Source organism: Ammospiza caudacuta, chromosome 2 (assembly GCF_027887145.1).
Source record: "Ammospiza caudacuta isolate bAmmCau1 chromosome 2, bAmmCau1.pri, whole genome shotgun sequence".
In the NCBI taxonomy this organism is placed as follows: Eukaryota; Metazoa; Chordata; class Aves; order Passeriformes; family Passerellidae; genus Ammospiza; species Ammospiza caudacuta.
Window position 1 is genome coordinate 50969403 of NC_080594.1, and position 144179 is coordinate 51113581.

Genomic DNA, 144179 nt, shown 5'->3' on the forward strand with positions numbered 1-144179 from the left:
AATCGCCATCCCTCGCTCCCAGCCGCTTGCCAGCCCCAGGTAGGGGCCGATGATTGACAGTTGACACCGCCCCCCCGGCGCTCTCATTGGCCGTTCCCCATGCCGATCAGCGCTCAGTACCGCCGGCGCCTGCTTCCCATTGGTGGGCTGTGCCCCGCCCCTCGCGCAGGAACCATAAGAGCGGTGAGGGGGCGGGGCCTGCGGCTGAGGGGGCGGGGCGGCGGCGGCTTAGCCCGCGAAGGCGGCGGCGGCTGGAGCGCTGGAACGGCGGCGGCCGGAGCGGGATGGGACGGAGCGCTGCGTCAGGTGGGTGCGGGGCTCCGCTCCAGCCCCTCGTAGCCACGGTGCAGGGAAGGCAGGAGGGCGGGCGGTCGCGCTCAAAGGGTCCTTTCCCGTCCTGCGAGGAGCGCGGAGGGCGAGCAGTCGCTTTTTAGCGGTCTCCAGCCCGCGGGGATAATCTCGGCGCTGCCCTGCGGGAGCCCCCTTTCTCCTCCCGGCCGCGGCGGGAGCTGCTGGCCGTGCTCCGCTGGCCCGGGCTGAGCTGCCCGTCCTCGGGCCCTCTCGCCTCAGCTTTGTTCTGAGTCCTCCGCCGCCCTCGGCCCCTCGCCCGTCCCCGGAGCCGCGGGGCGCGCTCCCCTTCCCCCCCCGCGCTCTCGCGGGGAGGCTCCGGAGCCCTCCGTGCTAGGGTCGGGGACGGGCCCCCGGCCTGTTCCCCGCGGCGCTCCGATGGGGCAGCGGGAGTACGGCGCCCGTGCCCGGGAGCCGCCTGGGGGGAGCTCGTTCCCCGCTCGTGTTCGCCCCCCGAGAGCGGCCCCCGGCACCGCCGAGGCTTTCTGATGTCCGGCGCTCTTCAAGTATTTAAGAAATAATCGTCTTTGGCTTTGAAGGGCGCTGGGAGTCCTTGACAGCTCGGGAACTTTTAAACCCTTCCCCGCCCCACCACTTTTTTTTTTTTTCCCCTTCTTTTAATTGTTTTTTTTTTCTTACTTGACTCTTTAGTAAATGTGTCGCTGAGAAGAAGTCTGGAGTCTGAGTGCAGGCGTGTGAAGACAGGGATTTATCTCAACTGCTCAGTGTCTAACACTGAACTAAAAGCAGTTAAAAAATGCTTTGTTGATTCTCTTTCTTTCCAATATAGTTCAGTATTCGCTGCAGATAACAGGAGAAGGGCTGATAGTTTTAGGTTGAGCAGTAATCAGTGAAGTGGGGCCAGTACTTGAGTGATTGGATACAGTTGTGAGATTCCTTGATAGAAGACACTTCAAAGCACAAATGGTGTAGTGTGTGTGATGTTTGTGCAGGAATAGGAAAAAGCTGTAGTTCTTTGTGCCTCTTTTGTAAACTGCAGCGAATGAGGGGACAGTGTTCCTATTAGAAAAAGATGGGGCAAATTATGAAAGCAGCCAGGAACTTTATGAAACTTTAAATCTGGGGATGAGGAGGTTGTTTTTTCTTGCCTATCATGCAAGACTGGCCTTCTTTTTAAAACTTGACATAGGGAATCAAAAAACATTACATTTAGAGGAGACAGACTGTTGTTTTGACTTTGGCTGATACAGTATTTTCCATAAACTAATAGCGAGTGTACTTGTGGAGAGGAATGAAGTAATGGAATAAGGCTGCAGTTCTTATCCTCCAGCAGGCTGTCCCACACTGCAGCGCTCTGTAGTTCAGATGTGAAGTTATGTGGCCTCTAATATACAGAGGCTGACATGATGCAAAATAATTATGCTGCACTAAAGTGCTCAAGCTGGAAATCTGTGCAAGTTACTGGTTACAGTGCTTGCAAACTTCATGATTGAAGATTAAACTGTATGTTTGAGCAGTGGAACTGAGCTTTGACAGTTGTTATGCTACAGCTTTTTGCCTTTTAAGTTCTCATCAGAAGAAAATATGCTAAGATGGAAGGACAGTTATCTGCCCACGGGCCCCAAGTCATTCTTAGTAAGAATTAGGATGTTTTATCTGTAGCTATTCATTTGAGACTAGGACCATACTATGTTTCCCTTAAGTGATGTGGAAACTTGATTTGTTTCCAGCTGAATTCTGGGGATGAGTTGTGCAAAGCAAACTTTTTCTGTCCCTTGCTGGAAGATTAGTTTTGTGTTTATATAGCTAGAGGCAGTATGAATGGAGTTATTAGGCAGTGAACACAGAGGTTTTGTTGTACATGAAATAATGTATAATTGAGCCAGTCCTCTTCTCGTTTTCCATGGCTGTTTTCCTCAAATAAAGAGAAAATAGAAAACATTTTTTTATCAGATACTGAAACAATAGTCTTGATTATACTCAATAGTTACAGAAATTGAATAGTCTTTGTTAATCTTCTTATTTGTCGATGGAAGTATTAAAAATTACTTTACACACCAGAAATAGAATTGCGTGTGTTTTAAAAAGGTATTTTCATAGCAGAAATAAGTTACTGTGGCTTCATGTTTGATTTATAGGGTATAACACATGTGACATTTCATAGTTAATAACAGCATAAACCTGTTTTGTTCCTCAGTATATGCTTTATCTGTAAAACATGCCTCAAGGGATCATGATTTTACGAGAAGCAATATAAACTCCTTGTATGTCAGCTACTCTTTAGTGTGCCTACTTTAGCTCAGGTTTATTTACTTTATTCTTCAGTGAGAAGGTACATGCCATTTACTTGTCTGAAACAAGAATAGCAGTGTCTGTGGGCAGTATTGCTGTATGGAGGAAAGAGAAAGAAAAGCCATCATATGACAGATGATAGAGTGTTTTGAAGTGTCTTATACAGTGATGAGAAAGACAGGGTTTCTGGAAAGCTAACCAAACCAGAGAGGATACTTTGGTGAAGAATTCCAGAAGAATTTTCCATCACTGTATCAGTGTGACCTGGACATGAATTAGCTTTCATGCCTTTGCAAGTCTTTGTTTTTTGATTAAACTTCCTGCATGAACAGTCACATATTAGTGTACTCTTTGTTCTTTTGAGCAGTCTCAGAGCACTCTCTTCCAGAGTTCTCTTGACTGCTTTGTGTGAGGAAGAAGCAAAAAATACTGCTGCAGGTAATTTCAGTCTGCTCTTGCAGGCCTGTCTTTAGCTGATGTGTACTTCATGTTGTCTTGTAACTGCACTGCAATCTTGTATAATACAACTCTTCTTGGACTTTTCAATTCAAATGGGATGTGTTATGACTTCTGGTTCATGTGTGGCTCCAGTTAAAATTATTAGACAAGCTGTGGTCATTACTTTTGACTTGTTTTTCTTTTATTTTTTCTTGCATGGGATCCTGAGCACAGACAGTGTATCACATGAATTACACTGCTGGTGTAAGTTACTGACCAGGCTGTGTGTGCCCAGTGGGTTATGATACGAAGTTTTGTTAATTGTCTCCATAGCAGAAGTACATTAGCATACAGTGGTGATGGGGAGCAATTGGTCTTGTCTTCTCTAATCTTAATGGCATGCAGTAGATGGAGATCATTGATAGGATCAGATTACAAATGTCTTCCAGTGTAGGATGTAGCTGTACTTTGCCTTTGGAAGCTTCCCTGTACAAGGAGTATGATGAATTGCAGGCTGTCACTGCTTATTCTCTCAAAAGGAAAGGTGGAGGTAGAGGGTGACTATTAACTTTTCCATATGGAAGGCTCACATACAGAATACCTGTAATCTAAGAAAAATTAGTGTCTTGACTGAGAATTAAATCAAAGCATCTCGAGCCTTAGCTCTAGCAGAGCTGCCATAGCACTTACATTCTCTCCTGAGAACTTAGTCTGCATTTAGAGGTAAAAATTACAATAATCTCAAGTTACACTAGAATTATTTATTACAGTTTAACCAAATGTTTTCCTTCACATTTAACTATTATTTAGATCCAAGTCAGCCTTTGATAAAAGTTGTTGAAATGTTGCATTGGGTTCTTTTCCTAACTGGTAAAGCACAGTTGTTTTTTCCCCCTCTTTTGAAAATTCAGATAACTGAAATATTTTTAGCTACTGATGGATGTAATTTCTTCTGCCACAAGAAGAATCAAAATGTTTGGGCAGAAATTAAGAAATTTGTACAAACAGCTGGAGATCAAAATGGCAGCCTTTATGCTGATTTAAGCTGCGAATTTAGAGCTTATCTTTGATTTCTTAATTTTTGGCAGGGGAGGTAGCTGGAGAATTATTTTGAAGGCTTCTAAGTATGGTAAATATTTGTTGGATTTGCTGGTTTTTATTTGTGTTAAGGATTTATAGGTGTCTGGAATTTCAACATGTTGTGAATTAGTTTTTCCTTTCACATACTAAAATATTCTGCTATGGAACTGATGGTGTTTTCTGCATCTAGCAATGACCCAGAATGTATGGGGATTTTTTTTTTTGTGGACCTCTCAATTCAGCAGAATTTTAGTTAATCGTCCTTCAAAATTCTTGGAGCCCCTTCCTATCTAAAAAACATAATCTCTTTATTCTAACAGAGATTGGGTAGCCAAATTCAATGGCAGGGGAGAGCATGTGTTTCTACTGAGTGTAAAGCATAGTATGCCTTATTTATTAAATATATTGGTTTTGAGTATTCATTGTACTTGTGCCACTTGCATGCTTGAACTGATTTACATTTTCAAGTGTATGTTTTAGAAGCAGAGAAATTGAAATTGTTATTCAGTACTTCAGCTGATGGATCCCAGATTTCTTGGGCATATTCACAGTGGCAAACTACTTTGCTCATAACAAATAATAGTTGGAGAGCTTGTGTATGTAATGGGTGATGCATAACACATCAAAACATGTTAGTAGTATCCCGTGAACGTTGGAATTGATTTCTTGATGTTGGTTTTGAAATCCTATATTTGAAAAGGTCAGTATCAAGCGATGCTGAGTGAGGAAAGCCATTCATTTACTATGGACTTGGTGGTGTTGTAACAGAGCAACAGGCAGCTGTGGAGACTAATGTGCTGGAAGACAAGGCCTGCAAAGCTTGTTTTATTTTGAGACTTCAAACAGCCTTTGGAAACACTTCTTTGCGAAGTTCTTCTGCCTCATTACATGTGAATGGATAAATGAAGTTTGAACTTGTGAATTAAAAGGCGGGCTTTAGGGGCAATGTGGCTTTTTAGTTTGTTTTTCTGCAGCAGTTAGGTCTTGCTGATCAGTTTTCTATAGAATGTTGAAATTCTCTGGAACTTATATCAGCACTGATTTACTGCAGAGTTATTTCCTGGGAAAGTAGTGTTTTTCTTTATAAAGCTTGGCTGCTGCTTTGAATGCTTAAACAGCTGCAAACATGGACAAGAATACATCACTTCAAGTGAAGCCTTTGATTTCATGCTGAATTTGAAGACGCTCTTGTATCACTGTTTTTTGCATATGGAATATTGAAGTTTCTTCTCACCTCTGCATGCCAGCTTGAGCTGGAGCAGAGCTGCAGTTAAATCTTAAGTCATATTTAAAGAAGATGTCTTGGTACAATTATACTAGTGGTTTGGTTACAGTATCAGATTATTTAACTGAATAGTAGGAGAAGAGTATTTGCATTGCTAGACAAGCAGCTGTGCAAGCCATGTGCTTTCTATCCAGTCTCCTTTTGGCAGAAGGAACCAGGAACTAGCGTTTCAGCAGCTTCTTTTTTTTCCTCCTAGATGGAGGAGATCTTGTCTCCCTCTGCTCAGCCAGCTTGCTTCTCTTGAAGCTTTTCCTTCCAATCCTACAGGTCTTGTACATGTTCACTGTAGCAGGCATCAAGCACTGCTCATGCTCTTGTAGACCATGCTGAAATTTCAGGTATCCTTTGATACAGGGTGGGTAGCTCCACACCAGCACATAGTGAACATTAGGAGCTACACATAGTTATAGCTCAAGCTATTCTTGCTGTAAAGACAGACATTCATGTCTAGTTGCTGAATTTCTGTACTGGATTTGCACTGATAATGACAAGAGAAGCTTCCATGTTGTTGGACTAATAAGTGGTAGCCTTAAGGATTTTTATTGTCCCAAAATAGCTTCATTTGAAATACTAATGTAACATCATTGGGATTCTGATTTTTTTTTCTAGAATACTTTCTGCCTTATCGGAGAAGGTGTGTGCTTTGTAAAGTGTTGTTCTGGTTGCTGTACTAACAACTCTGAGGGCCTTGGATCTGCAGCTTGCTGTCATGCTTGGTCACACAGCTGGCTGAAGCACTGTCTGTCTAGTTGGCTTGATGCTGGAGCAGGCTTAGCAATCTTCTGTAATTTCTCTGTCTTGGAGGGTGATGGCAAGATTCTGTTCAATGGGATTTAGAATTCTACTTGCAAAAACTGGAGAGAGGGAGGTGATATTTCACAGCTGGGGAAGATTTCAGAACTTCTGTTGTCTTAGCTGCTTGGAATGGACTAAATATTTTACATTATTTAGTAAATTGGTCCAGTTACTATTTCTGTGCATTATTAATGAAGGACAGAGTCAAATATTGTAGCAGACTGAACCCTCATCTTAAATCTCTGACTTTCTGCAATATGCAGAAATAAATCTTATGTAGTATATAGCCCAATCTGCATTTTTCTGTTAGCTATTTTGTCTCTTAATGTGGGACTATTGAGGCAGCAGTATTTCTGAAATAATCACCTTAACTGGATATGTAGTATGTATTACTGCTGCCTGTGACAGTGACTGCTGAAACCCCAAATTCATTGCCTTCTCTCCCTGTTTCATGCTTTAAAATGAAGCTGTTAAATGCTTTGTGTGCCACTTCCTCATTTGCATTTTCTGTTCCACTTCCTCTTGCTGCAAACTCTCGCTGATGCATTTTTTCTGAAGTCTTTTACTTCCCTTCGAAAGTCACTCCTATATCCTAGTAATCCCTGTAAAAGACAGATGTTATGATGAACTTCTGCTTTGTGTCATTTCTAGTAAAACCCACTCATGCCTTCTTTTTGAGAGTGAAATACTTGGAGATGTAAAAAAACCAAACCCCAGCAAAAACCACAACAAAAACCCTTCCCAGCTGCCACGTGCATCCCTGAAAAAATTTAAAATGGAGGGAAGTAGATGCAAGACATGAAGTGTAAATCCTTGCCAAATGTAAATCCGTCTTCTCTTAGCTGAGTGAACTGCTTACTATCAAATTTCTTTAAGCCACAGAATGTTGGTTTTGGCAGGAACATCAGAAAGAGTATTCTTTCTTTTAAACAGTTGTTGTTTGGAAAACAAGCATATGTTTGGCATCATCATAGACTTCTAAAAGAGGAAAAAGTGGTTTTATTTTCAAAACATATAGTAGAACTGTATTTTCAGCAGAATCAAATGTTAAATGCTTCTGGAAGCCTAAATGTAATAGTGTGTCCATACAGTTGGTTTTCAAGGTTGAAACAACAAGCATAGTTAGCCCCGAAGCTGCTAAAAAATGCTAATCCAAGCTTGGCAAGTATTTTTCTCAGCCAATTGAACTGAGGAAGTTAGAGAAGCACATAGACAGCCTGTAATCAAGTTTTTAAAAGCAAACTTAAATGTTGAGGTTCAGTTATAAAAAATGCAGCCTTATTTTATAACTTTGGTGATGTTGACTGTAAGACTTGTGACTCTAAATCTGTAGTTTGACTATCCCCACTCTTATTCATCCTGGTGGAATTGTTGCTGTTAATGCTTTTGAATATGAGGCATTAGAAAGTATACTGATTAGATTTTGTGAACCTAAGGGATGATAGTCTAAATAGTGACCAGCTTTGATTTGTTGGTCAAAGGTAAGATAACTTGCTTCATGCCTCATCACAGAACAATGAATGCAGCACAGAGCAGTCTGGGTTACTCAAAGAAATTTGTGTAGGTTCACTGAGTTACGGGGATAGGCTAAGAAATGAGAAGAATTGTGTGTTTTAGCACTGGGTGGGAAACATCAGGGAGATTGAACTGTGAGGGTGAGAAGTATGGATGTTGAATCTAGAGGAATAAAACTAGTGAATTTAATTGAGGGTTACTGAGAGTTGTTATAATCTCTTGAAGATGTTTAACCTGATATTTTAGAGCTAAAATAGAGAGGAAACCTTCAAACAAAAGCTTGTCTGAAATACAAAGCTTGAAGGACAAGTGTTCTTTTGTCAGAAGTGTATTTTTGAGGCTTCTAAATCCACTTTGAACAGAATACTAAAGTAAATGTAATTCTAGGAAGATAAGACTGTAGGAATAATTGAATTCTGCTGTGGATTAGTTAATTTGCATTATATTAGTAGTGTTCTCTAAAATATGCCTTCCATACTTTTTTTTTGCTCATTTCTGCACGTGTATAATGAAGTGTTCATCCTCTTTTCTTGTTCAAAGCACACAGGACTTGATGATTTAAATCAGATTCTTATTGGGTGCTATAAGAAGAACAAACTTGGCCGAAGTAGGAACCTTAAGCAGTATGGTTTTTTTTTGTAGGCTTGAAACAACTTTTGGTGATTCTGCATATAAGAGAACATGACCTATGGAACAGCTGGCCCATAAGAAGTAGTTTTGTTGCAGAACAGACTTATTTACATGTTAACTTCATAATAGGCTACTCCTAAATAAATGCCTTTCTCAAGGGCAAAATACCCCTATACTGTTGTTGTACTTGAAAATGAGGTAGTTGTGAAAACATTAGGTCTTAAAAGTGTTGGGGGCACTTACCTTTTGAAAAAAAAGTGTGATTCCTATGATAATTTGCAGCATGGTTTTCTAAAATAACAAAGTCAGTATTCATCTGCACTGTGTAGAAGGAAACACTGTATTATTTGGGATCAGATGATAGTTTTAAGTGGTACTTCATAAAGGAGGCTTTGGAAAAAAAAAAAAACAACAAACCCCAAACATCAACAAAAACCTCCAAACAAACAAGGTTCCCTGTCTTCTTGATGATCCATTTTAGTTCATTGTGCTTGGTGCAGAATTTGCCAGAGTTTTATAACCTGTAACAACATGAATGGTCTGCTCAAATGATCGTGGTGCTTACACCTCCTGGGCACTTGTTGGTCATAGAGGTGATGTCTGAAGAGCTACTTGAGCATTTAAAACTGAGGTCAGGTGTGGTAGGAGAGGAAAGGCATCAGGTTCTGCATCTGCTGTGGCTTTGCTTGCAGCCTTGCACCCATCTGCAGTGCATGTGCTGGTGCTCTTTGAACAAAGCTTTGTGCATGGCATATCATTAGTTTTAACTAAGCCTCCCTGTTTGGCTGTATTTTATTCCTCTACTGCTCTCTGGCCAGCACCAAGCAGCTGTTAAATAAAGAGGGAAAGAGGAAACCACGTGTCACAGCTGTGCAGCTGTGGTCCTGCCCTCTGGGAAGTGGACTTGTTACTCTTCAAAGCACTGTGTGGTTTCTGCATTTTATATGGAGATGGGAAGAGGTGGATTTGAAGCTGTGCTGGGTTTCCTGCTGTCTTTTATCTCTTCCTATCCTAGAATCAAGTGGTCAATTATATCCAGAATGTCATTGCTTCCATTTCCAGATGTAAGCTGCACATTGCTCTGGAGCTGTCAACTGCTGCCTGGGCAGGCATGGCATTGCCCTGGGACATGGCATCCCTTCTTTCCTGTGACATCCTCTGCCTCCACTCCTGCCTACATAGGGTTAAACAGAATAGCTGCTCTTCAAATGAAAAAAAATTCTTGCATGTTTACTGGCAGCCCCTGTCTTTCAGAAACCAGTTGCCACATTAATTTTTTTTCCCCAAAAGTCAAGATATTTTACATCTTACATGATGTGAATCTGTATTTAATTACTGGAAATCTAAATTATTTATGTTTTTCAAAATGTAAATAGAGGAAGGCAAAATTGAAATGGATATTTTTTGGTTGTTGGAAGACTGAGGAAGGGATGCAGACAAGAAACCAATCCAGAATAGGATAATTTACCTGCAATCACATTATTATGGAGATGTCTGAGATGTATATATTGTACGTATTAAGTAATTTAGGTTTTCTTTGTGGTCACATCATATCTTAGTTATTGTTTCTAAATCTCTTAATGGAAATTACTTTGTGAGATGCTGCATTTGTGGCAGCTGACTGCCTCTTCTTCCTCCTCCCTAGTAGAAAGTACTAAACATGGCTGCAAATGTCATAGTGAAGTAATCTGAAGGATTGAATTTATGGGAATATTTAGTGGGAACAGGTAAAATTAGTCTCTTTATTTAGTATCAACTGTGTGGTGTTGAATCTGATGGTAAGGCAGATGACCTGGATGGTTTATGTGATTAGGATAATGAAGTCGATATTTTTCATTACCTATATTAAAAAAGTATTTTGAATTCCTTTTTATGAAAAGAGGACTTAATTAAAACCATAAAAATCCCATGGTAACAGCAGGCATGATTGCTTTAAGCCACTTCAGCCTTCTTTTCAAAAGAAAAAGTGGACTTTATTTCACATACTTCTGGATTTTTGGTGATTTGTTTGATCTTCCTAAACTGCTAAGCTCTTCTACATTGAGTGAGATTTGAGGTCACAGATCCATGCAAAACTGCTTTAGTTTAACTGGCTTATAAATAAAAATGTTTATAACAAAAAAGACCCAGAAGAAACAAACAAAACTGTTGCATCTGGCCCTTTAAAAACAGGAGGAGGAAGGGAAAAAAACCCCCTAGAGAAACTGCAATAGACCTGAACCATGTAACTAATGCTAAAGTATGCCAGTCTCTTTCAAGAACAGCTTTCCAGCTGGGATGAAATAAGAAATAATTCAATACATAAGTTTCACCTGTTAAAAAGCTTTCATTTCTGTCCCTCCCTTTTCGCCCACCTTATTTCTTTACATAATAATGTCCTTGATTGAACCCCATAGGTCAGCTGTAAGGAGTCATTAACTGTTGAATTGCACTGAGCTTTAATTTTCTAAATGGTGGCTCTTTAATGATTAATCTGTATAATACCTCTTGTTTGAAAACAATTTATATGGTTTTTGAGACTTTAAAATTGGGGGAAAACGCCACACATTTCACAAATATCTTCATAGTGATAAAACATACTGGTTTTATGTATGTAGAGAGATCTGTATCTGTAGGTGCACAAGGCTTTATAAATGAAATAATTAGAGCATTAGCTACATGCACACATGAGTATGTTCATATAAGAGAGATGTTTACAGGAACAGAGTATTTCAGTATTTCAGGAAGCATTGTCCAGTCCAGCTGCCCAACTGCTTCATGCTTCAAAGTTAAAGCATGTCCTTAGGGATGTTGTTCAAATGCCTCTTAAACACTGTCAGGAGTTGAGGCATCAAGCACCTCTCTGGAAAGCCTGTTTGAGTGTGTGACCCCTCCCTTGGTGATGAAACACTTCCTGCTGTCCAGCCTGAACCTCGCCTGGAGCAGCTTTGAACCATTCCCACGTATCCTGTCACTGGGGCCCAAGGAGCAGAGCTCAATCCTTCTCTTTTCACATCCCTTCCTTGGGGAGCTGTGGAGAGCAGTAAGGTCACCACTCAGCCTCTGCTTGTCCAAACTAGACAAACCCCAAGTCCTCAGCCACTCATTACAGGACTTTTCCTCACAGGCCCTTCTTCAGCTTTGTTGAGCCTCTCTGGACACATTCAAGCACCTTCACAGCCTTCGTAAATTGTGCACCTGAGAACAGTAGACAGTCCTTGAGGTGAGGCCACATCAACACTGAATGCAGCAGGACAATCTCCTCTTTTGCCTGGCTGGTGATGCTGTTTGATTCATCCTGGGATGGGGTTTGCCCTCTTGTCTGCCAGGGCTCACTGCTGACTCAGACTGAGCTTCTGCCCACCATGTACTCCAGATCCCTCTCCTAGTTTATATTTGTGTCTGGCATTACTTTGTCCCAGGTGCACAATTTATGAAGCTTTGGACTTGTTGAATTTCATGCTATAAATCATAGCCCAGTGTTCCAATCCATGTAGATCCCCCTACACAAAGCCCCCTGTTCCTCAGGAAAGCCAAAAGCAGCTCCCAGTTTGGTATCACCAGGAAGCTCAGTAAAGGTGCACTGCCCTCCTGCATCCAGATTGTTGGGAAGTACAGGAACAGGAGTGGCCCTGGAACTGATCCCTGAGGAGCACTGCTGGGGACCAGTCACCAGCTGTACCCCCTTCACTTCACAACCCTTTGAGCTCTGCCCTTCAGCCAGTCCTTCACCCAGCACACCATGAACCCACTTGTGCTGCAGCTGGACAACTTGTCCAGAAGGATGCTGTGACAGTATCAAAAGCTTTCCTAAAAAATCCAGAAAAAGACATTTACTGCCTTGCCTTCTTTAGATCTGTGACCTTATCAGAAAAGGTTACCAAATTAGCTTATTAGTTATGACTTTCCTTTTGTGAACCCATATTTACTGTGCCTGATAATTGCATTATTCTCTAAATTCCTTTCAGTATTACCCAGTATAATCTTTTCTTCTATGATTTTTCTAAGAGCTGAGACCACTTTAATAGGGCTGTCGTTTCTTGGATCTTCCTTCATACCCTCCTTGTAAATTGGAGTAAAACTAGGTCTGGATCAGCAGGGACCTCTCTCGACTCTGAAGACTTTTGGTAGATGATAGACAGGGGTGCTGCTGAAGCATCCGCTGGCTCCTTCAGAACTCTGGGATGACTCCCATTGTTCCCCATGGAATTGGAAATATTCAGCTGATCCCTTAGAATTTCATTGTCCGTAAATGGAAACTTGCTGTTCCCACACTCACTGTCTTCCATCTTGGGAGTGGGCAGCCCCAGGTCCGTCAGTATTGTGACTGAAGCCACCTGGCCAGCAGCTTGGGGGAGGTGATTTTCAACTTCTGCTTCGCTCTTGTGAGATCCCACCTGCAGTGCTGCATCCAGCTCTGAGGCCCCCAAGCTAAGAAGGATGTGGACATGTTGGAGCAAGTCCAGAGGAAGGCTGTGAAAATAATCAGAGGGCTGTACCACATCTCCTGTGAACACAGGCTCAGAGAGCTGGGGCTGTTCAGCCTGGGGAAGAGAAGGCCTTTTGTAACAGGACAAGAGGCAATGGCTCTATACTGAAAGAGAGTGGATAGGAAGGAGTTCTTCACTCTGAGGGTGGTGAGGCACCAGAACAAGTTGCCTAGAGGTGTTGTGGATTCCCCATCTGTGGAAGTGTTCAAAGCCAAGTGGCTCTGAGCAGCCAGGGATAGTGGATGGTGTCTCTGCCCATGGCAGGGGGTTTGGAACAAGATGATCATTAAAGTTACTTCCAACCTAAACCATTCTGTAATGGAAAAAACCACTGAATTACATTGTTTTTAATTCACCCCCAGCAGTCACTTAATCATCTCCCACAAGTCCAATGTTTTGTTTTAGACCCCTTGCTATTTATATACTTTAAAAAGCCATTTTAAGGGATCATAAAGCAGTTCTCAATGTAAGCAAGCTTCATATCTCAGTTCTGGTTTTTTAACAAAGGATGTGGCCTTTTAGGAGGACATAAAAACAGGGAAGGTGAATTTTTTCCATATGTCTACCCACTCTAGATCACAAAGCATTATTCTGTCTGCTAAGGTGAAGGATGTGCCTTCTGTTCTCCAAACATTAAATCTGAGTGCTCTTATGTTTTTTCATTTCTCTTTCACCACCTTGCTGTAGGGAAATTAGCCATGGAGTGATGCGAGTTCCTGCTTTCAGCTAGATCTAGATGTAAAAATATGTTTTGGCCCTGAATGGGGTGTGCTAGAGAGAGCAGCTGCTTGCTTGATCCAGGCTGTGACCATCTGCATAATTGTGATTCCATGGAATTGAAGTTGGCTGTCAGCTACAGCAGTGCTGAGTTGTTTAGTAGGACCTTGGTGCTGCCTCCTTCCCTGTTGCACTTCTTTATTGGTGTGGTGTTTTTTCCGCTTTTTAAAAACCACATCAGTTCTGTTTAGTTTTTCTTCTGTTCCTGGACATTCTGAAACCTACTAGATTTTATTTCTCAATCTTGAGGTGTCTCATTTGTGGTTTGTGTGTGTATATGGTATTTTTGGCTAATGCTTTTCAGCAGGGTTCTGTGGCCTGTGCTGATTCATGCTTCCCTTACTCTCCCACTTCTCTCTAACATTATGAAACTGTAGAGTACAACCTGCATGAGCCTCTGCTATTTCTGGAGATGTATGAGTGAAGAAAATATTAAGTCTTGTTCAACACAAGGTGAAATCTGTTATTTGATTTGAATGTTGGCTGTTCATAACCTGACAATACTTTTTGATTGATTTTTGTCACCAAATGCAGGTACTTTAATGAAGCATTTAACTTGAAAGTCACATCACCTAGCCTTGAACTAATCCCCTTAATGAACCCACAGATTTTCTGTCTGGAGTACTACTTACATAAAGCACCTGTCTTAGATGTTCATGCTTTTTAGCAGTGCCTGCTAACAACAAGAAGTGAGGTTGAATGCTCCAGAAAGCACAATGTAAGGGACTTTTCGATTTCAAGAAACATATTCTTAAATATTAGTAATTGAAAAACTGTGCTATGTAATGCTGGGTGGGTAACAACTGAAATTAGAGGTGCTGTCTGCTGAGGATGACCCATTTTTAGTGTTGTTACATGACAGTGGGCATCCACTTAAATGAAGGCATCAGAATTCCTTTTGTGAAGGATTAGGGAGACATCTCTGCAGGCTAGGAGTGGAGCTAGGAGGGAGCTCTTTGCTATTCTGTAGAGAAGTGTACTCTGACCTTCTGGAGAAGAGTGCAGGGCTGTACTGGGGGGAAGAGCAGGCTGATAGTACAGAAGACTTGTACTATGATATGAGGGTTGTTATCTGTGAAGAATTTAGGGATGGTGAATTCTGCCAGCAAACCTTTTCGAGTGTTTGAAAACATTTTGATATTGATATCCCATCTGAAATCTGCTCCTTGTCAGAGGTATTGGCCTTTTGTCTTTCCTGGTGGTGGAAGAACCCTCTCTTTTTGGATCAAAGACAAGAGAGCTGCTTCCTGTCTCTTGTGGTTGCTACTAGTAATTTGTGGTACAATCTTTGGCTTCATTTGCAGTGAAGAGTCAGTGCTGACCATAAGAAGAGAGTGTAGTCCTGGGCAGTCCTCTTGTTGAGACACCAGAGAGGTGATAGATGTAGGGATGGTCCTGCTTCCTACCAGCCAAGAATGTCTGACAAGCCATTGCTGTTACTGGCTGGTTTGTAGGCTTGATGGGCTGGCTTTTGTGGATTGCAAAATCTCTGAAGATCAAGTGTTTAACCTCAGATAAATTCCACAGGATGTTTAGGATTTTGCAAGCCTGCTGTTTAGATGGGTTTCCTCTGTCCAGTACTGAAGGACTGCTATACTCAGTCAAGTAGTGAATATTTGTACCATAATCCAGCGAGTGAAATGGAATAAAAGAGACACCAGCACTCCACACAGGTTGGATTTTTTTATTTTATCTGCCTGTGCTCTGAAGAAAAATTTCCAGAACTTGAACTTGTTTTGCTTGGACAGAATTGGTGGCAAAGGGCACACTGGGTGTGGTGACTAAGTCTGACTGTCAGAGTGGTTTTCAAGAAGATGCAGAGTGGGAAAGTATCCCTTGAGGGCTTGTCAAAGGGCAGGTTGCTCTCTGCAGTCCAAGTACAGTGTCTATCCCAAGTAATTTTGCATTTCTGGATGCTGCTGAGGCTCATGGATTAGACAACAGTGAGTGAATCTTTAATTAAAGACCACCTGGAAAACATGAGTTGCCATGTGTTTATGCTGCTCCTGTTCTGTGCTCAAACTTAAGACTGGAATATGGAGCAATCTAGTTTAAAATAAGAAACTTTTGAGTTGTCTTGATCAATCTTAGAAAAGCTGCCTAAGATGTGCTCCTAAGAGGCCCCTCAGTTTTAAGTAACTGACTGTATGGCTCTTTTACAGAAAAGCCCCCATGCCACTGTAAAAGAACATAAGATCAAGGGGGACCTAACCACTGATTGATGTGTGGTTCTACTCTTTGAAGGCTTCAGAACACGTCTGGGTTTTCCAAATGTGTGTTGCAGAGTTACAGTAGTTTCTAAGATTGAATTTCATATTTTAAGATTAAATACATGCAGAAATTTAACAAGGCAACACAGTACTGAAGTTTTAAACCACTTCCTTTTTTGTCTCTATGCATTGGTAATGCAGTTACTTGAATTCAAACTATAGTGGTAAACTTTGGGTCTCCATATATGGAAATATATTTTAAAAACCATTCCCCTACCCCAGAAAGCAGACTTCAAAATAAAATCCTTTTTTCACCATTTTCATGATGACCTGCCATTTGGATACTTTTAATCCTCAATCTGTGTAAAAGTTATGTCTTGCATTAAATCCTTTATGTTTTTTTCCTGTGGATTTCTGAAGTAATCCTCTGTGTGCCATATAGCTTGTTCTTCAAATTGCTTGCCTATAATATTCTCATTTCTCGGAGTTTGTTTAGAAAGCTTTAAAACATTGATTTTAAACAAAATTCAGCTGGATGTAAATTTCTTACCGGAAGTCAGTGTTACACATTCTGCATGTCTAAATTCTTATCCTGTTGAAACTGTTTAGTACTTTCTGTAATTTAGTCAATGAATGTGTCAAATGGGGCACTTGGCAGAGGAGTCAGTGATGTTCTTGATAATGAGTAAGAATCTTTTTATAGTGCTTTTGTTTTTTTCCCTCTTGGGGATTTCATGGGAAAGAAAGAATCCATTCAAAAGGGAACGTATGTGTTTTCACAGTTGGGCAGTAGATAGGTATTGCTGGACTGTTAGCGGTGTACCAAAACATATTTTCCTTCCTGTATCTTGTGTTTTCATCATAGCTGTGTATCTTAAATGTGGAACTCGGAGAGAGTCTAACACTTTGTCTCTGGCTTATCCTGGGCCTTTTTCAATATTCTACTTTAAAAAATATAAAAAATCTGATTGCAAAAAAAAAAAAATAATCTAGAACTGCTTGACATTGACCACATCTTCATGTTTTTATTTGGCCAGGTAAGGATTTATACTGAAATACACGTCAAGATAGTTGATTTGATTTCACTGTGAAAGCTGAGATTTGTCTTCATGGCGTGGTAGTTCTCAGCTTTCTTGCCATCCCTTTATAGGTTCTGTATTGTTGATCTGAGTGAGGAGTTCTTTCATCACAAAATGGCTTCAGGAATCCTAGTTATGTAGTGCAGCACTGCAGACAGTGTGTAAATGTAAATGATGGAAGTAAACTGCAGCATGTGGACAAAAATGTGTCACTCATGTGGGGAACTGAGAACTTCCCAAAGTGCCTTTGCTGCTGAGGGTATTGGAATGTGTAAAGACATTCTCAGACACCTTGGTAGTACTGAGGGTTTAAGATCTGTATGAAGTTCCAGCCGCCTTGCACCACAAGTGCTCTATGATGTCTGTTCCATAGTGTTGTTGATGTAGTGCTGTTTGCTCTAAAGCACATTTACTGTTTCCTGAGCCACAGGCATACTTAAGTCACTGCTGGTTGAAGTCACTTAAAGGATCACAGAAAGGCTTGGGTTGAAGGGAATCAGGAAGAATATCTAGTTCCAATGCCATTGCCATGGGCAGAGCACTTTCCAGTAGGCCAGGCTGCTCAAAGCCCTATCCAAGATGCCCTTGAACACTTCCATAATTTCTCTGGGCAACCCATTCCAGTCTCACTACCCTCACAGTGAAGAACTTCTTTCCAATATATAGCCTAAACTTACCCTCTTTCAGTTTAAAGCCGTTCCCTCTTGTCTTTTCATTCCAAGTCCTTGTGAAAAGTCCATCTCTAGCTCTCTTGTTTGTCTCCTCTTGGTACTGGAAGTTGCTGTAAGATCTCCCTGGAGCCTCCTCTTGTCCAGGATCCTGTCTTCCTAGGGCAAGGTGCTCTAGCCCCTCTAATAATCATTGTGGCCCTCCTGGAATCCCCACAGCAGGTCCACATGCTTCTTATGTTAACTTAGGCAAATAGTTTTCCCCATATTGTACATCTGTCCTGGGAATGAGAACATGAATGAATTGTATGTATGGGAGCCTTTGTAATGTGTCTCTTTAATTTTTCTCTAAGCATATAAACCCTTAAGTGAGGACCAAGACCTTGGCCAACTGGTAGATTTTGTGAGCAAGTTAACTAGAGGACAATATTTTATTTGGAATAGGTGGTTACTGCACCAGTGGTTACTGGAATCAAGGTCTGCGCACCTTAAAGCTGTGGTATTTGGAGGGAGAATGAAGGAATGTGAGCAAGGCAGGTAGTGACAGTGACTGAGCAGGACGCTGCTGTCTTGCCTTTGAGAAATCTGTGTGTGACTTGAACAGTGTTTTGCTCTTCTAGATGCTTTTTCTTTCTTACGCATCATGGTTTATAATTGTGTCCTTGAGATAAAGAAGATTTTTTCCTCTTGTAAATTTTAATTGTCTAAAATATTTAGGCAAAAAAATGCATAGAGGCATTCTGGTAAAATTCTGGTAATAGTATCAGCCTCCTCTAAGCAAGTGATCTGTTTTAGAGATCATTTTTATATAGTTCTTGCCGAAAGGGCATTTATATCTTAACTGCAAAGCCCCTTAATTTATAAAAATTTCATGTATGACTAAATGCTAATCTAAAAGTCATAGTGTTCTCTTGATGCTAGGAACTGTAATATTTTCATGAAAACATCTCATTACTTCATTTTTGCAGGAGATTCTCATTGTATTTTTTTAGTCTGTTTTAGTGGGTTTCTGTTCAGTAATATTTAATTTGATGTGAAGGATCTCAGAGGGATTTAAGACTGCTGTTTTATTGTGCATTTCTGTAGGCTGTTACATCATTTTTCCATCCCCGCAGTCTTCAAGTGAGTAAATGTTACTTTCTCTGCTGATATTTCTATTTAAAAATTGATTATAAAATAACACAAGCTATTTTGTTACCTTGACAAAAATTAAGCTGTATCATGAAATATTTAGCACAAAATGGTTAAAACTGTCTGGATTCTACTCATGCATATTTTACTAAGGTTTTTTTTAGCTGATTACTGAACCGAGCCCCACTTTTAATGCATATTTTTAATTATTCTCTTACTGAAAGACTAAGTTAGATTTGTCTTTGTTTGCAGAAAAAGCCACCTGAGTGTGCCAGGAAGTTAGAGAACAGCTGTCTTCTCCAAGGCATAAACAGTACGGATATTCCACGCTCCTTTTTAAATGGTAAGTTGTTCAAGAGAGCTCTTGTTGAAATTCCTTGTCACTTACTTTGCATTTGTGTGAGTCTATTACAAATAGCTTGGGCGACTGTGGTAAGTCCCTCAAACTGAACACCAGTGTTGAATTTTAGAAACTTTTCCAGAAGGTTTTGAGTTAGCCTTGGGAAGGTGGTTTATATTTTTGTGATATTGAAGATGTGCTGTATTAGGCCCTGAAACAAATGTCAAAAGCATTGCTCACCCAGGAGACTGGTAGCATTTAAATACTAATTTTATTGTGTAGAAACCGAAATAAATTTACTTTATTCATGGTTGTTCATGAGCTACTGGATTTATAAATTTGCATCTGTTAATTACTTTTACCCTGTATAATCTGTACTTTGTTGATGTATTGTCTAAGAGATTTAAACTAAATCTGCTGAAGTTGAATGTTTGCTGGCATCAAAGTGCAACGGATAATAAAAGATTTGTATTTATTGATATTAAACTAGCTGTGTGGGGAAATATTTCCCTGCCTCCAGTCTGTCTCACTGCCACACTCAACACCAGGGAAATTTAGATAAGGATTATCTGTTGGCATTGCTGGAAGAGTAGCACTTCCCTCATGTGTGACATAAGAGGTGGGACACACCTGGGGGTGCTAATGGTGGACTGCTGGCAAGGTGCAGACAATTTTGTTACGATAAGTAAAGCTGATAAATGTATGCATGTGTGTATTTACAGGGAGCTGCAGCCTGTTGGCATTTGCAGTGGGAGAGAGAAAGTTTTTGAGCAGGGGAAGAAGCTGAAGAGCAGATTTGTTGTTCTTCCTTCTGAGAGGATGAGGTTAAAAGTAGTATTAGCTACCTGTAGGAGAGGCTGTTTTCTTCCAGCATTGCACAACACAGTGCTCCTTTGGCAGAAACCACGGCCAGCCTTGCTTCAGGGTCTCTGAGAAACAGTAAAGTATGCTGCAGTGATTTAGGAGACTGTTCAGGATACTCTTCTCCTGTGTCCTAGAACTGTGTCCTATAGACTCTGTCTATAACCCTGACTATGATCCTTTGCCACACTTTCCCCCTCAGCTGAAATTCACTTATGCTTAATTTCTGTGTTCTGAGAATATGCTTGATGATACTCGAGATGCTTTTCAGCATGCATGTTCTGAAAGAGATTGTACTTTAAGTTAGGAAAAAGAATTCTGGAAAATGTGTGCATTCACAATTTCAAGTAGGAAACTGTCTTGAGGAATGAAGGAATAAGGAAGCAATAAGGAGTGGGAGGCTTATGGTAACAGCTTTTGAAGGAGAAGGGTGAAAGAAAACCCACTCTTTCCTCCTTTACCCCTCTTGCATTGTCCATTAAATGGAAAGGTAAATCAATGATTATATACTGAAATTGTTTGGAAAAAAGATGTCTTGCTGTAAATGTCAAAAGTGGAGGAAGTGTGTCAAGCAAAGTAAGTAGTCTGTAAGAAAAAAAAAGGGTAAACTAAATATACATATTGAAAATTTTGTCAATTCACTACTAGATTATTAGATTAGCATATTGCTTATTATTTAATGAAGCAGTGAATGTTACAGCACTGTTATATTTCAGTTGCTTTTCATGTGCATGGAAACATCATTGCTTTTATTTATGGGGAGCTATAGAAATTAGTTACTACAGGAATAAGAACCTTGGTTTTGGAATATTTTACCTCAGTTATATTTATTAATAAGGCTTCAAAAATTATTTTGAGCTATTTGCTGTTCATTCTTAGTGTAGTTTTATAAAGTATTTTGTGTTTCTTTGTGCAGTTTAAGCCCAGCTTTCATGTAGAGTTTAATTGAAGTGTCAAGTGTTTAACTAGTCTGGAATTTAATGTAACTGATGCGTGTCTAAGCACAATGCTGAACATACTTGGAAATATCAACATTTAAGTTTTTTTAAAAAATATTAAAACCTAATTCTAGTGAACAAATTCTAATTTTTGGTCGAACATTGATCATTAATGTATCACAAACATTTGGATTGCACATACAATTTGGAAACTACCTGATCAATAAAATGAGAAACTTGTATTTAAAATAATGATTGATTTCTACAGAAATGTAATACACTTTCTTTTTAAATTTCTATTCAAAGAATTTCACTTTCAAGTCAATAAAAAATTTCAACAGCTTAATTCACCTGTATGTATGTGTAGTAAGGCATTTGAATTTGAAATTGTCACTTATTTTGTCACTTGGATTATAGTTGTGCCTTGTCTTGCTTCTCTGGATTTCCTACTGTGTTTTGCCAATGTAAATGCCCCCAAAAGCTGTCAGATTGATAAAAACACTAGATTAAATATTATATTAAACCTGCAACACTACAGTACAAAAGTGTCTTCCACAAAGAAAGTTAGAGAACGTGCAGTGAGGAGTGAAATACCAGATGCAGGGCTTGAAAACAGCCTCTGATGCTTACTAGCCCCAGCTGTCAATTCAGTAGACTACCAGAGGAATTCTTTTGTCATCACATACAAGCAATTCTAAGAAATAGACCTTTACACTTATTTTGGCAGATAAAAATACAGTTTATTCAGTTATATGTTTTGAAAAAAGATGTTAGATTTGTGATTGCTATGTGGATAATACTTCAGTCTTTAGAAGTACTTCTGTTGGGAAAGCAGCTTGGATATTTTCAGTCAGGGTTAAACCAAATTTATGTGCCAAGACTTTTGCCTGTACTGTCTGACTTTTCAGTCATGTGATCTGTATCCTTTCACCTTCATGGCTGCTAATTATACAGTTATTTAGTAACTTAAATGTTTTATTTAAAACAAACTGTTAAGAATATTCCCCTGAAAGAAAGAAGCTTTTCAGAATGGGGCAGACTGAATGTGAAAAGTAGGTTGGGCAGGAGAGAAATAGTCTCTGGAGAATGGTGGAGGGTTTTTGGACTACTTGACCAGCCAAAAACTGTGGATCACCAATTGTGTAGTGTTTTCCCAGTGGTCTCCCGGGGTGGAAAAAGACCTATGAGAAAGGCAGAAGTCTTGCAGAATTCTTGCATTGCAAACAGTAAAGCAAAAATGAGGTGGAACTGGTTTTGGGAGAGACTAACTTAAAACATGGTAGAGAGGTGATCACAGCTTTCCATCTTCAGGTACTCACATTTTTGATGAGCCTTTTCTTGTTTCCTATCTGATTTTGTTGTTAGGAGAGGCTGAGTATTTGGGCTTAGCTCTTGCTTGCCTGGGGTTAAACTCTTTTCAGTATGCACTTATTTATATTTTGGACTTAACTGCATGGATTAAATTGCAGCCTGGCAAAATGGTTTTGATGTTAGCAAATTTCTTCTCTTTGTGTATTCAAACTGGTGTCTGCACTGTGAGAGCCTTAGCATGCTCATCACATATAGAAATATTCTTTATCACTGTCTGAGACTGGGAAATGTTCATTTCTGCAAATAAATGTAGTCATTGGCCTCTTCTCTGAACTTTTCTGTGATTGGCATCATAATAACTTCCCTCTGAATTATGCAGCTAGTGCACAGGGATCTGCTTGAAGATGAGGTTTAAATCTTGGTTGCCTGTGCAATGATTAAATAAATCAGCTTCTAAATTTAACTGATGTAGTTAAATTACTTCTTGAACTGTGTGTAGATTAGTCCCTAATGGCTTGATTTTTTCTGTATGTGCTTGTAGTCTATGTAGATTACACTGATTATTTTAAAGTGTAGTTAAGAGTAATGTAAGTATTGATAGGTTTGTTGCATAATTTGGTGAGGTGTATGGAAGATCCATATAATCACAGATAACTTTAAATTACAGTCTTTGAGAGCTGGAGTCAATGTGTTTGTGCCTACAGTCACCCTGTTAGTCCATAAAAACAAACTGGTCTCCAGTCACAAAGGGTTTTGCTTGGTTTGATGTGATTCTCAACCTCAGGAAGGGTGCCAGCAACCACAGCATTGCCCCTGGAGCCTCATCACAGAGATGGCAATAGCAGTCCTTTTTCTGTTTAGCAGCCAGCTGGTCACAGCTGTAGTTAAGAAATCTATTCCTCTTGGGTTGGGGATCTCATCAGCTCAATGGGTTTTAAACTAATAATTGCATTTCACAGGAGAAGATTTTATCACCAATAGAACAGCAACTGCACTGCTGTGAGGAAGGCAAGTTTAGAGTAGGTTCACTTCAGAATTCAGCATATTTCTTTGCTTCTGTTGTATATTTAAAGAAAAACAAAAGCTTCCTGAGTATTTACATGCCAGGATTTAATTCTCCCTCCCCCCCATTGTTTTCACTTCAACATGATTAGGTTCAAAATCTACTTACTAATGTTAAGAATTAATGTCTAGGAAATCTTCTTGTTCAAAGTAATTTAATGATAGGAAATATTGAAAGTGTTTTGATCCACTATGTAAAATATTTTGAGGCAAACTCATGGCAAAGTTCATACTAACCACTGTGGAACTGGAGGGATGAAAAGCATCATTTGGGTTTTTCTTTCATTGGAAATAGGTGCCCTAATTGATTTCCAACTGCTTTCTTTAAGTTTACAAGAGACTGCTGTGATCATCAGGATCTAGATGGATGCCCTTTCTTTTTTAGATTCAGGAATAAAATTAAAGCATATTTCATCAGTACTCATTGCAGTGTTATACTTGTAAATAAAACACTAACATTAAAGCTTCATTTATTATTTGGTTTGTGCATTTCATGGAATGGGTCAGGTTGGATGGGACCACAGTGGGCATCTGGTCCAACCTCCCTTGCTCAAGCATGGTCATCCCAGATCACACGGCACAGGGTTGTGTCCAGATGGTTCTTGAACATCTCCAGTGAGGGACACTCCGCACCCTCCCTGGGCAGCCTGTTCCAGTGTGCAGTCACTGCACACTACAGAAGTTCTTCCTCGTGTTCAGGTGGAACTCCCTGTGCATCACTTTCTGCCCATTGCCTCTTGCCTTGTTGTTTGGCACCACTGAGTAGAGCCTTCAAGATAAAACAAACTGCCCTGAAATTATCTGGTTGCAACTCCAACGTAGCCTCAGCTATGCAGTAAAACAGTTGAAAATGTTAAAAAGTCTCCTTATACTTAAAAAATAGAGCACTGAACCTTTGCAGGTAGCTACCTGGTCTGTAATCTGTCATCATTTAGTAAGCCAGGTGCATTTTCCTTATTGTGTGGGAAGAAGCAGCATTTACTTCTGAGGGTTTGTGGAAAGAATTGACGTGCTATGGCGTGTGTTGGAAGAGTTTTCATGTTCAAATAAGAACACAGCCTTTGAATAGAACTGACAGTGGGAGGGGAGTTTGGAATGTCTCTGGGGAGTGGATAGGAAAGGGGGAGGAGCAGCTACCCATCTCCTTATTTTAGTTACTGGACTCTTTCTTCTGAGAATAAGAAACAGTCTTTACAATCTATCTCTGAATAGTAAACAGTTTCAATATTTAAAAAAATTAAATGTTTTGTAACAAATAGGGCAAACACTGGATTGTAAACCTGCAGGGGGGAAAGGGTAGTCAAAAGGATTAGTTTATATCTCTCCTCTTAGCTACCAATGCCTCCAACTCTTGTTGGAGCAGCTGGCAACTTCCAAAGAAACAGCGAGACATGGCATTGCAGAAGAGAGGTGTGGAGAGCACAGTCCAGGTGAGGAGAGCCAAGTGGCTGTAGGGCATGTGAAGGACACAAATCTTGGTTGCTGTGTTGGCAGCTGGAGTGGCGAATATGCACTAAGCAGCAATGCTGGATGTGAAGAGGAGATAAAGCACTAGCAGTAGGACTCCTGTAAAGGAGGAGAAAGTTGGACTGTAGCTCTAAAATATGGGCTGAGCATCTTATCAGGATAAAACTGAGTAGCTTCAGGTGTTTGGCTGTGTAATGCTGGTAGATGCAATTGGGAAATATGAGTGTGATCAGTTCAACATGCAGTCTGCCTGTTTGCATTTTATGACTAGTGATTAATGGTAAACAGCTAAAGAAATATTCTGTTCTCTATGAGTTACAAGATCAATTTGGATTAAATTTGGATTTTAGATTGAAAACAGGGGCAATGGTTCCTTAATTTAATGGTTTGTCTTTGGTTCTACCTCAGTCTCTTGGAAAGAAAAAAGGGACCTTCACAATTTACCAGGAGCTAAGGGCAACTACTTTTCTTGACATGTGATGGTACCTTTCATCAGATGAGTGACTTCTTGTTCCTGAGAAGAGGATACTAATTTTTGTCTTGAGTTATCCACGCTTCTGGATAACAACTGTGTACTGTGTATTTATTTTAAAAAGTATGTATTTAATATTTCATTCTTTAAAAATAAATTTGGTCTTAAATATTTATAAGTATATGCTGCTTGTTTCTTTTTATAAACAAACCACAGAAATCAATGCATACCAGGTTAGCATTCACTAAAAGCATGTTTTCCAGAAAGAGGTGGAAAGGATACAGACATAAACAACTTGTGGCTAACTTGATTAGCAGAATTTGTAATACACACATGGCATATCTGTTTTTCTTCTGTTCAGTAAATTTTTTGTTGACCTACTCAGAGTTTGCTGGGATGCCTATGTGATTTTTGGGAAATGTGTCAGTGGAAAGTTCCTGAAAATTGCAAGAGTTCCGAGCTCTTTAGTGTCATTGGTTTTTGTTCCTACTAGTAAGAGGAACTGGCACTGGAGAGAATCACTTCTGAGGAGCAGCTGAGGGTACTGTGTGTAATCTTTGGGAAGAGGGTGCCTTCTGTCTACAACTTCCTTGTGAGGGGGTGGAAAGGGAGGTGCTGATCCAGCCTGTGTCAGGTGTCCAGTGACAAGATGCAAGGGAATGACGTAAAGCTGCATCAGAAAAATTTAGACTGGATATTAGGGAAAAGTTGTTCACTGGGAGCTGTGGCACTGGAACCAGCTCTGCAGGAAAGTGGTTGTGACCCCAAACCTGTCAAGAGTTCAAGAAGCATTTGGACAACTCTTCTAAGTACCTGGATTAACTTTGGGGCTGCCCTGTATGGTCAGGAGCTGGACTGGACTATCGTCACGGGTCCTTTCCAACTCACCATATTCTATGACTCAAGTCAAATACTTTTAATGTGACAATATTGTTGCCATTTCTTGTAGGAAGCAGTTGCTAGTCTTTCAGTCTTGTTGTCTAGCCACTTGTGCTTAGCTTGCTGTTCACTTACACAACTAAACACTGTAACTGGGTATGAAATGGGAGTTCAGCTTGAATTGTGGTTTCTGGGGTTTTTTTTGTTTGTTGGTTTTTTTTTTTGTTTGTTTTTTGTTTTTTGGTTTTTTTTTGTCCTGAAGCAGATTGAGTGCTTTCACTATCACTTCCATGCTCTCAGATATAAGGGTAGTAATTCCATAAACTGCTTTGACTTCTTTCCTCTGGATTAGATTTTTGCTGACTTCCAACCTGATTCCAGCATGAGAAGCAGCTCAGCCAGGAGCAGCAGTTATAATAGCACAAATGTTGAAACAGGAATGGGAAAAGGAATCCATTTAATTAAATCAAGGAGCAGTTGGCTTACAGCTGTCTTAAAAAGCACAACTTTAAATGGAGCAGATCTTAAGGCAATGACAGGGTTTTGCTTCTGAGAAGGAACCATAACTCATCTTGTGGTTGAAACATTTGTTGCTAAGTATTGATGTGGTCTAGGTCCAATTTCTGATCCTTCTACAGGCCTTGATGATGCTGACCAGCACACAAGTAGCTGTAGTGCCTCTCAGCAGTATAAATGAGATGCTGCTTCTTGCCTTTCTCATGTTTGGAGAGTAAATTTATTGTCAGGGTGTACAGATACTGTAGGAGTGCAGGTATTGGGTAACCTTACTGTAATAGGCTTGGGGATGCTTCTTGACAGTTGCAGCCTTGCTAGATTTAGGCAGTCTGCTCCTCTTTCAGTGGGTTTTAGTTGGCTCTATTGCCAGGATTTTGCTGCATGTTTGACTGACAATAAGGAAAATGAAGTCCTTCCCAAAGGATTGGGAGGCAGAGTGCATTAATAGGGAGTGAGAGGATTGACATAACTGTGACTGCTGTACATATTTTTTTCTTATTCCTCCCTTTTCCAGCGAATATTCATTTGTAAGCATTGGAGGGAAGCATAATTAAAACATACTGTGATTTATTTTCAGCCCTAAGATGATTCTTTTTCTTTCTAACCTGTGTTTGCCTCTCTTCTTACATCTTGTCTTGACAAAATTAAAACAAAATAAAACGAGTCTTTTCCAGCCTTTATATAGCAAATTAAAGCATGCTGAAACAACATTGTAGGATGTATTATGCTGTAGGTTTGGTTTGGATCCATATTATATTTATGATGGAAATTCCCCAGATGTGAGCTATATGAACTCTTTCAGATGAGTGTAAAACCAAAACTTTGTCTGTAGGGGCATATGGGACAGTGTCAGCATCTGTTGGTCCAAGGACTGGGAGACCACTAGCTTGGAACAAATATTCCTGTTTCCCTACAAAAAAGAGTGTTTGCAGGCTGGACTCAGGATCATCACTAGCAGCTATGCAGCTCTGAAGGTGCTTATGCTCCTATTGTACCACACAACTTGCTAATGCAGTCTCTGAAGTCTTTGAACATCCCCAGAGGCTCACACGTGAAAAACCTGATGGCTCATGCTGTTCTCTATTGTGGACTCCATGTATTTTCATGGAGTATTTTTGTATTTTGTGCTTTTATTATTCTATGTAAGACTGTTTTCCTCCAAGCTCACACTTAGCATTCATCCACACTTGGCATTGACTAAAAGAAGAGAATTACAGACATAGCTATAAATCAGTGTGATGCTTTCAAGTACTCAGTGTTAGGCTCTGAAATTTCATAGTTCCTTATAAAGCTAAGTTTACATTTTCATGTCATATATATATATATATATATATATATATATATATATATATATATATATATATATATATGCCTTGAAGAAAGACAGACAAAAGGTTCCACAAGGGATATTTTAATGCACTGATTTGAAATGTAGGAATAAAAGGAATGAAGTAGATTTAAAGAATTTAGTGTTGTCATTGATAACCTCTGCGTCCCCAGTAATCTTAGCTGTGATTTGATGATTTTTAGCTAGGAGAAAAAGTTGCTTAAGCCTCCTCTTAGTGATTATTTGTATGTAGTAAGAATGCTTTTTTTCATTGAAGCTGGTTTCTGGAGCACTTCTGTCCTGCCAGCTCCATGGAGATGTGTTGATACAATGCCAGATTTCATGGAACACAACTTTCTTTCCAGCCTTCAAGTGTTGAAAGGAGATTTTTACAGAAGACTAACTGCTGAATTCTGTCTGAGACTCACTATGGTTTTACAGTAGCTTGTCTCACAATGGGAGTTACTGTATGTGTAAGGAGGAAATCTCTTTAATGCAGAGAATGAGGTTTTGTCAGTGTTACTGTATCAAAGCATGTTACTTGTAGTACTGCCTGACACTGATTTTAGCTTTAACCACCCCCCCCCAAGAAAATTCCAACAAAAAAAAAAAACCCCAAAACTAAAAAACCCACAAAACTCCAACACAAAATGCTACTAAAACCTCAAAACAGCAGAAAAAGAAAAAATCTGAGGCCAACGTTATAAGTTGAATTATTAAGAAGGTAATGGTGGGCAGAACCTTGACATCTAAATTTGTGATCCTAGAAGGAGAGATCTGTCACAAAAGAGCCAGAAAAACCAAGAGAGGATGTGATGCTTTGTACCTGCTTACAATCTCAGTGTGCCGTACATATCAGTAACAAATATATCAAGAGTGTTTAGATTTAAGTTTTTTACTGTGGTTTTATTTCTCTTACTATTCTGTTTCTGGTGAGAGGTACAAATGGGCATTTGCCTGTGTAAATTAGGTTTGAAAAAATGTCTTCAGTATTGATAAGGTCAGGAAAAAGGAGTACAGTCTGTCTTGGTTTCTGCTGGACCCCATGTTACTCACTTGTGATTCAGTTGTTGGGGTACAGAGAGCTCCTGTACTTCTGATAACTGGATGTTCTGCTGCCATCTGTAACTGTTACTGTTCATTTTATGAACTGAAAAATTACACATTGCTTATTTCTCATGTGTCAAGTGGGAATGGTTTCTGGGATTAATTTGAAGATGTTAACTGTGTGGAGGAGAGTGAGGAAGATTAGCTGAGAGAGGGGAGTAGCATCCTTAGTGCTCAGGTTACTGTGCACAGGCAGATCACATAGGTATGATCATATAGGAAAGACATAAAATGTGTCCCCACCCTGGGAAAGTCTCTGACCAGAGCTCAGCCTTCTTTAGGCCCCAGAGTGAAATAACCACAACACAAAAAGCTGTATTAACAGGGGACCTTGATAAAGCTGCTTGAGCTTTGTGGTGATTTTTTGGGGGGTGGTGAGTTGTTTTTTTGTGTTGTTTTTTCTTTGTTTTTTATTTTTTATTTTTACTACTGTCTTGAGTGTTGCTTTCTGTCACTCATAGTATCTTTCTTGATTTATACACCAGTCCTCGATCACATGGCACTTTGTGATAATGCTGTAGTACAGTAGCTACCAGAAGATGGACTTTGTGGGAACAGATGGCACACTTGGCTCAGGATAAAAATAGTTGGGAATTTTCAATTCACTTAGACTCAGCTGTTGGATCCAGACACAAAATATTTAGTTCAGTTTTTCCATGAAAGCACCCAAAATAAATCTGGTTTTCCCTCACATAGGTTAGTTGCCATTTCCAGGTTTCTAGTATATAGGTAAAGTCAAGAACCATTATCCTATAATTTCTTTACACTGCTTCTTGGGCTGACCGTGTGTTTCCTGACATACACGAGGAAATTGCTGCTGCTGTAGTATGGCTGTTCAGATGGATATTGAAGTTGCTTTGACTGCAAAGTATTTTAAGGATTGTGATACATAGTGTGGTAGCCTGAAAAAGCATCATTGCAGGTGTTTCCCAGTGGTAGTCTTTCCTGCCTGGTGAAAACTAGGAGTGAAGGAGGTTTGTTGGGAGGAGAGGTAGAGAAAGTATCATGGCAGTTCAACATTAATGTGAAGTGTTTTTTCTTTTGCTGTTTGACTTACATTATTGGTCTCTTCCATCATCTCTGTGTGTCATATTTATAATAAATGTGTATAAATTGTGTGTGTATATATAGAACATGAATGTACACAAAGTGTACTTGTGTGTATATACATATATGACGTCCAGAGGGTTTCTTGTACATAAAAGAACTATAAGAAAACTTGACACTTTACTGTCACATTTTAAATTTTGGATTAACTGAATTATGTGAAAATTTAACACTTCCATGTGACATTTTAGATCAACTGCTGCGTGTAAAAACAGTTTAAAAACAGATTTTTTATTTCCAGAAAAATCCTGTTTTAAAAGGTTTTTCATGGTGAATATTAAATATGGGAAATGGGGAACATTGTGTATTGCCATAAAATGGATATTATTTGACAAAAAATTCAATCCTTGATCCCTTTTTTTACTTTCCCTTCCAATTTAAGGTTAATTGGAGTTCTGAGAAACAAATTACTGAATTTGCTTCTGGTTTAGCTTGAAGTCATTGGAGGATCTGAAAGGCATGTTGTCGCTGCAGGAGGGCTCCTGAGGCCTCACCAGGTGGCCTTTATCACATGGGCTGTGACCCAGACAGTTATTTCGAGCACTTTAAATCCAGTAAGGCTCTGTTAAATGGGATCAGTGTAAGTCAGCAAGCCTAGCTGCAACTTAGGTTTTCTTTATATAATCAAGGCATTTGCTTCTGGTAACCCTTGCTATTTGTGAAGGAGGAAGGCTGGGACAAATGTACTTTAAATGGTCTGCAGGAGTTATTTGTACATTATTGTAGTCTGAAACACTAAGAAAAGGCTTGTTTACAGTTGTTTCAATATTCTATCATGAGTTCTTCCAGCATCAAATTGTCTGAAGCAGTGTAAAGAAATTATAGGACAATGGCTCTTGTCACAGAGTTTTTCCATTTCTGTAGGGTAGATAGAATGCGACTGTATATAACTAAACTCTTAAAAGAAGATGCATCAGATAACCAAAATAGGCTTAAAGTAAGCACTGCAAGGTGTTTAATGCCATCATTCAAGAGAGTATTGAAAGAGTCATACTGTAGCTTCTCAGTGGTGTATTCTAAACTGGGACATGAAAAGCTGTGCTTTGTCTTATTTTGATTGTCAGATAGCTGAAGAAGGAATCAACTTGTAATGATGCTTTTTGGACTGCAGTAGGTGGGTAGAGAACAAAGAAATTTCCTTCAGTTGGGAAATATCCTGGTATGGCTAATTGTTAATTAAGTACTAATGTTTATTCAATAGCAGTTCTCTTGGTTTTGTCATATTTAATTTTTAAAAAATTATTATCGTTGCTTTGTAGTATTACTATGCTAGAAAAATTAACAGGTACTAAACAGGTGGGAATGACTAGTGTTGCAGTACACAGCAAGTTACTTGAACCATGATTTACTTTTAAGGCTTAATTAATCTTAGCCAGTTTCATGGGAATACTTCTAAGTTTTGAGATAGTGGCCTGTAGACATTTTCTCAGCTGTCTGGGCTGCTGAGTTTTGCTGTGGAAAGTGAGAACTGTGTGGCTCTGTCTGCATAGCAAACTCTGCTCACATCTGATTAAGATCCAAGCCTGTTTCCAGATGACATCTGGAAGCATTTTGACCTGCTAGTGGAGGGCTGTTCCTGACCTAATTAGCTTGGTGGCATAACCAGCTCTCTGCTGCTTTGTGATTTTGTTCCTTTTGACTTCATCTGGTTTACACTTCTCACTGAATGTTACCGTGTAGGGTACTAAAGGTCAAAACAAAATTAGATTTTACAATCTGCTGCTCTTCCAGTCAGTGTTTCAGTGCTTCTAAATTTTCATACATGTAATCATTAGGTATTCCAAGTACAAAGAGCTGAATAATTCAGCAGCCGTATGGCTCGCACATGTCAAGATGATACAAAAGGGGAGGATGATCAATCTAAGTCTTCTTTGCTGTGCTGTAGGACAAAGCACTGCTTCCTCCTCTTTCTGTTCCGAGTTTCTCCTAGCTCTGCCTGGGTGCTTCTTTTCAAGAAAAAGGTGGTATTTTAAAGGGTCAATGCCACTTGAGAGGTAGACAATATAGTGTAGTAAGGTATTTATATTTTCATTTCTTTCAGCCATGCTTAGAAAACAAAAGGCTACCACTATTTGTTTATATGCACAAGCAAAGTATTTTTTAGCTGCTGTACCAAACTGGATGAATGAAATTTAAACAAGCTCCAACAAATGCATAGTGTGCATCTTTGCTGTAAAGACAAATAATAAAACCAAAGGGAAACAAATGGTGACTCAGTTCAATTCTGTTTGCTTGAGTAGGAGAAGGAATGATAATAAATTCTTGGGGTATAATACAGAAAGGTCATATGAAAGAAAACTGTGTTTTCAGTGCAGCATAAGTACTTTGTGATTGAAACAAGTCCATTCTTAAGATAGCAAAAGCAAAACAAATGCTCTTACATGATTTGAAAAAATGTTTTTTCCTTTCTCAAGTACAATGCATAACATTTACACTGTTAGGTGTTAGTCTAGCAGTGTTAGGTTGAAATTGTAAAATTGATAGTGGCAGTAAGGTTTTTATTGGTTTTTTTAGATGTATGAATGCAGTGGAACAGATGTTCAGAGCAGCATGGAATATTCCTTGTTCCCCATCCCACCATCTCTTTCACACGGAGCCATCTGGAAGGGACTAGGAGCAGGATGAGCAGCCCTCACGCTAAGAACAAGATTAACGTGTCGGCATCTTTTGTTGAGACTTTAAACTGGTCACTGTTTGTTCAGCAGAAGGAAACAATGGGATGTCTCATGACTCCCTGTGTGCTAAGATCATTTATGTGGCTATGGAAAGAAGGCAGAATAGAAAATGTGATTTATATAGAACAATTAATAAATTTAATGGCAGTCAGGCTGGACTTAGACCCATACAGGCAGAAACCGTCTTTTTCCCCATTCAGGTGTGTTGATGTGGCTGGCCTACTTTCACCATTAAGCACAGTGTCAGGGAATAGCATTCTGTTAAAACAGATTCAAATTCACTGATTTGGGAAGAAGCTTCTGTGCATGTTTTTATCAGTTCATGCTCTTAATGAACTTTATTTTTTTTATCCTGAATTTTTCTTTTTTACAGAAACAAGTATACCATTTGTAGATGTCTTTCAGCTTACTCAGCTGAATTTCTTTAGTACCCTTTAGCCTTACATCTTTTGAGACAGAGCATAAGTGTTCTGGCTTAATGAACAAAATTTTGGTTGGAGAAAGGACAGCTTGTGGTTTAGAAGCGAGGGACTTTGCTCATGTGTGAAGGTGCCCTGGATCATCTGCATTCTGAAAGAGAATGAGTGGAAAAGGGTGGGTGGATCTGATGCTGGCAGAGTGATTGGATTCAGTGCAGCGAGCTATTGTATTGTGCACTCTTTGAACTTCTGTTAGATTTCAGGTAAGCAAATCTGTTTCTGAATAGATATTTGAGTAACGCTGGGTGTCAAGGAAGACTTAAATGTGTTAGTAAAGGAGAAATTGGATTTCAAAGCTTAACACAAAGGTTCAGTGGTACCACAGTGTATTTTTTGCATAGTTTTGTGTTTCCTTCAAAGAAGGGAATTTTAAGGAATGGAAATTTGAAATCAGATTCAGGAAGGTTATTTGAAAATTTGGTGCTTAAAGTCTGGAACTACTACTGCAGTACCCATAAGCTGTTCTAAAGGGAGAAGATAATCAGAAGACAGTGACACAATCCAAGATATCAGGTTTCAGATCTCCATTTTCAGGGTAAAGATAAGCATGAGAAAATAAGAGCGCATAAAACTAGTTAAGGGATATGCATAGATGTTCTGGGGAAAGCTTATTCTGTGAAGAAATAGGGTGATGGAATTAAGTAAATGTTAGTGTTTAAAAACATACTTCAGCATGACAAATATACTATGTATATGCTTTTCCTGTATTTTTATGAAAATGATTAGACATGTTTAAAAAGTATAAAGATGTAAGTAACAGGAGTTTAAAAATCTAATGCAATTTACTGGCAAAGAGTTTTGCATATTGGACAGTGGAAAAAATGCTGTGAGTATAAACGACAAAGTCTATTAATTTGAACAGTGAGAACTTAATACAGGAGAGACATTCTGTATTCCTGTATAGGTATGTTACAGTTGGGCTTGAAAAGTTGCCTACTTGGAAATTGAGATAAACCAGTGTTAACCTTTAGCTAAGTGGCTTCATTAGCAGAGAGTGAGAAATACCTTTATTTCTTCCTTGAATAATGATGAAGCCATTTAATTGGTTGAGATGTATGTGATCCCTTATTTTTGAGCAGGAGATGAAACTTCATCATAATCTGTCTGTACTTCCTGATGATAAGCTTTTTATTTTCTTAGAAACTGCTGTGAAAAGTATTGTGAATGGGAAAAATTATTCTTGGGATTGTGGCTTTGAAATATTACTGTTCTATTGAGAGGAAAAAGTTACTGCAATAACTTTGAAGTGGTCCCTCAGTCTTCTTTTCTTCACTGGGGGACTCTTACTTGGCAGTAAACTGTAGACACAAGTATTTAAGCATAAGTTGATGAGACTTTTGACACTATCAAAGAATGGCAGGTGCCCAGAGATCATCTTGAGCTACAGTGGGCAGGTAATGCAAACATGGGGCTGTAGAACAAAGGGGAGAAGACCCCAAAATACTCATCCCGAAAGCTGTAGAGAAAATAAGTCAATTTCTGGCATCATAGTTGTTGATACTATTTTAAAGCTTTTTATATTACAGTCTATAGTGTCAAGGAAAGAACAGCTACTTAATTTTAGGGTGAATCATCCTCAGGGCCTCTTCTCCTGCATTTGTGAATGTTATCTTTTCTATGCATGTTTATAGTCAGTCTGAAATATTGAGAACTAAATGTAAAGTACCATAAATGTTCACTACTGTGAAGATCTGTTCACTTTTTTCTCTCCCAACTTTTTAATTAATGGAAATTCCTGAATTAATGCATTCACCTATTAATGGTTCTGCAAACTTTTGTGTTCCAGGCCCACTCTCTTAATTGTTGTGGTTCTTACAAGTCTTTTGGAGATATGAAGGGATGACTAGGAAAATGTACATCCATATAATTTTAGATTGCAGATAAGCAAAACTAATTACCATCCCTTCTCCTGCTGTCTTTTCTCTTGTCATTACTTAATGCCTTGATTTCCTTCATAATATCACTGGACCATAAAATCTGCCCTGAAGATCTCAGCACAGATAAAAACTCTGCCAAATAAAGAAAAGAAAAGAAAACAACCGTCCAAGTTGGTGAACCTTCAGAAACAGCTCATTGCAACAGACATTGAAGAGCTCTATTAAGGAAACAAAATAGCTTTAGGAATTCCTGTGCCCTTTTCATCATTGCTAGTACTTAGATTGGTATGATGCGAGAGGAGGATGAGACGTGGTGGTCTGATACTGAGAGGAAAAACCTGCTTTCATTCCAGCCTTGACTCTCATCCCTTTCACTCAGACCTGGCAATCAGGGGGAAGATCTGTGGAAACAATGGTGGTAGAATTGGCTATATATTAACTTCTAGTGAGGAGGACATTTTCTAGGCATTTCACTTTATTGTTGAAAGATGTGGTTTGTTGTGGATAAGAAACGTTCTTGATTTTTAATTATCCCTAGGAAATAGAATTCTATTAGATTTTGTGTGTAGTTATATCAGAAGTCTGCCCTTGCATCTCCAAACTCCTATCAAAATCAAGAGAGTTGCATTAAAAATTATGTGAAATGTGAAAAAAAAAAGTATATTAACTAAAAAATACAATGTCCTTTAGATTGGGTTAGCTGTAATAAAAGTAAAGTACTTGGTACTTGAAGCATGATTGTGGTTTAGTAAAAGAATATTTTGTTTTGATACTAATTACATAGTAATGCGGCTGAGAGAGGAATTGCATACTTGATAGAATTCGAATAGCTAGAAGAGACTATTAAAAATTAGTCTTGTTTGGATGCCTTTTGATAAAAAATAATTCTGTGGTATTAGAGAGCACTGTGTGACAATAACTGATGGCTAAATAATCTGTATTGTTTTGCAGTATACAAAATGTGGATTCACATTCTTGTTAGAATGAAGCCAGTTTAAAAAAAAAAGGAAAAAAGCACAAAACTTTTAACTGTACAGAAGAATGACATTAGATGAATCTTGAATTCAATAATTTCCAGAATATATGCTAGTTTTGGTTTGTTTTTAACTTGTCATTACTGTTCAGGTAGTAAATGACATTCAGACATGACAAGTAGGAAAGGTTCACAAACATCAGGTTCTCGGTCACTAAGGAAAAAGCAGAAAGGAGCATGCATTTAAGGCATATTTATTCCTTTCCTTCCATTAGGATAGGAGGAATAGCTGTGTTTATTCTTCATGTAGCCATTTTCTTTCATCTCATGAAGGATGAAGAGCCTTTGGAGGACATGGAGATCTGTGATAATTACACTTCCATGGGGGAAAAAAAATGGGCATGGGAGAGCATCTCGAAAGCTGGTGCTTGGGGTCTTTCACCTTTCTGCTTTCTCTTCTATTCCACTTTAGCACATACATGAATCTTGAAGGTGGGTGATGGCAGGCAATGTAGAATTACAAACTTGAACAGGAAAATGAACAGTATTACCAAATTGGGTGTCATTTAGAGATGGAAATTGTGTGTTAATTGACTGTTAGGACATCAGATATATGGGAAAACTTAACTGTCTGTAAAGGTTTTAAATGTTGAAATGCCCTAGACATGGAGACTGTGATTAGGAGGTGGTGTAACTTGATTGTGTGGCTTGATGTGAACAATCCAACAGTATTTCTCTGGTTTTGATGAGGTGAAATGCAATTGCTGATTCAGACACTGAAATTTAGGTGAGTGCCTGTCAGAGCTTGCACATGAGGTGTTTGAGCACACCATGTCATTCTTGTATCTGTTAAGAGATGCAGGGATTTGGTTGCTCTCTGGGCTTTTGCTGAGCTCATATATATGTAGCCATACAAATTTAGGTGCTTAATTCTGAATGGAATCCCATCTGGTACATTACTCATGGCAAGCTGTGTATTCAGTCTGTCTCATTTTTCTTCTCCATAGAAAGAGAATTATGGTATGTATAGAGAGCTGGGAGATTCATCAATGGAAAGCTCCAAAGCTCTCCGGAAATAATAGGCTATATTCAGAGAGAATTTGGAATTGATGTATAGTAAGCTCTTTTTCATGTAAAATGTTCAGCTTTGTCATATTTTACTAGAGGATATAAGAAGAAATCTCTGAAGAGTTTAAGAAAGGGATTGAACAGTGTCTTTGAGAAAATGTAATAAGTAAACATTCACAAGTAGGGAGGCTGTTTAATGAATTGGAATTTGTTTTGTGGCATTAGTGAATATGTAAAGAACTTGAAATAAAGAACTATGGAATTGAGGTACATTATTCTTAGCACTCATGTAAATTGCAGTGCTTTTTGGGGATGTGAAAGGACAAAAGGCAGGTTTGGGGAACAGCTGGTACTTCAAGTTTTTGCCAGTAGCTCAAATATTTGAAAAATTCATCTTGTCTCTTGTAATAGCTGTGCTCTGCTGTTGTTTGGAAAGATTGCACATGGTGTTTGTCATCTTTCAAGTTTGTTACTGTACATCTGCTCTCTACATGATTTTTTAAGAATCTGGCTTGCCAAGGCAGTGTCAGACTTCTTGCAAGCAGTTTAGCAGCTGCTGTCCAGGGGAAGGCAGTCTGAGGTGACCTGGAGTGGTACTTCTGTGGCTGCGGGGGAAGCATGCAAAGAAAAGCAAAAATGCTTTGATTAAGTCTTTCCATAGCACACTTGCCTCTGCAGCAATGAATACTGGGATAAGTGCTTTTTAATTTTAAGACAAAAGGCAAGTTGTTATGGAGTTGTTATGCAAGTTTTTATGGGAGGGGAGGTGAGAATATGGAGGAAGCATACAAAATCTGAATTTTAAAGGGTTGATCTAAGCTAATTGAAGCTTTTGCTGTCCTGTCCTTTCAGAATGTGTGTGGAAATCGAGTTGCTGATGCCTGGAGGGTTTGCAGAGCAGTGTCCGTTTGTACTGCAGTCAGAGTTCAGTCCAGCCAGATGTCGAATCTGATCCATGTCCAGTGAGGCACGCATGGGTTTAGTGAGATGTTAAGCGACATCTCACCCTCTTAGTTTTCCTCTCTCCCCTTTTGACTCCTCTGGTTTTCCTGGTCTGACACTAATGTGTCATACATTTCCACTTCAGCCAGTTGTACATGTGCAATAGAGCATCTTTCTAGAGTCTTCCTCTCTTCTGCTTGATGCAGCTGATGGCTTAAAGGCAGCTGTCAGGCATAGGTGACCTCACAGTGGAGGTGAACCACTTTATCCAAATTATAAGTCTTTGGTTTCATTGTGTACTTACCTGGGGTAAAATGAGTAAAAAAATTACCAATTTAGGATTGGGGCCAATCTACTGCACTGACACAATTTTTGAAAATATTAGTTTATTTGCATTAGATTTTTCAGTTATTTGTGGATGGAAGGTGTTCTGTTTTTGGCTAGGGTAGAGTTATTTTTTTTCACAGGGGCTAGTAGGGAGCTGTGTTTCAGATTTGTGCTCAACCCAGGGTTGATGAATTAGAGGTGCTATTGCTGAGCAGGGCTTACACAGAGCCACAGCCTTTTCTACTTATTGTACTTTGACATTGTCAAGGAGAATACTGGGGTGCCTGGGAGATTTGGGAAGAGACACAGCTAAGACAGGCGACCCAAAATGATCGTGGGAGTATTCCAGACCATGTGACATCATGCTCAGGGTATAAAGTGAGGGGAAGAAGGAGGAAGAAGGGGGAATGTTTGGAGTGATGGTGCAGTACTTTGACTTCCCACATCACCATTATGTGTGATGGAGCCCTTCTGGAGATGGCTGAACACCTGCCTGCCTGTGGGAAGCAGTGAATTAATTCCTTGGTGTGCTCTTCTTGCGTGGGCAGCTTTTGCTTTCCCTGTTAAACTGTTTTTATCTCAACCTATGAGTTTTCCATCTTTTACTCTCTTGATTCTCTCCCTAATCCAGCTGGTGGGGAACAGAGAGCAACTCACTGGGAGGCTTGCCTCTTGGCTAGGGTTTAAACTGCGGCAGAAGGGAAGTTATTAAACCTCTCTACTGCAAAATTAAATATGATTTCTAAATGCCGGTGTATTTAATATAGTGACATCACAGTGTATTTCTTGTCTAGAAAGAACCTGGGACTGAGTGTGACTCAAAACAGGGGGAAGATGAATATGGAAGGCAATGGAATTACCATTGCAAATTTTTGGTTTCTGCTCCTGGTAACACATTCCCTTCAGTCTGGTTGTGTCTCATGAAGACCCTGTAATTCAGAGGCCTGTTTTGTCTTGATTCCTCGTCTAACTTCTTGCTACGTAGATTTTGAAACTAATTTAGCCTCACTTCTCATGCATTTTCTTTAAAAAGGATTAAGTTCATCTGAGTTGTGTGTGGTGAGGAAAAAGGTGGTTGTGCTTTAGTAGTAAGGACACAAGCTTTTTACTTAGTAATGGGTTAATATCTAAATAGGTCTGTAGTGTTTAATTCAGTTAGGTAAAGGGTTTAAATTAGAAGAAATTTATTGCAATTGTAGAGTTCTTTTTTTTTTCCTCTGATTAAGAGCAGGTAGTGGATTGCTTAATTTGTTGCATATATTTACTCATTGGTGTTCAGTTTATCTTTTGAAATTAAACTTCAAACTGAAATGAGATTGCTACATAATAATTTAAATCATGCATTCAAATATGAAAGTTGTTTATTTTCCCCTACCCTCAGCCCTGGTGTGTGCTTTAGCCTGCTCTTTAGAGAAATGGGAGTTCTTGTGTTGGTCTGTCACTACCCTGGTAGCTCTTGAACACACTGGACCATTTCGTCAGTAAGTGACAAGAAAACAAAAAGCTCAAACTGCAGTTGCATGTTTTCTTCAAATTAGCTTTTACAGGCAAAAAGGAACATTATGTGGAGAAGAGACTTTAATAAGAGCTCCTGGTGGAAGGCATTCTGATTGTACTCAGTGTGGTAGGTGTTTCAAGAGGTAGAGATGATTAGCTGGGCAGTGCTCAGCCATCTTCCAGCTGTGTGGGCTCGTGAGGGAGGTGGGTGAGCTGCAAAAGGCAAGGGCAGGGGGCAGCTCTGAGAGTGCTGGACAGAAAGCCATGGGAAAAACAGGCCTCATATAATTAATTTAGCACTAATTTGTGTTCCTTTTGATTTATTTCTTACAAATTATGTTTAAATGAAATGCATTTTCACTGTAGCGTTTACATTAGAGTGGAATAATTCCTCATAATTATTCCTATTTTGTAGCTCCAATGCACTAGCCTGTTTGCAGAGTGTTGGTGCTAGATGTTGCTCTTCAGTAATAGTGAATTTCCAGTTTTGACTTATTTTTGATCAAGTTCAGAAAAATATCTGCAATGGGTATGAAGTAGTATTTTGAAATATATATGTTTGTAGAGGGATACAAAAACGTAGAACAGAAACAGGAAGGTTTTTTTTATCAAATACAGAAATTGTTCCTCTGTTACCTCTGATGTGCTGTGTAAAATTTAGCAAACTCAGCTAACCTTAAATTCTGACATATTCAAATTGTCTCATATTAAGAAAGACGTACAATATAATTCAAGACTGCTGCTTAGAAGTCATGAGTTTGTTCCTTCCTGACTTGTTATGAAATAGTCTTTCGGTTAAATAGTTTCTTTTTGTTCATTAAGGCTTTTAAGCTTTTAGAAATGTTCTCGAGAATAAAATATTTTAAATTTTCAGGCGGAAGTAATTACAAAAATTACTGTGCAACATTTGAAAGGCAAAAGGATTTTTTTAATTTTAATGTGATTTTAATTAGAGAAATTGAAAGGCTACTTTAATTGCTTTAGTACAGTAAAAAAGAAATTTTCAGCTAAGTCTTTCCCAAATGAACTGTGTCCTTGGTAATAATGTAACTTCTTATTCCAGAAAATTTCCATGCCACATGGTTTTAAACAGAATATTATTCATGAGTAGTACATGGACATTGAATTGACTATAGTTTTAAAGAAAACTGCTTTAGATGTTTTTGTTTTATATTGCTTCCCTCTTGGGTGAATTCTGTCTCACTTGGGCATCCTTGCTCTCCAAGCTGCTCTCTGCAGGACAGTGTTTTCTATGCCATTGTGCCTTTTTGTGATGCTTTCAGATCTCTTTTTGTGTTTTTTTTCCCCATCTGTTGTGGTTTAGGAATGGTACTCCACACTTTAGTTCTCCCCCCGAGACTTTCCAAACCACACTCACCCACTTGCTTCCCTTCTCCCCCTCTTCTGCCCCTCAGCCCCCAGGGTGGCCAGACAGGAGAACTGGATGCACAAAAGGCAAAGATCACAGCCTGAGATAAGAACAATTTACTGGAAACAGCAATGAGATATGAAAACAAACTAGCAGCAACAATATTAATAAGCATATAAAAAGAGAGAATTATTCACGTGCAAAAATGCTCAAAAAATGCAGAGCCTGACTTGATAGAAGCCAGGTTGTTCCTGACTGTAGAGGAATGCACTGCTTCTTGGAAATGAGAGAGGAATCCCTTTTCCCTGCCCCTGACAATGATGTGAGATGGTATCAAATAACACAATGTGCTGGACCCTCCCCTTGGTCTGGGCTGGAACCAAGATGCCGTCCTCATTTATTTCATTTTTCCAAGAAAACCAGTTCTGACAACTTTAGTTTTCTCAGATAAATGTCTTCCTGCATCTGGCATGTTCCCAAAAGCTGTCTAGTGAATGCCCTTATCCCATTCAGAATGCCATATAGCTCCCTCTGTGGAAAACCATCTTCTTCCTCATGCAGCCTAATTCTGAGAGGCACTTGCCCTTATGTGCCAGATGAATTTATCAATTTTGCTGGAAACTGTCAGGGCTGGGGTAGGTCGGTGTCTGACGTCACTGGGGGCTGTGGTGCTTGCTCGGTCTGTTGGTGGCCAGCTTGCCAAGACAGGATGCCAGCCTGCTCCAGACAGTGACCTTTCCTGCCACTCCTGTGGGGACTGCCAGTTTTTTCTAAATGCAAATGTGCACTCAAGTCCAGTGATTCTGGAACTGCAGCACAAGTCTGTGCATACAGTAAATCTTACACCAAATCTGAGGCAAAAAGCTTACATTACCTATATTGCCTTTGCTCTCTGCTGCTGTGCATGCTCCTGTCATATTCTGGCAGGAGTGGACAACTCCAGTGCCCTGGTCCGAATTTTACAGTATCTTACAGTGGGAAGGCTGAAGCAAGGCTTTTAAAGAAGAAAGGTGAAGTACTTTTTGGAGAAAAAAAAAGCCTGAATGTGTGCTACACTGATTCAGAGCTCTTAATTTCACTTTTGTAAATGTCTTATGTATTTGTTTGTAAATTCCAGATTGTGAGCCATGCCTTTGGTGAAAAGGAACATTGAACCACGGCATCTCTGCCGAGGAGCTCTGCCAGAGGGAATTACAAGTGAACTGGAATGTGTAACAAATAGCACCCTTGCTGCTATCATACGCCAGCTAAGCAGCTTAAGTAAGTATCTGTAACTTCCTGCAAGTATTTAATTCATGATGAAAAGCTTTGAGATGGATTGTTTTAAATTGCAAAAGTATGGTATGGGACAGTACCATTTGTGTATTGTAATAATATGCTATATAATAATAGTCTTTATGCTCTTCTATATTTTGAAGTGTATTAAAAACCCCAACCCTCCCTCCACCCCCAAACCCCACTCCAAAAACCAAATTATCAAAAAACCAAACAAGCAGGAAAAAAAAACCGCTACCAAGAAAAACCCCAACCAAAAGACCAGAGCATAGAGGACCAGAAAATTTTCTAAGGTGAGAGAAACAAGACCAGCACTTGAGTTCTACTGGATTGAGCCTGCAAACTCTTCTGCCTCTTGGCATCAAATGACACATTTGACTGAAATTTTAGTTTTTCGTAGTGTGCTAGAATTTCCTAAGCCTTCTCTTTTATATATATGTGTGCTCAATTCATATGAATGAAATTAGGCACATTGAAAGGATGCCATTTGCTAAGCAGGCTACTGTTGAGGCAGGCTAACATCAGCTCTGTACCAAGTAGCCTACATACCACACCTGTCAGGTGACACCGCCACTAGCAATTCTAGAAGCATGACTGGAGTGTTTGCAAGATGAACAATATTTTTGATGAAAGGGATAAGAGATGTTTTTCAGACAGTCTTTAACAATCAGCAGCTGTTGTTTGTGCTGATAACGCTGCTCCTAGAAAAGAAATTACTGCTTCATCAGTTGCTTCTCTTTGTAAATGGACGTGGTTTTCAAACTGAGAGTCTGTATGGAGCTCAGACTATGGGGCCCACTGGTGTTCAGTTCATGATGATAGGAAAAAGCCTTTGCTTAGAGAAAGAGGACAAGAGACACAGCATTTCCCCTTTGCAGTAGTCAGGGATTTAGGGATTTTTCTGAGCTGGAGGTCCATCTGAATCATCCTATGTAATGAACGTTTGTAAAACTATCATCTGTGGTATTGCTTAGATATGTTGAAATAGGGATTGCACCTTCTTCTTCACCAATGACTTTTGGCACAATGTCCCAGAATGAAAGTTGACCTGTTTCTTTTTTTTTGATACCTTCTCATTCTAGTGTGATCAAAGATAATGAAAGGTGCTTTCATCTTGTGCATTTCCATCATGATTTGTGATTTTAAGTCTTTATCCTCTTCTCCTGGTGATATCTTTCCCAGGTTGAAGTGTCCTGATCTGTAAGTGATCTTTTTGAACAGAAACCATTTTGTATTTCTGATCACTGTTATTTTTGCTTTGGATATGTAAGTTAGGGTATGTTGTGGTTTTTTTAAGGTGGAGTGTTGAGGACTTCAGATCATATTCAAAACAGACTTCTGTTTTATCATTATTGCCCTAGGAATTTGTAGAATTTTGATTGTTGCTAAGTGTTGAATTATCATTTTCAGATAAGCTTGCAAGTGATCCTCTGCTCTTTCTTGAACAGCAGCTGAGGATTTAGTGTCTAATGTTATTTAGAGTTACTTTGTGTTTTCATTGTCATTGAGTTTCATCTTCTGTTTTCTCAGTCAGTTGCTTAGTAGTGCCATCCTTAAGTTTCAGCAAGGTGAGAATGGGTAATATTCTAATTGTACTGAAGGAGACCTCATTGTCAATGATAAGACCTCATTTTAGTGTTGAGCTATGATTGTTCAAGTGCGGATAATGCACCTTTTACTTCTCTGACTTGCTAGGAATGTGTACAGCTTTCATTTATCCAGATTTGGTCTTGGGGCTAATCTGTTATACAATGTATTTAGATCCTCTTATGATTGTTGCTGAGGAACTGACTACTTATATTCATATCTGGCAGTTTTCCCTTAGCAAATTTCATCTGAAGTCTTTGTAGACAGCCCCTAAAGTTCTGGTAGTGTCAAGTTAAAGATCTGTGCAAATAAATGATGTGTCCTTAGTCTTAACAGATGAATATGTGGTATTTAACAAGGGAAATGTACCACCATTCTCATGCACAGTCTGAAATACGTCACGTTTGCAGAGGGTTTTTTCTGCAGACAGCATTTGCTTTGCCTGTCTTTTGAGCCAACTGGGAGCAAGGAAATGATCACAGAAAAATGCTGTGCTGGAGCTGAAGTAGTATGTCCTGCTGACTGCATCAGAGCTGGTTGGTGTTCTCACATCTTGAGGCATAGAGCAAGCAAGTTCAGGTCTATCTTGCAGTCACACTGGTTTTTTAATGTTGCACTGTGAGTTCAGTGTGGATTTTAAAAACTGGCAGATCTGTACTGTTGCATACAAACTTGGCGTGCTTCTGCCTCTGCTCTTTTTGAGAGACATGAACAAGTTCCTATCCAAAGGGAATGTGCTCTCAGGAGAGCCTTTTCTGTATTATGTTTTCAGATTTGGGTTCATTTCCAGCCAGCTGGCTCAGAGCACAGGCAGAGTGAGCAGCATTCTCTGTGAAACTGCACTTTTATGTAAGGCAGAATGTTGTCTAGGGGATTTACCTCCACTTGGGAAGAGAGAATCTTCTGGAGGGGAAGGACAGGGAGCTATTGCAGCCTGTACCTCTGAGTAGCATGGAGGAAGGGTGATCTGTGGAGACTTGGAAGACATTTTTTTCATGCAGAGAACAGCATTCACCAACTTGCCTCCTAGTATTTTCTTGGGTAGATTGGCCACTGGCTCAGTTTCACTAATTTTCATGCAGGCCTGAGCACACTGCATCTCTCTGTAGTACTGCTGAACCAGGCTGGGTTGGAAAGGTTGCTTTTTTGCCATTAAGTATCATGCTAGAGGTACTGTGAAAAAGGAGATGGGAATCAAGACCTAGTCAGTAACAACCTACCACTTTTGCACCTTTAAAAAAAGAGGAGGGTAAAGTATGATTCTAATGTTTCTACTTAATGCAGTTTCAAATGCGTGGGTAGAATCACTGTCTATTGTAGTTGGAGGGAACGTCAGTAGGAAAGACTGCGTAATTTCTTAGATGGATTTTTAAATTAATGTATAGGTTGGCCACGTGTTGGGCAACACCTATTGTTTTTAAATTATTGTCTTACAGTGCCAAAGTCAAGTCTCAAATTGAAAGACACATGCTTTTTTCCAGTTTGTTTCTGTTTTATTGAAGATCTAATTTAAACAATGGCAATGTAGAAAACACATGAAATATTATTTTATTTCTAAAACTTAATGCATCATGTTAATCACACCAGCATGTCCAGTACTGCTTTGCAATGTCACTGTTTTCACAGACAGGAGATTGACAATCTGTCTTTCACATGTTCTGGGCTAGCAAGTGTTGAAAAAAAATCAAGTATTAAAAGAAGTATGCTCCCACTTTGCCTTCTGAAAGATAACTGACAAATATCCATCTCCTTGACTTCTCTAGGGGTAATATGTTTAATCCTAGGATGTGGCAGTCCTCTCTCAGCAGGCTGATTTCAATATATTAACATAAACTAACGTGTTAAAATTGATTGAGCTCTGAATACTGGTGGCTGAAGAATGTAATAATTGCTTTATTTAACTGAAGAGTTGAAAAGCTTATTTTATTTTTTCCATAGCTTGGAATAACATCTTCATTTGGAGCAACTTAATCAAGTGGGGATTACAAGTAAATTTCAACTAGATGCTGGGAACACTTAGAGAACACTTTTAGTGTGCAGGCAGTTGAAACACTGGCACGGGTGGCCCGGAGGAGTTGTGGAGCCTCCATCCTTGCAAGTGTTCAAAACCCAGCTGGTCAGAGTCCTGTCTCATTGTACTCTGAGCTGGGAATTGGAGCAGATGATTGTGAACTTCTGCTGTTCTGTGGTTGTGTGTGACTTCTGTTTTGGAGGGAGAGGAGATTAGGAGCAGGTAGATAGCATACCTTTCTTATCCACCTTCCACATATATATAAAGCAGAGCTTGCATACACTGACATATCTTAACATTTTGGGTTAGTTATTGGTTGATGTTACACACTGTAATGAAAACTATTACTGGTAAAGTCCTTCATTCAGTGGCAATCACTTTTTTTCTTGTGATTCACAGTGTTTTCAGATAATGTTTTGGTCTACTTGTTGTTTCCTCTCCCCTCCCAGGTAAGTGACCAAGAAGAGGCCAGATTGTCCTGTTGACTACCTAAGTGTGACTATTTTTTTTACACTGAGTGTAATATATATTATCTCCAGATGTTCACAGAATGGGATCTTAGCTGAAATTTTCATTGTATTTTTACTTTTCTTTGTGAAGTATTAAGGTTGGTTATTGGACCAACTTAAAATGTCAATAATGGCTGCTTTGGAAGTCCCTGTCATTTAGGTGGTTAATTCATATTCCATATTCTTCCAACTAATTAGTTTTACTTTGCCCCCTTCCATTTCTGCTCTTCAGACTCTTCTTGATGCAGGTCGTATCAAGATGAACTTAATTCAGAAGTAGGGTTTTAAAGTTTGTTTTTGTTTGAAAAGCATGGTTAAGTGCAGGAGGCAGGACTTTTCTTTCTTCAAGGATTTCTTGAGGAGGTTGGGCTGCAGAAATTGTAGAGGGAGACATCTTAAATGAAATATCAGCATCTGGGTAGGCAGACCATCAGTTCAGTGAGTGGGAGCCATGAGTTTGGGTGGAATCTGAAATTTTTAGGGGAAGTTCTGGGGCAGGCCAGCTATTAAACTGGGGATCCGGAACCACTGATCTGGAGTGGATGAGAGTTGTGGAGTGGGGCACAAAGAGAGTCAAACTGTGGATGACTGTGCCTAGTTCTATGGGAGGACTGGGAGAGGAATGGCCATGCACAATGATCTGTGCATCAGGGAGGGATTTGGTTTATCATGTGGCACCTTGTGTCCACTGTAGCACTTTCAGGGAAGGGCCTGAGGCTGCAAAACTGTACTAGGCACTGGTGATGCCACACTTTGAGTATGGTGTCCAGTTCTGGGCCCCTCAGTTCAGGAAGGACATTGAGGTGCTGGAGTGGATTCAGGGAGGAGCAACAAAGCTTGTTAAGGGTCTGGAGCACAAGTCTGAGGAGCAGCTGAGGGAGGTGGGGGTGTTTTGCCTGGAGAAAAAGAAGCTGGGGGGACCTTATTGCTCTCTACAAGTGCCTGAAAGGAGGGTGTAGGCAGGTGGGGGTTGCCCTCTTCTCCCAGGTGACAGGATGAGAGGACAAAGTCTTAAGCTGCTTCAGGAGAGGTTTAGGTTGGACATGAGGAGGAATTTCTTCACAGAAAGTGTGATTAGAAATTGGAATGGGCTGCCCAGGAGATTATGGAGTCACCATCCCTTGGAGGTGTTAAAGGAAAGACTGGATGTTGCACTTGGTGTCATGGTCTAGTTGACGTGATAGTGTTTGAACATTGGTTGGACTCAGTGATCTCAGAGGTCTTTTCCAACCATATTGATTCTGTGATTCAGTGATCTGCACTGCGCTGTCCACTGTCACAGTGACTGAGAACATAGAGCAGGTGAAAGGGAAGCTGAAAAGGTTGTGCACCAAGTCCAGTGTGGCCGTGGCTAAATGTGGTCAGTGGCCTCTGACCCTCTCTCAAATGACTCCAGGGACAGCAATGTTTGCAGTTGGCATTTGGAGAGGTAAGTGGGCTGCTGTTTTTATTTTGATGTTGGCCTGTGCTACTAGCAATTGCAGGATTTCAAGATTTACTTCAGAAGCTTTTATTGACTGCAGTAACTTCAGGCCTTTTCATCACAGAGACAGGTTTTAATGCTCAGTTGTCTGTCAGTTGGCACTAGCTCAGCTACATAAGGATTAGAATTTGTAAGTCTCCCTGTGTTTTTAAGAAGACTGCTAACCAGGATGTCCAGAAGAATAGACTTCAGGCAGAATTTATGGTATATTTTGACTTTTTTATGCAAATCTGTTACCCTGAATTTTGCTGAATGACAAACTGCACTGTTCTAATCCTACAGCTACTGTGTTTGATTATACTTCATGATCTTGAAGCCATTTGTCTTGTGTTTTGTAAGTCACTAGCAAAGGGATTTCCTTGTCTATTTTCTTACATAGGCAAACATGCTGAAGACATATTTGGTGAATTGTTTAATGAGGCCAACAGCTTCTACATCAGAGCAAATTCCCTCCAAGACAGAATTGATCGCCTTGCTGTCAAAGTCACCCAGCTGGATTCAACAGTGGAAGAGGGTAGGTAATTGCCTGAAAGCATTGAGCCAGAAGTGATGTTGACAAGAGCACAGTATTTAATTGCACAATAACCTCTGTCTTTTCAAAGTAATCCTGTAACGATATTTCATCTTGTTGTCTCAGTAAGGCAAGCTGGGAATAATCACTTTAGCAGAGCAAGTGAAAGTATTCTTGAGTCAAGAAGCCCCTGTAGTAATGGAGCCATTAAGCTGCCTTTTTCATGAGGAAAACTTTGAGTTTGTGAGTGTAATAAATCATAAATTAATAAATATAGACCTTACTGGGGGTAAGTCAGAAAACATTTGGACTGGGTGTCCCTATCAATTTCAGAGTAGGATAATTACAAACTACATTAGTACCTTAGTCTGTTCTGTGATCATCAAAGATCTTGAAATACTCTGTATTTAAACAAGGCACTGTGTTTGGATCAACCAGGTGAAAATCTTCAGGGAGTTCTACTCACTATAAACTGTATTTCCTTTAAAAATATTTCATGCATATGAGCTTGGTCATTCACTTCATAAATATACAGTAAAAACAAAGGATTTAAGTAACATCATTACATTGTTTGAAAGCACTTTTTTGGGTAGATAAAGCATTTCTCTGTCTAGCTTTAAAGGCTATTAATGTGCATCTTGGCCTCCATGCTACATGTCTGAGCCAGCTCATGCCTGTACTTCCTGTTTAGATGATTCCTGACATTTACGAAAATGTAAAAAGCTTTTTATATCAGTACAGTAGTGTAATATTGACTCAGTAGTAGTTAATGCTACTTGTGATGCATTTCAGTGTTATTTATGTGGCTTATATATTTCATGTGCCATTCAGATTTTTGTAGCCTACATATTTATAGTGCCAATTATTAGTGCCAATATTAAATTTTAGTGTTGATATCTAATTGTATAATGGTGTAATATTTAACTTTCCTTTTTTAGCTGGTTACTGTCTGGAAATCATTATGCGTTGTTGTTTTATGGTTTTGGAACATATGAACTGTTAGGGCATCTACAGCTTCTCTGGGCAGCTGTGATAGTCTGTCTCCAAAGAGACCTGGTTAAGTGAAAAGTGTCCTTGTCCATGGTAGGGGGATTGGAATGAGATAATCTGTAAGATCCTCTCCAAACCAATCCACTCTGATTTTTTGGTACAAGCACCTGCATTTTGCTGTCTTAGGAGTCAAGAGCTATGTGGGAACATAAACTAACCTCCTATGGGATCACTATTCAGCTTAGTTTTTGAGGCATATTGTGTTGGTACTATGAGCAAACTAGATGATATTAATATATTGTACTTTTGGAAATGGCAGTTCTCATCTTGGTTTTGCTGGTTTTGTTTTCCCCCCCCCCCCCTTTTTTTTTAATGCCTCATTAATGTCTCATTAGTGCTGTGCAGTAGCACCCAGCTAGTTTTCAGAGTTTGGAGGATAATTAAAAGCAATCTTTTGGAAGGGGAAACTATAGTGTATGGACTGAGAATTTAATCAGTGTTTATTTTAAATTGACAGCAGTTGTTACTCTTGCATTGCTAATCATGCTTCATATTAATAAGCTGTATATACAAACTGCTGTCGCCTTAGTGTCAGTAGTAAATTTTATTAGCTGTTTCACTGTAGGAGTTGAAGTCTTTATAATAATTCATTGTACTGTCAGAAATAGTATGTTTCTGGATAGCTTTGGCATTTAAGCAAAATGTCAATTGCAAGGTTGTTTAAAAAAGCCCTTCAGATTTGATTGCGTCAGTGATTTCTAATATTCTTAGATATAGCTAATACAATGTATATAAAAATATTTTATATATAAAAAACTACAGTTGAAAAAACATTTAAAAATAATTGTGGTAAAGTTTTAAAAATAGATATAAATAACTTATTCCAAAAATCTCCAGAAAAATGGTGGGGCTTTTTTGATTCTTTGAATGTCTCCCATCAAACAAGAATGAAACAATTCAGATATATACATCTAAAAAATCTGTTTGAAATACCTTTTCCTTACAGGCAGATTTAAATAGAAAGTACATTTAGAAATTACATTTTGATTCAGATGATGTGAATGGGAGAACGAGTATTAGACATAAAATATTCTATTTTTAATTTTTTGCTATTTGCAAATGTTATACATTTGCACTGTATACATTTTTAATTTTTTGTTATTGTAGAAGTTCCAGAAGAAACTAAGTAATTCTTGGAGTGAGAGAAGCAAGACCTCAGCACAGATAACAAAAATAGTTGGGCAGAGAAGTCTGAGTGGGATTTGTTGTCCATCATGACAGACAATAACAGTGTAAAATTTCATCCCTTTGTCTTCTTTCAGGTCATCAGTATACTGCATTTTTGGCCATTACTGTTCGTTTGCCTTGTGAATTTTCTCACAGTTTGTCCTTGAGACTCAATAAATTGGATGAATGGGCAAGAAGTATTAGATGAAATATCAATGGGAATAAAAGGAGACTAAGCCAGTGTATTTTGTTTGCACAAGTCCTACAGCTTACCCTCTTATAAAACACTTGGATTGAATCCAGAAGTGGTCAGTGTCGTTGTAGACAACCTAGTGAAGACTTCAGCATCCTCTTCAACTTCATTCTAAAACCTGTATTTCAGGGTGCTGAGGGGTGGAAGATGATAGCAAGAGCTTACTGTCACTTTTAAATTGTGATTGGCCTTTAACTGGATCTTCTTTAACAATGATTGCTGCATTTCATGAAAACTTGTATTAAGAGTGAAAGAAAGCCTTGATAAGAGTGACAGGAGCAATTAAAACCAACTTCAGCCTTTCATTTGAAAAGAAAGAATGAAAAGCCTGGTGTCATTTTCCCCAGAGCTGTGTATGTGAAAAGATAAAATGAAAGTACGAGAGTGCAAGTATTTCTCTCTGTAGAGACATAAGCAAAACATAAGAGCAAGGAGTGTTTAGTTATATGGGAAGACATAGGAGTTGAAAGAGAGTAAAATAAGAGGAACTCTGTCTCTCACAGGAGGTTGTTGCAGCTATAATTTAATTATACTTAGAATGGGCTGGAATATGTGTATAGATAGCATGTACAATTATAAAACACTGTGTCAGAGGAATACCATACCTTGTTTCACTCTTGAAGCCAGTCTTTCTGCTGTTAGAACTCCAGGATAAAGCTTATAAAAAGGGGAAATGGTTGGGCATCTGCATTTGACAGCATTCTTGCATCATCTTCCAAGATACAGTCCATGGTCCCATTATTTTAAGTGAGGTTCTGGACCAAGTGAGACTTACATCTGTTTTATTATGGGAATTCTTACATGCCTTTGTGCCTAGTTATCAGGATTATCCACTGAGGAAAAACCTGTCTTTGTGTTAACATGCTGAAAATATTTCAAATCATTAGTGAAAAAAGAATGTTGTGTATCCACTTTAATTCCTTTCAGACTTGTAGTAAATGTGTTTCTGTTTCTAACAGTATCCTTACAGGACATCAACATGAAAAAAGCATTCAAGAGCTCAACAGTTCAAGACCAGCAGGTAGTTTCAAAGAACAGCATTCCTAACCCAGTGGCTGATATTTATAATCAAAGTGACAAACCACCACCTCTGAATATTCTTTCACCTTATAGGTAAGGAAATATTGATTGTTGACCCTTTATTTCCTAATTGTATGCAGAGAATAATTACAGCAGAGGGGAAAAGCTATATTGATTATTGAGATTTGATTTTTCAAGATTGACAAAACTCAATCTGCAATAAATAATTTATTTCTTTTTTGAGAATGGTATAGCACAGCATTTGTGGTGTATTTTATTTTTAAGAATAAGAAGTTTTAACTGGAATGTGAATGTGTAGGATTTATGACAAAGGGGTGTGTTTTTGCTGCTGCTGCAGACAGTGCTGGTATTTGTTCATGGACCTCCAGTTAGGAAGGGTTGTTATTGATCAGCTGGAGGCTCGGATGATCATCAAAGGTAAATTTTTTTGATTTAAAGCACACTAGTTCATGTATTTTTATCTTTTCTTCTGCTGCTTTTCCAGGGATGATAAGAAAGATGGATTGAAGTTCTATACCGATCCTTCCTATTTTTTTGATCTTTGGAAAGAAAAAATGTTACAGGATACTGAAGATAAGCGAAAAGAAAAGAGGAGACAAAAGGTAAAAACAGAAACATAATAGCACAAACAATTTGTGCATTACAATCTTATGTGCAGTTGTCCAGGCATAAAAATTCCCAGGTCATACTTAGTTTGTGTGCATGGAAAGATTGTTCCTCTTGTGTGGCTTAGATTCAGTACATTCCATTTGTATAGCTTATCCTGTCTATTTTAAGAAGGCAGCAAATTGAATTTTAGGAGTGCTGTGGTTATCTTCCAAGATGCTGTTTTGAATCCTTTGCCAATATCTGCTTATTGGTAACCAGAAAAATGGCCCTGTTATGCTCCAGAAAAAGACCCTGTAATAGGAGAGAGGAAAGGAGTTGGAATTAGAGTTTTTTCCATTCTAGTGTCCCATTCTTTCCATTCTGATTTTAAAGGAAAAAATACAGGTGTCTTTATAAGAATTTTAAAAAATCACTTGAGCATTTCTTTATTCCTGTAGAACAATTTCTACAAAACTACTTTATATATTTATAAGTTACTTTTAGACTTCAATTTAGGCAACACATCCTGCTTATTTCCGTCCATGGTATATTTTCTGTAGATTTTAATTGTCTTATTACATTCTACAAATGCAAATATGCTCAATTCCAGTCATGTAGTATTATAGCCATACATCACAGAAATACCCCTTGATAAATTCTAGCTGAAGTACTATTTGATTTGATTAAATATATGCCAAGTCCAACTAAGAAGAAAGCAGCATAGACTTGAGTTTCCATGGATAAAGTTCAGTTTTTGAAGGGAAGAAATCTCAGGTTTAGCTTTCTATAAGATGATTTTCATGCATTTCATCATCTGTGTCCTTTGGAGAGCAGGATGATTTGGGTGAGATGTGTCCCAGGCACACTTTGTTCCACAGGTTGCTGAACCAAATGTCCTTTCTCTTTTATTCTTGTCCTTATGTTAGCAGTAACCAGGAATGAATCCAGAGCATTTATTGACAATTTTATAGCGGAACTTAAATTTTCAATCTACGAAATGATAGTTCTTTGCTCAGTTTGTGCTCTAAAGAAGCACAAAACTTGATAGTTGTTGAGAAACTGTGCAGGTGAAATAAATGTTTATTGTTTAACAAAGTACAAGCTAGACACCTAAATGCCATCCTACTCAGCTGACCAAATACAGCTAATTTTTAGCCTCAATTTTTTAGTTGCTCAGTGAAATCTGAGAGTAGTCCCTGCACTAGAGAATCAGTTTTTCAGTATTATTTTGATAATTTGCCCGAAGTGCTCATGCTGTTGCAGCAGGAGGTTTATGAACTGTTTAATTTTCTTCCCTCAAATATCATGCTTTTTGTTTCTGTATACAGTTTAATTGAAAATATCTGACATGCTTCCTCTGATTTGACTCTTTCAGGCAAACTTTTTCTAAAGAAAAATGTAATTTTAATTATTTAAGTTTAAAATCTGTGTAGTCGATTTTTTTTTACTTTCTGTAGATCAGTGTCTGAGAGTTCAGTGTAGTTTTGACTTGGTACTTACCAGTAGTATTCTAAATTGAATGGCTGTAGGTAGGGCAGTTGTGATTAAACAAAGGATAAACTGTTAGAATTTCCTCTTTATTGTGCTGGCTTTTTATCTGGGAATAATTAGCTATTCAAGCAAGTAAAAATTTCTAAATTTGGAAAGCTTATATTTCAGAAATCATTCTTGATGACTTGTGTTTTGATAGGATTTTATAAATTTGTGGTGAGGAAAATACTCTAGGCTTGTGCTTCCAGTTTTTTGAAAGTATTGCAAATACTTGCTGAAGCTGCTTTTTATCACTAGCTCTTAATTCTTTATTCAGATGCTTGAAATATCATTTGCTAATTCTTGAGGCAAATATCAAACTTACAATTAACTCAACCCTGTTTGAAGGCTCTAATATGTTTTGTCTTTGCTAAAATAATTTGCTGCCAACATGAATGACTTGTTTTCTGGCCTAATCTACAGCACCCACTTGTCTACCACAGCTTCTATTACAGCTAGCTAAAGAAAAAGTAACTCCTCTTAATATTGCTTTAATTTTCTGAGAAATATTTCCAGCTGTAATTATTTAGAGAGGCTTTAGTTCCCCTACAACTCTGTCATCTTTGCCCTGGGTTGTAAAGCTAGAGCTGTCTCCATTGTCAAGGGAATGAAACTGCTACTGAAACAACTTAAAACTACTCTTAGAGGTACATGTAGCTTTGTCAGCTGCTAGTAATAGGGCTGGCTGCCCCACTGTTTTGGAAGACATTTAATGTTTTAGAGATGTATTGATATAATATTTAATAAAAATATTGCTGCCAGTAGGGTTTAGTACTGCTTGAGTAAAAAGGATTCAAGTGTATTTATTCATTAGCATGCTTACAGATGCTGATCTGGAACAACCTGGCCAGCTGAAATCTGATCCAATTAAAACCAGCTAAGCTTTGTGCTTATTTTTTGTTTTTTTATACATCCACATGTATAAACATTTTTTAAACTTTTTAAACTTTTAAAAACTTTTTATAAACTTTTGTTTTTCATTAAAAAAAAAGCTGATCTCTTTAAATAATAAGCAGTAACTGTAAGCAGTCATGATTGTGTAGGAATTGTATCAAAATTATTGTCTTCCTAGTAGCATCATATATTGGTCAAAAGGTGAATATTTATTTTACTTAGAATCTTGCAAGAAATATATAGTTGTGACCCCTAGATGACAAATTGTTGTTCTGAAAGAAGACAAAACAAAGTATTTTCAGTGAAAATGCTTACTTGATCTTTCTTCTGAAATATAACATGACTCAGGAACGAGGATAAAAGTCAAAAATTAAAAAAACCCCAAATATTTGCAGCAAATAATTGAAAAAAAAACAGATTAAAAGCTTTTAATAAGCATATATTCAGCCATGGCAATTAGCAAAACTATGTATATTTAAAATAATGCTTGACTAAATATGTGCCCTTTCTGCTCCAAATCCTCTGTTGGCAGAATTTGATGTGAAAAAGTGGTTATCAGACATAAAAAGGGTGTGATTTGAAAAAGTTTGTGGAGGAAAAATATTTTGGGAGAACTGATTAAGAACCAAAATGATCGTTGTTATTAAACGTAAATCAGACCAAAAATCTGTTTACTGTAGAAATAGGCAGGAGTTGTCAAAACATTTGGGTGTTGAACTTCAAGAAGTCTTTTCTGACATTCGGAATGGTAGGAGGGTCAGCAGGTCCCTCATGCAAATATGCATAAATGAGCAAGAGATCCAAAACAAGGACAAGGAAGCCATTTGTTAGGTTTTTGTTAGTTATGTAATGCCAAACACATTATTTCAGAATTATTTACTCAGTGCTGTTTGACAGTTGGAGTAAAAAACCTGTGTTCATCTGTGATGAACTTTTTGTTAAATTTGCTTTCCAACTATTATCCCTTATTTTATGGGTCTAGATTCCCCAGCAGAAGGCTTGCCTACCAGAATTTGACCAAGCTCTTCTCTTGGTATAACTCACTCACTGCATTCTCAGTATAGCAACATAATTATTTTCTGAGAAACTGTTTTTCTAGCAGCCAAAAGCCTAACACCATGTATTCGAAGATGTAGGATCTAGAGCTGATTGAAAAAAAGACCCCTATGCTCTCATAAATACTGAGAAAAGGAGTAGCAGACCCTTCTCTGTCTGAGTTGAGCGATCATATTCATATTTTGTGCAGAAGCACCAGCATGAGTTTTATATTCATACTGAGTAGTCAGAAGTAGGTGAGTACAACATTTCCAAGGTGTGAAAGCATTAGGTCCCAATATTAGGAAATCTTGCTGTCAGTGAGGTAAAGATAAATATGTATGATAAACACTGACATTGGTTGAGCTTGATTTTTTATTATTGAAAGATAAAAGCACCCAAGTTTGTCATGGACGTATCAAGCTGTAATATACTGCTGGCCTGAGTGTTGCTGACTCACTGCAGAGAGAATTAGTGTAATTCATTTTTATATCAATGGTGAGAAGAAACTAGGAGGAATTTTGGTAGTTAATTAGATCTAAGAAGGGAGAGGAAGTTAAAACAAACAAAAATAATTTCACATAGCCTATGGAATAGGAAAGTGTGTCCAGTTTCTCTATACTTCCCCTAGCCCAGTTCATTGTGACCATAATGAATAACCAGAATAGCCCTGAGCTTATTTTACATTCTCAGACGTTTGATTTTCAGGAGATGAAAATTACAAGTCCCTCAGGATGGTGTAAGTAAAAGACCAGAAGCGATGTCAGAACTTCTACTTTCTGGCTTTTAAAATTGGTCCCAGTTCTGTATTAGGAAAACCAGGAGATTGGCATCACAGTAGCGCATGCATCCTTACAGATCAAAAGTCCTGCTACTAATGAGGTTATTTTAGTGCAGAGAAATTTTATGAAGACTTGGCTTCATCTGTAAATCTGGTCTTATTTTCATGCACTCTAACTGCATTTTAACCAGCTTTTTTCCTTTCCTTTTTTCTCTCTCTTTGCATGCTTTATTTCTTTTATTTGGACATTAGGAGCAAAAGCGTATAGATGGCACCACCCGTGAGGTGAAAAAGGTTAGAAAAGCCAGGAACAGACGCCAGGAGTGGAATATGATGGCATATGACAAAGAGCTTAGACCTGACAACAGGTTGTCTCAAAGTGTGTACCATGGAGCATCTTCCGAGGGATCACTGTCCCCAGATACTAGGTCTGTTTACAGCAAAGCTGTTTGTTCTACCACAGTTGTATGTTCAGCAATACTGAGTAGAATTAGGTGTTTTTACAGGATGGGAATAGTTAGACAAAACATACAATGCATGTTTAAAACATTCTTTTCAAATTTACTTTTAAAGGTAAATGACATAACAGATTCTGTAATGATTTTTTTCTTCCTCAGCTTCACATGAGCACTTAATGTTATGTACTGCAGAGAAAGAAGTGTTTGCTGTATGCTTTGTATTTCATCTTCAGTAGCTGTAGTTACAAAGCATTTAAGCCTCTACTAGATAATGTCAGTAGCTCTTCCTTAGTGTCTAGTCTGTTGTTTGGTGCCCTGCTGGTAGCTTAATAAAGATTTTTCTGTGATCTACTCAGTCAAGAATACTTTTGCCTTTAAGGAATACTTCGATGGGGGAAAGAGTTCAGCTTTTTGATATTGTATTAGTCAAAAAACCAAGCTACAAAACCAGATGAGATGTTACTGCTTGAAATAACAAAATATCTCTGCTTAGAGATAATACAGCAGAATTCATCTTCATTGAGACTGAGATTCCCTTTGAGCTCAGTGGGAGCTACCTGATGTGCAATGAAGTCTTAGTTTTTGCACTAAGCTGGTCTCACCAGAGGATTTTCCCACTTACTTTATTTCCTTTGTCTGTTGTGATTAAGTACAAGCAATAAGCATTGAAATAAATGGGGTCCACTGGAAAAAGTGTTTAAATTGGTGAATGGCTAGGTTGAGAAAGCAGCTACCACTGCAAAAGTGTGGAATGACACTCTTGTACCTTTAGTCCACTGTACAGTGGAGATTAATTTAAAAGAAAAAAATCTGCTCAGAACTTTGCAATGTTGTGGTCTTTGTGAAAAGTAATGAACTTGTAATTGAAACGTAGTATTTGATATTGCTATTGGTCTTTCAGTTATGTATTCAGACTCCGTCACTGCCTAAAAACTGTTGTTTGTTTAGTTTTATTTTACAGTTTCTAATGCAAAACTTTGTCTCCTGTTAGTCTTAATAAAACACTGCAGACTGACAAAGCTTTACATAGGTTGATCTAGCTAAAGCTGTGGATTTTTTCATCAGAACTTCTGTTTCACACCTTTTGAGTATTTTTTTTCAGATTTAACACCTTGCTTCCAGGATTCCTGAGTTTAAATTATCACGTTGAAGTTACTTGTTTTTTATGTCCCAGCAATGTCAACATGTATTTGGTTGTTTGCAGATATGTGGTATTTGTAATCTGTGGGATTTTTTAAAGCAGAAATTGTAGGATGCTTCTGTTTTGATGTTGTTTGTGTGACAGATACCTTGTACTTACATATGCCTTTTATATTTTATAAATTATGGACTATTTTACATTTCAGTGAATCAAATAGCTGAGATTGAATCCTGAAATCTGTTTTACATCCATGAAGCATTAATTCTGAGAATGTGAGGTGGAGAGAGGGCTTTCTATTTTTTCACCTTGGAGTAGTCTTAAGCTATAAAAAAATCCATACATATAGAAATATGTACTGGTTTGAGAGACCTTTTCATACTGCCAGCTACTGCATGAGCAGTGTCCTGTAAGTCAGATCCCAAATAAATGTATTTGGTTATACTGTCTTTTTTTTCCTAGTGATAAAGTAAAAAAAAAATTGTTACATACCTTCACATTTGGTACTTGTAAGACTTAAGCATTAAATGGTGACATCCTGGTGTTTGGTCTGTGGCAATTTACAATGTATTTGTTATACTTATTGTACTTTAGAGAGAGAAACACAAGCTGAATCCAAACAGAAACCAGCAAATTAATGTGAGAAAAGTAAGAACAAGAAAAGAAGAGTGGGAGAGAAGGAAAATGGGCATTGAGTTCATGAGTGACGCAAAGAAAATGGAACAGGCAGGAAGCATGAAAGAGGACAAAATGCCCAAAGGGTTTGTTATTTTGTTTTGCTCAAAGCCCTGGCTTTTTGTTGCTTACCTTGCTTCCAGTCTCACAGATAAGTGCATCAGTTCACTGTGTTCACTAAAAGCCAGGCTGCACCATTGTTCATTACTAAAACAAGTCTTCACAGGAATGGGATGAAAAGATCCTTTTGCTCCCTCTCTTGGGCTTATTTGACAGAACATCCTAGACTTTGTATCTTTATGAACTCTCTGCTCAACTAATACTTACATTTCCCAGTTTCTTTAAGCCTTTCCAACAAAATTAATTGTGCAAACAAAATAAAAAGCATTTTCTAACTTTCAAAATTGGTTTTCTCTGCATTGGTAAAGTATATTCTTCTGCATAATTGCAAGTGCTTGTAGTATTGCTTTTCTTTTTCTGCTGCCACTGTTAATCTGAGGCAGGCTGGTAAGTATTGCCATTTCAAACAATGGACTGTCAAAATCATTGACAAAAACCATAAGTTTCATTATGGCTACTAAAATTCTTGTGCTTTCTGTGGACTTAAAAGGGAGTGATAACTGATAAATCGGGGAATCCTCTTGCAAGACAAATAATGCTGATTGTATTCTTTTTTGCTTGTTTTGTCAGTAATTTAGGTAATGCCCTGTTGCACTCACATAATCTGTTCTTCTGCATCAATTTACTTTAATTTTAGGTCCCATGCATCCGATGTTACAGATTATTCTTATCCTGCTACTCCGAATCATTCCCTCCATCAGCAGATAGCAATGCCTTCCTATGGAGCAGGAGATGGTCCACAGTACATGGCAGCATCCCAAAGCCACGAGCATGAGTACAGACCGCCCTCCACCACTGTAAGACATGCCACTTTAAACAGACCTCAGCAACCACCTCCACCTCCACCCCAGCCTTCAGATGGCCAGCACAGCTCAGTACCTGTGGTACCAGCAGAATATGGGTAAGTCTGATTTATTCTAGTGGATTCTTGGCAAAACCAGAGGAATGCATGTTTTCCGTAACCATCGTAACGTGTAACGTTAAAGAAAGAGACCCCAAATACATTAGTTACCTCCTTGGGGAGGACAGAAGAAAATTGGTATAATTTCTATGTACGAACTGAATTTAAGTGAAGAAATAGTGAGAGCAGAAATAACCACGTTTGTATTAAATGAAGTGTGTATTTGTGAAGTCATATGATTGTAAAATATTAAGGGTGTCTAATATAATATTGAAGAAAGGATAATTTTCTTCTAAAGTGGAAAGTAGTTACAGGATAATTTGGATAAGATTTTAAACTTCAGGAAATGTGCAGAAAGAGTATTGTTGATTGTGATTAATCTGGCAGTGTTTGTTGCATCCCTGAAATCCCTGAAAGGCCTTTTCAGAGAAGCTTGTAATGGAATTGGGAGGGGTCTCCTCAGACACAAATTCCATACTGTCACAGGAGGAATGCCACTTTTTAATTCAAGACAGAGATCTATCAAATGCCTGTGTAGATATTTTGTCTGAATGCATTCTGAAGGAAGGCTTGCTACAGAGTTCTGGTTCTCCTGTAGCAAGAAAACATCTGTTTTCTAATACATCTGTGTCTCTGTGTCTGTTCTTTTGTGTAAATAGCTTAAACTTTCAAGTTGTAACCCCAGGAAGTTGTAGTCATTCTTGCCTGTGTTGCCTTTTTACTATGCAAGCCAAGGTTTGTCATCCTTGCTTGATGCAGCCTGGGGTAGCCTTTGCCTGATTCATGGCTATCGTGCTGCAGATGACTCAGTTAGGAGGGACTGCTCCAGCCTGCCCTTTCTCTGTTGTTTCCAGTGTATAAGACATCACTGTGCTTCGCCCTCAGGTCCATGACCATTGTTGGGATGTCACAGTTGTCACACACTGGCATGTGTCACTCAATGTCATCAGTCTCTTTGCTTCAGCTCCTGTCTCCTGTATCTAGTTCTTTACCTACTTCACAACTCTTATAAATTCTCTATTTTTTTCTGATCAAGATTTCTTTCAATGACATTTTAACGAAGAAATGAGCTCTTCCCTGTACTTCTTATTTAAAAAATTGATCAAATGTATCAATTTAATTAAATGGTATTTAAACTGATAAATTTGACTGAAGAAGCACATGACATACATTTACCTTTGGGTAAATCTTTCCTTCTTTCCATTGTTCTCCATGTCTGTGTCCTCTGTTACCTCTTGGCCTTCTATGGAATTGAAGGGTGTAGTCTGCAGTTTTCTTGGTCCCTTCTTCTTCAATGACTTTGCACTTTGCAGTCCCACAGAGTAGATGTTTAATAAGAAATGCAGCTTCATACTTAAATGAGCAGGAGAACTAAGATAAAGAAGCTCAATTTGTAGAGTGCTGAAAGGACATTGCTTTTAACTTCAGTATTTGTCTTAAATCTCAATATATCAGCAATATTTGACAATTCTTACATGTATAATCACTTGCATAATTAAGTCACCAGTTTAAATTGCTTTTGATTTTTGTTTTATCGGAGGTTGGATAAGTGCACTTGAAGGGGCGATAATTTTAGAAGTTCCAACTTTGAATGCATTAAATGTTTTTGTTCTGTTTTATATAGGATGCTCCCAGCTCAGATGGTGGATTATTACAACCCCACAGGTCCGCCCCCACCTCCTCCCCCTCCTATGATTCCTTCAGCACAAACTGCATTTGTTAGTCCTCTTCAGCTTCCCGTGCCACCTTCCCATTCCGGACTGGTGACTGGCTCTACATATGTAGCTGCTCATCCTCCTCCTGCTGGTGGGCTTGTTGTCACTGCTCCTCCTCCTCCCGGCCCACCTCCTCCCCCTCCAGGCCCTCCTGCTGCAGGTGCATCCCTCTCTTCCTCCCCCATGCATGCCCCTCCGGCGTCAGAGGCGAAGCAGGCCCCGATGAGCGATGCGCGGAGCGATCTGCTGGCTGCCATCAGGATGGGTAAGTGCACACTGGGTTTTAGGTATTCCTTTTTTTCAGTGGGAGCACAGGGTTTTCCACTGCAATGAGTTTATAGCTTCTTTTCCCAGCTGGGAAGATTTCATTAAGCACAGGTACCACACACCCGTTCCAACATTTGTCAGCCATGAGGTTGGATCATTTTCTAGCACTCAAAGCTGCACAGCTTTGTCAGGCATGTCCTAGTGTTGCTGTGTGGACATAATTTAATGAACACAGCACTTGTGTTCATTATGTGAAGTGCCAGTACTGTACATGGATTTTTGCTTCTGTTCCGAAGAACTGACTTACCCAACACCAGGCTTTGGCCCACTGATTTTTTTAACCAGTGACTTACAGCTCTTCCTGACCTCACTTACAATATGGAGCTGTAGGTCTAACAGTATTTCCAAATACAGATCAAAATTACCTGTACAGTCTTGAATATTTAGCTTCAGCATATTGTTGACAGTTTTAGAAGTCCAGAAGTATTCAGTCTCTGAGAATTATTTCCCAGCTGCCTTTTTGTCTTTCCCTCTTCCTTGCTCAAGGAGGCTCTCTTTTCTCAATGCTTGCTTTCTTTTTTTCCTGAGTGTTTTCTAAGACACGACAAACTCACCAACAGCAGTGTCAAATAGGAAATCTCTTGCCTGGAAAGCTTTGCCTGAGGGTGATTGTCTCTGCAGGAATTCAGCTGAAGAAGGTGCAGGAGCAGCGTGAGCAGGAGGCGAAGCGCGAGCCCGTTGGCAACGACGTGGCCACCATCCTGTCGCGGCGCATCGCCGTGGAGTACAGCGACTCCGATGACGACTCCGAGTTTGACGAGAACGACTGGTCAGACTGAACGTGGCCACAGCCTGCTGGCAACTGCATTAAATACTTGGCTTCAGTGATTGCTTTCCTAGCAAGGTGTAAAGCAGGACGTTGACATGTATTAAGGCTAGTGAGGGAAATGCTGAAATTGAATTGGTATTATTCAGAATGCTGTAGCTTAGCAACTCTGGTAATAATGATGTGATTATGCTTATGCAGATCAGAAACTTGTCTTACTTTCAGTATTTACAGCATAATACTTAAGTGCCACTAAATGTAGCAACTCTTGTGCTGCGTGCAAAATATGATGCAGTTGTTGCACTGTTACAGAACCAGCATTTTATTTTACTTTCCTGTTCTTGAAGGGATAAAATATATTTTTTTGACTTCACATCTTATTCTTTTAATTATGTAAGCAACTTAGATACTTGTGAATTGGTCTGGTTGTTAGTCTTTGAGGGCAGCTAACTGTATGGCTGAGTGAAGTGTTGAGTTCCATAAACGTGACTTTTAGCTTTTTTATTAGGTACTAATTATGCCCACCTTAGTCTATTTTTAACCACTTCTGGGCTTAAGTTTTTATGCATACAGAATTGATTTTGTACTATCTTCCTTTTTATCTTAAAAATGTAGCAGATGTTGAAATGTATACTTTGAAGAATGACCCCACATGATCCAAAAAGAACATTTGGCGAGCAGACAGATATGTCTGTAATGGTACCAGCTCTAAGTTGCTGGCTCCTTGTTGGGAAGAGTGTTGGGAGGGTCTCTACTGGGTAGCAGATGCATGTCTGTGTTATAAATGGAAATGAAAATACCTGTAGAGCTTTTCAGTCTTAATATAAGATCAACTGGATGCAGGATAGTCCTTATGGAAACCCTGTGGCTGTTGCAGTGCAGAAATGCTATTGTTATTGCTGGAGTTTGGAAGAGTCTGGATCTAGCAATCAGATACATTTCACAAGTATTAAACTTGGTCTTTATGCCTGTAGGTATAAATGTGTGTAAATAAGTTCTGTTGTTGTTGATTTGTACACGTGTAGTTGTGTAGCACATTGACTCAGAACTCTTACTTTGAATGTATTTCTTTCCCAGTACATCCCATGGATAAAACAAGGGCAGTTAGAGCAGTTTTGATGGCTGTTGAGGTACTGTGCCATATATACATATACACTCACTTTCTTGGTCCTTTCCTAGGCATAGTTGCTGCCATAAAGCCTGCTTTGACTGTCTCTGTTTTCCTTGTTTTCCATTTTTTATCAGCTGTACGGTATTAAAATGGTTTGTTTTGTTTTTGGTTTTTTTTTTTTTTTCTTTCTGGACCAAGAGTCAGGCTGCTGCTCTGCCTAATGAGGCTTTTAAATTTTATTCATAGCAGGGGAAGATTTCTTTCCTTACCAGATTACAGTTTTAACCTTTGTAACACAAGTCTCTGTAATTCCAGGTCTAACATTTGGTAAACCTCCTTTGTTCTGTGAGGCACCCCCATCTGTTAAAAGAAGTATGTAAAATAAAAAGAGAAATGGAAGGTGATTATCTAACGTGTGTTTACACCATTAACAGTTTTAGTCCTAAGAATGTAACAGTCTAACATGATGTTTGCATGCAAACTGTTGGCTACTGCATTGCTGTTTAATCTGCATATGATTTTGCAATCTGTGGTGGCTGCCTTTATGGTAGAGGGATAATAGGCTGCCTCAGGGCTGGTGTTTAAATTTATCACACAAAGTATGACAAAGTATGACCAATCTCTGCGTAGGGGTGAGCAACCACAGCTCTTGTCAACCAGGGGCAGCTGAAGGTACTTGGTGATCTCTGTCCCAGTTGGAGCTGGTTTTGTCTTTGCCTTAAAATGCAGAGCTGAAGTGTGCTTTATTTTGTATCCTGGAGTCTGAGGTCTGTGTGTCCACCAGGGAGGACAGAATTTAGGCTGTAGCCTGATGGTGGCTTTCATCACCGTGTGGGACATGGCTTGTCCTTACCATCATGGTGTGCTTGCACAGTGGCCTGCAAAATGGTTCTTTGGAGAGGTAGCTGAAGGTGCAGCTGGGACCTGTGTTACATCACTGCATAGGTGGTGAGAGCACTCTCGATGTTCTTTTGATACATGCTGAAATTAAATGTCTCAGCAGAAAATTCTTTCCAATCTATTGAAATTTGATATGACAGAAGATATATTTTATGAGCACAGAAGTTGGGTGTGTCGGAAATTTTGTAATTTGAGCTTATTTTAAATAATAAGCATTAAACAAGCAATCAGTTGTGACCAGTGAAGATAGTGTAGATTTTTCAGTCATAGTAGCCAACCTGTTTTTCTGAACCTGCAATGTTGTCAATTTTCCTTTTGGTATTTTATGGACGAAATGTGAATTGAATTTAGTGATGTAAACACTATTCTAGGCTGTTTTTATCAGTTTTATCATACTTCGGGTTGTGCATAAGTAACAAATATGAATAAAATCTCACTTTTGAGCCTGTGTTTCTTTCCTTAGATGAGTAAGATTTTGTTGCTAATCTTTATTTTAACTTGCCAATAGCAGAAGGGAAAACGTAAGATTTCTATATGCCACCTCTGATCCCAAGGCATGGTGTTCCTGGGATGAAGGATGGAGTCTACAAAACCAGATTCCCTTGAGGTACTGTTGCTCCTGCTAACATCCCTACTTGGTTCTTTTGCAGCCTTGATTCAAGCTCCAAGTTCCTGGCTGGTCTAAGCAGGTCTGAATTTCCCTACAGGTAGCTTTAGGGATTTTTTTTTCCAGTGAAATGTGTTAAATGCCGGCTTTGCTTCCAGAAGGAACAAGGCAGAACATACAAGTTATATCAGCAAATCTTCTTGCACACATTTTTAATAAGAAGTTGTCTTTGTAGGTTTGTGACACCCAGCACAATAGTTTAAAATACAAACCCAAGTAGGCCTACTAGAAAAATACTTAAAATTTAATCTTTTAATTGTAATCAGATTAAAGACAGGAGAGGCTTTTCATCCTACTGGGAAGAACTTACATAAACCAATTGTATAATTTAGTAGGTTAATTGTAAATTAAACGGATTTGTTTATGCATCTTAGACGCAATTGTTTCTTGGGAAAATAAATTAATCTTTATTCTGTTCAACTGAAAACCCCGGTCCCTTTGGCTCTCAGTTCTTACTTCTCTCAAATTTTCCACTTTTTGATTTGAACTTAATTCAAATAATTTAGACCAGAATTCTTAGACACCAATTCTACATTGAAACTGAATATGCAAGCTTGAAATTTTTTGGTTCAAAGGTTCTCTTAGTAAAGCATTTATAACTGTACAACTTCTGTTATAGCTCGGTTGGAGTTAGGACTGATGGTCACTCAGCACGCTGCTTCTACAGCTTTTGTGGTTGCCCTTTGAATTTTAAAGCATTTTCATGGAACTAAACCAAACTGGATTTTTGGGTATTTGAGATTTCTCTTTACTAAGATGAATGTAGAAGAAAAACACCTTTATTACAATAGGGGGTGCATGGTGTTGAGAACAAGCTCCAAATTGAACTCATTTGCAGTATGCAGATGGAGTTGGGAGGAAGGGAAATGTCTCCTTAGGACATTGGTACTTGATGTATTTTTCAGCTATGTTCTCTCTCTTGTGCTGGGCACTGTTTTAATAATGGAGTGTTAACATACCTAAGGGTACAGCAAAGATGTAATTTCTAAAAATGCTTAAAATCTCACTGTGAACTGAACTGAGTGTAAACCTGATAATAATGAAAACTTCATTAGAATCCTGTGGCTGGAAGCTGAAGTTGTACAAATTAAATTTTGAGCTGAGGTATTAGTTCCTAGCCAAGAAGTAAAATAAATATTAGAACAGCTTATCCAGAGACTGTTTTTACAGTGAATTTTCTTTAAGGTGATATTACATGTTTTTTCCTTCTGAAAAACCACACAGAAATTCAACCTGCTGTAGTCTGCTTTGGGGAAAAGTGCTTGCCCTGTGTGGGTGTGGATTTTTACTTCTGAGTCTGAAGCATTCCTGCTAAGAGTGAGTCCATACATACATGAACTCAAGTCCAAGGATTTTAGCATATTGAGGCAGATCTGCATTCAGGTACTTAAACACTGAGGGTGATACAAAGGGAATAAAAATAAATTACGGTCCTTGCTAGAATCCCTCAGGCCCAGGTGTCCACTCCAGAACAGTCATGAGAGATTTGAGCTTATCACTGAACACCCTTCCCAGTCTCCTTGGACTTTAAAAGAAGTTAGGCTACTCCAGAAGGACTGTGGGTTCCCAATTGCCCATCTTTGGTTAAAAACATGAAGAGAAAGAACAAGAACCCTGAGAAAAAGAAATCCTTTAGGTATAAAGCAGGGAGATGGAATTTCAAATCCTGCTTTATTTACTAACAGGCAAACAATCTCTTTTCATGTGCTGTCAAGTCTGTGTAGGTTTCTCTGGAGCAATATGTGTTCTCATCTCTGGGTGACATAGATGTGCACTCCTACAAGAGGAAAGTACTCTCAGGTTTGTGCTGGGCTGAGCTTTGCAGCTACCTAAGAAGACAAGTTGCCCCTAAGAATCTTAGCTAAATATAGTAGTCTCTTGGAGATTACTCCTACTGCTGCAGATAAATAGAGAACTTATCTGATTAGCCAAAGTAGGGTGGAGTTCTGTGCTTTTCTCTTGTCAAGGGGTTATGTGCAGAGTGATTTGGAGATTAGAGCTGAGGGCCACTGTTCTGAGATGTCTCAGCAGCTTGTCTTAAGCCGTTGCCTTTCTGAGTCACTCGCATTTCAATGGCTCTGTGCTGTGGCACCACGTGAAAACTGCTCTGTTCAGCAGTCACTTGTTGCAGTCGAGTGTAGAGGAGGGAAAAGGGGCCTGGGAATCTGCCTGAGTTACCCTAATGCCAGTTAATAGTGGACAGCCTGTCCTCTCTGTCTGGGGCAGCAACTCTAAACAGAAGCCCTGTGAACTGCACTGAGGGGGGTTGCTGGACTCATCTCTTTCCTCTCTTCCTGGAAATCAGGTGCTCTTTTGCTAGCTGCCAGTGCTGATAAAATTTTTAGTCAAGTTTTCCTAAGTCATCCTGCTGTTAATTTTTGTTTGATGTCTCTACTGAGTTTAACTTTCTAGTCCCTTACCAGTCACCTTCTCTACTTTCTGAAGGGCCCATGCCCACCATGGCCTGCCACCTTCACAAACTGGATGCAGTCACCAGCCATGGTGGCAGTGCCCTTGCTCTGCTGAACTCCACAACTCAGCACAGGCTGTCGCCTGCAGCCTATCCCTCTGCCTCCTCTTCTCCTGAGTCTTGTCCTCCTGGTTTTCAGTAGATGGTTTGCACATTACCAGCCAAGGATATTCCCATTCCCTGTTTCAGCAGGACCATGGGTTTGGTTGGTTGGCCATGGTGTCTTTCCCTTGGGTGGGTCCTTGTTGTGTGAGTGTGCTGGTACCAGTGGGTGTTAAAGGGGTGCTGCTTCAGGGCACAAGCTTTTCCTCTCCACAGAGGAGGATGATGGTAGTAGGATTGTTTATCGTAGAGCCACACTTTATCACTAAGCTAAGCCTTTCTAAAGTTGCTGCCTATCCCAACCATGTGAGGCCTCACCTTAGCCTCACTTGAGACACTCTTTCATGCTTGCTTGTATTGATTTTCTCTGGTCTGGTTTTGAGGTGTTTTCAGCTGTACCTGTGGTGCCTTAGGTTTTAGCTTTTATATTTTTCAGATTCTGTACTGCTTTAGTGTGTAGTTATGAGCTTCATATTAGGGGATGGTAAGCTTTCTTCACAGAGTAGGTAGACAAAACAATTTCCTTTCCTGACTTGGGACCAAGGACAACTGATCCAAATCTCAGGCCCAAAAGCATAAACAATGTGGACTGAAGCAAGAAAAACAAGAAGGCTGGGACTTCATAACCTAAACCCAAATTTGGACAGTTTGATCATGGACCAGAACTTACAAAAGTGAGAGATCCCATGACGGGTTGTCCATTTTGTGACTGTTTTGGGTTCATCTTGGATGTAACCCTGGCTGGGCTGTTGTACTGCCCATGGTGTTTGCATTGAAGCCTTTTAATAAATACCCACTTTATTCTTTAGCTCCATCTAGCCTCAGTTCTAGGTCAGCCTTCTCGAGGCATTACCTGCAGTGCTTTGTTTTTCTGTTCTGTTTGTGTTTAATTCCAAATTTAGTATGCTTCTTAGAACTCTTCTGAGGTTGCCTTCACACAGCTGGGTACACTGCTTATGGTTGCCATTATGTTGTAATCATTATTTCTGTCTTTGAGGAAGAAGGATTTTTGTTTGCTTCATATGCTCAGAATGACAACCAAAGTAATGCTTTCAAGGATGGCTGTTAAATTTCCCCACAAATTTATTTCTACATAATTTGTATTTATGGCACATTTTGCTGTAACAAAGGTTTAGAAGCTTTGCTTACAGCTGATGGTAAACTTTTTGTATTGCTGTGAAGAACTTTTGTATAGGTTCATCAGAATATTTAATCTGTGTTGAGATAGTTAAGATGAATAACCTGTGCAGTGCTGTGCTGCAATGTGAGCTTGATTAGTTATAAATGTTTGCAGTTCTTGGGACATGTGGGGTGTACCTTAAAATACCTGGATCCTGCTGGCTCACTGCTCCTCCCAGTACCAGTCACTGATTTGGCATAAGTGATGCAAAGCACCACTGTGACATTCCACAAGTGTATACAGAAAGATAAGCAAGATTGCTGCCTTGTACTGATCCCTTGGGAGGCTGACATGGAACAGAGGCTAGACAGCGTTAAAGGAATAAAGCAGGTATTTACTGAAAGGCCTTCAAAGGATTCACCTTGGGCACTACAAGAGCCTGGCCGTGGCTACAGCCACGATGGACCCAAGATGGATGACCAGTCACGAATCTTCACACTTTTGTAAGTTTTGGTCCATTTACATATTGGGGTTCGTTGTCCAATTACAGCTTCAGGCTATGAAGTCCCATCCTCTCAGACTGCTCTTCTCAATTTGCTGTTGTTTATACCTTTTGGGCCTGAAGCTGCAATGGTGTCCTTGGTTCTTGGGCTGGAAAAGGATTGTTTTGTCTGACTAAACTGTGAGGAGAACTTGCTAACATTTTATATAAGTTCAGAGTTATATACTAATGCAGGACAGAATCTGGATAGTATGAAAGCTAAAACCTGAGGCATCAGTACACAACCAACTGCCATCAGCCAAATGCTTACCTGAAAGAGTATCCCATTTTTTATCATCTGTGCTCTCTTCAAAACCCCCAGTGACTGTCATGACAACCAATGGTTTTAAAGTTTTTTAAGAACCATCTTTACAAGTTGACATGGTCTGCTTAGAAAACTGAATTTAGGTCTACCACAGGTTTTTGAGTAAAGGATGCTCCATCCCCTTCCTGTAGTGCCCCTCCTGTCCTATATAATTTGCTATGCTTCTAGAATTTATGTGAATAATTTATATGGCTTGATAGATTTACTTCATAGTTTACCAAAAGACATAATAAATCCTTACTTTAGGGATTTTCAAACCTAGTTAAAATACACCAAATGGTGAGGCAGCTGCCAACAGCTAGAATTATTTGAGAAGAGATGTGGGAGTTGTCTATAACATTGCTGCTTATTTACTATTTTAGCCAAGTAAAAAAGCATTTAAGCATGGATGCCTCACTTACATAGGGAGGATAACAGCACAGATCAGTGGCATTCTTCTGTCTCTTAGATGGGAGGTAGAAAATAAAGATTTTTACGACAGAGATGGGAAAGAAGAAAAAGGTCTGGAATTTTTTTCTGTTCTAAACAATAGGAGAAAGTGCTTTGGTGAAATTGATGATACTTCTCTTTGTGTTTGTTTTATCTCCATACAGAAGCCTCCAAATGGTGAGGCTACGTTTTAACCTTTTCCCTGAAGATCACCTTCCCTATTTTATTCTCTTCACCTTATCAGCTGCAGTACGCAATGACCTTTCTCTTTGATTCAGCCATCTGCCTGCCTCAGCTTTTATTTCCTTCACTGATCAGATGAGACATGAGGATACAAATGGCACTGGCAGCGCTGCTGGCCTCAGTACCTGATTAGGATGAATAGACTTAAGCTGACATTTTAAACAGTAAATGGGTCTTTTTTAAAATTCATGAATACAAAAATTTCTTAAGTAGTCTAGTGAGCTGGTAATGTGTTCTGCTCAAAAAGCAAAACATACTATACTCAGGGTGAATGTATGGATAAAGCACAGCTCTATCCACAATAAAAAGAATGTGTGGATAAAGCACAGCTCTAAAGCGCTGCTCTGTTTTAAGGCTTCCAGATGTGAGCTTTGCACAATTGTTGCAATTACCAGCCTGCTGCAGGTATTGCTTCTTTCAGGGTTTGGGCTGCAACCATTTATTCTCACCCAGCTGCTTGAATGCTAACAGGGGTATCAGTGCTGTAGAAAGGATGCAGAAAAATGTTGTTGCCTTAGGAAGCATGTATGGAATGAAATGGAGAGCTAGTGGGATGGAAAGAACAAAACTTCCCTCTGAGAACATCAGCGATCTTGGCAGGACAGAACTGAGGATACAGCAGACATCATTAATTTCTTAGCATGGCATTAAAGAAAATAAAGTAGAGCTTGAAAGTTCCAGGTCTCGCAAACCACAGCATAGAGACTGTCTCATCGTTTCAGTCTTAATGCCTGAAACTGCAGCCCAGACAGCCGTGATGTCAGCTGGCCAGTGAGATCGTGTCCAGGTGCCCCAGAGTGGGGCTCGCAGGGAGCCAGCCTATAGACCAGGGCACTGCAGGTGGTGGGCTTCAGTTCTGCCTCATGCAAACGAAATGCCTGGAGCTGTAGTGAGAGCAGGTCTTGTGCCTGCCTGCATCTGACAGGAATGGAATTCACATGCTGTTCCATAGTGGGAATTACAGCATAGAGAGATGGAGTGAGCAGATTTGCTTCCAAAGTGCTTCTGATCCAAGCTAAAGCGCTGGCATGGACCCAGTGCCTGTGCTCTGTGTGTGACTGCCAAACAGCCCCGTTCTCATGGCTGCTCACCCTTCCTTGCCACGCTCCCTGGCTCCTGCTCGCTGCTGTTGCCATCCTTCAACATCATCTGTTGCTCAGGCTGGGAGAGGCAAACACCCCTGTCTTTGTGCAGAATGTCTGGCAAAGTGTTGGCAGTAGCTGAGGAAGGCTTGCTAATGAGCGGGTGTTGCTGAAAGCAGCGTGGTGCAGCACCTCTCCCACGCAGCCTGAGCAGCAGCCGAAACAGCCGCCTTCTCTGGAGCTCATCCTGGCACACGAGCCAGGGAGGATTTACTAGATAGTAAAAATCTGTTGGCTGGTAATTACACTTTAGGGTTTGATTTATATACAAAGCCAGGTAATGCAGAACGCGTTGAAATGTTTCAAAATGCTCATTCATCAGTTACAAATTCCCTGCCCAACGAGATGCTTTTTTACCCAAGGGAGGAGTCTGGCACTTGGCTCCTGCAAACGCTGCAGTTGTGGCGGGGGAGCTGCAGGAGGGCACTTGCAGCTTTTGGATTGAACCTACTCAATAGCCGGGAAAACACTGCGTTTGAGCTTCCTGCAATTCTTTGTGTCACTTTAAATGCGAAAGGCCATGCCAGGAGCAACCTTCCATTATGGACTGCACTAGGCTTCTCTCCTCATCTTGTACCCAAAGCCTTAAAATCCAGTGACAGGAAAATGAGGTGCTGCTGTGAGATTTCTGTGCCCTGCAGACCCACCAGGTAAGAGGGACAGTCTTTCCGTAGCAAGAGACTGACCTCCAGTGGACAAACGGGGCAACATGAGAGCTTGTTCTAGTTAAAACTTAGCTGTATGAAGACAGAGAGAAGATGAATTTCGAGTTAAGAGAGAGAGAGGGAGAGATGTTTCTCTCCCAGTTATCGAGTGGTAGTGTGGTAGAAGTGGATGTACAGCAAAATCTCTGTACATGTGCAACTGTGCTGACTGCTAGAGACGCAGAGTCTCAGTCATTGACAAACTTGGAACAAAGGGCTCTGAAATGTAAAACTGCCATGAAGCAAAAAACACTGAAGCGACAAGGTCTGACAGCTGAGGAACTTACTGCACCTTGGCTGAGCTCCCACCTGTAAATGTCCTGACACGTCCCCTGAGCCTGCCCTGGTTGTGAGATGATGAAGAAGAGGCCTCCAAGGAAGTTGTGAGAGGGATATAAATTGCTTAATGTTTGGTATTTTAAACTTTTCATTCCCAGAATCACAGGGGGCTTGAGGTGAGGAGGAATCCCTGGAGGTCATGTGCTCCAGCCCCTTGCTGAAGCAGGGTGACCTAGAGCTGTTTGCCCAGGACCATGTCCAGATGGCTTTTGATTGTCTCTGAGGAGTAAGACTCCACAGCATCTCTGGGTAAGCTGTGCTATTGCCCAGTCAGGGTCACAGTGAAAGAGCATTTCCTGATGTTCAGAGGGAGCCTCTTGTGTGTCATTTTGTGCCCATTGCTTTCAGCTGTGTGCTTGAGCTCTACAGATGCTGCCCTCAATGCTTAATAACTGTGTTGCTGTAAATGCAATGCTTGAATTAAAAATCATGAGTCTCTCTTTTTATGAAAAAATGGAAAATTATGTGTGATTAGAAATGGATGTGCTGTTCAGCTTCTGAGTGACAAGGTACTAGAAATCACTAAAGAAAAAGTTAGTTGCACCGCAAGTTTCATCATCAATGGCTGGAGCTGAGCCTAATACAAAACTAGAAAACCTTGATTATTTTCCAGCCTTGCTTGAGTAATGTGCTCTGAATTTCACCACCCAGCAAGGTTTTCTAAAACCTATCAGCAGCCTAATGAGAAGTAATCTGAGGGCCTTGCTGGTTTTGGTAAGGTTATTTTTCAAGGAGGTGAGAGTTTTTTGGCTGTCTTTTAGAAAAGGACTGGAGGGTCAGAATGAGGTTTTGGCAGACTTAGGTTTCCCCCCATTCTGTTGTGTGCAAGCGCAGGTTTGGATGGAGAGGTGATTTGAAACCCATCCCCTAGTCAGGAAGAGAAGTATGTTCAGCAACAAGAGCTGCTGCTGTTTCCTTAGACTCCAGTGCTGCTCCTTTGTGTGGTGGAAGCCACCCTTAGTAGAAAGCCTTTCCAGTGCTCTTTCATGGGATCACAGGGTAGTCCAGGTAGGAGGATGCCTCAGGAGCTCTCCTGTGCAGCGTCCTGCCTGCAACAGGGTCAAACCAAGCTGCTCCATGCTTGATGTGGGTCCCAATGCCTACAATAACATTTGTTTTTTCCCCCCAGTGTGTGACAAGGACGTTCATGGTGGGGTTATCTTTCCCCTGATAAATGATTGAGACCACAGTCTCAATTGCTGTGAGGAGGAGAAAAGAAATCCTTCCTGCTCACTAAGGGACAGGCACATAGGAAACACCTTGCTGTGGTACACAGGGAGCTTTTGGCAGTGCTCACATTCCCTGCTCCCCATGAGTGTGTTAGGGGAGAGGCTGGCTGGGGTGCTGGGTGGGAGACCTTACCATGTGGATGCTGCTGCTTTACTTTCCCTCTTCTGGAAGTTCTCCAAATATCTGAAGGATTTGAGTAGTTGGTAGTTGGAAGACATTGCTGTCTTCCCCTCTCCTCCTCAGGTGAATAGAAAGGGGGAAATTTTTCCCTCGGGACAATGATGGTGAGTGATGCTTGTTGCAGCACTGCTGTGTATACCACTCCTCTCACAAGGAATACATCCCAAATTTTCTTTGTGATGTTTGATGATGTGCCTGTAGATGTGAGTGTTAATGGGCAAAGACCTAACCAGATTTCCCTGGGTGTTAGAAAGAAGAAAGAATTGGGTCTTCACTGGTTATTGCCTGGAACTTGCCTGTTGGTATGAGAACTGATCAACCCTTGAATGACATATTGTGAAATATATGATAGAATCTTTAATTTACATAGAGATGAAGTCTGCTTACAGGGAGTAGAAATCAATAATGGCTTTTATATCATCCTCTGGGTAGAATATTAAGTCTGAAATTCCATAATATCTAAACTGCATCAAGAGATTACAAGTCAATAGTAATAATAGCATAAAAGGTTTTATCATTTTATCCTCTCTTAATAAATTTTATATATCTGCTGTTTCCAGATGGGGCTTTTGTTCTTTCAGAATGAGAAATGTGTTGCAGGCTTCATCATTTTATTTCTGTTTGAGGTTATGGCCAGAAGCTTGCAATGCAGGTGGTGCATAACCACAGAAAGAAAAGGTGGTCCCTGCAGTCTAAACTGAAATTGAAGGGTAGTTGGTGGGCAGCCACATTATCTGAACAGGAACCTTGACTTTTTCCTGATTCAAAGCCTGGCCATTTGCTGTGGACCAAGCGGTACTCAATTTAACACTGTATTGATACCAAGCAGGGAGTGGATTCAGATTAAACCCTGAATTATTTAGATTAAGCCTTCTCTGCAAAGAACCTGTGGCCAGTGCAACATCCCTGCAGCAATGGTGTGATTGCCAGTCCAGCATCCATCTCTGCTGTGCCTTGGAAAGGCATTGCTGCCACTTGATTTTTTTGTTCTTTCCTTTGAGCTGACTGGAGCCATATAACAATCTGCTTCAGCCATTCTGAAGGCTCTATTTGCTATAATTTGCTTTGACTCTGAATAGATGGGAGAAGTGAGAGTGAAAGAAAACATTTCAGTCAGAACAATGTCTCTTTTCAAAAGCATGTCACAACAGGAAATACAATTTAAATTGACTGAATGGCCATGGTTGGTACATAAAACCTTGTGCTGTGATTCACAGTAGCAGGGCACAGTGAACATGATGTGCTGGAGTATTGATATTCCCTGTCTGTTTCTCTGCAGCTTCTCCAAGCTGTGCTAGTTTTCTTTCACCCCCTTTGCCGCCCCTGCAAATGCTCTCTCTTCTTCTGTATGATAATTACAGCCATTAGTCCAAGATTAACTTTATTCAGGTTCTTTACATCACCTCTTCTCCTCTGGTTTTAATCAGCTTGCACAACCAAGTTAGGTCTGTCTTAATTTTTCTGTGCTTACAAAGGTGCAAGGAGAACCAGCAGGTGCACAAGGACTGAAATAGAGGAGGAGGATGACAAAATTGTGGGAGTGGGAGGAAAATAGGTGGCTTTTCTGATGGGCTGATTTAATAGCTTGAAAAATTACCTTTTCCAGAGAACATGTAATGACTTCCAAGCAGTTTACTTAAAACTGTGACTTCTTTAGACGGAGGTTTTCTCAGAATTTCTTGGGGATTAGAAATTAGAGTGCTGAGCCTATTTGATTAATAACCTTCTGTAATGCAGTGCTTTTGTGTGTACAGCAAAGCCATGTACAGACAGACAATTTTTTTTCTGTAAAACTGCATCTCTATTGCAGCATTTGAAGCCTGTATCTACTATGCATTCCTTATTTCCCATGCTGTCAGGAGGGATTAATTTGATTTCTTTGGTTGTGCCCTATCTAGGCAAAAAAAAAAAAAAAGGAAGAAAACTTTAGATACTGCAAATTTTATTAAACATATTGATGTTTTCTAGGAAAGAGAGCAGAGAGAGCAGATTCTGAATTATTTCTTTCAAGGTAATTAACGTGGCTTATTGATAATTCTATTGAAATGCCTAGAGTTTGTGAATTGTACAGTTATCATATTTTCCTATCTCTGTAGATCTCTAGCCAAAACGAATTCCAGGGCTGGCATTTTGATTTGTGTTTGAATTTCAGCTCTGCCAGATGATTGCTGTTTCTTTAAGTGAACCAGACTAAAAAAGCCTCATGTGAACAGGTGGCAAGAAATAGAGCAGACAGGATTCTTCTCATCATTCTGTTCCTAGATTGCCTCCTCAGCAGTGAATCTCTTTTAGGATTTGATGTAGAAACATACATATTTTTTCTGGCCCACAAATATTTTTAATAATTCCAGGCCGGTTTAAGAGTGGACCTGAGGAAAAGCTTATGCACATCCAAAGTTTCAAATTTCACTTGTAAGTATTGAAGGCTGGAAGCTTCAGCCATGGAAGCACATCTGGGACAAAAACAAAGTCAAGAGCAATCTGAAATGATTCAGTGTAATCTGTACTGTTATAGCAGAGATCTGAAAAGCTCTTAGCATCCACTGAGAAGGTGACTGTTCCTGAAAGATCGGATTTATTTCATACATTATGGAAGTGTTTGTGATTATCTTCATCCGGGCAGCCATGAGAGTTGCTGTATTACTAACTTATGGTATGGGGCATGGTGTTGCAAAGATGTCTGGTCTCTGAAAGCAGATGGTTTGTTATGATACTGCTGATGCAAACTATGCAAGGAAGCCAAAAAAGTGACTCAGCACTGGATCTGAGTTGCTGCTCTTGGTAGCAGCTCTGGCACAGCTTGACAACAAAGGGGCCTGGAAACAGAACTGCTGCCTCCCTGTGGAGCCATTCCAAGAGGAGATGGGCATTCCAGAGCTATATTTGCTGTCCAGATATTCCAGGCACATGCAGAGGGCACAGATCATACAACTGCTATGAATTTCTTATCACTCTGTGTTGGAGAGGTGCTTAGGGTTCAATTTGCTCTCTGTGTGCCACCTAGTTGTGATGCTCTTTGTGTCTGCACTGACCTTAGACAGCCCAGGCCTACTGCATGTTCAGCATTTTTCCCTTTTCATTAATTTTTAACCAGTCCTGTAGGCTTCCCAGGTGCTCTTTCAGCTGTTGGCTCTGGCTGTGCCACAGCTGCTGCTGCTCAGCCTCTCAGTGTGACCCTCTGTGCTGCTCACTTCAGGCACAGGAAGAACAAGACTCAAGAATGGCCTGTGAAATGCAAATTACTCTGCCAGGTAGGAGGGCAAAAGCAAAGCAAATGAGGGTATCTTCTAATTAAATGTAATGACAAGGAGGCCAAAGAGCATCCCCTGCTAATTCCTGAACTACTTTGGCAGGAGGCAAAGAGGAGGCAGAAGGGGAGAAGAGAACATCTGCTAGAATGGGGCAGGGAAAAAAAAAAACAAACCAGGACAAAAAGGGAGGTGGCACTGCAGCCTGTCCTGCACATCCCCCTGGGCTTTGGCCAGGGCCCCTCTGGCCTGCTGCTCACCCCAGGGCTGCCCTGCAGCAGCTTTGGGATCCTTCAGCTCCTGGGGCTTGGCTTCTCCTCGGCAGAGCATTACACAAGCAGTCTCTCATTGGTAGGCAAATCTTCTGCATGAGATAGCACTCTTACTAGCTGCTCTGGTTTTAACCTGCTCCTAATGCTTGCAGGAATATGCATGGGCCTAAGAAAATTTCAGTAATGTGGTTTCTGTAATTCCTTTTTATTGGTTATATAGAGCTGAGGGAAAGCCCTGCTATCCTGGGAGTTGTACTCATAAAGACAAAACTTCTTCCTTTGTTTATTTCAGTTTCTTTGTCTTTCAAGTGAGAATGTGCTCTGGTGCACCTCAGACCAGCTTTTTGGCAGGGCTCAGGCACGATTTTGTGCTGTAGCAGAGGTAGGGGGCAGGTACCCTGCCTCTGCTGGGCTGTGTGAGCTCCACTCACTTCATTTTGTTGCTCAGACCCCACTTGGGAAAACACCAACGCCAAACAGGTTCCCCCAGGAACTCTCCTCAGTTGCCTCTTCTCCTGTCAGGGAGCAGAGTGGTGATGGCAAGCCTTACCTTATGGATGGGCGTAAATGTGTGACACTGTTATTTTTGGTACATCTGGAGCTTCATGATCTCTCTGTTGTTAATCTCCATTGTGGAATGCACTCCATGTGGAAGGGATTCTCCACACGCCTTCCTTTCCACAAGTGTTCAAGGAATGATGTGAGCATACGTCCCCCAAGCCTCACTTTCTTCTACACCTTCCTGAGAACTTCCCTCCTACCCAAAGCAAGGAGGTTCAGTGGCCTTTGGTGGTCAGTAGAGTAAGCCAGGCCAGAGAGCCCAGGTTTCAATGGCAAGGAGGGACATTTTTTTTTTACCTTGTTCTGTGTGGGAATGTTTTTTTCCCCCCTATATGAAAAGTTAGGAAATAATGTTTTTCTTTTAAGGTGAAACCTGGCACAGTTTATAACTCACAATCTCCTAAAGATAAGCCTTCCCCTATCCTCCCTCATCCTCAGGCTAAGTGATGACTCTCCCTAGCAGCCTCACACCCTCCAAGGCTGAGCTGCTGAGGATTTGTAGGGCACCTTCTGCTGTTTCAGGGTGGGCTCCCTGAATGCCACTCAGGAGTTAGTACTTGGGGTTTTTAGTGACAAACTGCAAATGAACTGGGGACATGTTTCTCTCTGTGGCTGATGGAGATGGAAGCTGCCAGGTGAGCAAGTTTTGGCTGGGCAGGATGGTGGTGGGCCCATTGTAACTGCTCCAGATGGCTGATATGGAGACTTCCATCAGATATTTTTTGAGTGTGAATGTTTTCTTAAACATTCATGCAGTATAAGTCAGGAAAAAGTTCCTGTTGCAGATTCCAGACTTTCAATGAATCTTTTCAACAGGACCAAAGCCTAAAAGCATCTTGACCAGGATTCCTAGCAAGGGGTTTTTGCAGGTGGCTGGGACACTGACAAATGAGCTGTTACTTCACTTACTCAGGTGGTTTGGTCCACTGTAAAGACAGAGCAGGGAACAGATATTTCTATAAACCGTGGATGTGTAGTACTGTATTCTGTTAGAGCAGCAAGATTGTATTATATCTAGAGGATAATGCCAGACATAATCATATGGAAAATAGTATTAAGGACTAGATATTAATTTAGCAATGCACCAGCTGCCATAGAAAATGTTCATGTCATAACCATTAGTACTTGATTAGTAATGCTGGCAGAGGCAGGAGTTTTTTCCTTCCTTTTTTTTCCCCTTGTGACTTCAGCACTGGTAGTCCTGGCGACTGGAAGGCTCACTCAATCCAGAAATGGTGCAAGCTTTTCCTTGTACCTCAGCCCTATGGAGGACAGGACATCTTTAAGTTACTTTTGTGCTCTTGGATTTTTTCCAGGCTATGAATAAGAGTCAAACATCAAAGGAATAATGGATCAGTCACCACCAACTAGACTGGCACCCTCAAATTATTTCTAGTAGATAAATAAATAATGATGAACTCATAATTGTGATTGATAGTCATATTTTTTTATTCGCATTAAACAGAGGTTATCCATGATTCTAAGGTGAGGACCAAGGTATGTTTTGCGAGGTACTCTGCAGACACAAGGTTCTGCTTTAACTCTTGCAGATGATATGACCCTGCAGACTTGAATTGTGCCTGCAACTTGGGCTGGAGTTGAGTGACTGTGAGCTGTTTGGTTTGACAAAGAACATGCTTTTAATGGTATAAGGAAATTTTTCCCACTCAGAATCCAAATGGTAATGCTACCTCATGCTGTATCTCTGATCTTTCTGTTGTTCTGGTTTATCTGTTGAGTAGACTGACACACAAGTGTTAACTTTTTCTTTTAAATACTGCCTCTGATATGACACAAACTCACTGTGGGCCAATGAAGATCTTGGTATAATTCTAATTAATTTTATTTCCAATGCTCATGCCCCAAGGCAGATTTTTGTAATGTCTGAAATTTTAAAATGTGTTACCTGCTGTGAGCACCCAATGTTATGAATAATAGGGGAAATCTTTAAAATTATGAAGGGCACAGTGTAAAAAGTGAAAAGAAAAAAAAAAGGCTGGAGCCCCATTCTTTCTCTGCCCATCCCTTTTGGAAGGCACCAAAGATGTTTGTTACTGTTCAAGGCAGCAGAGGTAGAGGAGGAAGTACCAAGAGGTAGAGGAGGAAGATCCAATATGTAACTTGTGGAGGCTGTGTCAATGCCCCTGCTGTGACCACCGTCATTGATTCCTATAGTTAACTCCAGAAATGTCAACTAGATCTTTGAGCCAGACCACCAGTATTTTGTAGTCTCTTTTAATTTGTCAGTCATTTATTCTTATACTAAATCCAGTAGTTTGTGCTTGGCTCAAGCCATTTCAGTAGCTGACCTGCATGGCAGGAGATGGAGATCCCCCATTTCCTTAGGAGTATCTTCCAAGGCTTGATCTCTATCTACTTCCTTGTTATTACCTAAAAATAAGACAAGGAGTAACAGATACAAATTGAAAGATGGGAAATTTAGGCTAGATATTAGGGAGAAATTTTTCACTGTGGGGGTGGTGAGACACTGGGACAGGTTGCCCAGAGAAGCTGTGAATGTCCCAACACTGGCACTGTTCAAGGCCAGGTTGGATAAGGCCTTGAGTGACCTGGTCTGGTGGGAGGTGTCCCTGCCCATGGCAAGGGCTTGGGACGGGATCATCTTTAATGCCCATTCCAACCCTTAACATTCTACAATTCTATGATAATGCTCTGTCAAGGTCCAAGCCTTCCAGATCATGGTATGGACACTCACAGTCCTCAAGAATCACAGGATAGTTCAGGTTGGCAGGAACTTCAGGAGGTCTCTGGTACAACCTCTGTCTCAAAGCAGGGTCAGACCAGGTTGCAAAAGGTTTTATCCAGTGGAGTCTTGAAAACCTCTAAGAGATATTGCACCACCTCTCTGGCCAATCTGTTCCACTGCCTCCTGTTGGGATGGGGAAATAGTTTTTCCTTATGTCCAGTCTCGTCTTCACTGTTTCACTTGGGCCTGCAGGCTCTCAGCATGCACCATGTGAAGATCCTGGATCTGTGGCCCTGATAACATCCCCACAAGCTTTGTTGGGTGCTTGTGAAGCCAGATCTTCTCCAGGCTGAACAAGCCAGCTCCCCCAGCATCTCCTCACAGGCTTTTGTGCAACCTCTGACTTACCTTTAGGGATGTGTGTTTATAAAACAAACCTCTTAACACCCAAATGCAGCACAAGATGATTTGTTGAGAAGTCAATTTGTTGGGCAGAAGTCAATTTGTTGAGCAGTCTGACCTCTGTTATCTTGATGACAATTTAGGTATTATAAAGCCCTGTAGGTTAAAGGACAGATGTCTGTATGTTTTACATAAATGTCAGAGCTTCCCATCAGGTGATTTCATCTGCTAAATTTGATTTTATATCAAAACTCAGTCATCAACATTAAAATCCTTTCCTCCAGACTGGTCCAAGCCGCGTCCCTCTCAGCTGCCCTGCTGGCTTCCAACCTTTTTTTGTCTTGCAGTGATCTAAAATACCATTTCGCTACCTCACCAGCTACCCAGACCTATTCCTCCTGATGCTGAAACAGGGAAAGCAGAGCTATCAAAAAGTTTCTGCATTGCTTCCTGAATTCTTTTCCAATGCTCACTGTAGATAAGATGAGCTCTCACATAACACCAGCTCATTACCCCACTTATTTCTGGAACACTGTATCCCAGCTGTGATGCTGTGCACTCAGAAGCAACATCCTGCTCTTCCACTCACACATTTGCTCTGCTTTTACCATCAGTAACAAACCCATAATCTCTCCTGGGCAGGATTTTGTTTCGAGTTCTGGTTCTCACAGTCAGCTGCTACAACACAGGGGCAATTACAGTGCCTGACAACTGCTGCCAGGTGGTTTTTAGATGGAGTTTTAAGGAGTGCTTTTGACTCGGAAAGCTGCAAATGGCCTGTGACCTTTCTGCAGGAAATTGTACCTCTGCTGCAGCTGAACCAGTTGCTGGATGCTGGTTGCAAAATATCTCTAGGGCTCCAGCTTCACCAGGAAAGAAAAGCATCTGGTAAAACCCTCTTGGAAGCAAGGCTTTTAGTAACTTTTAATGGGTCAAATAAACCTTAGGCCTCATGGGTTCTAACCTGATGCACTGCCCAGAAACTCTCAGTTGCTGTCTCTCCCCTTGGGTTTTCCCTGGCTCAGACTGGAGGCATGTCTGCAGCGTGCAAGGGAGGCACAGTGCCCAAAGCTCTACAGAATCTGTGAAGCATCCCTATCTCTCCCCTGACCCATTACTGCAAGCCTTTCAAATTGCCATCTCATTTTTTACACTGCTACTTGCTTCTGCATCAGCAGAAGGCTGCTGCCAGCCTGTTTTACACTCTAAGCCTGAAACAAGGCGATATTACATTAAGCTTTACAACTGCTGTGTGGTGGTGCACTCTTTTAGATGATATAAGCTACTGAGAGGGAGAGATACAGGTGATGTAATGTGATGTAGCCTAGTTGAGGAGTGGAAATTGCTCAGAACTTTTAAGTAAATGTTAAATTCACAGTAATAATTTCATTTATACGTTAATCCCACAAATGCACAGTGACAGAGAGCACTAGTCTTATCTGCCACATTCTCACAGCAAACACTTAGGGAAGCAAGAAGGAAGAGCAGCAGATATTTGTGTTTGCCACATGCTTGATATGACCTCTGTGCTCAAGTTGCCATCTGTTGTGAAGTACTTTGTGGGTGTTTGTCAAGCCTTCTGTATCTTTCAAAACAATATTGCTACTTTATCATAAAAGGTCTGAATTATTCTATACACGGCCACACCTTTCCAGGAACAGGGACATCTTTACACCATACTTAGGTGCTGCTCAGGATTTTTGCTGCTGATTTCTACTATGGGGGCTGGAGCCCTGCTGACTTTTGTCTCTGAACAGCTTTCCAACAGGAAGCACTCTCCACAGTGATGTAATATTATGCAAGCTATTCACATGGGAAACTTTACCTACGGCTGCAATGCAGCTGTGTCTGATGTTAAATATGGAATCCACTGATGTTTTGACACAAGGGGAAGACCTGTGCTCAGGGAAGTCCTTTTATCATATGATTAAGCTGTCATTTAAATGGTATAAAAAATAACTTCTAAGCAGAGGAAGAAGGAACAGCATTTTTGCAAATGACTGCTGAAGGTGAGGTGATTGAAAGGGACACAGAGCAGCATTTTGTTCTGTTTTTAACTTGTCTTTAATGAAACACTGTATCATTTTGTGAAGCACAGGAAATTATGGAGATTGTGATGTTTAGATCTCTGGAGACAGATGTGTGTGATCAACGACTGCTCCCTAAAACAGCCCCTAACAGAATCAAGGAGAAGCAGAAAAACACTGAAGGGAAAGTACCGAGCTCTGAGGAATGTGTTAGCTCATCTCTGAAGAAGAATACAACATTCCTTGGTAAGGCAAGGAAATACACTGAATTGATATGGAAGCCAGCAAGCTGCTGTGGGTCTGCAGCGCACACACTCCTACAGCACAGCCTCAGTGCACGTCCACAGCGCAGGGCTGGTGCTATCAGCACCCAGCCAGCCATCTGAATCTTAGAGGGAAGGTGCACCACAGATGGCTGAGCAGCAAACATATCCTGGGCCGGTAAATGTCTGTTCCTACAGCTGCTCACAACCTGGGATCACCAGGGAAGGAAATCAGCCTCCCTGAGCACTGCCTGTTGCTCTCTGTCCCTCACACCCACCCTCCCCAGGCCCCAGGGATGTGGTGGCCACAGCAGCAGCAAACAGCACACCAAGGAACATTCTCTGGCTGCCCCTTCTGCCAGCACAAACACCTGATTTTAGCAGAGGCCAGTGGCTGCTGCTGCTGCTCCTGGGGAAGGGGGCGGCTTCTGAGCGCGATTCCACAGCTGACACGCAGCTGCTGAAGGGGAGCCAGCCTGAAGGACCCTGTGATGGCAGACACAGGGCTCTGCAGATCTAACACCAGACTCATCTATTGGTAAGGCTGACTGTGTTTTTGTACAGGCTCTGCACAAGCTCTGGCTGGATGGAAGGCAAACAAACACTTCCCAGAAGAAGTGTGATGAACAAAACGGATTGAACATTAAGAAACCCCACAATTTTTCTGTGACATCTTCCTAGGAGAGGGTAAAAACCCAAACCAAAACCAACCTCAGCACAGAGAGCTCCAGGGACACTAATATAGGCTGGTTAATTAAACAACAAAAACCAGATCTCTTTTATTACTTCCCACAAAAAGCTGAGGAGGGATTGGGAATACAGCATTGACAATAAATCCTGGAGCCCATCTGAGAAAGAAACAAAGCTGCAGAAAGATCCAAAGCATCAAGGGAGCTGCTGCCATGTGGCCCTGGCTCAGTGTAGCATATCCTACCTTGGCAGGCAGGAAATCTGCACAGCAATAGAGCCAAGGGAGTGTCTGCAGGCTGGGCAGGGACCAGCCCCTCCACCCCAACAGGCCCTGCCTCCAGGCCAGGGCCAGTGGGAAAAGCACTGAAAGCACTGGGGCTATCCGACCTGCTTGGATGTCAGGGAGTGTTTTTTTGGTTGGGCTAAACTGGCAAATAGCAAATACTTCCTTCTCCAGCCTCGTGCCCTCGCAGATTCATGGTTTGCCAAGTTAACAGTAATCTACATGTAAGTCTTTGCACTGCATCACCAGGGGCACCACCGAGGAATTCCAGCCCTTGGAAAAAACAAAAGTGGAACTGGAGACTGCAGCAACTGATGCTGTGTGAAGGGGGTTAGGGGGAACAAGAACCAGTCCCCTCTTTGTCATCCCTCATGCAAAGGGGAAAGAGTAGGAATAGCCTGGAGAGTGAAGGAAATCTTGAGGTTAGTTTGAGATTTTGGAATCTTCTGCCCCATTTAGACCTGTCTAATGCCTGAAACTGGAGTTCTGAGGGCTCTCTCCCACTTCAGTTTGCCATATCCTCTGTATTCCCCTTGTAAGCTGAATGATTTGGAATGTTGTTCTGGAAATCGTGTGTTTTTGAGCTTGACAGCTCAAAATAATGATGATGGCAAACTCAATGTATCTTAGAAAATGTGTTTATATAGGCTTTCAGTCAATCACCATTTAAATGCCATACATCATGATAAAAATGAAGGTGAAAACAACTCTGCTAGGCCACTGGTGGGAAGGCAGTGTCCTGGTTACATTAAAATATCTTTTGTTGTCAGATAAAGAATGTCTGCATTGAAGGGCCACCAGCTTCACAATTAGTGCAAAATATGGGGATGAAAGGCTTTTGCAGATATGAAAGAAAATCCCAATAAAACTCACAAGCAGATTGTGCTCAGGTAACAGCTGATCTGCATGCAGCAACCAAGTGTTGCCTGTAACGTTCTGTACAGCAGTGGGGTTGCTCAGCTCACATCCACATTAGAGGAATGCAAAGTAGTACCAACCCTATGGAGCATTATTGTTATGAGGATGACATTTCAATTTAAAAAAAAAGACTAAAAATAAAAATTAGATTTGATCTGCTAATTTTAAAAGCAATTTTAGAGAAAAAAATACTTGGATGTGTATGATTATAGATAATTTCAAAATAACTTTAAAATGGAGGATTTTTAAAATATCTGAAAATGGAGTTTTCTTTGTCATACATGCCAGACTGATGATTTCTCCTATTAGGTTTTCAGCAATAATTCATGGTAGAGGACAGTGGTGAGGTAGTAGACACTCTCTGACATCCTGCTGTAACTAAGACAATTCATAAGAATTAGTAAGAAAGTAAGATGTGTCCAAAAGTCTGTCCAACTCAGCAGCTCATCTCTGGTGTGACTTACAGACTCTTAAATGAGTCTAAGAACAGGCATGCACACCTGGAAGGATCCTTCAAGTGAAGGACACTGAAACTACACTTTTTAATTTCCACTTGTGGGCCTCATGCAATGAAACTGTTTTGCTTACTGTAACATGGAAATTATTCCATGTCCTGCCAGCTTTCAACTGTTTCATCCTTATAAGTACAGTGACCATTTATTACTAGCCACATAAGTTGCATACACATTATTCATAATGCTGTTACCTTTATCAAATATATCCTGGTCACCACTGTGCTGCAGTCCTTTGGGATATATTTTAACCTCAGAGAAACAAACTGGGTCTACTCCTGCACCATGATAGCAGTTTCTTCTTCTCTAGACAAAACAGGTGCTGCCTAATGCTGATGTAAGAGGTGGAGAAGACAGCTCTATCTGGTGGAAGTAAACACCCCCAAGATGTCCTCCTGGATATCTGTCAGTCGCTGTCCCATTTCCTTCAGAAGCCACATTTCAATGGCTATGGTGTACAACAGTCACTCCTATGGTTAGAGATGTAACTCATTCCATCAATTTATGTGCCTGGAAAATAAGATGGGTGTGCAAGAAAACCATTCAGAGGAATTAAGTTGTACATTTTATATAAAATTTAATTTGGAAAATGAAACAATCCACTTTTTTCTTTTAGCCTGTCTAAAACAGTCAAATGGGAAATACAGAACTGTGATCATGCATCTGATTTTTCAGTTACTTAATTCAAGGATCAGGACCAAACTTCTAAAAAAAAATCTAGGTTAACACAGTTTCTTACTTCCATAGTAACTTTTACCTCTCCTCTCCAGTTAATGACTGCTAACACAAATATTTAGACCCATTTAGCATGACCAAATGCAGACCCTCTTATAATCCATAGTGCATTTTGTTCCCCAAAACTGAGTGTGTACAACGACAATAAAAGGCAGCGTGTCAGAAGGGAGTGCAGTATAGACAAACTAACTTGAATAAGAAAAGTAGCCTTGGAAGGCTACTCTGGCTTCTTGGAACTCTGTGTTCAAGAACTCCTTTCAGCTCTTCTTTCTGAGTTTTTGCCTGGTATTTCCTTCTGCAGTGTTGTAAATGCAGGAGATCTACAGAAATTCAGCTCAAGTTTGCACATCTGAATTGAATCCCCCAAGTTTAGTCAGTGTCATCTGTTATCCCTTTGCACTGGAACACACTTAAATCTTCCATTTGTAGAAGGACATAATTTTGTTATTTGAAACAGAATGAGGAATTCAAAGAAATGAAACAAACAACCATTCTTTTTTTAAAAAGGAAAATTTATTTATGGCTACACACACCACATATAAAATTAACATTTAACCGAAACATGTAATTGTTTCAATCATTTATGACTAAACACAATGTTGACTACAAAACTGTACAGTTTATATTTAATAACCAATTCGTACAGCATAGTGCAATTGTAACATTTTATAAAGAAAATAATTTGTGCCTTTTTTAAATAAAGTGCATTAAATAACTATCTTGTATACAACAAGAAGCTCTGTAGTTGCAATTCAAAGCTTTAAGCTTAAGGGAAACTGAGGCAAAGATGTTTTACTTCCTTTAAAAATCACTTCATACACTGTCAAGTCATGGTTCAAACGTCAACCACAGTTAAATTAAAAAAAAAAAAAAAACAAAAAAAACCCCAAAATCCTAAATTAGTATCAAAATTACCACAGGCCTTTACGTATGAAACCAGTAACTGGTTCTCATATGAAAAGCACAACATGCAGGATTTCAATCCACCTGGCTCCTAGTGGGATGTACAGCATGAGAATTATCCTCCATGCAGAGGCTTTTGCTAAAGCTTTTAGAATTCAGAATGGAACTACACTGCAGTCAGTAGTATCAGGTGTCTACCTGAAATGTACAGTGTTTCCTAGGAAAAGGTCTTTCTGAGAATTTGATGATATGAACATGGTAAACTACAAGTTATTTTTAATCGCATTTGGCAACAAAAAATGTGGGGGTCTAGTTAGTAAATCTAGAAAATTACAAGTGGTTCTACTAGCCCAGGAATTCCAAATTTCATGGCCTGAAATTAAAGACAGAGTTTACAGCTTTACTTCAGAGGCACACTTATAGCACTTATCCTATGAAATTCCATTTGTAAACACATTTACAATCAACTTTTGTAGATTTTGGCTGTGACAGTAAAGCTCAGACCAAACAAAGGAGGGCTTTAGCCCTAGAGAGTAAAAAGCTATAGACATCAAAATGCACAGAGGTGTAATGTGTCTCTCTCCAGAAACAATGACAAAACCAAGAATGCCCATTTCCTTTGGTTGCCTCTGGCTGAGGCCCAACAGGAAAGTCCATATTCTTCTTCTCCATACATATATGGGACTGCTATCAGCTTCAACAAAAAATACATTTGAGCACATGCAAGTAACCCCAGAGACTGCCTGACTATTTTGCTTATGTGTAATCCAGGCAATTTACCTGCCTCTTCAGCTGCAATACTCATTCCACACTTTTGGCACAAATCACACACGCTGTTCCTGCATTCTGGAAAAGTGCATTTTCCTCCTAGAGGGACCAGCCTGAGTTCAGCACCAGATTACTGCACCTTCAGCTGCTCAGCTCTGGGAGAGCTGCTGTGTAATAAGCTGTGTGCTGGAGCGTGCTAACTCCCAGCAACCACTCTCCCTCCTCCTCCTGGACCAGGGAAAGTCTCTGCTTACACTGAGAGGGCTATACTAAAGGAAAGATTTGGCTGGAATGTGATTGAAGAAGGCTCACTGTTTTCTACCACGTCTGCAGAAAGCTCTGTGCTGAGAGCAGAGCTCCCTTCCAAACCCATCAGAAAAGCCTCAGCTCTGTGCTCTTTTCTCCTGGGCCCTCTGGGGCAGAGGCACCACAAGGTGGACTGAGTGTTGATCATATATTGAGGGACTACATGGTCAGAGGGCAACCAAAGAGTGGCAACACAAAACCCCATGGATGGGGCATAACTGCCCACACTCCATGGGGACACAACCCTTCTGTCCTTTTCTGGATGTGGGTATTTCAATTTTCGAAAGGCCAGGTCATGCTGCTTTTATTTGCATACTATAAAAATCTCTCCCCTGAAAGCAGGGGAAGCCAAATTCCTCATTATTTTGATGGGTTTAATCTTAGTGAACACTGAAGTAAGAGGAAAATTCTATGCTGACCATAAGCAGTCAATGCATTAGAATTCTATACCTTGGCTCTAAATCTTAGAGGTCCTAGGCCTTTTCCCAGAAAACCTCTGAAGCATATATGTATTTTATGTGCCCTTTAAAAATGAATGCATAAATTCTTTTAGATATTATAACATTCCCTAGGTTAACATCAGACAGTGCAAAATGTCCACCTGTGTCCCACGACTGTGTGGAACCACGATCTGTGCAGTCCTGTTACCAAAGCACCTACAGAAGACAGAAAAAGAGCAAGAGAGAAAAGGAAACAGTGTGTGGAAAAAGTTATAACTGCTTTATAGGCCCATGCAAGTACCCTTCCTGCATTCTGTACCGTCTGTGGTCAGGGAAAACATTCCTGTAATCTCAAGGATGGCAGTGGGATTTGTCCAAATTAAAGACATGAGAATTTGCTTCCCTTCCAAAACCTCTTGCCTGTCTTTGTTTGCTGAAATATCAATTACTGCTGCATCTTTCAGTATTTGCAAGACTCATACAAGTTGGGCAATATTTTTCTTTGATTATAAGAAACTGCTGAGCAAAGAAGTTACACTTTAACCACATCCACAGTGAAGGTATAGAGCATGATACATGGCATGTCATACATATAGAATCTAAATTAAATAATTGTAATTATTATGTATATATATATATATATATAAATATTTAGGTATGAAATTATGCTATTTAAAAATGATAGCTTATCACACTTAATCAAGTTAATGGCACACTGAAATACTCTAAGAAACCGTTTCTCTATTCAGCATGTAATATAAGTAGTATGTTAAATCTCAACATAGGTATTTCCTTTTAAGAATGAGTTTACACTTAAAAGAAAAAATTAAAAAATCTATTTTGTTGGTATCTATTTCTTAAAAGGGAAAGCCCCCTCCATTTTCTAATGTAAATTGTTGCAGGATGCAGTCTTCAGCATGTGCAGTTGGTATTGGCTTATTTTTTCCTTGAGAAACTGGGACTAGGCCTGTGCTTGGGCATCATGGTAGATCATATGGTTGGGATCAAGTGGTTAGAGGAAAAAGAATATTACCAATAGCAGTACACTTGCTTTCCCTCTTCACAGGTGATTCAGACGTTTCCTATGTAAGGGAAATACTCATTGAAGTGGTTCAATGAAAAAGGGCTGCTGATATATTTGAAATGGTTATAATAAACTATTAAAAACTTCGTAAATCAGCTTTTACCTAGGAATGCACCACTGTACTTATGAGAGGCAGGTATTTAGAATCATTTAGGTTGAACAAAACCTTTAGGATCATTGAGTCCAACTGCAAACCAATGTTTGCCTTGAAGCAAAAAGACCTGTACCAGACATCTTGGGGGCTGGAGTGGTGGGGAGGTGAAGGAGAAAAAGAAAAATAACCCAACCTGTAATCCTATGGCCATCAGTTAAAATAGTAAAAAAAAATAAATCTCCCCCATCCTTTCCAAGGGGCACTGAATTAGTCTGCATCACAGCAGTGACACACTAATTAACTGCAATATGGTTTCATCTAACCTACATTCAGGTTTGGATTTTTCCCTTCTCTTCTATAAGAAGTTTGTATAACAGTGAAATGTGCAACTCTTTCTTCTTGTGGGGCTTACAAGATCACAACAATTTTGTGAATAAACCACAGCATGGACTTTTTTAGAGCAAAGGCATGCTGTTTTCAAAGAAACGTTTACTACAAAGTTACAGGCTTAGCTGCTCCTCAAAAGGAACAGAAATACATAATGACTTACTGTAAAATAATCTTCTGGTGGTCCTACTTTGAATTTTCAATATTTTTCCACAAAAACCCTCTTCTGATTTAAAGTAGGGCCACCCAAGACTGTGCCAACAAGACAAGTAATAATCAGAATAAAATATGGGGCAACATTTTCAAGGCAGGGATACCTCACTTCTGATCATATCTCCTCCTCTCTGCTCTCTGAACAGCACTCACGAGGTGCAGGCACACTGCCAGCCCCAGGGACAGGGAACTGCTGCACCACAGTCCCAGGGCCCGCCTGGGGGCTCTGTGCTCCTGGGGTAAAGCTCCAAATGGGCAGTTCAGAACAGTTCTAACCACCCTTCCTACAGGGGGTGCATTTATTCAAGCACCCTTCCCGGCCAAGCTCAAGCGCCGAGTGATTGAATCTGGCTGATTCACCAAGCTATAAAGACTTCCATCCCTCATCTTTCATCATCCACTTAATATGAAAGTAGACATCCCTGCAGCTCATTCAAATTTCTGATCCATTATAAGGAACTGCATTTTCTTGAACTGAAGAAGACAGCAGCACCCACTTTTAAGGGGTAATTTCCTCTTGTACCAAAGAAGTATTCCCAGTCATGAGACCTTTCAAGTTTATTGGGAGTACCATCATTCTCCTCCTGACAGATGAGGGAGATACATGTGCCTAATTTATCTTTCCTGACCTATTGCTTATTCATGAGATATAAATTATACCACTCCCTTACAGTTCCTTCCTTTTAGCTCTCTATAAGCAGAGATTGAGAGATCTTATTTTTTTTCCACGGAACATCTCTGGGCTATCACTAAGCCAATCTAGAACCATTCAGTACCTCAGATAAAGTGACAGGATTGCTGCTGGGTTTTTAAATAGCAACCGCTCTGTCCAATTCTTATTTTTATTTATTTATTGTACATAGCAAAAACAGACCCTACATAGAAAAAAACAGATGCTAGTTTCTCATCATAAAAGTCAGGGCCAACATTTTGGAAACATTGTTCTGAATGTTAAAGAATCACTTTTTTCTTTTCAAGTAATGAGTGTGTAGTTATGCTTCATGGGCTTGATTTGTAGCAATGCTATTTTATCCCAACTTCCAGTCACACTTGCTTTATAAGGTTGCTTATCACCTTGGGGAAATGAAGTCACATCTATTTTATTTTTAAAAGCTAAAAAATCCCTAAGAAAACAAGGCAAGAGAATAATAGCTCTTTGGGGACAGCATGAGCACTGGTCTCTGCCAAAGTTCACTGCTGTCCATGGAGGAGTTTTAGCAACTCCAAGATGCCTCAAGGCTGGTCCCTGAACACTAAAGGATGGATGCAACTGCTTATTTCACTGAGTGTCCATGGCAGGGAGATACAGAAGCAGTATCAGTCCTTAGAGCTTGCTTCCAAAGAGCCTGGCTATCGGCAGGGGTGTTCCTCACTGGTATCATAATCAAGCTGCCTTCAGAACAGGCTTGCACCACTTCTCAGTCACCCTGATGAGCATGACCAATTCAGGTATTCTCGGGATCAAGTTATAACTGGAAATCTTGAACACTATTCATTTATCCACAGAATGCTGTACAACTAAATGCCAAACAATGAAAAGAATAAAACTCCCCAATGCAGTACATAATTCTTCCAGCAAACAGCACAAATTCAGGATCCAAGAATTTAGGTAAAATGTTATTGCTCTGTAATTCTATTCAGGAATTCAACGATTATAAAACAAATCAATCAGAAATAATGTCTTACATTGGTCTGATAGTATCTGCTTAACAAAGGAAGACTTATGCTTACTAAAAGTCCTTATGCAAGTTAAATTTTTTTGTCTAAAATATATATTGCTTCCTCTCTATTGCTCTGAATTTACTCAGGAGTTTATAGTATCCACATCATGGAGGATTTTATTGCTCTTGTGCTAAAACCATATTTCTCCTTATTGCTGAAATACTACTATTGGGGGAAATGGTTAGGAAAAAAAGAAAAAAAAAAGAAGACGATATAGAAAAATCTTCTCCTAAGCTTTGAGGATGAATGTATGAAAAAAAACTGACCTCAATACACTTTTCCCATCAGGATACAACCTGTTACTAACTTTGGGTCAAGTGTGTTAATAAATAAACATGAACTTCAATTCTTTAAACTAAATTATGTCTTAAGGAAAAACCACCTTTTGTCATTACAATGGAGCTGTGAAAGGTCCTTCACTGTACACAGAATGGTGACTCTAACCCCTCATGTCTTATGCACTGCTGTTGTTTGATGGGACAACAAAATATGAGAAACTGCAATTTGGCTGGATTTCTGCCAGTTCCAGGAGAACCTTGGATGGATACTGGCACCTCCCCACACAGCACAGGGGCCACTGTCGTTCTGAGGGGACAGCAGAGAGTTGCTTAGCTCTGCAGGGTCTGAAAGGTGGCTGCCGGTCAAGCAATTCTGTGTGAGTGAGGTAGGCAGCTGTGCACCCACAGCTCTGCCCCCAGATTTCTGATCTCACACCCAGAGCTCGTTCAGAGGTGTGTTATGCAGCACCCATCCTGGTGCTGTAGACTACAGGAAAGTTTGGCCTGACAGCTGCAGGCAAACCTATGCTCAGTAGGATTTTCCAGCCTATGCTGCAAAGCCTCAGTTTTGGAACATATTTATGGAAGAGATAAAATCCTTACTGGAGGTCACAGCAGTATCTTTGGAGGCAGAATCATGTTCCTCATCTGTTTGTGGTGGAAGGTAACCATGCACAACTCCTCAAACAAGGGCAAATCACATCCCTATGAGGCAGCTTTGTGGGATTGCTATAATTAATCCTTCTTTCCTCCGTTTGACTTGCTCTGCTCCTCAGGAGAGAAGCTTCCAATTACAAATCTCTCTGCTCTGGCACATGGAAGAGGTCAGCTCCCCCGGCACACTGGAGAGCCTCTGCAGAATTGAGCAGTCTGTGGAGTGAGGAAGATGACAAGGACACGAGGTGAAACCACATGACAAGAGGGAATGACATTATCTCCCCTGTGCTGTTTTTCTCTGGCTTCCCTACCACACAGGTGTTGCCTAGATAAAAGCAATAATGCCTATGAGCTTATCCAAGAGCATGAGAACACATCTGCATAAGGAAAACAACAGTTGCCCTCAGGACTGAATTTTGGTCACAGTTGTAGCTGCTCATCTTCATCACACTTTCAGCAATTTGATACAGAAGAACAAACATGGGAAAAAGCAGGGGGAGCAAAGTTTGCAAGACTTTAACTTTTTTTTTTAAAGTGCCATCCTACATATTCAGCCTGTCTACATTATTAATCTCATGACTTTTACTGCCATTATTTCCCAATAGTTTGCATACTTGCAAAACTGCACACATATGTATCATGGATATTTATGAAGTGAGTATTTCTTATACAAAAAATTGTAAGAAAATTCAATGACTAGAGTTTCAGTAACATTCATAAGTAGGTAAAGAACACTGATACCCTACACTGAGCAGAGGTCATAGTCTAACTTGCTGAGCATCTGTAAATCACAGGGAAGCCAGGGGAGCTTCAAATTCACAGCTCTACTGGGTCATGCCATGCAATTATTATTAAACTAATCAGATTACCAAGTAAGAACCAAGTATCATGAAGATTGAACCAAATATATAATGGAATTTAAACCCAGCATTGCAACTAAAATTAATTATTGCTCATAAAAATCTCTACAGAGCCTTGTTTACAGACAACTCACATTTGAGATTCAGCTTTGTGTATAGCATATGATTCTTAACATCACAGAAACTTTGCCACAAAAAGCTACAGTCATCCAAACGTCCACGTGGAAAGGACAGATTCCATTTGGGAAAGTCCAGACCAGCAGCGCAGTTGTCTCTACTATCTCTACTACACAGGTATACTTTTTTATTGAACTGTAAATATTGCTATTTTTACACTTGAGTTTTGGAATTTTTTTTTTTAATGGAAGGTACTGAAGCAACAATACAATATGCTGACTTTGACATTCGAGGGAGCATAACCTCCTGCTGATGCCAGGGCATGAACACTTTGAGCTCCCATGAACACTAATGGAAGCAGTACTCTAAATCCCATGCGCTGACATGGGGGTACACTGTAAGTTTCATGAAGACAAGTGCCAGGAAGATTTTCTCTCTGACAATCAAGTAGTCTTCAAATCAGAAAACAATGCTTTATTTCTAGTGCATTTTAATGTGGCTTCAGTGGAAGGTTAGAAGCAGTTTGAAGTTTAACCATTCATGAGAGGAAGCTCTGCTTTCTAGACCAGAACTATAATGAAGTTCTATAATGAAGTGAACTGACACGTGTACAGTGCAAAGAATGAAACTGCCAGAAAAGGAGAAAGCACTGTTTCATCTTGTAGTCCTGGTTGCATACAATTATGAACCAGATATGCTTTGAGAATTTTTAAATGTCAGTATTTAAAATTGCATCGGAGAACAGCGAAAACAAATGGTAATAGTATTGACTTATTAAAAATGTAGGGGAACCATTTGATGTAGTGCTAAATATGTGCTGTGAGCAGTCTATAGATTGTTTTATGAAACATTTCTCGTACTGTTCTGAAAAGATAAACTTGTTTGAGAAACCTAGTTTTCAATCTATTACAAATGCATAGCTGAAAGAGGCCATATTGTTTCATCAATTTCAAAGACACCCCTGTCAGTTTTGAAATCAACAGCACAGCTCCAATGTCCCACATGCAAGTGAAAACGTATGTCTGATTTTTGAAAAGGAAATAAACGCATATCTCTTGCTTTAACATCCAGCCAGAACACGTGAGAGAACAGGTAACTCTTGAACACAATTGTCAACCTCATTCATGCTGAGATGTAAAATAAAAAGCTGCACAAGTACTTTCTCACTTCGAGCAGATTTGTTGCACTGATATTATTACAATAAATTCCATATAAATCAGTACAATTGGCCATTATTTTGAAGAGTATTCTGATGATATACAGGGGGGTAACAGGACTTGGTTTGGGGTTATTTTTTCTGTTTAAAAAAAAATTAAAGAGGAAAAAAATATCCAAACAACTGATTGTAACATGCAGTATGACTAAACTCAATCACATAAACAATTTTAAAGAAGTATGTTGTTTCAATCTAATTTTAATTAGAAAACTTAATGCAAAATCATGGCAAACATGGCAAAGTCTGGGTAATATGACAAAAAGACCCTGAGCAACATTATAAATCTGTTAAGAACACTGATTATTTTGATTTTGGAAATCTTCCTTAAACCACTCGATTGATTTCGGTCGCTGGGGTTTCCTGTTTACAAAAAGGTCAGTCCATCCTGCGGTTTTTATGTGAACCCATCACACACCATTTAATGAATGCATCTAAACCAAAGACAGAATGTCTGGAAAGTAACATGTTAAGGAGCGTCCTCGTGGCTGCCAATCAGACATCACTGGGTGATCTTGCCCTCTGAGACAGGTTAGAAGGAATACAGCCACAACAGACGAGCCAAAGTGCTTTCTGTATCTCCTGGTTTCTAAAAGCATATATTACGGGATTGATGATGGAATTGTAGGTGGCTGGCAGGAGGGTGGCATAGGTGTATATAGAAGGATAGGTGTAATCTGCTATTAAAGAATAGAGAGTAAAAGGCATCCAGCAAGCTGCAAAGGTCCCCAAAATAATGGCCAAAGTAGACACTCCTTTTCGGGTGGTCACATAGTGGGAAGTGGCCAGGAAATGGTGTTGCAAGGCAATCTGATGGGCATGGCGCATCACGATTTTACAGATCTGAATGTAGAGCTGCAGCATGAGGGCAAACATAAGCAAGAAAGAGACCGAAAGGACAGCTGCATTATTTTTAGTGAGTGGTCTGATAACACTGCAGGTGGATTCATCTCTGAGGCAGTTCCAGCCCATCACAGGCAGCAGTCCAATACAGATAGATGCTCCCCAGAGCAATATGAGCATGACATAGGTAAAAGTGACAGTCCTCTCTGAATTGTAAGTCAGAGCATAATACAAGGAGAGGTAACGATCAACAGTGATAGCCAGCAAGCTGCCAACAGATGCTGAGAAAGAGGCAACAATCAGTCCAATCGTAACCAGTTTCGTAGCTTCTGACTGCAGAAGGTAGGCAAAAACAAAATTGATGATCAATCCAATGCCTGCTAAGAGATCTGCCAGCGCCAGGCTGCCTATCAGGAGGAACATGGGGGCGCGAAGACTGGGATTATGGAAAATGATCAGAACCACAATGGCATTTTCGCAGGAGATAAGGGTCCCTGAAGTACACAAGACAATGTCCCAGGGGTTTACCAAAAGCTCTGGTTCAGGGTCTACGGCAGGAACCAGGGAGGAGCCTGCAGCTGAGGCATTCTCTGTAGAGCTGGCTTCTACATGATCCTGAGGCAGCCAGCTCAAATTAACCTTCAGATCTTCATTCATTTTAACCCCTGTCTTCTTCAACAGAAAGACATTGTTTTTAATGTTCAGCCACAGCACTGGACACATCGCCCCCCCGGAGCATGCAACGCCCTAGACAGCAACACCAGCCTGATGTGCGGGTAGGCACTTGTTACATAAATGTGACAATAGAAAATAAAAACAAAAAAGCGGGGGAGGGGGGAAGCTATTTAAAACTGCCCGAGATTATCCTCCAAGGGACCGATGCACGGAGGCTGAGTGCTCCTGAGGGTAACCTGCCCAGGGAGGGCGGCACGGGAGGCAGCCCACAGAGCAGCCAAAGCCGCTCCAAGCGCCGCAATTCGGGGTGGGGGCGGCTGCGGGAGGTGCAAACCCCGCCAGCCTGCAGCCGCTGGTGCTTCCAGCGCGGGCTCTATCGGGCACGGAGGGAGCGGACAGCACGGGGAAGGAGCAGGGCAGGCGGAATACCTTTCACCGACTCCCAGTGAGGAAACCCCGCCCGGGCTGGGGGTAGATCAGGGCGGTATCCGCCGAGAACTTACAAACTCGACGCGGACACCACACACACACACAGAGACACACAGACAGACAGATCCCCACGCACCCCCAGCGGCGGATCACCTGTGCTGTCCCCCGGCGGCTCGGAGGAAGGATGGATGAAGGAAGGAGGAGGAGGCTCGGAGGGGTCGCCGCGGTCCCTTCCAGGCGCCAGCGGGGCCGGCGCCGCGCGCGCGGTGGGGGGGGCGGGGGGGGAGCTGAGGGCGCAGCGCAGGTGCGCGCCCCCCGCGCGCGCGCGCGCAGGGCGTGTGCGTGCGCCTGGCTGCGAGTGAGGGAGTGAGGGGGCGGGGGCGCGCCTCGTGCCCGCGCGCCTGCGCAGGTGCGCGCGTGGGAGGCGGTGAGGGGGAAAAGGGGGCGGACGCCCCCGGCCCGCTCCTCCTCCGCCTCCGAGGGACCGCCGCGCCCGGCCCTGCGGCCCCTGGCCACCCCCGGCTTTTCCCTTGCCGCAGGAGCCGCCTGAAATGATTAAAATGAAAATTATCCCCGTACTGTGGGGCTGGTCAAGTGCCGGCGGCACGCCCGGAGAGATTGTGGTGTCCCCGCCTCTGGAGGTAACTCGAAAGCTGATGACATCGCCATCCCTGGTACTGTTCGAGGCTGGGTAGGGTCCTGAGTGACTTGATCCAGTGGGTGCCTTCTCTTCTCATGGCAGGACATTTGAAACTAGATGGTCTTTAAAGTTCCCACCCAAACCATTTTCGAGTTCTGTGATTCTGCGATCCTGAATGAGCTGTTCTAATCGGCAGCGCTTTGAGCAGTGGGGCTGGAGCAGACCATCACCAGAGGCACCCTGGAGCCTAACCTTGCTGTGATCTGCTCTGCAACCATATGAAAATGAATCATGGAATGCTAGAATCAATTAGGTTGGAAAAACCTCTGAGATCCTTGAGTTCAAGCCATGACCGAACACCACCGTGTCAACCAGACTATGGCACTGAGTGCCGCAGCCAGTCTTTCCTTAAATAGCTCCAGGCAATGCCACCACCTCCCTGGGCAGCCCATTCTAATGTTAAATCACTCTTTCTCTGAAGAAATTCCTTTTCATGTCCAACCTAAGCCTCCCCTGGCACAGCTTAAGACTATGTCCTCTCATCCTTGTCACCTGGGAGAAGAGGCTGACCCCCGCCTGGCTACAACGCCCTTTCCGATATGTCCTGAATGACCTCCTCTAACTGACCCTACTTTGGGAAGTGGGGCTGGACCAGACCACCCCCAGAGGCACCCTGGGGCCTCAACCATTCTTTGATTCTGTGGTCTACAACCACATGAAAATGAAAGTATGGTTTAAAAGATTTAAAAGAGTGATGCCCAGTGTCTGGTCTAAAGCAGGAGCTTCTGCTTGTACAGGGAGCCTGCTGGGGTAGCATGGGCATGGGGATGCCTGCCATCTCTGGATGGTGACATTAGGGATACATGGGCATATTTACAAAGGTGTTAGATACTGAGAAGTGCAGGCAGGCCAGTGGGACTTGGAGTGAGTTGGAACTAAACTCGGATATAGGCCACTAGGTCAGAGGAGCCACACCAAACAGCTTTAAATGCCAGATACAGATGGTTTTGCACAGAAAATAGTCTCCCAAGGTCCTCTGCGCAGCCAGTGGAGAGAAGTGTGTCCTCCAGGGCATGTCAAAACAGTGGGATAAGTTGGTCTACAAAGGAGCCTGGGAAATTTTAGGAAAACATACTTTGTCCTCATTTACAACACTGTACACCTAAAACCCTCTGGAAAATCAGGCCCTGGGGAATCATTGGAATCTGGATGGATGATTTCCTTCTCCCTTGTTGAGTTATGGACTCAGCAAGTCTGCATGGTGCCGTCCTTCGTTCAGATCAACTTCAGTCACTGTGCTAAGCCTTGTGAAACTTTGCTGGATGACTCAAGATGATTCATTCATATTTCTGGTGCCCCTCCTGCTTTATAACAAGGACTAAAAATGGATATCACCTTGCTGCTGATCATTGTCTTCTAGTTTTATGCAGTGATTTCTTACGTGACAGTGTGACAAATACTTTCCTGTGATCTGGACTGAATATGTTTGGTGTGTTTCATCATCTGTCACTCTTCCATTTAGAGCAGTTGCAATAAAAATGCAAAAGCTTTTCTTCAAACGTTTTAACATTTGTTTCACAAATGGCAAAGACAAGCGTTTCAATTGAGTATTTTAATTTAGGACTTTGGAGAGCTGTGTTTATTCACTTATTTAATTTGTGAATGATTTCCATCCCAATTATAACACATTATAAACTAGCTAATGTTTGTATCCTGTATTGCAGGATATTGTTTGTCACTTTTTCCTGAGATGGTGGACTGTTGTCATTAGGGCAAATGGCATTGGCATGGATTTCACCCAGTGAAACAGAACACTTGTCACTTAGAGGAAAATCTCTCTTTAGGCAATATGAAGATTACCAGATGCAAAAATTAGTGATAGGTCATAGCTAAAGAGCTTTTGTACCACTACCTTGTTGTTTATTTCTGTCTCTCATGAAGCTGCTGATAGGGATGTTTGCTGACCCTCAAGCTGGCACAGAACAGCCTAGTGCTGGAACTGGAAGCAGAGGTCGGGCTGTGCTGGCTTTGGGCCCAGGATCCTGGGATCTGTGTCTGACGCTGTGACTGCCATGGTGACGTACAAAGGTACTCTGGCCCAGCTCAGGTAACACAACATGACTTTGCATAATAATGGCATTTTCTGAGGAATATATGTGCCTGTGTGGAATAGTGTACCTGTGGAGTCTAGTGCTCTTATCTGTCTTGGTCACAGTCTGGAAGTTTCTCACTCTTCAGGCAGGCTGTCACCTGCTGTGTCCAGGAGGTTTGGGTGTGAATTCAGGGACATGCCCTTCTTTCCTTTGGGTATCTGTGACTGGCAATGATGGCAATCTCCTCTCCAGCCATGCCCCAGCCGTGTCCTGAGGGACCAGTCTGCTTCCAGGACCCCATGTGCCATGGATGGGGAGCCTCGTCATACAGCTGAGGGATGAAAAATGCCATCTGCTCCATGGCCTCCCCGGTCTGAACAGTAGGAGCATCAGGCTTTGGGATGCATCCTGAGTTACCAGCCAATAAATTATTGAGCTATCCACAGAAAACAAACAGTACTATTCAAATAGAAAAATCATCCCAAAATAACACATTGGCATATTTTTCATCTGGGTCTCTACCATCTAGCAGGCCTCCCTTCAGGAAATCCAACAGGGTCCCATGCCTCCCTTATTCCTTCCTAAGCATCCTCTCTCTATTTTTAATCTCTGTGTTTTGACTCCTAGTTTTTCATCCATATAATCAAAACCACCCTGAAGGAGCACCTACTCAAGTGTGAGTCCTCATTACCTGGAATTATTTTTCCTTTGGATTTTATTTTTCCCCATTTGTAGTCTTACGGTAATTTAAATAAAATTAAGAAAACGAAGTTTATATTCTGGTAACAACTCTTGCAGCTCTTGCAGATAGTGATGGTTTGCTGTACAAAAGAAGTGTGAAAACCCAAAATATATGACAGCAGCCTGTGTGCATTGTAGAAATGGCTTTTGTTAGAATTTCTTTTCAGGGGATTTCATCTTCACATTGATTTAATCTTTAGTGTTACATGAACGTCATTTGGACACTCAGACCATGTAATGAACCAAATTCTTCCCATGTGCTGAACTGTGCAGTTATTACTGATTTTTCACAATCTTTGAACCAGCATACCCTGGGCACCACATAACCCATTTAACCTTTGGTTTTTTTTATTTTAACTTTCTCCTTTTTTTCCCCTCCCAAGTGAATCAAGTGTTGAAATCTTCACTTATTTTTCTGAATTGCTAGGCAAGTTGGGGATAATTAAGAGCATAACTACAGCAGGGGTTATATAGAGAATATTTTAAGTTTATTCTAAATCAGTCTTTGCCCATTTCCAAAGGAAAGAAAGAGAATGGAGCATAAAAAAATACTTGCCAATTTATATCAATTTAAAAGAAAATAAGTCTTGTCACACAGATATTATTACAATGGGAAGACATATTTTATTCCTCCACAGATGCAACAGATTTTTGAAAGGCACTTGTCTTATCATATGCCATTATAACAGAAGTGCCAATTTTCATTAAAATTCTTGTGAAGGATATTAATACCTGTTTTCTTACAACCTCTTAAAACACCAGCTTCCAACAGAGCCTGTGCCAGACTTGCACTTACTCCATAACCCCCAGAACAGGCAAAGAATGGACATGTTATAAAGACAGGTGGGCATCATGGTAAACAAAGAAGACAGCAGAGGATTCGGGATGAGGGGAGAGCTTTTGTCACACAGCTTGTTCAGGCAATTTATTTTTTAATATATACAGCTATAAGCATAACTGTGTATCTAAAAAAAATGATTTAGTCATTCCTACTTTATTGGGTCCAAGCACGGGACAGCATTGACTGTGAAAGGAAAGTAGCTGGTTGTAGATAAGTTCCCAAAACAGAGCTGTGACGGAGGGCTGCTGTGATAAAAGGAGAATCATGATCAGAAGCAGGAAAATAATTATTTCTTCTGGACAGGGAACTGATGAAATCAATCTTTGAAAACTTTGTACAGCCTAGGCCAGTGTGTTTTGAAAAGTACTGAGAAATGAGAGTGAATTAGTAGTAATTTCATATTTTTCCTTTTCGTGGGCCATTATAGCAAGGAGAAATTTCTTATAACTCACTGTTTGTTCTCTTCAGATGAAAGAACACAGTCCTCTGATGGTCTGAGATGTTTGCAAACAAACCCTTTTCCCTTGGGTTCTCAGTAGCCTGGGCTGCTCTGAGAACTGCTCTGAGGAGTTGTCCTATCCTGATGGGTTCTTTGCCCATGTCTGATAAATGGCTGAGTATTTACGGTCCTAAAAATTGTCTGTCTTGGGGGTATGTTTCCCTGCAAATCTATCTCATGTTTTTCTTGGTATCTAATGTCTCTTTCCTGCTCCCTTTAACACAACAAACTGTTTTTCTCCTTCTCTTATGTACTTTAAATAACTTCCTTCTCTCTTTTTTTTGGAGGGCGTGGGGGGAGGTGTGGTGATTTATCATGGGTGGATTATTCTGGAACTGAAGAAAGTGCATTTTATAAGCAGATTTTTGCTAGTTTTTTATTACAAAACCTGTTTTCATTACAGTCTTTACTCATCGAGCATAAAGAATGGGGTGAATGAGTGAGAAGCACTGAGCTTTTTTATAGCCCCACAAAGTACTTGGAGTTCTTCAAAAGACCAGAGGACATCAGGGAAGAGAAAATAAGGCAGCTTATTAAAGATATTGAAAGGTGTATGTTGTCCTGGAAAAAGTTAATGCTAAAAACCCCTATATTGACCATGCTTATGTAGAAGGGCTGGCTTGCAGCTATATTTGGTTGCTCTGTTGGCCAGCAAAGTAGTATCCCAAAGTGGAAAATTATTTGAGGCACGTTGATTATTCTGCTTATTTTATAAGGAGATAATGGGCATCATGGCTCTTAAAAGCATGGAGCGTATTTCTGGGAGTAATCTGAAAAGCATTTCCAGTTATACTAGATAGTTCTCTGAAGGGTAAGTGATTATTTGAATGTTCATGCTTGCACCTTGGTGGAAATTGTGGTAATAAGGCTTAAAGATATGTTACCAAGTTTACAAATGTCATTAAAAATTATTGAAGTCAGATGTGTTTCTGTGCATGACATGGGAAATGTTAGCTGTGTGAGGAGGCTGGATGTAGACCCCTACATGTCCAGCAACATGCGCTCCTCCTGCAGAAACATTAGCTTCATTGTCCGATTGTTGCTTTGTATTACATGGGATGTTCAGTGAGACGGGCTTAGCTGTGAGCTTGGCTGGTGGCAAAATCCACTGAATGGAAGAGTTTGACTTCCTCTTCTGTGTCAAAGCAGAAAATGTCAGTAATTCTTTGTGGATCCAACATGTCTTTCATAGAATTATCACCTCCATAGACGTGATGGTTCACTCCAATCTGTGTAATCAATTAAAGTTAGAGGTTTTTTCCCCCTAGGAAAAATCCACCAAAAGAAAAGTCTTGCAGTTCCACTCTGAATAACAGCACCTTTCTGAATAGTTTATTTGTAAATACCAGTGTCAGAAATCTGGAGAATCCAAGTGTGTAGTAACGCAAGTGCAATTTAGGACAGGTCAGAGAGAAGTTTCATTATCTGTGATCATAGTTAATGATGTGGAAAAGTGGGGAGCTGGAAACCATCACTGTTAGTTTTTTACTTGAAAATAATATTCTTTTACTTACTATCAGCTTCTTAGCCAGACCTCTCAAATCTTAAATACTAACAATGAGTACCACATATGACCATGTCTATAAAGCAGCAGTAGCAGAACCGCTTCTAAGTTTTCTATCAAGACATCACAACAAAGACAAGCTAAAAATTGCTTTTTTTTTTCAGCCAGTCATCTTCAGAAAAAAGAAATATGTGTGTGTGTGTGTGTGTGTGTGTGCGTATTCCGTAGGGAATGCATGAGTGAAAGAAAGCATTCCAGCAGGAGCAGAAGCTATTCACCCCACTTTATTAAAAGGGAACACATCTAGTTATGTTATGATACTTCCCTAGAGTGGCATGGCTTGTCTCACCTCTTTACCTGACTTTCCTAGTGATTTCCTGCCTTGGTTAGTGGTCACCACCCTACTTATTTTCCATAGGTTATTCCCCAACTCAGCCCTGTCTCTTTGCATTCAGACTCAAGCTGTGTCTTTCAGATTATGACACTGCCTTTCTTGACCCCCTGCATGGTGATAAGTCTTGCCCAGTCCCTCATCACTGAAGCATGATTCTATCCAACCTCAACAAATGGAGCCTTCTCCAGCTGATATCCATCCAAAGTTCTCCTTGCAGAGGTCACTTACCTAGAGCAGTGCTTTTAACAATTTAATGCTCTTTTAACAATTTAATGCTCTTTTAACAACCTTCCATTGAGTGTGGCCTCTCAAACTTCAAATATTAAGTTATATTCAAATATGAAGTATGTACTTCCAATACCCTTCAGGAAACGTTAAATTTAGTATTAAGATGTGTTCACTACCTGTAATGAGCTTCTGGAGCCATCCTCTGCTACCTATTGATCACCTCCTTTGACACTTGGCATGTGTGTCCTGTAAAGCATCTTTGTCACCACCTCATTACCCCCCTTCAAACGGCTGTTTAAGCTGTTGACTGATTAATTCAAATGTAAGAATTATTAGATGTGCTCTTACAGAGGTCAGACTTATTGATTCAAAGATACACTTTGGTTCTCAGTGTTAGGAATCTCAATGATTTCTGAGTTTTATTTGATCTTTGTGCTGTGTGTGCTCTGTGTCATGTAAGTAGCTGGGTATACTTGTTACATTTTACTTCTGTGTATCATATTTCTAAAAGTGTTCTTATTTTGTATAAAACAGGTATTTAATGAGCCCTTTCTGTATTTTTCAATTAATTTATGTGCTATCTAAAGAAATAGCCTCTTCAGAATTCTTCTGCTCCTTTGACTGCTTTTGCTACTGATCTGACTATGCAGCGTCTTTCCATTTGGCTAATACAGACCAAATTTATACACAGAAAAAAAATAATATTACTGTTATTGCTGGTGCTGGGTATTAGACAGCAGACCATGATCCCAGTGACAGATAACGAAACATCAACACATGGGCTTCTTTTTGATTGCTTTCAGAATTCCCTTTTGAAACAAAGCTGTGGTAAAAATTTGAGCCTGTGTTTGCTATTGACTCATCTTACATTCACTCCCACTCTTCTGTTAAACAAATAGTGATAGAATAAAGTTACTATTGTACTTTTTAGACAATACAGCAATACTGAAATTTTCAGAGTTAGGTTTGTTTTCTTTTGGGATGCCCATCTGAAATACGAATAAACAATTTCTTCAAAAATTTTGTGATTTACAGACACATATTAACAAAATCATTGAACAGGGTGTTTAAACTATGAAAGCTGCAGAGGTCTCTAGAGCAATTTCTGTTTCAGGAGAAGAAAGGGTTTTTTAATATCTGTAGGCCTAACTATAGCCTATCAGGAATTATAAACTAGATCACAGGCTTCTAATATTTTACTATCTGGACAGTGACCCAGAACAACCTCTTTCTGTGGCCATAAAAGTGATTGATTTTCTTGGATCATTCATCCATAGAAGTACTTCCACCTAAGACGACTAGTTTCTGTAATGAGAATAATTCTGAGTTACAGATTTCTGAAGTTCACAAAGAACATATCTATTCACAAATCAATTATTTGTAACCAGTATCAGTTCCTACTATGGCATTTATATGCTGGCATGCTAATTGTAACTCACTCCTATTTTTGGTTCAGTGATCATGCTTATAATTAATTTTTTTATATTAGCAATTGTTCTAATTTAAACTTTAAAATCGGTGATTTTAAAATATGCACACTAGGGTTGAAATTAAGTCTTGGAAACTACATGCTTACTAGCATGTATTGTCTGAAAATTAGCATATAGTCATATTTGTTATAATGCTGGTGTTTCCCTAAATGTCAAATATTTTATACCTCTGACATTTAGAAACTGTGAAGGAAGGAGGAATGGTAAAATAAGTGACCACAGAGCTGATAATTGAAATGTGGCATTATAAATCCAAGTCTATAGAACTGCCACCCTGGTCATAGATGCCGGAGGTGTGTGATTAAGTATCTGAACCTGTGAAGATTTATAAGAGCAATCATTTTTCACAGCAGTCGTATGAAATAAAAAATGGTACTTGAAAGACACATTGAGGACCAGGAGGAAAAGTGTGATGGACAGAGCTGGTGGTTCATCATGATTTCATTTACGTGATTGCAAATCTGTAACTGCTTGATGTCACCTGTACATATTTGGGGTCAGTGCCTGACTGGTATTTAATAATCCCACAGTCCAGGTTGGGAACCCAGGGCTGGTGCAGCGATGGTGCAAACAGTGCAGCTGTACAGCTGCTGTCCACTGGGAACACTGGGCTGCCTTGGATTGCCCTCCTGGAACAGCAAATACAGTCCCTGTAAATACAGCCACTGTTTCTGTTGCAATAAAATATAGGAGGAACTCCTGACTACAGCATCTATTCAGACATCTCTGTCCCCTTGCCTTTAAGAGGGATGAATATGCAAGGAATTCCTGAGATGAAACGGTTGCTAGAATTATGCCTGATTATGATGAAAATTCTATCCTTCAGTCTGATGGTTTGCAGTGTAATTTTATCTGCTCATTCTGCTAAAAATTGCTCACTGGGGAAATTACAACCACTAAAAGCATTTGGGGATTCCAAGCCTGGTAGAATGATTTTTCTCTCATTTTTCTCTCTCTGTCAAGGGTGGAAATACAGCATTTCTTCACAGGGTTGAGAGGAAAGGGGGGTGGGACAAAAACCATTGGAAATTATTCTCCTGGGAGCCTTCCCCGAGTAAAACACCACTTCTGAATCTAAAGTAATGCTGTTCCAGTGCCTTTGTGTAAAATTAGTGCATACTCATAGCTTAACACTGTAGCAAACTCATTCCCAGCACTGAAGAATCTAGCCTTGCTATTTGTATCTTTATTGCTTTGTTTAGCTCTGTTTTTAACAGTCTTGCCACAAAGGCTGCTGCAATCCTGCAGGTTTCAGCTGTTTCCAGGAGAACTGCTGTATGTGCCAATAACCACTGCAGAAATGGCCTGACCAGAAGCTATAACAATACTCTGTCCTCATTTATGGGTGCAGTTACTGGTACATTTCTTCTTTCCATCTTTCTTCCTAAAGCTCTGTGACACAGGGATGGTTTATAGCACATGGAACAGGACAGAAGCTAGCTAAGTGGCCAGAAGAAGGAGTAAAATGCTGACCAACTGTAACATGAGAAGTTTCTGAACTCCTGTGTGGTGGCTATTGTATGGAAAAAGTAAATATACCTGTGCTTACATCCTTGCAGCTGGAAAGTTCCTGTGGCAGAAATGCTCCAAGCCATGAACTGTAAGCATTCTAGCTTAAATATTTCTTCTTCTTCTTAGATGTTTTTGATTAATTCTATGGCTATTCATTGTCAGCTTGATATTAGCTTGTCGTTGCATTATTACTTGTGTGCTGAGCAGGACAAGCTGTGAGTACAAAAGCTGTGATACTCTGAGCTGCAGATGTGTTAGATCCTGAGTGCTGCATCCAATGACAGGACCTTGAAATTGTTATTGCCCTTAATTGTCACAGCACTCTTAAAATTCAGGCAAGGTGCAGAAGATTACACCTTCTGGGGGTTAGAATCTTTGTAATATTTTGTTAAAAGTCTTTTAGTATCAGAGCATCTCTTGAGGAAATTCAGTATGAAACAGGTTAAGCAGAACTACCTTCTATAGATGTAGGCCAAGTCAGTTTTCAGTGACATACTGATGCAACATTGGATCTAAAACAGGTTTCCAAAATGTTGGGCTGTGGTTATATCTGTTTGCTGAGTACACACAAGACAGGGAGATCTGGATCCACCATCTGGCAAACACGAGGCATGTAGGCTGGTCTGAAAGTGCCCCAATTATGACTGTAATTAGCTGCTTGAAATGGGTGCTTGGAAATGTGACAAGTGTAGTAAGTGAGACAAGAAGATATAGCAAGTGCATTATTAAGCAAAGCAGTGAGTTAGAGAGCACATGGTCATCCCTGATAGTAGCTGGTGGATAATGAATACGAAAATGTGTGATGTGATGAAAAGAAAAAATAAATACATATTATAATAGAAGCTGGAATGCACAGTTGTTGGTCTCAGGAGGGTTTCATGTCTCTGTATTTTGATTTCTAATTTGCCATGATTTTGTGTACCCTTCTATAAATGATTAATCTTATAGTCCTAATTTTAGTCTATATTTCAGAATTCAAACCTGTGCAAATGAAAGAGGAAAATTCTGGACTACTCAGTAGCTAGACAATAGCAGGTAAGAGACTTATTTATGAGAGAAAATTATCTAGCAACCAGTAACTGACTCAGTATATTTTCATTTATGCCTGGAATGTGTTTCCTTGATTTTTATTTTCCTGTTTGTTTTTTTATTTTTTTCTCTTTTTGTTTCCTTTGGCTTTTTTTGGTTGATTGTTTTTGTTGTATGTTTGGTTATTGTTTTGTTTGTTTTGTTTTGCTAGGTGCATCCTTCTGGATATGGATATTAAAAAAAAAAAAAAAAAAGAGTAACACTGTATAAATCACTAAATCACCAGGGCTCTTGTGTTATTGTTTAACCCCAGCTGGCAACTAAGCGCCACACAGCTGGTCTCTCAATCCCCACCCTTGCCAGAAGGATGGTGGGTAGGAGACTTGAAAAGTGAGAAAACGACTAGACTGAGATAAGAATGGTTTAATAATTGAAATGAAATAAAATAATAATATTAATATTGATAACTTGTAATGAAAAGGAAGATAATAAAAAAAGAGATTAATAAACCCTAGAGAGATAAGTGATGCAAATAAAAAACAATGACCAGTGCCCAGTCAGTCCCTGAGCAGCAGCCTCCAGCTCACTTTCCCTCTAGTGTCTGGGATATCCCCTTGGTCAGCTGGGGTCAGCTGTCCCTGCTGTGTCCCCTCCCAGCTCCATGTGCATCCCCAGCCCAGTCACTGGTGGGGTGGGGTGAGAGGCAGAAAGGGCCTCGACCCTGTGTAAGCCCTGCTCAGCAGCAACCAAAACATCCCCATGTTATTACAGCACAAATCCAAAACACAGCCCAGCACCAGCTACTGTGCTGGTGAAGAAAATTACCTCTACCCCAGCCAAAACCAGCACATCTTGATACAAAAGGTCAAAGTACACTTGCATCCGTTTTCAAGATACAAATGTTGTCCACTAAACTGAAACCTCCAAGGACACACCCACTGCTTTGTACTATTTCTGAGATATGTATTATTTATTTGACCTAAATATTCATGTGTGCCTTTCCATCACGTAGAAAGAGTGCAAGAGATATTACAGCCAGTATATTGACAAGCTGCCTGGAACAACTTGTCTAAACCATAGGAACACTCTGCAATGCCTTTTTTTTTTTTATTATTCTGTAGCTGCTATGGTGTAGTTGTGTATCCGTTCTACAGACTGACTTCTTTGGTCTTTTATTTCAGTGCTTTGACATTTCCTTGCCTGTGCACTATATAAACCCTGGTTACCAGAGTAAGGAAGGTTTGGAATACATTTATTTTAAAGAATTTTGGTTCCTCTTTAAAACTGTAGACATAGGAACAGGCTCATTAGAAGTGAGTCGATCTGAATTGATTTCAGAATAAATACAAATGTTGAAAACCAGCCAGGTTTGGTAAAGAAAAAGACGGAGTATTCCTCATTGTGTTTCTCAGCTGTACCACAGCATACAAAAACAAGTCCAGCAGAAACCAGAACTTTGCCTGAAATTCATAATTGATTACCTTGGTTATTGTCAAATCATTGTAGAAGTGAAATAAATAGAATCACTCACTATGTAAAAACCAAAACACTTTGGCTGTGGCTCAGCTTCCAAAATGTGGAATACATTTAATACTAGTTTGAATAGACCTATGGTTTGGCCACCCTTCTTCTGTCTCCTCTAAACACCTGTTTTCATTTAGCTATACAAGATGGACCACAATTCTGCACTTAGCTTTAGACTCTGAACAGCTCTGCTGAAATCAGTGATAGCAGTTGACTTTGAACACAACCCACAGTATCACACTTCATTTCTTCTGGAAAAGAAATCTTGGGGAAAAACTACAGTGCAACTAGCCAAACTGATGAGTATTTTATAAGGTGACTGTAACACACTTAAAACTCAACTATGCTCTTGTGGCTTCATTCTCCTTTCTCTTTCAATGCTAGCTCATTTCTCCTGCCCTTGTATTACTTGAAAGCTGACATATTTCAATGCTGAAGTTCCAGGAAAAATTTGTGACAGGGGAATATTTCAAGGAAATAGAAACAAAGTAAAGAAAAACAAATAAAATCATGTTTGACAAACGAACAACATGGTTCCTTAAATCCGCATTTTTAGTTGATTTGTTGGTACATTTTAGTCCAGAAATCCAGACTGGTTTTTGACTTCACTGCTTAATTTCCTGTTCTAGTGGATTCAAAAGAAAAAACAACTGCGTGATCCATCTATGTGTTTGATGACTTGCTGCATGCAATTTTGAGTGGTTTGTGGTATTCAGCCCTGTCACTAGATTACCATTCTCATATGTAATAATATTTTCATACATCATTGTACCTATAAAGCATTTTCAAACAAGCTACTTTGGTCTGCATCTGTAATAGCTGTGCTATGTAATTATTGTTAGGTTAAACTAATCTTGTAATTTCCTTATTGCATCAAATCCATCAAAGAAGAATTTTAGCAAATGCTTATTTTATTGTCTTGCCCACTATTTTATGTTACTCAATAGTTAAGATGTGGGCTTGACTTTTGAGAAATATGAAGTCAAAATAATGTTTTGTTGCATAATTTCTTTGTTAACAAAGGCCCTATGCACAGGAACAAAATTAGTGTCTTATATCCTTTAGCCCTCCAGTTTCTCCATGTATCTAGTTGAGGGTGAGAAAATGTCTGAGTGTAATTTCAATTGGCTTACTTTAGGAAGGACCAGTCACTCTGAAAGTGATTGCTCTCTTTTGCTTTGTGATGAGAGGAACTCAGGTTAATAACTGAGATTAAGAAACTCAAAGTTCTCTGAGATGAACCTCAGTGTTTCAGCTCCTACTCTCTGAAACAGACATGGCAGCATTACTGTGCCTTAGGAAGCTGCCACAAGGATGCAAAAAAATCTGAGATGTTTATGAATCATAATAGAAGCTTATATGAATATAAATATTTATCTCATGCAAAAAGGAGAGCTTCTGTCTCCATCTAATTGAGACATCCTTGTAATTTTGCATTTACCAAATATATTTTTGCTACCATTTGATATTAGAAAGACTTTGCATATAAAATGTGGGAAATCTGAATTTTTGCATATTTTTACAGCTTATTTAAAAGCAAAAATGTAATGGTATGTATATTACCAAGACTTCTAAAGAATGGACATATTCTTAAACTGTCTTATTGCACCTTCAAAAATAAGCAGCAATCCATTTTGCAATCCATTTTGCCTGGGAAAAGTTCCTCTATGAAGGGCCACAGCAAAGAGGGATTTGAGACTTGCTAAATATGGTGCAGAAGTTTTTTCTTTGACTGTGGAATTTGAAGGGCATCTGCATTCTGGAGTGCCATTTCCAGCAGTAAATGTAGTGAAACATGGACAACTTGAATGAATCATGATGATCTCATGTCACCTCACAGAAACAATAGGAAGCCACATAATCAAAAAGCATGTTAAGTTGGAGAGAGGCACTTCAGAAAACTTTCCCAAGTTAGTCTGACTTTTCTTTTTTTTTTTTTTTTTTTGTGGTAACAGGCTGCATGGAAGGTGACTCAATGAAATGTCCCAGTGTGAGTCATTATAGGCAAAGAAAGAAAATAAGGCATGAAGTGACACATTGGATGGTGACCTCCAAAGTCTCTCTGATGGGCTGTGTTGCTGGTCCACGTAACTATCTCTCTGTGTATGTAGGACTGGATCTCTGGTGGAACTGGTTCCTTCTCCAAGTGGATAGTACAGGCTGTGTGTAGGGGCTGAATATTGGTGTGGTGTGCTTCATGGGTAAGTACACTCCTGCATTTGCTACAGCATTTCTGGTGCTATGCCACTTAGTGTTATGTCACTCATCACTCTTTTTTTTTGTTCTTATTGCAGCTCAGCAACTGGTAAGTTCAGAATTAATGTGCAGCATAACTCCCCACAGAGCAGATATTTAAGGCCAGTATTTCAATATCAGAATCCCATAGGCACAAATTAAAACCACTCTCCTTGCAAGATTTACAGCTCTCCTTCTGATTAGCAAGAGCCAGACATTGTTTCCCGAAATGTCAGTTTTGCTGCAGCTCAGTAATGGATGTGACGCTAATTAAAGAAAGCAGAGGAGACAAAAGCATTGCTGTTGTGACTCTGGCAAAGCTGCAGGCTGATATGTGTTTGACTCTAGTGTTGCACTTTGGATACCTGCACAGAGTAATACTTGCATCTGTGCCAGCAGTTTGTAGAGTAGGTTACTTCTCTTTTGCATACTTTGCTTTGTATTAGGCACCTATTGGCAGTGTAGAGACATTTAGCTTTTTTTCCCATGAAGCAGGCTGTGTGCTTCAGGGAAAGCACATTTTATTTTTCACATGCATTTTCCTACGGAGAAATCTGCTCTTCTGTCTTTACACTGAGAATTAAAGAAGTCTGAAAAGCTTGAGTGAGAGCCCTGTGAAAAGTAACAGAAATCTCTGATACAAACAGGATGGAATATACGAGAAAGAAAGCGTCAAAAGTCTGTATGTCGTCACTAATTAAGAGAAAATTATCTGTACTGCTGTACTTCATGAAGGGAGCATTCTATTTCTGTATAACTGGCTACAGACTTTTTGAAACAACCGAGACTTGGAGAGAAGGCCCTGACCCTCTCAAATTCTCTTGGTCTGTAGCACCGACCTGACAGCTGGAGCTGTCAAGATATAAACTGAACTTCCAAAAGTGCCAGTAGCTCTGTATGAAAAATGTAAACATGGATCACAAATTTGCTGTAAGGGAGAATTCAACCAGTCTTTGGAGTCTGGAGGCCCTTTGTTTTATTCCCTCTCTTTATATAATTTTGAGCAGGCTCCTGATGAAGAAGCCTTAGACATCAAACCCAGAAATCAAGAAGTAGTTTTTTAACTTTAAGGTTCTTGGGATTCAGTGCCTTGGATAAGTATGTACAAAGTGTATGTATGGGGAGATTAAACATAGCAGTTTGTTATTTTCCTGATTATACATCTTTTGTAGGATACATTCTTGAGCTGGTAAGGGAGTAGGTAACTGGGATTTACTTGGCTGTGGCAACGGCCAGTGCTGAGTGAAATGTTTGGATGGACACAGGTTCTAGAAAGCTCCTGTGTTTTCCTTGTTAGCCTTTTTGAACCCCTGTTCAAACAGTCAGATTTCTTTAGAATTAAGGTCAAAGTTAAGAGAAATTGTTAGTTCCTTCATAAATCAAGATGTCCAGACACAGGGAAGGAGAAATTCCTCCCTGCAAATGTAGCATAGAAATAAAACAAAGAAAATATGCATAGCTTAAGCATTTTTAGGTAAAAGAGGAGGGTTACAAATACTCCACTTGCTTACTTGGCACCTTGGCTGTGTGATGAACACACATTCTCCATCTCTCTTGACTGGGAGAGATGGAGAAAGGCAGGTTTCTTTATGCATACATATTTTAATACATACCTGTGCAAGCATACATCATGTGTGGCATGCAAGGGACAGTCTTCTGCTTTCTAGGTGGAACCAAAACCTCCAGTCTTTACACACAATGCTTTGCACACCAAGTGGTCACTGTCCAAATCCAGCCCTTTGCTGCTGCACAGGCTCCTGCCCTCAGCAAGCAGCTGATCTGGGTTCAATGCCAGGTTTTCTGTAAAGAAATTGCAGAGTTAAATATTTTGTTCACTTCAACAATACTGCAGTATGTTTCAGATGTCTTCTGGCTGGTGTCATTACTGGTTGTCACAGCATACTTATTACAGCATTGCAGGGAGCTGTTGCCACTACAGAGCAAAAGCAAGCCTGTCTGCTGTTCCCTACCAAGATGTCAGTGCTTTACTGCTCAGTGCAAGAAAAACAGACTGCTGTTGAAATAAAACTGTCCAGCACTGTCTGTAATGGTAGAAATGGTTAATTGTGCTGTGAATAAAAATTGTCAATACATAAAATGCTGGAAGAGAGGCCTTTGTTTCCTTTAGGTAAACGTGTTCAGCTGGTTCAGGTGAAAATTGTACTGAGCCAGGGTCATGTTATTATCCCACTACTGCTAACTTAATTAATAGCTCAGTGCTGGCAAGTATGATTTTGTGCTGCTTACTATACAATGATGCTGCACAGGGCTTACCAGTGAAGACAGTGGAAGGCATAACAGATGGATGGGGGAAAAAACACTCCAAACCAGATGAGCTGGAGAACAGGTGGTACGTGTGAGAAGGGAGGAGATGACAGTGCAGCAGGTTTTTATAAACCTGATCATTAGTTTGGCTCATGTATCTGTTTACTAGGTATGCTCAGCTACAATACATAATAGAGCTCAGTCTGGAGGCATTTAAGGCCACAGTGGCTTGGTGAGGGAGGAACTAGTTCACATATGAAAGGCAGAATCTGAGAAAGTTCTGACAGGAGGGGGAATTAAGCTTTTGAGCAGATTTTATCCTGCAAATTCTTGAGATGCATTAGGGTAGCAGTGAAAGTTATCTCTGGTTTAGCTGAACAGAGAAGCTGCCCTCAATCACTGAGTTGGTGAGTTGCCCTCTTGAATCTTTTTTTATTGTTTTATTGGTTTTTTATTGTTACTCGATGACCCAGCTGGCAGCTTTTAGTCTTCTCTTTCAATGTTTAATTAATTACATATGTTTCCCATGGAGATTCATTACACAGCTTGACTCTGAGTTGCTTTTCTTCAGTCCTCTCTTCCACACAGTTAGTGTTTATGTGGCTTTTCCTCATAGTAATGTATTCTGCAGCAAAGTATATCTGTCATCTCTTATCTAAATAGCAGCCCACAAGACAGAGTGGTACATAGCAAAGGTAAAAAGAGAAAAGTGATGAGAAAAGGGGTTTATGAAAAAATATAATATTCTTCTCCTATATCCAGAAGAATTTTCCTCTTTTGTTTAAGCAACCAAGTGAAACTTCCTGAGGGGTAAAAAACAAACGATTCCCTCCATAAATAAACTGTGAATTATTTTTCCAAATAATTTTTTTATCTAAGCCCTCTCTGATTCTCTGCCTGGTGGGAGCAGAATGTAAGAGCCTGTAAACCAGAAACCAACCAGTTCAATTGAGTGTTTATAGTTTGTTTTTTTTTTTTTGGATTACACTTGTGGTTTGTTTAGCCATTCTCTAACAGTAAAAGTAAAAGGTGAGAATTTTGCTGATTCATACTTCCAAATCTGCAGATTTTAAGAATACAGCTCTTGACATATTGCAGAATAACATAAAGCTGTGCTACTGATGAGACTGCTACTCTACTCACAGGCAGCAGTAAAAAATGCTGGGGCAAAGCCTGCAACCTCAATTATTTGAAATCATGACTTGTACATCTAAAGTTTGTGAGAAAAGCCTTTATAGTACAAGATACTTTCTAGTTTTATTTTAGGAATAAATGGTGATTGTCTTGTTTTTCCACTTTCAGCCTTTAGGATTCCCACAAACATGCAGCCCACATTTGTAACTAGTGCTCTGTGTTTTCCACATACAACAGAGAAGCTAGAAGTGCTGAAATTATGTCTGCATTGAAGTCTGTATAAGTGTCTAGCTGCTTAAATATTTCACTATCACTTTTTTCCATGGTAGACACATGACCAAGAATTCCGAGCACAAATGCCATTCTTTTAAAGGTGATGAACACCAAAGGCTGAGAGATTGAGACCATGCTGCTCTTCCTTTTTCTTATTAACTACTGTTGTCTCTGTAAGCTGTGTGATGCAGAGGACTGTCTTCATCTATACTGCACTGTGTATAGTACAATGCCACTGGGATATAAATAGTAAACAATGATGATAAACAAATTCAGATGACTAAATAGCTGCCTCTACCTTTGTTGCTTTGAGAATTTGAGATCTTGTCTTTAGTAGGGGAATAAGGCAAATGTGTACAAATTGAAGCCTTTTTTCTTCTTTTTTTGAAATTAAGCTTTGTACCTTATGTTTGAAAGATATTGTGGTTATTAAGATCCCAAGAGAAATTAAATTGTGCATGGTTTAATTTGAAAAGTTGCTTCCTTATGGATCCAGAATGCTAGTGCCAATTCCAGAAATTTTGTTGGTGTTTGGGGAGGGAATGCAAACAAGCAGAAATATCCAATTTATATTTTAAGAAACCCAGGAGATAAAATGAGGGAAAAAAAAGGTAACAACATGGATCTCAGGTATACAGAGGACCCATGAGCTGCTACAGAAACCACCTATTAAAAGCCATCATAATTTATAAATAATCCAGCAAATTCTGGAGTGTGTGTTTCCCTGTCTATTGTTCCCATGGGACTTTGCTTGGTTTGATCTATACTGTTTTGAATAATCAGCTTGAGCAAGAAAAGAGTGCCAGTTTTTCTGTTGAAATACATGTGACCTGCCAGCAATCAAACCCCAGCATTTTTAAGAAAAAAGGGACATTTTAATTTGTGAAAGGCATGTCTCAATCACTGAAAAGGTGACAGTGAAAAGACTCCAACACTTTAATCACAAAAGCTAAATAATAAAGGCAAAATGCTGGACCTTGAGCTGGATGTCATTTGGTGCAGATTTGTTGAACCCTCATGCTGGTTGCCAGGATAGAGATGTGATGCATGTTTCTGTTTATGTCTCTGGTTTTATTTGGATCTCTTGATTTTTTTCCTCTGGGGAAGTTGTTCTTTGACCCAATCATTTTTACAATGCAAGCAAATATCTGCAGTAGCTATTTTCTCGCTGAAACAATTTATTTTCTTATTATTGCAAACATTAACTAGGCTCAAATGGGAGCTGTAACAAGGTAATACTGTAAGCTATGAAATAAGCTGATTTGAAATGCTGAGTAGTTGTAGGATGCCTTTGGTGTAAAAAAGGTATAGCAGTAAAATAGTTTTGAACTTCAGTCTTGAAGTTAATTCACAGGTTGCTCTCAGAGAAGGCATTTTGCTGAAATCTTTTTTCAGTGTACTTCTAAATTTCCTATTGTACTGTACCAGCCTTCAGAGAAAAAGAAGAAAACAGAACAGAACAAGCAGGTTTTGTTTCTCTCTTCCCAATATCTTTATGCTTTTGTAGGGAGTGAGGCAAGGGTCTTGCTTGACATGATACCTTTTTCCTTTGTTTTGAGTCAATGCCCTCAGAACCACAATCACACTGTCAGCTATTATCTTCCATCCTCTATGAACCCTCGTTGTCCTCACTCCATGGAGAAATATCTGCATAATTTTTCTCTCTATGCCTTCTTCCCTACCTCTGCCCAACCACTAGTTCATAGCCAATGTTTTCTTCCCACTCCATGGGTGCTTCCCTGGGCCCTCTGCCAGACCCACGCCTGTGTATACACCCTGCCAGGCTGTCCTTCAAACAGGAGCAAAGTGGGAAATTATAGAAACAAGCTTCCAGCCATCCGCAGCCTGTGTCTGCACAGGCCTGTCAAATCAGCCAGCAAAATACTACAGGCAGCACAGGCAGGATGAAAGTGGAAAAGAAGTGACCTCCTATCAGCTGATGTGCTGCAACTGTGCACAGTCTGTGGCAGAAGCAAATCACAGCCACAAGTCTTTCCTTGCAGACATTGAACAGCATCAGTGCAGATAGCCACTGCAGGGTAGCTGACACACAGCGACTTGTCACTGCCTGGTAACTTGTCTGTATGCCTGAGGCTTCTCATTTTTGGCCATGTTGCTAAGGTACATTTGAGTTAACCATGTAGGAGACAAAGGTTTGTATCTAAAAACATGTCCTGAAAACACAGTGTCTCAGAGAACTGCAGCTAGAAACCCACTGCATAAATGTGCTGGTCTGATCCTGCTGCACAGGGAATATGTAGGGTATTGGTCCTGGTACAGGAAACTGTACAGGACAAGGCAGACAAGAGGGACTGATGTGATATTGCTCTGTGTGTAACCTGCTCTGTCTTTTTTACTCTATGTGCCACCTGTTTGGACATGGACTAGTCTTTGCTAAGCCAGGAAAATAATTCTTAGAGGCAACCAAATGACAAAACCCCAAAACGTTTATAACTCTCTTTGTGTCTAGATTGTACCTGCACAAAACAACCATTCGGGCAGTTGGAATGCTTCAGTGCCAAAACAGAAACAGCAAAACAGCAGGAAACAGATGAGGACCAAGAAGATTGTAGGGCCTACTGTTACTAGAGAAGATTCTGTTCTGTATTGCCGATTTCACTTTTGGAATTCAAAGTTCAAACCAGGTCACTCATGGTTTTTTGCACCTTTGGTCTTCACTGTGTTTGTATCCTTCGGCCAAAGATTTCAGTCCTTCAAGTTCTGCTGCATTTTGTAGTGAGAAAGTGAGCCCTTGCAGTGGTTTCCTCAGTTTTCCTAATATTTTGTGTGCCTGTGTACTTCAATCTCACACTCTTGTCTCCATCCTCATTTTTTGAAATTTTTCACCTGAGATAATTTATGAGACTTTCAGTCTCTGTACAAAACTTGAAGGGGATTGATTTCTTTTTCTAGTTTCAAAGATATTGCTGAAATCTTCTGTGCCTACCTTGGCACTCAGAACTCAACAGCAGCTCGCTACAGTAAAACACCTGAAGCCCTAATCTTTCCCTCTGAGTATTGAACTTACATTAGAAATCCCAAAGAGCCTTAGTAAACCTGTTTTCAAGTCCTGCCAGAAGCATTAACTTGCTGCTCAGCTTCTGAACCCAGCAGAGCAGGCTGGTGCCCGCAGGCAATATGCCAGTGATATTTTAGTGCAAAGTAAGTGTGCATTAGCAGCAATTGCCCCCTTAGCATGCTTTGGTTCACATCAAAAATTGGTCTTGGAGCACACAGATTGAATTCCCTTCAAATTTAACCAAACCAAAGATGCCTTTCAGGAGCACCCTGTGCACTGCTGCTGCTTGTGGGGTGTAGGTGGCTTGTGCAGATGGGCATGGAGCTGTTTCACTCAGTGAAGGCATTCCTTTTGCTCCTCAGTATGCCAACTGTAGGTATCACTTTATTGTCTCATAGCCACTAAAAAACCTTTCTAGACATTTGGAACATAATTTCCTTTCAAGTTACAACCACAAAAACAAAGGTTTAGGGAAGTACCTTAGCTGATAAAGTCTTAACTGAGAATTCTACTTCATAATTTTTAGTGCAAGTATCCCATTCACTGCCACCTTAGGAGATGAGGAAATACAAATAGCTCTATTAGTTTTGGAGGAGCTTTGTCATTGGTACTGCTAAGGTACCATAGTTTTTTTTCAGGCTCTGCTCTGAGTGCAGCTCTTTAGAGGCTTAAGTAGTTGATTCAGAGCTCATGATAAAAGAATCTGTAGCATCAGAGGTGGGGACCTGTGGAAAAAAATCAAGGAAATAAAGGATGTTCTTTAAGATATAGAGTAGATAATGGTCTACCTGAAGATATCCCAAAATCAGCTCTGTTGTATAGATTCTATGAAGTACACCTTCAAGCTGTATTATTCAGTCTTGTTAGTTTTAGTTAGTTCCCTTACTCATACTTAGTGAGCTAATTTGTTCTTTTCCCAGTATCCCAATTATTTTTTTTCAGTCACCTGGATATTCTGCAGTTATTTCCAAAAGCTGGCAATAATGTTTGTTGCATTTAATCTTTCACCTTCTTAGTGCCTATATTGATATTACTTTGACATCTTTCTTGTTGTACAACTTACTTTGATGTGCTTTGACAAAATTTTGTGTTTTCCTGAAAGTATCAGGTGCTTCCCATGGATTCCAATTATTGTTGTTTTGAAGTTGAGTTTATGACATGACACAGCTGTTGTGACAATACTGGCTTCTCAAAAGGCAGGTAAATGAAGGTGGCTTCAGCTAAACAAACATCCACAGCTGCTGTAGTCTCCATTTAAAAGCCAGTCTTTGTTCAGTATGTACCACAGACAGCAACTATTTCTTGATATATGCTGCAGAAATGAGCATCATTTTGTGATTACTGATAGCAAAATCCAAGATTTTCAAGCCTGAGTGTCACGTACCAGGTTTGATTTTTTAAAATGGGATATCACCATGCTCACAGAGAAGTTGAAATCAGCTGGGTGTGATATATAGACACCATAATGTTTCCAGACCTGCCTTGAAGACATTTTGCTGCAGTGCAGCTATTCGAGTCTGGAGTCTTAGTTCACACTGAAGCTCACCTGGTGCTGTTTTATAGATGTATTCAGTCAGCTTTTGCAAGATTTATTCTAGCAAGCTCTTGCATGCAGGTTCTGTTGCAAGCCCAGGAGTGATCCCACAGACACCTACAAGGCAATTCACGGGTTTAAAGCTATTCAGTCTTAAGTGCCTTTGTGGAATGAAGCCTGAAATCACTTTGATAACATCTAACATCTATCATTTATTATAAATGTAATCTGCCTATAACTACTGGTGATTTATATACCAAGGAAATATCATTTTAGAAATCATTTTTAAGGGCAAAAGATTATCTCATTCATAGTTTTCTCCTCAGAGATCCCCAACTGCACTAAGTTTGGGAGAATAACTTCTTCTTTGCTAGGAGTCACTGGATAAAATGATACACCTAATACATGCAGTGGTTATGCAAGAGTTAATACAGGCTAGATGATGCCAGAAGTCCCTTCGGGCTCTAAAATCTATTAACCTATAGGATAATTTACAAGTGGAACAATTTATGGAGTGAGAATCTGTCTACTGTGCTTGAGGAATGAAACTGCATCATTCATTCTGATAGAGCTCCTGTTTACACAGTGTCTGCATGCGTATTACAAGGGAGCAAGAATAAATTAGTGAAGACTGATGAGTGTTAATGTAGTATTACAGGCTATCTGTAATCAAAAGTCTTCTCTAAATTTCATGTTGTTTTTTAATAAATTCCTTCTGCAACAAATGCAGCATTGTGGAATATTCAAATGCAAAGGCAATGATAACAACATATCGTGGATTGGAGAGGATGGGCCATTGACAAACAGGAGTAATTTGCGCCAGCAGTAAAGATTTAGGCAACTGCAGTAGCACTGCAGGTTGGGTTCCTTGTAACAAGCCATTTTTGCAGCTGTTCTCAAGGCTCTGCTTACAGTGAGAGACTTTTAAATTTTAAAAAAGGAGGGCAAGACACATTATGAATAGGTATGATTTCATCCCATTAGTTTTAATGAAATCTGATAAAGCTGGAGTCCTTGAACATTGACAGCCAAGCTACTGCCAGGGTCCTGAGTGCACTAACAGGCCCTGATGGCCTTGCCTGACCTCCTCTAGGACCTCCCCCCATCCTGCCCATGGGCCAGGGCACCATTCCAGCCCCTGCCCTGGTCATGCAGCAGCAGTGCAGGTCTCCAGCTCTCCACAGCCTTGGCTATCCCAGGGCAGTTCTGATCCTGGGTGCCTCTGTGGAGCGTGGTCCTGTCCTGCAGGACCTGCCCCATCATGACAAACCTGCTGGATAACCTGGGTGCTTGGTTGACCCTGCTGCCCTCCAAAGTTTTCCCTGTTTCCCTGCATGAGCAACTGCCCACATCAACTATTTCCAACACCACAGAACTAGATGATTAAAAGGAAAAATGATCCTATTGGTTTCATCTGCTCAGTCTCGTGTTACCTGATCAGCCAGTCCATTTCACAAGATCCATTTCCAGGTCTCCTCTAAACGCAGGTCTGTATTAGGCAAAATTTGGTTTCCACCGTGAAGGAAGGAGGCAGGTACTTTGTGAGAAGGCTCAACCCAGTCTAGGATGCCTTTGGAGCTCTCTTTCCTTCTCCTTGGACTGTAGGTTTTCAGCCTCTTCCTTTAAGTATCGACAGCTGGATCTGGGGAATACATCTCTGGCATTAGCCTCAATGTAGATCCACCGCAGTTTCTGTGCACTGATTCACTATAAAAGGCCTCACTGGCATTTTATGCCTAGGATTTTGGTCACCTTCCTATAAAAGGGCAGTTTCTAAATTGATGCCAAATAAACAGCATTAAATACTTCCTTAAGAATTAATTTCAAAGTTGCTGCTGTGACTATAGAGACAGCTTTTGTTATCCCAAAGAGGGAGAAGGATCCACACAAATGTGAATTGGGAAGGAACTGGGAGGGAGAAAGAGACTTTTCTTTCTATTGTCTATGCTATGAAATGTGCTTGATGCATGGATCTGAACTGTATTAGTTCAGATTTAGAGGTAAAATAAGTGCCCATGTAAACTATTTGTGAATAAAAGAGATTTGCAAGGAGGGGGTTACAGAGAGAAATCCGTGAGAAGTTATCTATGTATCATCCTGTATGAATTTGGTTTATTCTACTTTACCACTGTTGACTGGTTGCTCCTTCTGTTAAAATTTTCCTCTCCTGCCAAAATATCTCCCTTCTGCTCATCAGCTCATCATTCATTGGGAATCATTTACTTGGAGTCTTCCAGTTAGATTATCTCTGTAATTGTCCCACTGTAGTGCTGATCCAGACTCCATGTGGGTCAATGGGAATGTTGCCACTAAGTTCTGGAGGTTTGAGTCAGGCCCAGGTATCTCCCTGTCAGCATGGACCACAGGCTGGCTGCTGTGCTGCTCTTGGGGCTGGTGCAGTGCTCCAGGTGTGGGCCAGAACTGTGGATTTATTCCCACCCAGAGCCTTACACACCCGCAAATGTGGTGAGAAATTAGGTTCCTAGGTGTTGCAAACCTTACCTATATCTTGACAGCCCTTTAGCAGGTGGTCAGGTCCTGATCTGAAGGATCAGGAAAGAAAAGTCAGGAAAGGTTTTTGGTGGAAAGGCAAGGACTTGCAAGGCCTCAGTTGTTCCGTGGTGGAAAATTATGAGAATGGAATAAAGAAAGATATGAGGGGTAAAAAAGTTAGCTTGATCTCTTCAAAATTGTCTCATGCCATTTTAAGTATGTTGAGAAAAATTTCATTAATTTGGCTGTTTAAATGCTAGACTAAATTTTCTTTTCTCTTCTTGCTTTCTTGCTGTTGCCCCTGGACTGTCACTGTCTCTTCCTCTGAGTGGATAGCAAGCAGCTCTAGGTGGCACCTGAGACATGGGAAGTGGCAGTGTGGGGGACTTGCCAAATGGCAGAAGCCCTCTGCAATGTGAATGCCAAAGCACATCTCAGAGCTCTCTGTGTGTGGGCCTTTATTTACTCTAGAGAACTTCCTAGACTATTTTTTCTTTCGTGAAATGAGTATCTGCCACTTTGACTTCCTTGGGTTGCGCTCAAAAGATTTTGGCATCATTCAAACTGAAATTGGAAAGTAGACAGATCCTGCTTAGCATTCAGCCCAGAAATAAATGTATGTAAGGAAATCTGACATAAGGGTTCCAGTGGCTTTCATTTGCTAATGCCTTCACCCAGTGCCTTCCATGCTAAGCTGCTTCTCTTCCATCTCCCACACTATCGTAAATTAGGTGATGCAGTCTTGATTTTGCTGTCAGATATTGCTACCACAAGCCTTTGAAGTCTGGTGGGTCTCTGGTGACTCTGGAAGTCTGCCGGCACTGGATGCACCCAGTCCCTGGAGCAATGAGCAAACATAAAAACCTGTTCTGTAAAGTGAATGTAAATCAGCGATCCTCACTGAAGGAGCCTTTATCCCTGGTGCCATGAGGCTTTGAACAACATTTGGGAGGTTGGCAGAGGGGTGACAGGTAATCACAAGGAGCCCACACTAAGCAAATATAACTAGAAATCATCTGAATGTAGCCTCGGTGCTGAGGAAGGTGGCTCCAAACTGTGGGGCCATTCCCCTGTGCTTGGATCCATTTGCCACTTCCCTGAAGTCCCTGCAGCAACGTTAGAGTTTCTTTGCCTGTTACAGGGGACAGTGATATAAAGTATTAGAGGCACCCAGCATTGAAATTGTTCTCCTGGGCTATTATTAAGAACAATCATTTTGGAAAAGCTGCCTACCACTGAAATGGCTGCTGAGGGAAGAAAAGTGACATGAGAGCTGAAAGTTTTTGTGTGTGCCTCTCTCTCTCTTGTACCATCAGGTACTGGGAGAGACAAGGAGAGGAGTTGTTCCCATGGGGACTGTTCAGATGACATGAAAAGGGGAACTCAAGAGCAGCATTATTTTTTTCTGCTCCATGACAGTCTTGGGTGAGGTGATCTGGCCTTATGAAAGTTCATACAGCATTTTTGTGGATTTTCTGGTACTGTGATTCTTTTACTGGGCAGATAATTATCTTCTGTCCCAGAGAAAGCTATTGAGGACATACCTGCCATGAGAACAAGCTATTGCTACAGGAACCCAGCCATCCCTGTGGGCTGGTGCCAGCATAGTAACAAAGCTGTGTGTTTAAATTATACAGAGGTGGTTAATGAGTTTTCACCTTGTCAGAAGAGCAGTCCAAGGTTAACAAATGATGTGTCCCAAAAATGAGAGTGAGAAAAGCTGAGTTTTGAAAATATACAACCTGCAGGGTGAGCCAGTATTTTAAAACAAAACTATGATAGTATCTTTCTTATTATGGAAGCAAGGCTCAGCATTACAAAAAGCAGTAAAGAGGCACTCTGATTCTCAGTACAGTGTGGCAGCTAGAATATGCTTAGCATGTTATTATTCTATCAGTGGAAGTGTTTAATGAGATTTACTAGATGTTCCCAAAGCTGTCCTGTCATGTTTATGTATTCAGACAGGGACTCAATGAAGTGGTCTGTGATTTATTTGGCTGGCAAGCCAGGGCAATGGGGGATTTCAATGTTTCATGCTGCATCTCGTCGGGCAAATCTGCTTTCATTTTTGCTGAGATTATAAATGTTGCATATGAAAGAAGCAGAGCACGTGCATTTTCTTTAAATTTTGAGAGGCATTTGTATCTGCCACTTGATGTTTGGATTGCAAATGTACCCTTACATTATCAAGAATATATACATTTAACAGATTAGTGTCCAGCTAATTGGTGGAAGCTAAAAAGAATCATATTTATTAAAAAAAATAAGGAAGGGAGAAAGACTTATAAATATTTATGAGAAAAAGCTTTTAGATTTGAATACTAGGAGGTCCCACCCCTGCTGTGCCACATCCTCAAAGCGGTGCTTCCCCATCCTTTAAATGCTTGGATATGAAGTTCCATTCTCTTTTCTCACCCCATGTCCACAGACCAGAATCCCAAATCAATCCCACCATTCTAATTACTCTCTTTTCCTATTCCTGATAATCTCAGGTTGGCACTCCCTTGTGTCCACAGCCCTGACTGCTTCTGGCTCACATTTGTAAAGAGTCCCTGCAGAGCAGAGCCTGTGATGGGTGGGGGGGCTGGGAGTGCCTGCCTCACACTGACACAAACTTCTGATGTCTGTTAATTGGCACTCACTGGATGTGTAAAAGCTCTCACTCCCACCCTGTTCACACTCCTGCTCACTTTATTTTGATACATCTCAAACCCAGTCCATTCTTGTTTTGTGACAGCCATACTTAAAGACAGATTCTGCAGCACACAGCTCTGAATTGCTCATAGAAAGCAAGACATGAGTAGCATATAAGATATATTTTTGTAGCAATATTCTAAGAGCACCTGGAATTGTCTTGAATTTGTGTAAGTCTAGAAGCTTGTCATAGGAAGTCATTGCCAGATTAAAGTGTGTCTCATGAAAGTCTTCAAGGCTCCATACAAATACCAGCACTACTCAATATTTTTGGTACTGAACTCAAAGCCAGAAGAAAACTTACACAAGGACTGTAGAAAGACCTGCAGAGATAAGGAGGCAGACCTACAGAGAAGTCTGGAGTGCTGGATAAGTAGGCCTTGTTACATGAAGTTTTTATTTCAGTGTAATCAAACCAATGCTTTTCATAGAAAAACAGTGGTGCTGATTAAAGCTTAAGAATTCCAGTGAGTGTGTACCTGAATACGAAATTCTAGTTTGGTGCTACAGCAAAAAATGCTTGTAAGATATGTAGCTGAAATATTTCTGAGTCAAAAGCAAGCTAAATTCTGTACTTAGCATTGAGAGGATTAGTACTCAAAGGCTGCACACAGTTTATACATTAAAAAAAAAATTTGCACAAGTTATGAAAAGGTCACATACTTTTTCTGAAGGTAATGCTTTAGAATGAGAAATATAAAGGGCATTTTTAGTCCTGGATGCTCACTTGATGTTGATCTTTATCACTTGTTTGTTTATGCTTTGCCTGGTCCAGGAGGTCCCAGAGCCACAACCTGAACACAACCAGGGGCATAGGCAGGGCAGGTGCTGATGGGTGCTTGCCCTGTTGTCAAACACTGGCCCTGGGCACCTGCATTTGATCCAGACAAGGAAGGTGGATGGAGTACAGGACTGGATGGACCATTGCTCTGCCATGCATGGCTGTTTTAATGTCACTGACAGTTTGTCTGGGTCCTAATATTTCTTTAAAACAAAATTAAACTTTGGGCTAATTGCAGGGGTAATCATGGGGAAAAAACCCCTAGAACTTATGATAAACAAGGTAATGCACATCTGAGTATCTAACAGTTCCTTTTGTCCTAAAATGTGCTCCTATTTGCAATATTAAAGTCTTGAGGAAAATGTTGAAGGACAATACTAAGTACCTGTTTAAAGGCATGAGTCTAGCTGCATGGTCAAGGAACAACTTGCTTTTACTCCATAAAGATCACTTCTCCTCCTAAAACATGACAATACCATCTTCAAATGACACACAAGATGACATGACTACACCACTCTTGCTTTGTTACCAGGTTGGTGGATCTGTCAAAACATTGCTCTCTACAGCTCCCTAAAAGGCTGCCCATCTTTGCAGCTTACTGTTATGGAGATCTCTTGCTATTTCTCTTCAGTGTGTATCCATCATCACCTTCAGGGGAGCATGGGGGTGCCTCTCTGCTGCCGTAGAAGGATGGCAGGATTTGAATAGGTTGCTAGTCCTTGCCCTGTGCAGTTCCCTGCTGCCTTGGGTGCCCCCCAGCATGAAGTATCCAAGTGATCAGGCCACCAAAGGTCCATATTCCATCAGGAGAACAAGGATGCTGAAAGCTGGGCATTGCAATGGCACATAACAGTAAATTATTGTCAGTGTCCTTTCCCAGGATCTAAGCATTAGCCTCTTTGTGCTGTAATTCCTCATATGAATAATGTTCTGTGAAACAGTGGGGGTAATATGAGGTTAAACATGTTCAAATTGTTAGAAGATGTTAATTCATGAGACATTTGGATAATCCCATTTAGTGATGGGGACCTTGCCAGTGCCTTGGACAAACATATCCTCAGATTTTTGTGGTGTCTTCAGCTGTGAGTCAGTGACAAGTGGAAAAAATCCTACTAGAATCACACTGAGAACTTTGCATTTCTCTTTGGAAAACCTTCTAAAAGATTCCCTGAATCCAGTAGAATCGCAAAGGTTTGTAGAAGTGCTTGGTAGCAATAAAGCTTAGATGTAAAACTTCTGGTGGAGGGCATGGATAGTCTTGGTGTCTCCTCCCTGAATCATAATTAGTGTATCTCAGCCACTGTGAACAACATTCATGGTCAGACATGGGAGAAATCGTGTATGTCACTACTTCTTAATTATATCAGATACACGTTTACTGGCAGTGTCTTGACACTTATGTCCTCCAGAACAGTATTTACATCCAAATCAGAGGGAAAGAACAGCTGTTAAAACACAGACTTTCCTCTCTTGATTCATCTCTGAATTCAGATTCTGTATTTTAGTGTACATTCAGTTTTTCAAAATTTGTTGTTTTGCAACATCTTTAATGCATATGGTGGTGCCTTAAGAAATAGTTTTGACAGCAGAGCTGTTGTAACCATTATTTTTGTCAGTACTGTAATTGTTTAGTAAAGGCAATCATGTGTTGCTTTTAGAATTAACTTTTACTGCTCAGATCACATTTGCACTAGTTTATTTCATCACTACGCATCTTTTCCAGCAAGGCTTATGCAATTTGTCAAGTTATGCTCAGAGATATAATAATGAATGTTTACTTTAGTGTCTGAAAGGCTAGTGAGAGGCATGATTTCTTCTTAATTTCCATTAATAACATAAACATGTTGGATTTGCCAGGGAGTGCTTTTTTCCTAATGAGGAAGTTCAGAAAGATTTTTCCTATGTCTTCAGAGAAAACTGTGTGACAGAACTGCATGATTTGCCCTATGTCCATAGGTGGAGAAACACAACTGAAGCATCAGAGATTTCTGGGGTCCACTGGCATCTTGCTGCAATTTTGGCTAGAGACATGACAGTGCAAGTTAGACTACCACACATAAGAAATCTGTAAGAAATCTGATGATTCTTGAAAGTACATCCTGCAACCAGTAAAACTATTCATATTTTTAAAATAGCCATTTGAAATGCAGCAAGCACCAGCAAACCTCTTCCTATATTTTGTGCATCTTTGCCATGTTCTTTCTGTCTTGCAGATGCTGGTATCTGATTGGCACAAAAAAGTCTTTCTGTGTTGTCTGTTTGGAGGATGAGAAGCAGCCACAGGTGTACTAAGTCTCTAAACACAATGCAGTTAAGAATGACACATGAATTTTCACGGCTGCACATTTTTTAGTCTTATGTTGTGTGCATATTAGTAGGAGTGAATCTGGAGGCTGAGTTTGTATTTTGCAGTATTTCATGTTGGGTTGGAATAATAATGTTAGAGTTTTGTGTTTGCCTTGCAGATGGCTCCTCAGCAATAAGCTTACATGTGTGGCAGCCCTTCGGTTTCTAAATCTCTGGAGTCAAAAGCAATTTGTCATTTGGCATTTATTTCATATGAAAAAATCCTGGAGGTTCTCTGGTAGATAAATAGTCACAAGACTTGAACTTGACTAGTAGGTGCAAAGCAAATAACATTTCTAACACACCAAATTCCATGCTTATTTACAGGTGAGGCAGGCTGTTTAATCATCTGTTATTTCTAAAGGGTATGCTTTCTATGGCAGTCAGCATAATTTGAACAGATGAAGGGAGATTGGAAAGTGGTTTGCTTTTGAATTTGTAGGAAGATTTCTACTTTACTTACTATGAAGCTTGGATTAATGAAATATGAGTGAATTTAAAATATGTTTTGTGCTTACTGATTTGTAATACTAGGGCTTAGAATGCATACAGGCCTTTCAGTATTCCAATTTCAAATTATTTGCATTAGGCATTGAAAACTAAAGCTTAAAGCTCAGTTGGGCTGGAAAAAAAGGACTCTATCCCATGAAGAGATGTTGCAGTTCCAAAATTCATTTTTATTTCGTGTCAAAATGAAGCTGCAAACTTTTCAAAATACATTCACTAAGGATGATGAGAGGTGTAAAGATGAGGGTGCTCTGTTGGGATGCCACGTGTAGAGGTGTCACTGCTTCCCTGACTCAGCAACAAGCAGGGCTGGAACTCAGCCTTTGCATCGACCACAATGGGTACTGGCTATTCTGGGCTGAAAACTGAGTTCTCTCTGGCACGGCATCCACAGGCCATTTCAGTTTTGGCATTCAGGATGCACAAGCAGCACTCAGATTTTGCAGGTCAGATGAGGTCTTTCTCTCTCTGCTTTTAGTAAAAACAGCTCTACTTGGACTTCTTCCAGGTTTCTTGAAATAAATACAACTCTGAAAAATCCCTTGGTCTTGCCAAAGTTGAGTTTGATTTTGTTCCATGAATGTCTGACAGCTTGGATAAACCACTTCTGCAAATAACTTTACATTTTCTCCTCTGGCTTAAGAGAAGGTGTGAGAGAACTTGTGAACTTATCCATGGAAGTTTACTTGCTGAATGTCTCCCTAAGTGTGTGGAGGAACTCCAGATAAATAGTGGCAAAGTTCCCCCACTGCTTGCATTCTGATTCCCCAGTAAAATCTTCCCTGCTGGGGCATTAAAAAAAAAATCAGTGCTGCTTGTTTCACTCTGCTCTTTCCTTCTGTCCAGCTGTACCTCCCTCTTGTGTCTCATATGCACATCACAGGGCAGGGGCTATACCAATTTTAACAGGCTAGTTTAGGACTTCTACATGCTAATAATGACTCTCACAGTAAAATTAAACATATTTGGGAGTCTCAGCTTAGTCACACTGTCAAGTTTCCTTAGTTTAAGCAAATAGAGAGCAGCTTTCCTACGGTAAAATGGATCTACATGCCTGATTCACATTATGGACAAAATACTTGTGCTAAAAAATCCTACCATGCAGCAGGGCTGAAATGGAAATAGACATAGCCCCCTGGATCCAGGAGGTCAGGAGGTTTAAGACCAGGAAGGAGTTTATCTTCAGGTCAAACTAGCAAGCACCATCAATTTTTCTTTTTACGGCTTACTCTGTTCTGTAGTAGACTTTCTGTTTCTACAGAAGCATGAGGAAAATTATTCTTTTCATTTCTTCTGTGTTTTTGGGTGGAGTGTTTTGGTTTTTGTTTGACTTTTTTTATGTGCATGCACATTGTCATATCTGAGGTCTTTAGTGTTTTAGATGAAAGATCTTAAATTAGTTGGAGCATGTTAGAACTTACTGTTATGTTCCTGCAACTTTCCTTCCTAGATTCAAACAAAAAACCCAGTTTCATCTGGTCTTTGGTGTCTTGTGATAGCAATAGGAAAATTGTATCTTAGTACATTGGGAAGAGATATTACAAGAGCTCTAAATGTTTTGGGGCAACAAGGAGTGATGGAAACTGAAGAGGGAGTAATAAATAGGACCCTCCATCATTTTGGAGAGAGTGCTGTGATTTATATAATAACCTGAAAAAAACACTAAGATATCATTATCTTGTTATGTATTTCAAATTAATCCACTGAAAACCTTGCCAAAATGTAGATTTGAGGTCTTAATTATTGCCTCACTGCCTGAAAATCCATGAAAAAGGATAATGGATTTTGTGGGATCTCCTCCCCTGCCACATGCCGTAAGAAATGCAGGAAAACATGAGGAATGTCAGCTAGATAAAAAGCCCCAAACTGCTTTGTTTCATGTGGCAATATTTATAACCAGCTGTGTATAAATGCAATAGATAAAGAGGCCCAGGAAGTGTGAGTAATACAGAAGCAAAGATGAGTCCAGAGCTCCTGCCCTTGTTCTTGGTACAACAATATGCTCTGGAGAGGGGGAATCTAACTCCTTCCTATGTGGGTGCCTTGACTCCTGGGCACAGGCTCATGCTCAGTCTTTAATGTGGCTGCTCTTCTTTCAGGCACCATTGAATTTGCTACCATTTGCTACCCTGCGGAGCAGGAAAAAAAAATGGTGTGAAGGTCAATAAGAGCAGCCCTTTTTGTGTGAGGTGAGAAAATGAGAAGGTCAGAAATAGAAAAGAAGGGCTCTGGGCAGCAGTAGGTGACACTGGTGCATAGTGAGTCCCTGATCCCTCAGTGACACAGGGGCGCTTGGATGGCAATACCTGATCACCTCAGTGGTGTGGGGCCTCAGCAGAGAGCAGCAGGGTTGGGCTGGGGCAGTGCCCTTCTTGCTGTCAGCCTGAGCTCTGCAGCTGCTTTCTGACTCGCTTGTGCGGCTAGAGCTGAGCCAGGGATAAAAATGCTGCTATCGGTAGCTTGTAAATAAGAATTCACACGTGGTGCTAAGCCAATTTGGTGGAGTTATTTTCTTGTTCCTGTTGTTGCTAAAACTGCACTCGCAGCAAAAAGCTAAAGGAATTGAGAGTGTCAGAAGTATAAGAAAGCTTTAGACTTTGAAGTGGGCATTTGAAGGGCTTTCTTCTTATGCTTTGGTCATAAAGCTGCTTTCATTTCTACACAAGCACTGATGGACTCAGGATTTATTTTAGGGCTGGTGAAATGAGTTGGAACTTGCCTGCTCAGTGGCTGCTTCTGCATCTGATGTGTGCAGTATAGTCCTATTGTCTTTGACAAGGATATTACCTGAGAAGGGTAATGGTCATTGACACAATGTCTTGCTGCCTGCCAGCTACTTGCAGTGCGTTTTTCTTAACAGATTCCTGCATGCTTGAGATACAGCCTTTCTGGGTAAATTCATCATGTCAAGAAACTAAACATCAGTGTTCAAACTTTGCAAAGGCATTTTCATGCTTCTCTGTTCCAGTTTGTTTTGTTTCTCCTTGGAGGAACCAGCTGGAATTGGAAGCACATGATTTGAGATTTGACTGGACAACATAAACTCTACTGGCCTGCCGCTGCTTTTTCTGGCTGCCCAGTTATCAGAGAGGCAAGGAGGAGGTGAACATCCAGGGGCAACGCAGGGGAAGTGCTGGGTGATGAGCAGGACAGCAAAGATGTAGGTGAAACATTAGCAGAAGGGGTGATGTGTAAGGGAAAGGTTTTCTCTAGGGAGGCTCCTCCTCAGGAGTAATGACCTTGTGTATGTCTGAGGGTTAGCTGAGAGGAGCAGTGGGAGAACATGGAAGAAGGAGTGATGGATTGGAAATGGTGGGAGGCATGAGCCAGATCCTGATATCAGAGGTGTTTTGATAACTGCTGTGATTGTAAACACCTGCCCAGGTCCTGATAGCTCCCACAGCGTGGGCTGTGGATGGATAAGTTGGGCCATGAAGAAAGAGAGCTGGAGAAGCAACAAGAAGTTTAGGAATGTGATTTTACAACCAATTTATCTTTGGAAATATCAATCCCATCACAATCCTCTCCTGCCCACAATGTCAGTTTCCACAGCACTGCATGAAGAATTTGGAAGTTCAAAAATACAACAATTTCTATTTATTTCCTCAGGAGCAATCAAGATTCCCAGTTCACTGTTCAGTAAACAGGCTGAAACTGAAGTAAACAAGCCTCTAACCTCTAGACATGGTGACACACAGACTCTCACTCCCTCAATGGCTCTGCTGATCCATCCCTCTCCCTTTTCTAATTTGGCAGCAGCTTCAGGAGACCTATGACATCTAAGGATTTGTTGAAGCTGTGGTAATTGGTGAAATTATATAATTGACAAGCTGACAACAACATTTTAACCTTCTTAAAATACTCATACACTTTCAAGGTACTCAAGGTTGGCATGCCACAGAAAGTGTGCTCAGTGATAGCTTTGGATATATAGCCAGGTTGTTTGCCTGCCAAGAAGTGTGGTCTGAACTGCTGCCAATATTGAGTTATTCAGGTGGTTGAAGGGCATTCTAACAAGACAACATCATATTGACACATTTATGCTTGTAAAGTAGCAGAAAGTTATTTTCAAAAAGCTTTCAAAACCAGGGGTATTTTAGCTGAAGTAAGATACTATATGGAACTTCAAAATTTGTTAAAAAATAGATCTTATGCAGTAACAAAATAGGTTGTTTGAGAAAAAAATAGGTTATTTTCTCTTTTCACATCACCTGAAGAACTTTTTAACTTCAATTTCATATAACTTGCCCTGAAAATTATATAAATTTATGGATTTTGGCAGCAAACCTTTTGGTTTTATTACAGCTATTTGTATGGCTGTGCAAAGTGCAACTCCTTGCTTGGAGATGGCTTTACATATTCAAACCTGTGGATGTACTTTTTTTGCACTTGAGCTGGTTTTCCAGACCCCACTTAAAGCAAAGGAGGCAGCACTCTCAGGTTGTAGTTCACCTTGCAGTAGATGAAACCCATCAGGGAATCTAATGGTTCTCTGAAGTGATGCTGCTGCTTTTGGCTTTGAAGTTTTAAAAGAGCATCCCATTGGCTTGGACTGGTTCCAAAGGGTCTCCTCCTGCTCAGCTTCACCCTTGGGGGCTCTCAGCCACCAGTCAGGCCTTCGCCCTCGGATGTCCGGCCATTTCAGATACCCCTGGAGTAGGTCACTGGGTGCTTTGATGATACAAAACTGCTTTGTGAGCCTTTCTAGAGTGCAAAGTGCAGCTTGGGCACTCCTGCCTTAGCACACAGTGGCACTGTGGGATGCTCTTGAGTTCTCCACGAGGCTGGGGTGGTGAGCCCAGGCACAGTTTAATGCTGACAACCCCACAGGAGGTGATGAGTTACATTTAGCTCAGACCATATTGCTGCCTCCTGGTGTGGGACACAGCCTCTTAACAACTCAGGCAGAGAAGGAGAGCAGTCTTATCAAACTTTGCTAAGTACTGAAATAGCTCTTCTGGAAATCAATGCTATTCATGCTCTGCTTGTCCTTTGAATGGTATCATTTACTCAGAATATAACATTGCACCTAGTGCTGCATCTTGCTGTCATTGAAACATTCCCCTTTTATTTCTCAGTGCAAAGCTAATAGCTTCTATGGAAAAGGAATCCGAGACCTAAAAGCAGAAGGAAAAAAGAAAAAGGTGACAATCTTAGAAAACCTGCTGGCTCAAAGGTATATTTAAAATATATTATAATAAAAGAACTGTTGAACTGAAAAAGAGAATTTTTTTTCCTTTCTATGGCCATGGTTTTTGGAAGTGAGAATACAGCAGGACATTTTAGCTTCATCTAAGCTCCAAAATTAAACAGGTTGTAGATGGTTCTCTGGAACTTAAATCAACTTGGAAATTATCCCAATAAATTCTTTCAGCTTCCAAAACAGGATGGTTACATGAAAACTCTCTATGGGGATTGCTTGTGGCATGAAGAAAACTAGTCATTTAAAGCCTGCCCTTTAGATCTCTGAGTCAAGTCCCTGAGGTTATTGTTGAGCAATGGTGAGCTGAAAACCTTTCTGTGCCTGAGTTCCAGTTACAGGCCAGCCACTGAGAGGTTTTCTTCCTGTGCACAATTCCCAGGACGGGGGCTGAGCTCCATGTGTCTGTCAGGGATGTGTGGGTCAGGCTTGGCTGAGCTGGGATTGTGAGCTGGGGTGGAGTGGGTGTTGCCCAGCCTTGGCTAGACTGCATCTTTCCCATCTTCTCCATATAACGTTGAGCGGGCAATAAGCAAACCCTCTTTGTCAAGCACTGACACCATCTGTGCACTCTGCAACCCCAACTCTGATCTTTGGCAAGCTCAGGAGAAGCTACTGCAGTGGGCATAGTGAATGGACTTATAGCCACTGATTCTGAAGGGATGATGAAACAATTTTCTAGGGACAGTCTTGTATCTGAGAGATTGCTGGGGTGGATGAACTCATTTTTCCTTCACTGCTATCTGATCTTTGAGTGTCATCCCTTCCTTCTGCCACTAATAACAATCACTATTATTTCTATTGGCATAATAGTTCTTCAAAAGCCCATAAATGGAGCCCTGTGATGGGTACTGTGCAAAACAGAACCTAAGTAAGCATTCATGATATGCAAAACCTTCCTGAGATTATGAGTGTCATTGATTATAAATGACATTATTATAAATGAATAACCAGACATTTCAGGTGACTGGGAATACTTACCTGTGCTGCACACCTGCTCTTCCTTGCAATGTTCTCAACTGCTGAAAGATACATATACAGTATACACCTTTTCTCATCTATTTTTGAGGTCCTTCTCCATCTAGCAAGGCTTGAAAGCAGGCAGTAGTTTCTTTTTGCAGTAAACACTGTACCATGAAAAATAGATTAATTGCCAAATGATAAAATTAGAAATATTGAAATGGTCTAGCTTGGTAGATTCTAGTTAATTATGGACACCAGTGCTGTAATCAGAGATTGTTCATTGCAGAATGGAGGCACTTGGCTTCAGCTGGATAATCTTTCCCCCTTCTGGCTTCACCCATGCAATTTCAATAGGCTGGACTGGGGTGACATAACTCGGAATCAGGAACAACTTTTTCGCTCTGTTGCAACCAAGCTCCCCTTTATGAAATCACATGATGAAAAGTGATCATTTTGTGCATACAGCTTGTGTGATTCATCCATCTCCATGACTCAATTACATATTAGCATGATCTTCTGAGGACTTAATTCTTACAGAGCTTCATCCTGAGAGGAGGTGGACACCTGCAAAGAGGTGCCATGTCCTGTTGGATGGGATGCATATATCTGGGGCTTACTAGCTGGTTGAAGTAGCAAGATTTATATTCCACAAAGGAAGCACTGAAACAAAGGGCAGGAAAAACACTTCCCCAGGGATGGAAAGCAAATTCCAAGTCCCAGAGTATTTCCTGGTCTTTGGCTGTTCTATTTTGTGTGTGCTCATTTAAAGGCAGAATTTAGTAAGTAGCACCAAGGAGGCTTTCACAGCTTGAGCATCCAGGTGACATAGAGAAGACAGGTTCCACCAAAAACACTGGTGCAAGCCCAGGTCACCTTCTTCATGGCTTCCATGTGTGCTGTTCCACTGTCAGAAAAGTTCTTTGATGCAGTTTTGTACTACCTGAGTGTGCGTACCTTGCCAAGTAGTGAAGCTGTATTATAATACAATTAATTTTTTCTCAAATGTGACAAATATTTGAGTTAAATGCATTTTTATTCAAATCAAAGCCCTCTGCTCTCTCATCTTGGTTCAGCCTCCCTCTGAATGTTCTGGTTTTGCTTGAGCCAGTGATTGCAGAGATTCAGATTATCTCCTTTTCTAAGAATATTTTCAGTTCAGCTAAACCCAAAGGGTAGTAAAAATCTGGTCAAAAGCCAAGACTCGTGATCCTCTCAAGCCAAAAATGGTTTTGACAAGTTCATTTCCTGAGTGAGAGGCTGTTCTCCTGCAACCACCTAAAATCAGAGATAACATTTTTTAGTGAGTGAAAGTGACAGGAGATTCACTACCTTGTAGCACTTAAATTTGACCTGACCTTCTAGTTCATACTCAGCTGAGCAGGATTTTGGGTTTTTTCCCTGCAAAAAGTCTCAGCACTCTGAGGAATGGTAGAGAATTAAAAACTGGTATCTATTTTTCTCTGCACATAGCTGGGTTATAAAGGTTATAATAGTAATTTTTACTCACTAATTAAATAAACATTTTATGTTTATTTTTCTATATTATGTTATTTTGATAAACCCAAGAAGTAAATAGTGCCTTTGCCATGGGATGGTGATGTGCACCTTTCTGACTCCAAACTTGGCCTTTCTGTGCCTTTTGTAGGAACGTGTGATTAACCCAATTTCCCTGTGGTATGTTATCAAGGATTCCTAGAATACTCAATGAAGTACTGAAATAAAATTTTACTCTGAAATGTGTAAAACCACATTCAATTAATATCAACTGGAGGTCTGTGGCCATCTTCCAAAGTATGAATTTCTTTTTCATTTGTTATGGACAGGCAATTAACTTTACTGATTTAAATGAAACGAAAATGAAAGTTTTCAATAGCCACTTAGGTTCCCTGCCTTGGAAGGTGCAATTATTTGCATTATTGCAAAATTATTGCACAGCCAGGTATTTGACATATCTTTCTGATATCAGACACAATTCCCAGGGAGGTCATTACAAATGCAGCATATATAGTAAACCAAACCTTTCAGAAAAATCCTGAATACTTAATGTTATGCCAGGAGACAGATTCTTAGGGGAATATCTAGCCTTTGCCGATAAGGCATCTTCTTGGCTCAGCGGAGCACTTCTACAGAGCTTGCCTGGATGAGGCAAGATGGTCTGTGCTCATTTGTGCTGAACCTGTGTGTGACACAGGGAGGTTCACAGCTATGGCAGTGTCTTCACATGGAGACATTTTTAATTGCATCTCACCATTTAGCAATGAAATTAAAATTGAAGACAGGAAAGCAAATAGTGCACCCTTCCCTCCCAGCCTCAGGTGACTGAAATACCCAGAGCTCCAGAGGGGAGAGCTTTAAAGCCATTTTGAAGCAAATGTCCTCTTTTAAAAATCAGATGAGCTAAACATAATGAACGATATTTAGTGCCATTTTCTCTTCCAGGCATCTGAAATAGACAGCTCCGTGCAGAGAAATTACCCAGTTCCCCCATGAATGATCTTTATTTGAAATGTAACAGTGCCACTGCAGCCTTCTGTGCTCAGAGCTGGAATGATTGACACGGTGTTACAGCAGCTATGCCACGAACTGTGGGGGCTGCCTCAAAGGTTTGCTTCATATTCACAGCACCAGGGCTCTAAAACCCATCCATTACATAATTAAGAAAAGCAAACCACAGAGATGAAAATTTAAACCATGTCAGACTGCATTTTCTGGTGTTCTGTAGGCTGTAGGGAGCAGGAAGTTGGGGGGCATCTGTACCACACGTGGAAGGCAAGCTGGAGGACCTGCAAAAAATCAGACTCCAGATGTTGAGAGAGCTGTACAAATGTGCTATGCACCATGAGATGCACACTCAGTCTGGCACCAAGAGCACACATTTCCTGAGAGACAATTGAACCAATATCTCATCTCTGAGTGTTATGTTTCTCAATCAAATAGCAGGCAGTTCAATAAAACAGGTTTTTGCTTTTTCTCAGATCTGGTTTTGAATAACAAAACCAGCAGATGTGTTCTTGGGTATTAAGGATCTAGAAAGCAGTGTGGAAAATACAGCAGTGCAGACCAGAAAAGAGTAAGGAGTTGTAATACAAGGAGGGGGCTGTTCCTCATCACACATCCCTTGGCAGCAGGGCAGTTAGGGGCCTCCTGCACCTGGAGGAATTTCAGCTCTCCAGGGTGGTCTGGTTGCCTTGTTTTTGGCTTCTATGGCTTGGAAAGATACATGAAAAGAAGCTTTTTAAAGAAAACTGTTTGTTTCTTTTGACAGAAAGAAATTTTGTCTTTGCACATGTTTTGGTCAGCCAGGTGACTTCACAGATCTTGTTTGACCAGTGCAGCTGAGTCTGTGGTTCAAGGATACTGATTTTGTGCCAGCCTGAAGCTTTGCTTATCTGTCAGAGGCTGATAGTGTGGAACCAGATGCTGCAAGTCATCTTCTCTAACATCTCTTATCTCCTTTGGAGCCTAGAGCTCTGAGACACAGCCATGACTGTGTAATCACCAAACCAGAGGTGTGGTCATGTGGATAGCAGGAGTCAGACCTGCATTGACTTCTTGAGCCAGGAGTGATGCCTTTGTATTTACTAATCCTTGAAGAAATGTCTCTTTGGCTTTGATCTTCCTTAGAGCTGTGAAAAATCTCACTGCCTGTGATGCCTTGAGAATGCTGAAACAGAGGCTAGACAGAGTTAAAGAATAAAGTAGATATTTATAAAAAGGCCTCAGTTTATACAACTTAGGAAGTACAAGAGCCCAGCCAGGTCTACACCAAAGATGGAATCCAAAATGGTCACAAAAATGGACAAACCAGTCACGAGGTCTCACTTTTATAAGTTTTGGTCCATTTGCATATTGGAGTTGATTGTCCAGTTACAGTTTCAGATGATTGAATCCCATTCTTCTTGTTTTTCTCTTTTCAGCCCACCATTTTTTATGCTCTTGGGCCTGAGATTTGGATCAGTTGTTCTTGGTCCCAAGCTAGAAGAGGAATTGTTTTGTCTACCTACTCTGTCAAGAGAGCTTACCAACGCTTAATATGAAGTTCAGAACTACACACTAAAGCAACACAGAATCTGAAAAATATAAAAGTTAAAATTTAAGGCATCACGTGGAGTGTTCTGCAGCAAGTACCTTCACAGCTTATCATGCACTGCATGAAGGAACCTCCCCTCATGGTTTTGAGTCTGCCACCTGGTAAACTTACTAGGTGTTTTGTAATTTCTGTATCAGTGAGGCAGTGAACATAATTTCCTGTCTAAGTTCCCACACCTTTCATGATTTTGAGGAGCTCTCTCATCTGCTTTCTCAGCAATACCTTCTTCCAACTAAAGGGTCCTGGTCTGCTCAGTTTCTCTTTGCACAGAAGCCTTTGGCCATCCTCCTCACTTATTTTTGTCTCTTTCTCAGTTCCTGTTCATTTCTGAAATGAAGAGAACTGTACCATGCAGGGTATGCTGACAGCCAGCACAATGTTTGTTGTTGTGCCTTTCCCAGCTACATTTCCCATTTGACCTCTCCTGAGCACTGTGCTGTCATTTTCAAAAACTATCTTGCTCCATGACCTTTCCTGAACAGCCAGTTCAGAGTTTTCACTCTGTCTGAAACAGAAACACTTTCCCCCCATGTGCATTACTTTCTGCTTATCTACATCAATTTGCATCTTCCATTTTATTATCCTTCACCATTTACTACATCAAAGATCACTGGGAAATCTCAGCCCCTTTTCTGAATAGTTTAGGAAACCTCCTCCCTGTAAACTTTCTGGGAATGCCTCAGCTAGGAAGCATTGACTTTGTCTAAGTCAGACAACAGGGGAAATGCTGAGGACTGACAGATGTTTTAAACCTCACCCCTCTAGGGTTTGGGTTATGAGAGTTCTCTCTTCTCTCAGGATGCAAAGTCAGAAAACTGATGAAGTATTTGAGTCCATGCTTGAGTAGAAGGTGGATCAGAGGACCTCCACAAGCCCTATCAACCTAAATGATTCCTCAGTTTAGAAAATTGTCATGTGTGTGTTTGGAGGAGGTGGCACTTTTTCATTTATACCTTACCTGTCAAGTTAAACAGATTTACTGCATTCATTACTATGCTGTTGAGCAATAACCCAAAAAGCCTAGCTGGGGAAAAAGGAGCAGAGTGAATTGACAGTCCCTGTGTTTTTCAATTTTATCTGTCACATTACTGAAAAAAAATATATACTTTCCAGTAAATACCAAGAGGTACCTGCACAGATATCTAATTTAAATCACTGGGAAACAGGGGATTTTCCATTAAGGATGTTTCTAATACTGTCTTTTCTACTGCATATAGTTTTCTTGGCATGTTATGAGATAAGACCCTAGAAAGTCCATTTTTTGGTCACATAACTTATACTAGTCACAGCAGAAGCCAGTGACCATGTTCACTCAGCAGCTACCCTGCAAAATTTGTCAGCAAGCTGAAGCACAAACTCCCCCCCAGCACTGATTGCTGTCCTCTAAGCTGTGTTCACCAGCTCTATCTGAGAAGTACCTGACCTTCAGTTCACACCAAGGTTCTAATTTGGGATTATTTATGGGGATTTCTTTGTAACAACATTAGGATTTACTTTTAATGTTGTGTTGGTTTCCCATATACTATGGGTTTGTACCTTCTCAAGGAATACTGCAGAGGCTGAGCTTCTCAGCTTCTCCTTCTAATATTGGTCTGGCATCTGCCTCAATAATAAGCCTTGAGGGGTCACTATACAGAGAATTCCGTGTCATAAATGGTTTATGATATCCTGGTGTGGCATGCAGCCACATCCTCCCAGGGCTGAGAGCCCTCTGCCACCTCCACTCCTTTGCTCCCTGACACCTCTGTGTCTCAGACCGGTGGCATTCTGCAAAGCACTCCTTGGCACATCCTCAGTCCTGGACCCTTCTCCATCTTTCCTGGTTGTTTCTGATGCATTCAGTGCATATTAGTTTTCGATGCCAAGTTGGCTCTGCTATAGGATCACATTTCCCACATCTCCACCAGGGATTTCCTTGGCTCCTGCCCACTGTGTTGCCTGTCCCTGCTTCAGAAAAGAGACTTCTCACTTCTCACCTTTGGCTTTTGTTTCTGCCAATACTCATGATTACTGATACAGGCTCATGTTTGGTTTTTTTTCTGTTGGAGCAGCCTGGAATAAGGGAAAATAAGATTATTTTCACAGCTTGGGTGTTGGCCACATACTTAAGAGATCTAAAGTGAATTTTTTTCATGTGATTTTCTGCACAGCAGGTGGATATGGTGGGTGGAAACAGCGTTTTTATATTCCTGGATTGGAAACTTGCAGCTTGAATTATGTGTGAGTGGCAGGTCTGAAGCAAAGAAGACCTGCCTTGTTCAGCTGTTGCTCATGAGGTGGGCTGCATTTTCTTGCTACTAGTACTGAAAAAGAGAAGGCAAAAGAAATAGTTTCCACAGGAGAGGGTGTGGAATTTGAAAACACTTTATTTTCCTGCCACAAAAACTTACACACAAATACAACTATACTTATATATTTAAAAGGACCTTGGCAGGAGAGACGGGTGGGTTGCTTATGTGTGTCTTTTTAGAACTGCCAGTTTTTAAGGTAATTTGGGGCTGTTTGGATGCTGCCCCTATGGTTCATGCTATGCTGCCTCCCTCCGTGCTGTCCCACACGATGGAGGGGCACAGCCAGGAGGGTTTGTGTGTGAGCAGTCAGCCCCATCAGCAGCAGCTGAACAAGCTGGATTGGAACAGTCCCCACTCTCAGGCTTGCTTATAGCATTATGCCTACAAAAAGAGGGCATTCTGAAATGCTTGAAGCAACCCTGTTCTCGTTGGATGAAGCATGAGGGATTTTTCAGGTGGATTCAATGCAAATAAGTGCTGACTTATTTGTGCTGACAATTGCCAGGGGACCTCTCTTCCTGCACAAGAGGTCTGCTCAGAGACAGCTGCAATGGACATTGTGAAAAGCAGCTCCTGGAAAGGGAGGGAAGCAGCCAGAGCATCTCCTGCCTGAGCTGCTGAGGGCAAGGAGAGGGAGCACGTGGGAAAGCCCCGTCATGGAGGGATAAGGCAAATGGTGGCAGGAAGAGGAGGTGGCTCTTAAAACACTTCCTTGGACAAGGATGGGGGGATTCTGATGTTTGGCATAAATCCTCTCTTCAAAATAAATAACAACAACAACAACAACAACAGGAGTTTCTCAATCCATCATGCTAATTCTGTTGGCAGATTGGATAGAGTTGAAAATGTGTTCTACATGGATCACCAAAGACATAGAAAAAAGTGTATTTGACTCCTTCAGGAGACACAGATTTCATGTTAGTGCCAACTCTCCATCACCTCTCTCATGACCTACCTCCCTTCCTTATGGGTCCCCTTCAACTCAGCTTATTCTGTGTTCTATGATGGAGAACAGAGAGGGGCTCCTCATCAGCAGCAAGACCAGGAAAGAAAAACTGCTGGGAGCCCCTTGCTCCCCTCTCCATCTCGCTGTGCTGATGTTGTCTGACCCACAGACTACCTGCAGACCAAAGAGGCAGCAGAATTTCCCTGCCTGTGCACATTGAATGGAGTAACTTCCTCTTGTGTCTCCTTTAATATTTTCTGTCAGTGGGAACAGCTGAAGCATGTTGTGGCAATGGCACTTAATTGCATCCAGGCTCCAATCCCTCATGCAGCAGTGTCAGGATCTCCATCTTTTTGCAAGACTAACAGATGGCTTTGCAGAAGACCCAGGCACTGGGGTAAGGAATGATCTGCAGAGGTTGCTGCTGGAGGGAAAATAATGTTTTATACATGTCAGGCTGGGGCTGTGGACAAGGCAGACTTGAATTTTATCCTGGTGCTTTATCAGACACAGCAGATGCTGAATGCCAAATTACAGTGCCTGAGAAAAACAGCAAAAAGTCCCACAAAAAACAATTGGGAAAAGGTTTGCATTATGTTTGCTGGTCCCTAAAAAAATTAGTAGTTCTAGGAATGGTGTCAAAAATGCAGAAGTTTGGAGCAAGAGGTAATGTCTTTCATAAAAGAGAAACAGATATCACTAGAAAAAATAGCCAA

The 144179-nt window shown here is 40.4% G+C and overlaps 2 protein-coding genes across 2 annotated transcripts; one reads left to right on the forward strand and one right to left on the reverse strand.

Annotated features, from left to right (window-relative positions):
• The first annotated feature begins 220 nt into the window (after positions 1–220).
• WASF3 (WASP family member 3) lies at positions 221–66583 on the forward strand. The gene is made up of 10 exons (XM_058825580.1): positions 221–306; positions 18931–19021; positions 42390–42532; positions 48517–48651; positions 52078–52231; positions 52644–52761; positions 57240–57415; positions 60016–60279; positions 61904–62259; positions 62943–66583. Exons 3-10 carry the CDS (start codon positions 42400–42402, stop codon positions 63098–63100), a joined length of 1494 nt encoding a protein of 497 aa, XP_058681563.1. The 5' UTR covers positions 221–306; positions 18931–19021; positions 42390–42399; the 3' UTR covers positions 63101–66583.
• Positions 66584–96284: 29701 nt separating this feature from the next.
• GPR12 (G protein-coupled receptor 12) lies at positions 96285–97750 on the reverse strand. The gene has a single exon (XM_058800207.1). It carries the CDS (start codon positions 97748–97750, stop codon positions 96746–96748), a length of 1005 nt encoding a protein of 334 aa, XP_058656190.1. The 3' UTR covers positions 96285–96745.
• Between the last annotated feature and the right edge of the window lie 46429 nt (positions 97751–144179).

Coding starts and splice junctions, on each gene's coding strand:
- WASF3 (XM_058825580.1), top strand. CDS start 42,400: ATGCCTTTGGTGAAAAGGAACATTGAACCACGGCATCTCTGCCGAGGA. Junction 52,232..52,643: donor AATATTCTTTCACCTTATAG/GTAAGGAAATAT, acceptor CTGCTTTTCCAG/GGATGATAAGAAAGATGGAT. Junction 57,416..60,015: donor TCACTGTCCCCAGATACTAG/GTCTGTTTACAG, acceptor CTTTAATTTTAG/GTCCCATGCATCCGATGTTA.
- GPR12 (XM_058800207.1), bottom strand. CDS start 97,750: ATGAATGAAGATCTGAAGGTTAATTTGAGCTGGCTGCCTCAGGATCAT.